A 144,179-nucleotide genomic window follows, 5' to 3' on the forward strand; every position below is an offset into this window, starting at 1 on the left:
GGAGCCAAGTGATTAAGGAGGTTGAAAGGATAGGTTTAAAAGTCTTCATTTTTCATTTTTGCAGGGCAATGGGATTAAGTGACTTGTCCAAGGTCACACAGCTAGATATTTTTTTTTCCTTTAATTGTCTGAGGTCAGATTTGAATTCAGGTCCTCCTAACTCCAGGGCCGGTGCTCTATCCCCTGTGCCACCTAGCTGTCCCCATTTTTGTCATATCCTGAATTTACTCTGTTTCAGTGCAGACTCCAACCCTCTTGAACTTTGCCTTATTTTCAACATCTCTAATTTCTCCATGCAACAAAAGGTTTCTTTCCTCTATTTACTTAATTCTTATACTAATCCCTTTTTTTGGTTTCTTTGTTTAATGTTTACAAATGCACATTTCACACAAACTCTTTTAAGAGTTTTAGGTAATTTAGGATTGGTTATGATCAAATAGTTTTTATAGGTGATAGGCAAATGGATCCCCCAAAACAACTCATTCATCAAAACCAGTTTCCTATAGCAGAGTGTCACAGATTATAGTAAACAGGATAACTTCAGAGAAGTCATATATCTCCTCAAAATTCACTTCTTTTATATTGAGAACACATTTATTCAACTATTTTAAGAAGGAATTCACTTGGCAATGAGCAAGGGTTCAACTAAGGTACAGGTATGCCACAGGAATTATGTTCCTGGAAAACTTTGTGATTGAGATTGTATTTTTTTCTGAAGGGCTCCAGGCATAACTTTTTCTCTATTTTCTTTCAAATTACTCAACATTAAGTCCATTTATTTTGTTTTTTAAATAATTTGTAAGTTCTGCTTTTCCCTCAAATTTTCAACATTTTATAACTTTATAAGTCATACACTCATTTTAATTTGATCTTTTCTTATCTGAACACTCTTGATTATTTATGATTATGACCATTTTAGGGCTTTTTGTGATTTTCAGACTGGCCACCTTTACTTTTGAAACTGTAGCACAGTGAGTTGTGCAAAACTGACTTCCTGTAGCTGTAATAAACACTATCTTAGGCAGCTACTGAGGATTTTTCTCTCCTATGGATGATATGTGGCCTTCATTCTTGAAGAAGACCATGACATCAGGGAGGTGATGCCATGACAAGCACATGAATTGGATTTGAGGGAGGGGGACTGTGCTAAGTCACCAGTCTCATTTTCTCTTTCAGAGCCATCTGAGTCCAGCGACCAGACATGGATCAAGATGACTGGAAATGACCCTAGATGAAGGCAATCAGGGTTCAGTGACTTGCCCAAGGTCACCCAGCTAGGCAGTGTCAAGAGCCTGAGGCCAGATTCCCCTCCTCCTGACTCCAAGGCAGTGCTCTCTCCACTGCATCATCTAGTTGCGTCTTTTCCCTCCTATTAAAGGGTTTTAGGGCTCCACCAAGAGTCCCAACTCTCTGCAACTGGAATCACGGTGCCCCTGATCCTCCAATCATAGGCTTGGCTGCGAGCAGCATTGCCCTTCCCCCCTTGCCCCTTCTTATGTAAAATAAACTATTTCCTGTATTTTTCAGGGTTTGGAAAATAGTTTCTATTCTGAAGAGTCATATGATTTAGTCTTTTTTTTTTTTTTAAGGTTTTTGCAAGGCAAAAGGGGTTGACTTGCCCAAGGCCACACAGCTAGGTAATTATTAAGTGTCTGAGGCCAGATTTGAACCCAGGTACTCCTGACTCCAAGGCCGGTGCTTCATCCACTACACCACCTAGCTGCCCCTTACAATTCTTAAATTTCTAGGTTTAACCTCTAGGCTCCAAGGCTGGTTACCTAGGGTCTAATGATTCTTTATAAATGAATATTCCACAAATACCTACTTTCTTTCAAAACTTCCTGAAATTTATCTCTGATTATCAGTGACTAATAATCCTTGGCAAGTATATGTTTTCTTTCCTTATCTCTGTAAAACCAAATTAAGCCTTTTTTTCAGTTAAAAGAGGTGTCATAGTATTTCTAGGGTAGTCATATGCTTGACAGCTTATTGCTAAGACAGCAAATCCCTCCCATAAGGTTTTGGATTCTAGTTCAAATTGTTGCTCTCTTGAGATGGTGTCAGAATACTTTAATGGGAAATCACTCCCCCAAACCCAGGCCATCCAGGGCCAGTTACAGAGTCCTCTACATGGATTCCTTGCCTAATATGAGTCACCAGAAATTCCCCTCTTAGCCAATTTGAAAAATTTCTATACTGATAACAAAAATGATTTAATTTTTAGAAAGAATTTAAAAACAACAAAAAAACTATTTTAATCCTGACAATAAAAAGTTTCAAGCAGGATGAAAATAAGGTTGAATCTACCTTGTCTTAACAAAATGAAAGTAAGCAAAATGGAGGAAAACTAGCTTATGGTTAATTAGTTAAAATCATGGCCATATAATTTTTAAAAAAAAGAATTTGAATGTTTCAGAGTTTATAATTCAGAAGGATTAATCACAAATTGAAATGTCCCTTTTAGTCCAACCAGAGACCCTTCTTAAAGAAAATGAAGTTAGGGTAAATCAAGGCAAACTAATGAATCTTGAGGATACTTATCTCAGGGTCAGAGAATTTGGGTGCAGGTAGCAAGGAGATTCCATCCTCCCATCATTGCTGTCCATGGGGGAGTCTTTGGCAAAAATTCAACCTGGAGTACACTTCCTTTTGGGGTACCCTGTAAGAACTAGTCAAAAGAGGTTGAGATCTACACATTACTGTCCCATTTGGGGTGCCAATAATGTGGCAATTAAAATTGTCCTGTCCACAGCAAAAGAAACTGATGCAGAGCTCTGAGTCAGTGGTACTTTATTGGTCTTCTCTAATGAGGTGGACCTCAGATCTTCCTCATAATCTGAGATGCCCTCTCCTTCCCGAGTCCTACTTTTTTAGGGGTTGGCATCTAGATACAGAATAATTTCATTATTTGACATATGATCCATAGGCTAGAATAAACTAGAATTAGCAAAATGATATGTCAGCAGGGTCATTGATTGAGCAAGATAGAAATGTCTTCCTTGGCTAGGTGGTTATAAGATAGTCATAATATGGTCACTTGAATGGTCTGGAGTTACAAAGATAAACTGGTAATTTTCTATTTAGCAGAGTCACCTATGTCACATTGGGCTTTGTCACCAAAAACAAGGCAAAACAAGGGAGGAAGACCTCTATCTAACTTCCTGTGATTGTGTAAGTGATGTTATCATCTACAGCTCATAGCTCTGAGTCCTAAAATATACTAAACTAGATACTAAAATAGATAGGTGTCTTTCCATTATTTCCAACCCATTGAAGTGAGAGATGGTGTCTTGTCTTAAAATACTCTGTTAGTGGGATATTCAAAGCTCTCCTACACAAGGGGGCCAACATTATACTGAATAAAGAGACTGGAAACTCTGGATTGATTATATAAATAAATAATCAAAGTAGGATACTCACATCTAGGCAGTCTAGAGTGGCAGATGGACAACATATTGGATTTCCCACAGAAGACCTCTGACAACTCCCATGGTAATTTTAGAAATCAGACAAAAGTAGGAGGAGTTATAACTCCTATAAATAGGAATTAGTGTGGATTGACTGATAGTTTGGGGTTTACTTTGCTCATCACTGGGCTCAGGTATCAGTTATCAGTGGTATTTGGACTGGAGCCTCAGGCAGGTGACATCTTGCATTGATCACTATGGTGTTTCAATCAATGTATTTTCTTTTGACTTGACATCAATCTTTTTTTTTTTATTTTTTGCAAGGCAATGGGGTCAAGTGGCTTGCCCAAGGCCACACAGACAGGTAATTATCAAGTGTCTGAGACCAGATTTGAACCCAGGTACTCCTGACTCCAGGGCCGGTGCTTTATCCACTGCGCCACCTAGCCGCCCCTCCACTGCACCACCTAGCCAGCCCCTTAACATCAATCTTGATTCATATTATTCATGGCTTTCATTGATAGGGATTCAACTTATTATTACTATGACTTTCACATATAGAAACATTATGAAACTCATATTATTCATGATTTTTTTTACTGCTAGAGACTTTTGCTAGGAAATCCACATTATTCATGGTTTTTATTGCTTAAAGGATTTATTATGACTTTTATCATTAGGGACCCCACAGATGGAGATTAGAGAGCTGTGTCATCCACAATGACTTCTGGAAACATATATTTATAAATAAATCCAAAAAGGTTGGACAATTAGTATAAAGAAATCAAGGAGGCAAATGTTTCCTCTGAGTTAGTTCTGTTATCTGGTATCATAGGGAAGAAATATCATGAAAAGAATTTGGGAAAAGATAAAAGGGATTAGGAAAAATGACAATGTTGCATATTGCCCATATAGAAGAATGGAAAAAATTCTTTTGGGGAAAAAAGATGACCAACATGATTTAATGATAGGGAGTTTAAAATAGTTATCTGCTCTTTGCCTCAATCTAGCCAGTAGTAAAATTTTTAGTTAATCTTAATAATGACTTTAACTTCCAACAGGAAGTTAAAAAGTGAAATCTTATTCTTGTCTTGATTTTTACTAATGAAAAGGAAATGGTAACTGAAACAAATGAATGAGCCTTTGGAGGATAGGACTTTGCTATCTTGGAATTTATGAAAGGAAAATTGAGTAGTTTTGACAAAAGTCCTAGATCTTAAAAGGCTGGTTTTCAAAGACTTCAGATGAAAGCCAAATAGAATTTCATGAATTATAAATTCTCCTGGCTAAGGTGATCCAAGAATGATGGAGTCACATGTCCAGCCCCCAAAGTAAAAGATCCTTAGACTAAGAAAGATATCATAAACTCTCTTAATTGTTAATAGGGAGTGAAAACCAAAGGGAAATGAGGAGGCAGACAATGATACAGAATCTATATGCTTTCAATGACATCATGTAATCAGACCCAAACCAATCACATCCCAGGAGACTGAAAGAATTGGCATTATTGAACAATAATGAAGAAGATGTCAGGGGACTGGAGAAGAACAAATTCTGGATTTTCAAAAGACAAAAGAGGGTGACACTCCAAGCTCTGAGATCCCTCCTTACCCTGAATGTTTTGTAAGTTCCCTCCAAGTTTTCACCATCTAAAATATAGGTCTTGGTGAGAGGTCCATGGCAGGCAGCATAAAGACAGAGTGACACCAGATGGAGGGACTCTCTTCTGAGAATGACTTGAGGTTGTTTTGGCCATAAGCTGTATCTCTGGGCTATCTTTTAGTGGTCTATGGTCTGTGGTCAGTCCTTTCTGCTCAAGTCATTTAATTCTCTCTTTCTGTCTCTAGGCAGAGTTTCCACTTTTCCTTTCCAGAGTTTCCACTTTTCCTTTCTTCTAAAAGATATAGACCTGGAGCTTGATGAGATTTGTTCTCGACATTATTTGATTTTTGCAAGGCAATGAGGTTAAGTGACTTGCCCAAGGTCACACAGCTAAATAAGTAGTAAGTGTCTGAGGCCAGATTTGAACTCAGGTACTCCTGACTCCAAGGCTACTGCACTATCCATTGTGCAACCTAACTACCCCTTGTCCTTGACTTATAGTGGATAGTTTAAATATTGCTTGGGTTATTTGAAAAAAAAAATCAGACTCTATAAGGAGATATGGGTACAAGTAGCCTGGGGATGAAGACTAGAAGGCTTTGAATATTTCTGTTCAGAGTTCTAAACTAAAAACTCACTTTTTTTGTGTCATTCTCCAGAGCTGTGAGGAAGTCTGCATTTGCTCCTCACAGCTTCCCCTTAATCTTGGTTGTTGATTGGCTATGGGGAGTTATGGACTCTGGAGAGTGATGAAGCATTTCCAGCCAGATCAAAACTCTCTCTTGGATCAGAGATGCTACCTCTACTGATATTCCAGATCTTGGGAGGTAAGTAGGGCAAAGGTATGGTCAAGGTAATCCTCCAAGAATCTTGGGCATGTGGGTCACTAAAGAGAACAACAGGTCTTGGACCCAGAAGGCCTTGTACTTTTGCCTCCTCCTCTGGTCATGAAGACAGTAAACTCTCTGAGCCTCAATTTCCTCATTGGCAAATAAGAAAATCAAAGTAGAAAATGTTTCAAATCCTTACATGCTTTAAAGATTGATGATTTGAGTTAGCTTCTTTTTAGAGCAATTTCTGTCCTATGCTCACTTCTGACTCTCACATGCTTCTTTCCATGTTCTAAGGTCTGAAATTCTGGGTTCTGATCTCTTCCTACTTTAAAAACTGTGGCTCTCCTATTTGAGCTTGCATGATTAGTATTGTCCAAGTCTCTTTCTGTCCACAGGGTCCCCGTGCCAGTTCCCAGGGTATGAGCTGGAGGCCCTGGCGTCAGTGTCAATAAAAGAGGGACTGTGCATATGGATGCCCTTTTCTTCCTCTTACCCTTTACAACCCACACCCCTTGACTTGGATCCACAACTCAAGACTCTTGGCTCCTGGTTCAAGAGTGGAGGCAAAATTTCCACGGGAAAAAGCTGTGGCAACAAATGATCCCAAACAGCAGTGGGAGGAGGAGACTAGAAGGTGATTCCATCTTGTTGGAGACCTTATGAAGAACAACTGATCCTTCAGTATCATGGATATTCAGAAAAGGGACAGTGGGCGACACTTCTTCTAGATAGAGAGAGGAGATAAAAGGTCGTTGATAGACCTAAATCATGGTTAATTTGAATGTGAAAGGTAAAGGACCTTAGTAACAGGGGAAAAAAATCTAGGTCATGTGATAGAGGGAACTTCCAAAAAAATCAGTGGAATGCAAGATCCCCCATGCTTCATGTTTCAAGGGGAAAGTAGACCAGAGGAACAAATATTACTCCAATCAGTGCCAGTGTCCAGGGGAGAGTATAAAGAGCATAAATGGGTAACTCTGTTTGGAGAAACAGGGCATGAGTTTGAGGTAAGTGAGGCAGGAATTGGTAATAATTGGCTATTCAGAAATAGAGAGACAGATATTATCAGAGATGGAGGCAAGGATATTGGAAGAGGAATAGATATCTAGGTTTTAGAGAACAGAATGAAAGTAATCATGGAGGAGACCATATTGTCAGTTTTGCTTTGCTAAAAAAGGGTTTCCCAGGTCTCAATGAGTGGCTCAAGTCCTTGAGTGGTGTAGGAGGGTCAGAGTTCCAGGCTCAGAATGGACATCTCATTGCCATGGGAATCTGGAGATATAAAATGGATGGTCTTAAGCTTATTAGTTAAGGTTGTGGCCCCCTTTCTGAGGTCTGGTTCATTTTCTTTCCCCCAGCTTTGATCCAGAAGCCAGAAAAATCTACATTCCAGAGACCTTGGAGCCTGGACAGCCACTGGAAGTGATTTGCTTAGTCCTCCCCCCCCCCCATCAGTGTGTGTGGGATACCCTCTATTTTCTCTTGGATAGTGGCTATCCACTCTATCCACTCTTCTCTGATATTCAGCAAAGAAACACTCTATTTCTCTGAGGTGCTCCTCATTCCAAGTTCCCAGTGCCATGGTTCTAATCTTACCTGTTGAGTGACCTTTTCTGGGGCTGGAATAAGCACAGAGAGAATGGTCCAACTCAGGATAACAGGTGAATGTTGTCAGGCAGCATAGCTCCATTGGAGATACTAGGGATGTGATATCCATGTGTGGAAGGAATAGGGGGTCAGGAAATTTGAAGATAGAAGATCTGTGTTTTGGGATTGATCAAGACCTGAGAGCAGAGCCAAGAATTCAGGTGCCTTGCATTCTTCCCTTAATTTATGTTTCCTTTCCCATCTTTCGGGTGAGCAGAAAAGCTCTTGGCCTCTGGTACTTATGTTGATCCGAGGGGCCCTCATGGGAACTGGCTTCCTCATCACCTATGGTCTCACCTATCTCTATTATAGCAGGTATGTCTGCCATCTAATCCCTATTTGACTCTGGGATCTAGGACTCCATTACCCTCAGCCTCAGACTTCTCCCTTTCAAGTCTGAAATGGGAACCACCTACCATTGCTCCCTTGTTTCTGCCTGCCTAGTGAGTTCCCTTTCTAAGGGTGGAACTATGTTTTCATCACAGAAGAAGGAATTGATTATGGACAAAGTGAGGAGAACCAAGGTACCTGAACTGACCATAGACGCTCAGCTCCTCTCCCCACCTTGTCTACCCACCATGTCAGAGAATGGAGAATGGAAGACCTGGTGGGGATGGGGGAGTTGGGTAACATGCCTGTCATCCACTGACTGTGTTACCTTAGCTGAATCACTTCTCTTCTTTGACCTTCAGTTTCCCCAGCAGAAAAGATAAGCAGAATTTCAGGGAAGGATGATGGGCAGCAGCTATAGCTGCAGAGAGAAAAGGAGGGGGAGGAAGGGAAACAGGGGTATCAGCTATGGCAATCACCTGCTGGGGTCTTGGGGTACCACATCTGGAAGTCTGGTGCCTGTGGTGCCTCAGCTATGTCTGTCCCAGTCTCAGCAGCTGTTCATAGGGAGATGCTCTGCTCCCTTGGTAGGTTCATTGATTTAGATCTGAATGAGACTTTGAAAGTCATTTAGTTCAACCACTTACCTCATAATTCAAGAAACTGAGGCCTAGAGAGGACCAGTGATTGACCTATGGTCACTTTATCTATATGGACAAAGATGAGCCTGGAAAAGGCTTTTGAAAAAAAGAATGAATAGTCTGTGGCTTCTTTTTTGCCCTCAGTGCACATCCATGACTGAATACCTGCACAGTCATTGGACCAAAGATAATGTTCAGTCACACTATGTGGGTGGCTAGAACCTGATCCTGCCCTGCCATGTCCATTTAGTGGTTGAGTTGTTCCCCATTCCTTCCCTGCTTTGTATTTCAGAAACTTCGCTATCTGCAATGCTCGAAACAGGTCTCTGCCTCTTACCACAAGCAAGCCACTACTGAAAGCAGGGTCTAAATGACGTCTCTCCCTCATAACCTTTTCCCAGAGCACTTTGTGGGTTTATTTATTTGCTCCATCATGTTGCATTATGCTACATTTATTTACAGAGGTTCTGTGTGTCCCATCTCCCCTAGCCCCAGCAGGGACTTTTCTGTTTGTTTCAAAAATTTTTTTTGTTTTTGTTTTTGATTTTTAAAACACATATAAAATAAGAAAAAGAAATATTGTCATATACCCAGCAAAACAGAAGAGAAGATTCATAATATAAAGCAAAAATTCCATTTCAAGAAAGTCTGCATAATAAATGCCAAACATTGTGTTCCAAAATGTCCACTTTTTCTTTGCATTTTTGTAGATTTGCTTCTATTCTCTGCTCTACAATGTTTACTGTGCTTTCCCCCTCCCCACCTTCTTCCCTGAAAACTACAATTGTCTTGATCTATACATACATGCACATAAACACACACACACATGCATATGTTCATACTCAGTTGGTTCTAGTCCTTTGCAGCTGAAGAAGACCAAGATGTCATCACTATGTTTGAGACAAATTTCAGTGTGTCCAACTGATTGATCAGATCAATATGAGCTTGGACAAATTGGATAAATAGTCCATGTGAATACCTGGGGTGGGCACTCTAAACTTATGTATGTCACGTTTCATTTGAGCTGCTTCAAATCTGCCTTCTTCATGGAGTACAGCCCCCTCATTGACGAGAGTACACCATGCTGGTTGGTCCTGTGCCAGTGTCTCCCATGCCGCACAATCAATTGTAACATTCTTAAGAGAGACCTTTAGGGTGTCCTGGTAGCGCTTCTTCTGACCTCCTTGTGAGCACTTGCCCTGTGTGAGTTCTCCAGAAAACAGTCTTTGTGGCAAGTGTACATCTGGCCTTCTAAAAATGTGTCCAGCCCATAGTAGATGCCCCCTCTGTAGTAATGTTGGAATGTTAGGCAATTTAGCTCAAGAAAGGACTTCGGTATCTGGCATCTTCTCCTGCCAGGTGCTCTTCAGAACCTTCCTAAGAAAATTTGAATGGAAGCAATTCAGTTTCTTGAAATGGTGCTGATAGATTATGCAGGTTTCACAGGCATACAGCAATGAGGCTCTGTGGACCTTCAATTTGGTAGTCAGTCTAATACCTCTTCTCTCCCATTTTTTTTCAGTCTCCCAAAAATGGAACTAGCTCTAGTAATGCATATGCCAACCTCATTGTCTATGTGTACCTCCCTGGAAAGGACACTGCCAAGGTAAGTAAACTGGTCCACAGGAACTCAAAACTTCTCCATTTACTGTAACAGATGGTTCCATATATGGATAGTGTGGTACAGTCTAATAGAACACCTGTGCTTTCTTGGTGTTAATTGTTAGACCACAATTAACACAAGTCACAGAGAATCAATCCATTCCTTGTTGCATCTAAGTTTCAGGGGCTGCAATGAATGCCCAGTCATATGCAAACAGAAGATCCTGCACCAATACTCCCTCCACTTTGGTTTTGGCTTGTAGCCTTTTAAAGTTGAAGAATTTGCCATCAGTGCAGTAGCTGACCCAGAGGTCATGTTCATCTACTAAGAAGTTGTTTGATAATGGAGCTGAAAACATCATGCTAAAAACATGGGAGCAAGGACACATCCTTATTTCACTCCATTGGTGACTGGGAAAACTCTAGAGCATCTTCCATTATCCAGAATCAGGGCAAGCATGGCATCATGGAACTGACGTACACTACTGATGAACTCTGGCAACCAAATTTTGATATAATTTTCCATAAACCCTGATGACTGAAAGTACCAAAGGTCTTGGTCAGAGCCACAAATGTATACAAACCTCTGTTCTGTTCCTGTATTTTCCTGGAGTTGTCAGGCATCAAACACCATATAACTGTTCCTTGACCCTTTCTGAAGCCTCATTGGCTCTCAGGGAGGTGACCATCTTCCAGGTGAAGAATCAATTGAAAAGCACTCTGGCAAGAATCTTACCATCCACGACTAAAACAGAAATACCCCTGTGATTGTCACAGGATAATCTATTCCCTTTACCTTTATAATGATAGATGATGGAGGCATCCTTGAATTCATCCTATATAACCTGGAAAATTTCAGTCAGTTTTTGGATGAGCAATGGACCTGTAGATCTCAGCTGGAAGAGAATCAGCACCAGGTGCGTTGCCACTTTGAAAGGAGCTAATGACATTCAAAACCTCTTCTTCAGTTGGAACTTCTGCTAGGGACAGATTGATTTCAACTTGAGATAAACAGTCAATGGCTTCTTCATTGACTGATGATGGTCTGTTAAGAACACCATGGAAGTGTTCAGACCATCTCTCTAGGATCATATCTCTATCAGTAATTAATGTGAATCCATCAGCACTGAATAGTTGGGATGCACCAAAGGTCTTTGACCCTTATATAGCCTTCAGGGCATCCTAAAAACATTTTGGTTTCTTACTGTCTGCATAAAACTGAATTTCACCTTCTTTCTTAATGAGCCAAGAAATCTGCATCTCTCTATAAACTTCACTTGTACTTTACTTTTGATGGAATTAAATGCTGCCTTCTTAGAAATGGATGAATTATGCTGACAAACCCTGTAGAGGTCTCAGTTTTCATTTAGTAGCTTCTGTATTTCCTCACCATTTTTATCAAACCAGTCTTGATGTTTGCAAGTGTTCTCACCCAGATGAGCAAATGCAACACTGTACACCAGATCTCTGAAAGCTGCCCACTCTTGTTCTGTTCCACTGTTGCCAATTATGTGTTAGCTCAGTATTCCCTACCAACTGTTCCCACTCTAACTTTCACTCTAATTGCTTTAATTCTTCTAGTATTCATTTTGCCTTGGGGCTGCTGCTTCAGTTGAATGTGAATATTTAGCTCAGAGAGGATGAGGCTATGATCAGTTCAGCACTCTGCACCACACATTGCCTTTGTCACTCGCACATCTTGTCTATCTCTTCTCCTTATAAGCACGTAGTCTCATAGATGCCAATGTTTGCTACAAGGGTGCATCCAAGAAGTTGTATTGCTTTCAGATCAATGGAAGACAGTGTTTGTAATGAGGTCTTGAGATACACAAGTCTTCAACAGAAAGTGACCATTGCTGTTACTATTTTCAACTCCATTCCTTCAAAGACTCCCTGCCACGTCTGGTCATCTGAGCCTACTCTAGCATTCAAAGTCACCCAGTATTATGAGCTTGTCCTCTTTTGGTACATTGATGATAAGGGTCTCCAGGTCTTAACTTTATCAGTGTTCATTATGGTGGGAGTATAGGCACTGATGAGGGTGACATGGAGTTTTCTTGCAAGTGACAATCTCATTGTCCTGAGTCTGTCATTCACTCCATTTGGTAGGCATTCAAGAATATTGACTAGAATTGTTTTTTTTTTTGGCAAGGCAATGGGGTTAAGTGGCTGAAAGGCCACATAGCTAGGTAATTATTAAGTGTCTAAGGCCAGATTTAAACTCAGATACTCCTGAGTCCAGGGCCAGTGCTCTATCCACTTTGCCACCTAGCCATCCCTAGAATAGTTTTGATTGCAAAACCTACCCTACCTTTATGGTGCTCTCCTTCTCTTCAGCCACTCTAGAAAAATGTGCATCCTGCTCCAATTTCAGTCAGTTGGCCCTTATTTGCCAGCCTTGTTTCACTCAGGGCTGCTATTTGGATATGATATCTGTTAAACTCCCTTTCAACAAGAGTTGTTAGACTTTCAAGTCTATTAGCTCTTATGGTGTCTGTGAGTATGCCCACATTCCATGCACCAATAGTGAGTGAAATCTTTGAAGAAGTTGTTTTTGTAAATTTTTTGTGTCTCTACCACACTGTGGGATCCACGCCTGCCATTGTAATTAGTCCAGGGTTGGGTAAGCAGACCATTTTTTAGGGCACCTTTTCTAGCCCTTTCCTAACATCAGGAGGAAGCCATTCGATTCCTTGAAAGGGCTGCTCAGTCACCCAGGGGACTGCCGAATCTCACTGCTGCTTTCACTGGGAAAGGACACTATGGCCTGGGCCTCCTTTGTACAAGGTTGTGACTTTAGCTCCCAGTGTATTTACTGCTGCTGTTTAGTTACTTGCCTGTCAGCAGAGGACTTTGTGGAATGGAAAAAGTGTGATGTCTTGATTTAAGTCAGTTTTTTTCTGAACTAGTTTATGGAGTTCATACTAGATTTATAGGCCCTATCAGGTGTGAGCCTATTAGAAGACACTTCTTATCTCCCTTAGTTGAAATGTCTTGGAATTGTTTAAAGAAATGTTTGGTCCTTGGTCACACCTATTCTGGTTGATTCACTCAAGAAGAGTTGTTACCTGACAATGACCATTCCTTTGAAATGGAGATAGCGTATCTGTGGATTTCTACCTTTGCATTTTGTACTCTGTGAAAGATGAGAGGGACCTTAGAGTATAGAATTTATATCTGGGAGGTCCCTGAGAATCCCTAGTGTCAGAGTGAGGAGGGACCTTAGGACATACAATCTGAATGTTGGGATATCCCTTAGAATAGAATTATGCCAGATGTGGGAGAATCCTTAGAACATACAATTGGAGAATTGAGAGGGCAATTAATAGCCCTTTAGTACATCACTTCAGTTTCAAATACTTACACCTACGTTGGAGGGACCCAGACATTGAAACTGTGTGACTTATTAGGAATGCCTTCCCAAATCTTTCCCCACCATATATCCAGTGAGAGCAGAAACAATTCCTTTCCAAGGTGGTGAACTCAACTTTTTGATGATTGTTTTTCCAGACATCATTCAGTCAGCCAGTCAACAAACAATACATTTGTTTAAAATCACATCCTGAATCCTAGGAAATGTGACTGGTGCCAGAGTAAAGAGACAAACAAGAAAGAGATTCTTTTCTCAATGATCTTCCATCGAATCAGGTATGACAAAATGAACACATATAGGTGTAAATCACCTTCTAGGTTAATTCCTCAAATTCACAATATCACTAATTAACTTTGATATCCAGGATGGGCACCTACTAGTGCTCTCAGTGATCTGGGAGGAAGCCTTTGACTGGACATCTTCCTGACAGTTCAGAAACTCCCACTGGTGTGTTCTTTCTATTCAATCTGTAGACTTAGTTCTTTAGCAAAGTGATTATTCAGATGACATGGAATATAATAGCTAAAATTCCTCCTCAAACCTTGGGCATAATATGTATAGCATATATCAGATTACTTGCTGTCTGGGGGGGGAGAAAATTTGGAACTCAAAAGAAAAAATGAATTTCAATATTATAGACATATATAAAAACAGCTGATTTTATATATATTATATAATTTCTATATATCTTATTTATATTAAAGCTATATATATTTATATATGTTATATATAGCAGTGATATATATTTTATAGATATTATATATTTATATATAAAACAGCTGATTTTAAAAATAGGAAAAGCAAGAACTCTTTAAATTTCTTTGAATGATACAAATATGATGATGATAACTGAACCAGGGAAATAGACAGCCATATAAATAGACAGCCAATAAAAAATTATCCCTAATGAACACTGATCCAAAACATTAAAACAAAATATTAGCAAATATATTAACAATGTATTAAAAGATTTTACGCTATGACCAGGCTGCTTTGACACTAAGAATGTAGAGTTGCTTCAGCCTACAGAATATAATGCAATACCAAGCCACATTAATAATATAAATAATGAAAGTCATACATTTATATTAACAAAATGCTGGAAAAGTTTTTGATAAAATCCATCAAATTTTTGGAATAGTTAGGTAGTTCAAAGAATAGAGTGTTGGACCTGGAGTCAGGAAGACTCCTCTGCTTCAGTTCAAATCAAGTCTCAGACACTAGCCATCTTTGAGACGCTAGATAAGACACTTTACTCTGTTTGCTGCTCTTTATTCTTCTGTCAAATGAGCTGGAGAGGTAAATAGCAACCCTTTCCAGTATCTTTGCCAAGAAAACTCCAAATGGGTTTCTTTCTACTAAATATTATCTCATTAGATTCAACCTAATATTCAAGCTCATGAAAGCCATTTTGGTTGCTGGCTCTTATTGCTCAGGGATAAGTAAGTTATCTGTCTTGGTTTTGTGTCACCTAAAGATTTGAGGAACTTGTCTTCTATGACTTTTCCCAAGTCATAGTAATATTTGTTTTTCATTTTCGAAGAGGACCATGGCATCAGGGGAGGTGATGCCATCACTAGAATGTAAATTGGATTTGAGTGAAAGGGTGCTGTGCTGTCACCAGCCTCACTTTTTCCTCCAGTCATCGCAGTCCAGTGGCCAGATATGAATCAGGATTACTGGAGATAGCCCTGGGTGCAAGGTGATCAGGGTGAAGTGACTTGTCCAAGGTCACATAGCTAGTAAGAGCCAAGAGTCTGAGGCCAGATTTGAACTCCCATGCTCCTGATTCCAAGGCCAGTGCTCTATCCACTGTGCAACCTAACCGGCCCAAGTCACTGATTGCATAGGGCCCAGCACGCATCCCTTGTGCTCTCCAACAGAATGCTTCTTTCTAGGTGAACGTTAAATCTTTAATCAGCGTGATGTTGATGTAGTCATCAAGCCAGCTCTGTGTCTGCATGATGATAATATTTTTTATTCAACAGCTATCTTTCCTACAACAGTAGGTTGCAGTCCTTTATCAATAACGTCACCAAAACTGAGGGAAAAGCATCTCGGTTCCCCTGAGAAAGACCTTTGAGAGGAGAGCCTGACTCTTTGGCATCACTATTTTCTTTACTCCAGGTTAAACTAGTCATTAAAAAGAATCTGATCAAAATTATCTCAGGAATTCAAATCTTGCCTAGAGTCTGGTCTATTCTTTAACCTTGAACATGAGGGCGTTTATTCTTGTTCAGGCCTGCAGCATTTTTCCTATTCTCCAGGGTCTGACAGGGGCTCAGTAACCACACATTTACCCATTCTACCAGAATGAAAAGATGTGTTTCATCTGGGCCAAGAGTCTTGCCTTAATCTAGGTGTGGGTAGCTAGGTGTGACTGTACCATCATCTTAATTTTTCTTAATACTCAGTTTTCAGTTAGCTAGCTTAATACTATCATTTCCTCTTGTCTTTTTATGTTCTTTCAAGGCAATGAGGTTAAGCGACTTACCCAAGGTCGCATAGCTAGGTGAATATTAAGTGTCTGAGACTGGATTTGAACTTGGGTCCTTCTGACTCCAGGGCAGATGTTCTATCCACTGTGTCACCTAGCTGCCCTACTTCTGACATCTCTAGAGAAGAATCCTATCAATTCTAGAGGTCTGCCTGGCAGAAAAACCAGAAGGCAAATTAGTCAGGAACAGTTCTGCCTTCTTCTCCCTGCAGTCAGCAGACCCCCTATCTCTTTCTGGGTCCTCTTTTCTTTACCCTACCCAAATGAAAAAAGAAAACCTGTTATATTTGTTGTTCTTAGATTTTCTAAATAATTTCAAGTGGTTTGGAGATTTGGTATTTCAGATCCTATTGTTTCATTAAAATTTTTTTTTAGGGAAATCAAAGTTAAGTTTTTCCTAGAATCCTGTATCTAGTAATTGCTTCCATCTTCTCTAATATGGGTAGAAAACCTGCCACTCCAAAGACAGGAAGCCTCCACACTGTCCAAAGGCACTGATCTCCATGCGAAGCAGCAAGTTGTAAACACTGAAGAGGAACTTCAGGAGGACTCCCCAATGAGAAAGAAAGAGCTAAGAGAAACTTAATCATAACAAGTGTTTTCTAATTGCTCATTTTGACAGCAAATATACTGAAATTGGAATGATACAGAGAAGGTTGGAAAAATACAGAGAAGAATATGACAGACAGATTCATGAAATGTTCTACATTTTTAGGATTCAACAATTCTGTGGAGCAATTTGGAACAATGTCAAAAGAACTATAAAGCCCTGTCTACCCTGTGACCCAGCATTGCCAGAGATGAAAAACAGGAAGTAAAAGAATCTACATGTATAAGGATGTTTATAGCAGCTGTTTTCTGGCGGTAAGGATCTGGGAATTGAGAGGATGCTCATCACTAGGGAATGGTTGACTAAATAGTCTTATGTGTTGAGATGAAATGCTATAAGAAATGATGAAAAAATACCATCAGGAAAGCACTTACATGAGCAAATGCAATGGGAAATGGACTATATGCATAGTTAGAGCAATGTTGGAGGATGATCAGCTGTGACCAAGAGACCTCTGAAGTATTTATGATAAAGAATACTGTTCCCCCATGGCAGGGCTGATGGGTATTGAAGAAGACTTTTTTGCTTTATTTTTCTTGTGATTTCTCTTTTTTGTTGGGGGGGGGAGGTTATGTTTACTCTTACAACATGACCATTGTGGTATTGCTTTTCATGGCTACATATGTCTAACCTATATTAAATAATTTGCCTTCTCAATGAGGGGCAGTGGGGTAGGAGGAAGAGAAAGACTTCAGAGCTCAATGTTTTAAAAGTGAATGTTGAAATTTGTTTTTGCATGTAACCAGGGAAAATAAAAAAAGTGTTCTTTAAGCTTGAGTGCACTTTGCTCAGAACTCTCTGAACTTGTAGAATTGAGTAACTCAGACCCAGACTCTGACAGTTGAACTTTCAGCTTTTTCCAGTTAGGATGATCCTTTCTACTTACCACTTCATAGCATGAATGCTTACAAAATATCTGCATCTATCATCCTCATAATCACCATCATGATGATGATCATCTCTCTCTCTCTCTCTCATCTTTCTCTCTCCACACACACACACAAACACACACACACAGACATTGTAGCTCCATCATTCAACTGACATTGCTCTCTCTCCGCAATTATCAGTCATCTTTTACTTGCTCAGTTTTCTCAATCCTCATACTTCTAAATCTCTTTGACCCTTTGGATCACCTTTTTTTTCTTAAATGCTCTCTTTTATCTGAGTTTTCATTGCACTTTTCTCTCCTGGTTCTCTTTCTACCTCTATAACTGCTACTTCTCAGGAAGCTTTGCTAGATCTTCATCTCTTTCATAATCATTTATCATTTATTCTTTCCTGTACCATCTTCCCATTGCCCTTTATTCTATGTAACTTAACCATCTCTTCTGCTCTCATGGGTTCAAATATATTCACCCCAGAGTCCTTCCTAAGTCAGACATTTCCTATCTTAAGGTTCCCCTTGGCTCTGCCACTCCAGGATCTGAGGTCTCTCCTTACTCTGAAACTCCCTCCCAGATTTCACTATCTAAAGTCCAGTCCTAGAGAAGTTCATGGCCATAAAGTATGAGAGAGAGAGAGAGAGAGAGAGAGAGAGAGAGAGAGAGAGAGAGAGAGAGAGAGAGAGAGAATAATCTAGGCAAAGGAGTCAGCAACCTCTTCTGCTAATGAGTTGAGTTAACCTTGAAGATATCTATCCTTGGACTCTTCTTCAGCCTTTGTGGTCTCTAGTTACTCATTATTTCTGCCTTGGTCTTTCACTTCTCTGTCTCTATGCCTCTGGAGAGGGGCAACTTGGGAGTCTTCTTCCTATTTTGTTTCACAAGTCTTCCAATACATACATACACATAGCTTGATCAGACTTGCCCTTGACCTTATATTGAGGAGTGTAAGCCCCACCAGTGTCACTTGGAGGATTCAGACTCTAAGGAGATCTGGGGAACAGGTGCCTGGGGATAGAGGCTTGAAGTCTTTGAATGCTTCCCTTGAGAGTTCCAAGCCCCAAACAGTTTTTTCGTCATTCTTCATATCTATGAGGAAGTCTTCACTTCCTCCTTACAGTTTCCCCTCTGCTCTTAATCTTGGATCTTGATTGGTCATGTGGAGTCACAGACCTTGGGGTATGGTGCAGCATTTCTTTGCAAAGCACAGCTCTGTACTGCATTGGAGATGTTGCTGCTGCTCTTGATATTGCAATATTTGGAAGGTGAGCAGGGTAGGGCTAGTTTTGGGATGGTCAAGGTTACCCTACAGCAGTCCTGGGCATTTGGGACAGTGACAAGACCTTAGGTCTTGGAGCCAGTAGAGCTCATCTGTACTTGTGCCTCTGCTTCTGATTATGAGCCCTTTGGCCAAGTCAGCAAAATCTCTCTGGGCCACAGCTTCCTCATCAGTAAGGAATGGGAATTTTAGGAGATGATTTTTAAAGTCTATTACCTGCTTTGAAGGTTGATTTTTTGGGACTCTTTTCCCTTTTGTGTAATCTTGTTTTAAGTGTTTTTGTATTCTGACATGCTTCTTTCCATGTTCTCAGTTCTGCCATTCTCTGTTATGAGCTCTCTTCCTTCTGTAAGAACTATGGGTCTATTATTTGAAGTTTTATGATCAATGTTGCCTGAGTCTCTCTCTGTCCACAGGGTCCCTGCCCCAGGAATCAAAATATAACCTGGTGGCACCAACATCAGAGACAGCACAAGTGGGACAATGCATCCAGGTCCTCTGTTCTGTCTCTTATCCTCCACTTCGTGATTTCCCGATTTTTGGATACTGGTTCAGGGAAGGAGCCATCAGTACCAGGGACAAAGCTGTGGCAACAAATGACCCAGAATGGCCAGTGGAGGAGGAGACAAGGGGGCGATTCCATCTTATTGGGGATCCAATGAAGAAGAACTGCTCCTTGAACATCAAGAACATTCAGAAAAGGGACAGTGGGCGATATTTCTTTTGGATACAGGGAAAAGGGTCTGTGAGATATGATTACAAAAGTAATATGGTTACTGTGAGTGTGAAAGGTAAGGACTTATTTAAAGAGAAGGAATTTAAATCATGGGATAGAAAGGGAATTCCAAGGTATCATTGGAAAAGTAGATCCTTCATGTCTCAAGGGGTGTATAGGTCACAAGACCAAGCATTATTTTAGTCAACACTAATGGCTAGGGGAGAGTTTAGAGGGCAGAAGTTTGAAAGAGGGATTCACTCTGGGATTTTCTCTTTGAAGAAACAAGGCATAAATCTGGGCTATGTGAGGTTGGAATTGGCAATGATTTGGCTATTCTGTGAGTCAGAGAGGGCCATTGATCTTGGAAAATGGATGGATATTTCAATGAGAGAAGAGAATATGAAAACCATTGTGGTAGAGACCATACTATGGAATTCTCTGTGCTGACACAGGGTCCTCTAGCTATCAGTGAATAGTTCAGTCCCTAAGGTGATGTCTGAAGGGCAAAGCCACCATCTTGGCATGGATGTCCCATTGCCAGGGGAATATAGATATTTCAGTTTGGTCATGAGGTTATTATTTAAGGTTGTGAGTCCTTTCTCTGAGGTCTGGTTCACTTTCTTTCCCCAGCTCTGACCCAGATGCCAGACATCTACATTCCAGAGACCTTGGAACCTGAATACCCAGTCAAAGTGATTTGCACAGTCCCCTCAGCCTTTATATGTTGGACACCCCCCTATTTTCTCTTGGACAGGGGCTATCCTTTCTTCCCAGGAATCTAGTAGAGAATCTATCTATTTTTCTGAGTTGACCATCACCCCAAGATCCCAGGACCATGGTTCTAATCTTACCTGTCAAATGACCCTTCCTGAGGCCAAAGTAAGCACAGAGAGAACTGTCCAGCTTAGGATAACAGGTGAGTGTTGGCAGGCAAGATACCTCCATTGGAGATATTAGGGATGTTATATCCATGTGTGGAAGGAATAGGGGTCAGGAAATCTGAAGACAGAAGATCTGTGTCTTGGTATCGATCAAGACCTGAGAGGAGAGCCAAGAATTCAGGGGTTGGTGCCTTGCATCCCTCCTTTAATTTATGTTTCCTTTCCCATCTTTCAGGGGAGCAGAAAAGCTCTTGGCCTCTGGTACTTACATTGATTCGAGGGGCCTTCATGGGAACTGGCTTCCTCATCACCTATGGTCTCACCTATCTCTATTATAGCAGGTATGTCTGCCATCTAATCCCTATTTGACTCTGGGATCTAGGACTCCATTACCCTCAGCCTCAGGCTTCTCCCTTTCAAGGCTGAAATGGGAACCACCTACCATTGCTCCTTGTTTCTGCCTGCCTAGTGAGTTCCCTTTCTAAGGGTGGAACTATGTTTTCATCACAGGAGAAAGCATTGATTATGGACAAAGTGAGTACAGCCAAGGTACCTGAACTGACCATGGACCATCAGCAACTCTCCCTACCTTGTCTTCAAACCTATGTGAAGGATTGAATCAGGACAGAATATGGAGAATGGAAGACCTCCGGGGGGAGGGGAAGTTGGGTAACATGCTTGTTATCCACTGACTGTGTTACCTTAGTTAAATCATTTCTCTTCTTTGACCTTCAGTTTCCTCAGTAGAAAAGACAACCAGAATTTCAGAGAAGGATGACAGACAGCAGCTATGGCCACAGAGGGAAGTGGTGGGGGGGTAACAGGGGAATCAGTCATGGCAATCCTCTACTGGGTTCCTGGGATACCACATCTGGAAATCTGGTGCCTGTGGTGCCTCAGCTATGTCTGTCCCAGTATCAGCAGCTGTTCATAGGGAAATGCTCTGCTCCCTTGGTAGGTTCATTGATTTAGATCTGAATGAGACTTTGAAAGTCATTTAATTCAAATTCTCACTTTACAATTCAAGAAGCTGAGGCCTAGAGAGGGACAGTGATTGACCTATGGTCACTTTATCTATATGGACAAAGTTGAACCTGGAAAAGATTTAAAAAAAAGAATGAATAGCCTGTGGCTTCTTTCTGCCCTCAGTGCACGTCCATGACTGAGTATTTGCACAGTCATTGGACCAAAGATAATGTGCAGTCACACTATGTGGGTGGTTAGAACCTGATCCTGCCCTGTCATGTCCATTTAGCAGTGGAGTTGTTCCCCATTCCTTTCCTACTCTGTACTCCAGAAACCTTCTGTATCTTCAAGGCTTGAACCAGGTCCCTGCCTCTTACCACAAGCAAGCCACTACTGAAAGCAGGGTCTAAATGACGTCTCTCCCTCATAACCTTGTCCCAGAGTACTTTGTGGGTTTGTTTCTTTGCTCCATCTTGTTGCTTTATGCTACATTTATTTACAGAGGTTCTGTATGTCCCATCTCCCCTAGTCCCAGTAGAATGTCTACTCCTTGGGGGGCAGTGACTAGATCATTTCTGTCTTTTTAAAGCAATTTTTTGTTTTTGTTTTTAATTTTTAAAACTTAAATATAAATAAGAAAAACAAATATTGTCATATACTCAGCAAAACAGAAGATTCATAATACAAAGCAAAAAATTCCATTTCAAGAAAGCCTACATAGTAAATGCCAAACATATTCCAAATTTTCCAGTTTTTAAATCTATGTCACATGTCCTTTGAGCTGCTTCAATTCTGCCTTCCTCATGGAGTACCAACTGCTCATTGATGAGAACACACTGTGCTGCGTGGTCCGGTGCCAGTGTCTCCCATGATGCACAAATCAATTGTAACATTCTTAAGAGAGACCTTTAGGGTGTCCTGGTAGTGCTTCTTCTGACCTCCTTGTGAGCACTTGCCCTGTGTGAGTTCTCCAGAAAACAGTCTTTGTGGCAAGTGTACATCTGGCCTTCTAACAACGTGTCCAGACCATTGTAGTTGCCCCCTCGGTAGGAATGTTGGAAAGTTAGGCAATTTAGCTCAAGAAAGGACTTCGGTGTCTGGCATCTTCTCCTGCTAGGTGCTCTTCAGAACCTTCCTAAGAAAATTTAAATGGAAGCAATTCAGTTTCCTGAGATGGAGCTAATAGACTCTGCAGGTTTCACAGGCATACAGCAGTGAGGTCAGCACACTGGCTCTGTGGATCTTCAGTTTGGTAGTCAGGCTGATACCTCTTCTCTCCCATACTTTCTTTTGGTGCCTCCCAAATACTGAGCTAGCTCTAGTAATGTGAATGTCAACTTCATTGTCTATGTGGAGCTCACTGGAAAGGATGCTCCCCAGGTAAGTGAACTGGTCCACAGAACTCCAAACTTCTCCATTTACTGTAACGGATGGTTCCACATATGGATAGTGTGGCCCAGGCTAATAGAGCACCTGTGTTTTCTTGGTGTTAATTGTTCAACCAAAATGAGCACAAGCCACAGAGAATTGATCCATATTTTGTTGCATCTCAGCTTCAGGGGCTGCAATGAATGTGCAATAATCAGCAAACAGAAGATCCTGCACCAATACTCCCTCCACTTTGGTCTTGGCTTGTAGCCTTTTAAAGTTGAAGAACTTGCCATCAGTGCAGTAGCTGACCCAGAGGTCATGTTCATCCACTATGAAGTTATTTGATAATGTGGCTGAAAACATCATGCTAAAAACATGGGAGCAAGGACACATCTTTGTTTCACTCCATTGATGACTGGAAAATCTCTAGAGCATCTTCCATTATCCAGAATCAGGGCAAGCATGGCGTCAGTACTGATGAACTCTGGCAACCAAATTTTGATATAATTTTCCCTAAACCCTCATGACTGATAGTACCAAAGGTCTTGGTCAGATCCACAGATGTATATAGACCTCTGTTCTGTTCCTGCATTTTTCCTGGAGTTTTCAGGCAGCAAACACCACATAACTGTTCCTCGACCCTTTCTGAAGCCTCATTGTTTCTCAGGGAAGTGACTACCTTCCAGGTGAGGAATCAATTGAAAAACACTTTGGCAAGAATCTTACCAGCCATGACTAAAACAGAAATACCCCTGTGATTGTCACAGGACAATCTATTCCCTTTATTTTTATAGTGATAGATGATGGAGGCATCCTTGAATTCTTTTTTTTTTTTTTTTAGTTTTTTGCAAGGCAGTGGGGTTAAGTGGCTTGCCCAAGGCCACACAGCTAGGTAATTATTAAGTGTCTGAGGCCGGATTTGAACTCAGGTAATCCTGACTCCAGGGCCAGTGCTCTGTCCACTGCACCACCTAGCCACCCTGCATCCTTGAATTCTTGAGGGATAACCTCTTCATCCTATATAACCTGGAAAATTTCAGTCAGTTTTTGGATTACAATGGACCTGTAGATCTCAGCTTGAATAGAATCAGCACCAGGTACTTTGCCACTTGAAAGGAGTTAATGACATTCAGAAACCTTCTTCAATTGGAACTTCTGCTAGGGACAGATTGACTTCAACTTGAGATAAACAGTCAATGGCTTCTTCATTGACTGATGATGGTCTGTTAAGAATACCATGGAAGTGTTCAACCCATCTTTCTAAGATCATGTTCCTATCAGTAATCAATCAAGCATCATAAAAATATTTTGTCTTGTTATTAGCTGCATAAAATTGAATTTCACCTGCTTTCTTAGTGAGTCAAGAGACCTCCATCTCTCTAAAATTCACTTGTACTTTAAGTTTTTATTAGGTTTTATTTTGCAACAGAAATGGGGTTAAGTGACTTGCCCAAGGTCACACAGTAGGTAATTATATTTTAGGGTTTTTTGGCAAGGTAATGGGGTTAAGTGGCTTGCCTAAAGCCACACAGCTAGGTAGTTATTAAGTGTCTGAGGCTGGATTTGAACTCAGGTACTCCTGACTCCAGGGCCGGTGCTCTATCCACTGTGCCACCTAGCTGTCCCTGTACTTCACTTTTGATGGAATTAAATACTGCCTTCTTAGAAATGGATGGATTATGCTGACAAACCCTGTAGAGGTCTCATTTTTCATTTAGCAGCTTCTGTATTTTCCCACCATTTTTATGCAACCAGTCTTGATGTTTGCAAGTTTTATTACCCAGATGAGCAAATGCAGCACTGTACACCAGATCTCTGAAAGCTCCCCACTCTTGCTCTGCACCACTGTTGCCAATTATGTGTTGGCTCAGTTTTCCCTACAAGGTAGTCACCAACTGTTCCCACTCAAAGAGACAGTCAAATTGCTTTAATTCTTCTAGTAGTCATTTTGCCTTGGGGCTGTTGCTTCAGTTGAATGTGAATATTTAGCTCAGAGAGGATGAGGCTATGATCAGTCCAGCACTTTGCACCACACATTGCCTTTGTCACTCTCACATCTTGTCTGTCTCTTCTCCTCATAAGACATAGTCTCATAGATGCCAATGTTTGCTACAAGGGTGCATCCAAGAAGTTTAATTGCATTCAGGTCAATGGAAGACAGTGTTTGTGATAAGGTCTTGAGATACACAAGTCTTCAACAGAAAATGACCATTGCTGCTGTTATTTTCAACTGCATTCCTCCCAAGGACTCCCTGCCGTGTCTGGTCATCTGATCCTACTCTAGCATTAAAGTTACCCAGAATTATGAGCTTGTCCTCTTTTGGTACATTGATGATAAGGGTCTCTAGGTCTTAACTTCATCATTGTTCATCATGGTGGGAGTATAGGCACTGATGAGGGTGACATGGAGTTTTCTTGCAAGTGACAATCTCATTGTCCTGAGTCTGTCATTCACTCCATTTGGTAGGCATTCAAGAATATTGACTAGAATTGTTTTTTTTTTTTTTTTTTTGGCAAGGCAATGGGGTTAAGTGGCTGGCCAAAGGCCACATAGCTAGGTAATTATTAAGTGCCTAAGGCCAGATTTGAACTCAGATACTCCTGAGTCCAGGGCCAGTGCTCTATCCACTTTGCCACCTAGCCATCCCTAGAATAGTTTTGATTGCAAAACCTACCCTACCTTTATGGTGCTCTCCTTCTCTTCAGCCACTCTAGAAAAATGTGCATCCTGCTCCAATTTCAGTCAGTTGGCCCTTATTTGCCAGCCTTGTTTCACTCAGGGCTGCTATTTGGATATGATATCTGTTAAACTCCCTTTCAACAAGAGTTGTTAGACTTTCAAGTCTATTAGCTCTTATGGTGTCTGTGAGTATGCCCACATTCCATGCACCAATAGTGAGTGGAATCTTCTTTGAAGAAGTTGTTTTTGTAAATTTTTTGTGTCTCTACCACACTGTGGGATCCATGCCTACCATGGTAGTCCAGCCAAGGTTGCGTAAGCAGACAGTTTTTAGGTTACCTTTTCTAGCCCCTTCCTCACATCAGGAGGTGAGCAGTTCAATCCTAAAAAGGACTGCTCAGTCACCCAGGGGGCTGCTGAATCTCCCTGCTGCTTTTACTGGGAAAGGACACTATGGCCTGGGCCTCCTTTGTACAAGGTTGTGACTTTAGCTCCCAGTGTATTTACCCCTGCTGTTTGGTCACTTGTCTGTTGCCACAGGACATTGTGGAATGGTAAAAGTGTGATGTCTTGATTTAAGTCAGCTTTTTTTTTATTTGGAGTTTTTTTTTTACCCAAGACCAAATGAAGTCCTATAATTTCTCAGTCAATATTGTTATTTCAAAGTCCAAGTTAAGCACTCATAATATTGCAGTTTCCTCCTCCAAAGGGATATGACATGGACAACAAAGGAAATGGAGAAAAAAATGGTCAAATGGGTTGGAGAACGCAGAGCTGTGACAAAAACCTAGAGAGGCAAGGATATTTAGGAGGAGAGGTTGGTTGACAGTGTCCAAAGCTATAGAGATATCAAAGAAGAGGAGGATAGAGACTAGGACCTTCTCTTGGGTAACAAGTTGGTAACTCTGGAGAGAGAAATTTCAATTGAGCAATCAGGGCAGAAGGCAGATGGATGGCAGTGAGGCAGAGACGTAGAAAAGAGGAAATGTAGTTGGTTCTGTGTGTGATAAAAATATACTAAACAAAATCTTCAGGGACTGGTCTGAGCCAAAGAAAGTTATTTGCTGTTCTCAAAAGAAGGGCATACTCCAAGTCTCATAAAGGTAGTGAAGATCAAGGAGTTGCCCCAAATGCACAGTCAAGCAAGATATATGGCCTCACTTGATCCCCTCCTCCTCCCTATCCTCTCTCTCTGTCAACTCATTGGTTAGTCTTCAGAGTTACAGTCTACTCCTGAAAATCTACCCCAGCAGCAAATGAAAGAATGAAAGGTTTTCATAAAATATTGCCTCACCATCCAGATGATGAGAATAACCTTCAGGATTAAAACTATCTTATTGAAGTAATGTAACTTGTCCTGGAACACAAGGTCTAGGAACAGTCTACTATCCTATCAGTTAGTAAAAATATCTCTATTGAGAAAACAGGTGGCATTCAAGTCTCATTTGGAACACAAGGTCTTCTATGAATAATGGTTTGCTTTCTTAATGTTTCTTAACCCTGAGAGGACTTCACTAGGAATATTAACCCTGAAGGTTTTATTGGGAATATTCCACTCAGTTCCTTTTCCTTTCTCCTATTCAATTTTCTCAGCTTCACTGTGGCAAACTGGGAGTAGCCAGTCTCTCATATCACTGAGAATTATTTCCTTGTCTCCCCTTTTGCAGGACCGAATCAAGACATATCTCAATTGGTGCCCTCTAGCCTTCAGGCAATTCATTTATATAATGAATAAAAGATTGAGGATTTAAGGGTAGAATGTACCTCAGAAGTAAATTCATCTAAACCCCTAGTTTCACAGATAATCAAATTAAAGTATTAGAAAGAGGAACTATTTAGCTGAAGCCATTTCAAGACTGCGACAGTGTAATTCAATTGCATGTCTTTTGATTCCACAAGGAATGTTCTTTCCAAGGTTCTCTATTAGGGTTCTCTGTTAGGGAGTAAAAGTATCAAAGATTTCACCAGGACTAATCCATTTCATTTTACAGAGAGCAAAACTGAGACCCAGAGAGGGAAAGTGACTCCCCCAAGGCAACAAAGTTCCTTTATGTAGACTTTAGAGTTGGAAGGAATCTTAGAGAACTTATTTTTCAGAGGAACAATTTGAAGTTTAGTGAGGAAAGGGGACACTCCCAGAGTCACACAGCAAGTCACTAACCTAGTAGAACTTCACTCATTTTATTTTATTTTTTAATTTACATTTTTATTTATTTACACATTACTAAAACAGTCTTATTGTAATAGTAAACACTCCTCTGACAAAAGTAAAAAACCTCCAAATGAAAGAAAGAGAAGAAAATATGCTTCATTCTATGTTCAAATATCATCAGCTCTGTCTCTGGGTAGATCACATTCTTTATCACAAGTCCATCAGAGAAGTTACTTCCATATTTTTTTCCCACAGTTGCTATTGTTGATGGTTATCCATGGTTATCCTCCATCCATTTCTCCCCACTCCTTTTTTTTCAATTTCTCTCTCCTTTCACTCCATTCCTCTTCAAAATTATGCTATGGGGCAGCTGAGTGGTGTAGACAGAGCCAGGAGACCCCAAGCCCCCATCCCACCCCAGAGATCCATCAACCACCTAGCTTTTTGGTCCCAAGTAGGTCATCCAACTCCACCACATTGTGAAAATCAAAAAAAGGATTTGGTATCTGACTTCACTCTCCATGATCTACCTTCTCTTCTATCCCCTACACTCTCCATCCCTTACTCTTGTCCTCTTTCTCCCATTCCCTTTCCCCCTCCTTTTTCCACTTGGGTAAAATATTTCTATACCCTATTAAAAGTGTATGTTGTGTTCTCTCCAAGCCATTTCTGATGAGAATGAAGGCTTACTCATTTCCCCCTTCCATTCTTTTTCTTGATGCTTTTATATGAACTATCTTATCCTATTATACCACTCCTTTCTGTTTCTCCCAATAAATTCCCTTTTCACCCACTGACTCCATCTTTATAATATATTATACCTTCAAATTCACATTCCTCTTGTGCCTTGCCTATATGTGTTCCTTCTAACTGCTCTAATAAATGAGAAGGCTCATATAAGTATTATCTTCTTCCTATGCAGGAAGATATGCAGGTCATCATCATTAAGTCCCTCATAATTTACCCTTCCTGTCCACACTCTCTATGCTTCACCTGAGTCCTGTACTTGGAAATCAAACTTTCTGTTCAGCTCTGGTCATTTCATGGGAGTTCTGGAATTCAGTTATAATATTCTTGGGGATATTTTTTGAATCTCTTTCAGGATGAGCTCAGTGGATTTTCTCAATTTCTGTTTTGCCTCTGCTTCCAGATTATCAGAGCAATTTTCCTGTAGAAATTCTTTAAAACTGTAGTCAGAACTCTTTTCCTGATCAAGACTTTCAGGTAGCCTAATAATTTTTAAATTGTCACTCTTTTCTCCAGGACAGTTGCTTTTCTAATTAGATCTTTCTTTTGAGTGTATGTTTTGATCCTTCATGGAGCCAAAGAAATTGTCTATGGTTAGGTTCCTTTTTTCTGTTTACTCACTTCCCCAGTCTGTGCCTTGGTTTTGAGATGCTTCCAGAGCTTTTCAGTGTTATTGGGACACCCCCACAAGTACATAAGTTCCTCCAAGGTTTTAGGAGGTGCTCTGGTCTGTGGGTGACCACAAGCACACCCCTCTGCCCTGGATCTGTGAGGAGGATCCCTGCTCCTCTATGTCACTGGTGGGGTCCAGACTATGACCAGTGTCCGTATATAGATGTAGCTGCAGACCCAGGGACAATGGAGCAACCTCGAGATTCTCCTCCCAGCCCCATACCTTCCATGGGTTGAGCACTCTGGGAACAGCTGCCAGGTGGCTTCTGCTGGGTGACTTGCCCAGCCTGCTTCCATTTCCTGGGATCTGGACTGTCTCAAGGGCAATGTTGACCTGGGCTTCATGCTTGCTCTTCCAGAGGTTTCTTGCTGATCTTCCAAGTTGTGCTTGGTATTTCCTGGGTTGGCAGGTCAGGAAACCACTTCTGCTGTCCCTAGGTACCCCCAGTAACCCAGGAACCCCATGGTCTGTTTCAGGAAGGCTAGAATTCCTTTGTTCTGGTGTTGTGATCAAGGCTGTTCTGCTTCCCCTTCTAATCCTGTGGAACAGAGACTTCCTAGAGTCTTCTGAGTTACCATGGACTTGAGAATTGCCTCACTGGGTTTTTCCTGTGGGCTCTGTCTCTCCAAAATTTAATTAAGAGTCATAATTTAAAGTTTTTTGAATATTTTGGAAGATAGTTTCTGAGAAATTCTGTCCTCACATCACCATCTTGACTCCACCCCCCCCAACACCACTCATTTCATATAGATGAAAACTGAGCCCCATTACAAGGAAACAACTTAGAGCTTCGAATTTTCCCAAAAATGGGAAGAGACTTACCCAAGGTCACAAAATTGCATCAGATATCTTATAACTTGGTGGAGAGAACTATTTATGGAGTCATGAAGAGGGTTCAGAGTCAACTTTTGATATTTACTGGGATTTACTCAGGACAAATCACAGAATGCCTCTTAGCCTCGTTGTCCTAATATATTAAATAGAACGATAATATCCCTAACGCCTGCTTCACAGTATTATTTTGGGAGTCCAAATGAAGTAAGATATGCAAATCACTTGGAAGAATTTGAAGGACTTACATATTACATTAGCAAGGGAAACTGAACCCTCATGGGCCCTCCTCCAAGCTCACTCATGGGGGAATAGGCAAAAGTGAGACTCAAAATCATCTTTTCTTAGTACCAACTTATGGCTTCCTCCTCTTTGTAACTCATGTTGTGCTCCCCACCCCCACCCCAATCCCAACTTGAAAAGAACACAATTTGGGTGATTGGTCACATGCGTGAGTAAATAACACCAAGCATTCATAAGAGAAAGGCTCCTGACCAAAAACCAAATCAGCCTCTTCCTCAAACCTTGATTGGTTCCCCATGGTAAGGTCAAGATCCTCGGCATCCTGTGCTCAAGCTGGATTCTTTTCCTTTTACCCCTCTAGGAACAATGCAAGAGTCCAGTGTTGCCTCTGCCCAATCACCCAAGCATCCTCAGAGGAGATTCACTATGCATCTCTTAACTTCAGAAGAATCAACCCTAGAAACAACCTGGAGAGCCAGAATCCAGAAAACCAAGATGTTTAAGGCCAGTACTCAAAGACTGTTTCAATGAGGTGGCATCTGCACTTCATGGGGTGGGGGAGTCAAATAAAGTAAATACTATATAATTCTATTCCAGGAAGGAAATTGTTGTCTGAAGATCTATTCCTCAGATCCTTCCCTGCCCTTGCTCTTGGATATCCGAGACTCAGGAGGCAAAGGAATGGGTTGCAGAGGAGGCATTTTCCAAGAATTCATGTCCTATTCTAAGTAGGACACTTGTTTAGAGGACAAAACCCTTGTTATCTGAGTCAGATAATCATAGAGCATAAAATCTCAGTGTTATGGAGGTTGGAGGTCCCTAATATCACAGTTGCTCGGTCACTGCCATCCCAATTCCCAGTCATACTAAGTTGCATCCCCAAAGCCCAACTACTCCATCTCCTCATATCCCTGATGGATTAGACATGTTGTTTTCTTTTTCTTCCTTCCTCCCTCACTTCCTCCCTCTCTCCCTTCCTTCCTTCCTTCCTTCCTTCCTTCCTTCCTTCCTTCCTTCCTTCCTTCCTTCCTTCCTTCCTTCCTTCCTTCCTGTTTCCTTCATTTTGTCTTTATTTACTCAAGGAATAGTGACTTTTTAATTATTTTTTCAGTCCCAATTCTCTCCCTTTAATTCAATAAATGTATTAAGTGGATTAAGTGGCTTATGTGGAAGGAACTGTCCTAGGTGTTGCGGATATCATCAAAAGAAGAAAGGCACACTCAATGATCTTATTAATTAAAGGGGAAGACAGTGTAGAAAAGGATGTAGGAAAGAAGGAGAAGGAAGATGGGAATGGAATGCAAGAGAGCATCTTGGTCTGTGGAGTTGAAACCAGGTAGATTAACAGATGCAAAGTGGAGTGATCTGAATCCAATTTTCTGCCTTCAACAAAGGATGGTATTTGGAGGAGTTTGTTACTCTGCCTGAAGTCCTCCAATCAGAGGGGAGAGAAGACTGAGGGAGGTGGTGGCCATCAGAGACTGAGTCAGCAACATGGTGGAAAGTTTAGAAGTAATGAACTTATCTTGGGAAGGATATCTGTTCTGTGGCATTGAAACCAGGTGGGGCAACGGATGTAAAGTGGTCTACCTCCCCTAATAAGAAGGCAAGAAAAATAAAAGTGATTATAAATAAGTTATAGTCATGCAAAACAAGTTTCCTCATTGGTCATGTTCCAAGAAAAGGAACAAAAAGAAAGAAATTTTACAAAATCATTACAATATTGTTAATACCATGTAAATAGTTCTCCTAGTTCTGCTCACTTCCATTTGAACAGTTCATATAAGCCTTTCCAGGCTTATCTCCATTAGTCTGAACAGTGATTGTATTCCGTCACCTTTGTATACCACGATTTTTTCAGTCATTTCCTGGTTGATGGGCATTCCCTCACATTACAATTCTTTGCGCCTGTAAAGAGAACTTCCATAAATATTTTTCCATATATGACTCTTTTCCTTTTTTCTTTAAACCTCTTGGAGGTACAGCCCTGGTTTTTCTAACTACTTATAGTTTTCCACTGTTATAGATCATAATTCCCACAGAAATGCTTTCTCCATAATCATATATTGGCATCCATTAGACTCTCAGATTTATAAGGTTAATTAGATAAAGGAATTACTAAAGCAGTAGAGTTAAAACATGTTGTACTCAACACTCTTTTCTTCAAAATATCTGTTATGCATTCAATAGTTATTCAGAGTCTGAAGGAGAAGAAACCCAAGCTTAGAGGTCAGAAAGATAAGAGTTCCTAGAGATGGTTTTTCTGGAATCCTTCAGATGGTCCTTTTAGTCATGGTATATCTTTCCTACAGGGATCTTCATAGAACTTTGAATCTTTATCCAGTCTCTCTTCAGTTCCAAGGTACTATCTCTTCTTTGGATGCTACTGAGATGGCAATATGAAGAGAGGAAGTGCAAAATCCTCCAGATCTTTTCTGGCAGTAAGGACCTGGGAATTGAGGGGATGCTCATCCCTAGGGAATGGCTGACCAAATGGTCTTACGTGATTGAGATGAAATGCTATTCTGTTATAAGAAATGATGAACAAAATACCATCAGGAAAGCACTTGCATGAGCAAATGCAATGGGAAATGGACTATATGCATAGTTAGAACAATGTTGGAGGATGATCAACTGTGACCCAAAGAGAACTCTGAAGTATTTATGATAAAGAATGCTGTTCCCCCAAGGCACAGCTGATGGGTATTGAAGCAGACTTTTTTTTTACTTTATTTTTCTTGAGATTTCCCTTTTTTTTGTTGGGGGGAGGAGGTTATGTTTACTCTTACAACATGACCATTGTGGTATGGTTTTTCATGGCTACATATGTCTAACCTATATTAAATAACTTGCTTTCTCAATGAGGGGCAGTGGGGTAGGAGGAAGGGAGGGACTTCAGAACTCAAGGTTTTAAAAATGAATATTGAAATTTGTTTTTGCATGTAACCAGGGAAAATAAAAAAGAGTTCTTTAAGCTTGAGTGCACTTTGCTCAGAACTCTCTGAACTTGTAGGATTTTGTACATCAGACCCAGACTCCTTCCTACATACCATTTCATAACAGGAATGCTTACAGATTTTTCCAATCTATCATTGTCATCACCATCATCATCATCTCTGTCTCTCTCCACATACACACACACACACACACACACACACACACACACACACACATACACACACACACACACACACACACATACAATCTATCTCCATCATTCAACTGATATTTTTCACTCTCCACAATTATCAGTCATCTTTTACTTGCTCAATTTTCTCAGTCCTCTTACTTCTAAATGTCTTGGCTACCTTTGACCCTTTGGATCACCCTTTTTTCTTAAATGCTCTCTTTTATCTGAGTTTTCATTGCACTTTTCTCTCCTGGTTCTCTTTCTACCTGTATAACTGCTACTTCTTAGGAAGCTTTGCTAGATCTTCATCTCTTTCATAATCACTTATCATTTATTCTCTCTTGCACCCTCTTCCCATTGCCCTTTATTCTATGTAACTTAATCATCTCTTCTGCTCTCATGGGTTCAAATATATTCACCCCAGAGTCCTTCCTAAGTCAGACATTTCCTATCTTAAGGTTCCCCTTGGCTCTGCCACTCCAGGATCTGAGGTCTCTCCTTACTCTGAAACTCCCTCCCAGATTTCACTATCTAAAGTCCAGTCCTAGAGAAGTTCATGGCCATAAAGTATGAGAGAGAGAGAGAGAGAGAGAGAGAGAGAGGAGAGAGAGAGAGAGAGAGAGAGAGAGAGAGAGAGAGAGAGAGAGAGAGAGAGAGAGAGAATCTAGGCAAAGGAGTCAGCAACCTCTTCTGCTAATGAGTTGAGTTAACCTTGAAGATATCTATCCTTGGACTTTTCTTCAGCCTTTGTGGTCTCTAATTACTCATTATTTCTGCCTTGGTCTTTCACTTCTCTGTCTCTATGCCTCTGGAGAGGGGCAACTTGGGAGTCTTCTTCCTATTTTGTTTCACAAGTCTTCCAATACATACATACACATAGCTTGATCAGACTTGCCCTTGACCTTATATTGAGGAGTGTAAGCCCCACCAGTGTCACTTGGAGGATTCAGACTCTAAGGAGATCTGGGGAACAGGTACCTGGGGATAGAGGCTTGAAGTCTTTGAATGCTTCCCTTGAGAGTTCCAAGCCCCAAACAGTTTTTTCGTCATTCTTCATATCTATGAGGAAGTCTTCACTTCCTCCTTACAATTTCCTCTCTGCTCTTAATCTTGGATCTTGATTGGTCATGTGGAGTCACAGACCTTGGGGTATGGTGCAGCATTTCTTTGCAAAGCACAGCTCTGTACTGCATTGGAGATGTTGCTGCTGCTCTTGATATTGCAATATTTGGAAGGTGAGCAGGGTAGGGCTAGTTTTGGGATGGTCAAGGTTACCCTACAGCAGTCCTGGGCATTTGGGACAGTGACAAGACCTTAGGTCTTGGAGCCAGTAGGGCTCATCTGTACTTGTGCCTCTGCTTCTGATTATGAGCCCTTTGGCCAAGTCAGCAAAATCTCTCTGGGCCACAGCTTCCTCATCAGTAAGGAATGGGAATTTTAGGAGATGATTTTTAAAGTCTATTACCTGCTTTGAAGGTTGATTTTTTGGGACTCTTTTCCCTTTTGTGTAATCTTGTTTTAAGTGTTTTTGTATTCTGACATGCTTCTTTCCATGTTCTCAGTTCTGCCATTCTCTGTTATGAGCTCTCTTCCTTCTGTAAGAACTATGGGTCTATTATTTGAAGTTTTATGATCAATGTTGCCTGAGTCTCTCTCTGTCCACAGGGTCCCTGCCCCAGGAATCAAAATATAACCTGGTGGCACCAACATCAGAGACAGCACAAGTGGGACAATGCATCCAGGTCCTCTGTTCTGTCTCTTATCCTCCACTTCGTGATTTCCCGATTTTTGGATACTGGTTCAGGGAAGGAGCCATCAGTACCAGGGACAAAGCTGTGGCAACAAATGACCCAGAATGGCCAGTGGAGGAGGAGACAAGGGGGCGATTCCATCTTATTGGGGATCCAATGAAGAAGAACTGCTCCTTGAACATCAAGAACATTCAGAAAAGGGACAGTGGGCGATATTTCTTTCGGATACAGGGAAAAGGGTCTGTGAGATATGATTACAAAAGTAATATGGTTACTGTGAGTGTGAAAGGTAAGGACTTATTTAAAGGGAAGGAATTTAAATCATGGGATAGAAAGGGAATTCCAAGGTATCATTGGAAAAGTAGATCCTTCATGTCTCAAGAGGTGTATAGGTCACAAGACCAAGCATTATTCTAGTCAACACTAATGGCTAGGGGAGAGATTAGAGGGCAGAAGTTTGAAAGAGGGATTCACTCTGGGATTTTCTCTTTGAAGAAACAAGGCATAAATCTGGGCTATGTGAGGTTGGAATTGGCAATGATTTGGCTATTCTGTGAGTCAGAGAGGGCCATTGATCATGGAAAATGGATGGATGAGAGAGGAGAGCATGAAAACCCTGATGGTAGAGACCATAATGTGGACTTCTCTTTGCTGTCAGAGGGTCCTCTAGCCATCAGTGAGTAGCTCATTCCCTGAGGTGATGGCTGAAGGGCAAATCTACAATCTTGGATGGGATGACCAATTGTCAGTGCAGTGTAAATATTTCATGTAGTTTTGGTCTTGAGGTTATTATTTAATGTTGTGAGTCCTCTGAGGTCTGGTTCACTTTCTTTCTCCAGGTCTGACCCAGATGCCAGACATCTACATTCCAGAGACCTTGGAACCTGAACACCCAGTCAAAGCAATTTGCATAGTTCCCTCAGTCTTTATGTGTGGGACACCCCCTATTTTGTCTTGGACAGGGACTATCCTTTTTTCCCAGGAATCCAGTAGGGAATCTATCTATTTTTCTGAGTTGACCATCACCCCAAGATCCCAGGACCATGGTTCTAATCTTACCTGTCGAATGACCCTTCCTGGGGCCAAAGTAAGCACAGAGAGAACTGTCCAGCTCAGTGTTACCTGTGAGTACTATGGGCTAAGAAACTTGGATCTGAAAAATTGGGTACTTCCTGCTAGTCGATGGAGGAGGGAAAATTTCAGACTGGCAAACAGAATACCAGCCATCTCTGGAAGGTGTAGGTCCTTAACAGGAGATGGCAGCATCTGGCAGAGCTGCAAACAAATAGGACTGAGGCTGGCTTTGCACTCAAGTTCTTCTGACTCCAGAATTTGCACTGTGCCATCTAACTGCCAAAATCACATGTTGCTTAAAGAGCCTATATTTTTAATCTTTTTCTTCTACAGATAGAAATGATATATTCACATTCTCCAAAGGAATACTCTTGGGAGCTGGGATCATGGCCCTTCTTGCCCTATGTATAATTCTGGCACTGTAAGTGAAGAGGACTGGCATTGAAACTGGAACTGTCGGGGTGGCTAGGTGGTGCAGTGGATAGAGCACCGGTCCTGGAGTCAGGAGTACCTGAGTTCAAATCCAGCCTCAGACACTTAATAATTACCTAGCTGTGTAGCCTTGGGCAAGCCACTTAACCCCATAGCCTTCCAAAAACTAAAAAAACCAACAACCTGGAACTGGGTGTGGGTGGAGAGGACTACTTGCAGTGGTAGGTGTGGTTAATGGTAGGGATTAGGGCTCATGTCACAATGTTGGGCTAATTTCTCCAGTGTGAACTTTCTGAGGAAGAAGAAGGTGGTGGATTCAGACCCCCAGAACAGCAAAGAAGTGGATATCAATCAGGACTCTGAAGGGGTCCCTTTGGTGAGTGAGCTGACCATGGTTCTGAAACTCCTTTCTCACTTTCCAAAATTCAGAAGAGTTAGAAAAGACTCCAAATTGATTTCTATCACCTATAAGCCACAAGAAGGAACTGGTCTTTACCCTGGTCATGTCACATTTGGAGTGTCATATTCAGTGTGTGTGTGTGTGTCATTCATGATGTTACTCCTTTTATCCTAATTTTTAAAGTTAGGGGGTTGGATCAGTTTCATTCAAGTATGATTTTTAAATAGTCTTCTATGTGCAAGGTTTGAGGCACAATGGAGTACTACAGAAAGTTGTTTGTGGGGTCAAGGATCCTTGATTTCAAGTATTACTTGTGACTTCTACTGGCTGTGTGATCAGTATTGTGTTGTTGCTGTTTAGTCATTTCAATTGTGTCCAACTCTTTGTGACCCTATTTGTGGTTTTCTTTGCAAAGAATGAGGCATGGTTCATAATTTCCTTCTCTGGCCCATTATACAGATGAAGAAACTGAGGTCAGCCAGGTTAAGTGACTTGCCCAGGGTCACACAGCTGGTAAGTATCTGTATCGAAATTGGAATTCAGGTCTTTCTGACTTCAGGCCCAGCATTCTATCCACTGCACCACCCAACTGCTCTATAATGAAGAATAGTATGTTCGACATTAAGAAAATATCAAGGGCGGGCAGCTAGGTGGCATGGTGGATAGAGCAGCAGCCTTGGAGTTGGGAAGAACTGAGATACTTGATAATTACTTGACTGTGTGACCTTGGGCAAGTCACTTAACCCCATTGCCTTATAAAAATATCAGGTTGGGTCAAATATCGTGCATTTTGATTGATATAAAATAATTAATCAGTAGTCTTATCCTTCCTAATATTTATATTCTTGTGTTAGGATTGCCTGTGATGGGAGAACATGTACTGAAATATGAAATATATGATCTCATATATTGTCTATATGATAGCAATTTGGCAGGGTGAAAGAGTTATCTAGTGGGACAGAAATTAAGATTGATTTTTTTTAGTACATAGCCTATGGATTTGAGTTTCTTGATATTTTTCAGCCATTTCAGGGATGTCTGACTCTTTGTGCCCACACTTGGAATTTTCTTGGCTATAAAACTGAAGTGGTTCTCATTTTTCTTCTCCAGCTCATTTTACTAATAAGGAAACTGAAATAAATAGGGTTAAATGACTTGCCCAGGGTCACATAGCTAGTCAGTGGCAGAAGGTAGATTTGAACTCAGCAAAATGAGTCTTCCTGATTCTCAGGTGCTCTGTACACTGTGCCACCTAGTTGCCTGTGAAGTGCCCTAGGAGTCCAAGAAGCAGAGGTGAGAAACTAGAGTGAATGCATTTCAGATATGCGTCCTGTCTGCAAAGGTATAGAAATTGGAGATGAAACGTGAAAAGGTAGTGCCTTTTGCTTAGAACAATGACTACCTGAATGAGGAATGCTTTAATTAGCCTTGAAATTCAATTTGTAACTGTATTATGAAGGACTTTTAAATTTAAATTAGAAATAGAGGAGTTTGGGGGCAGCTAGGTGGTACAGTGGCCTGGAGTCAGTAGAACCTGAGTTCAAATGCAGCCTCCAACACTTAATAATTACCTAGATGTATGACCTCGGACAAATCATTCAAATTCATTGCCTTGCAAAAACCAAGAAAAATATAGAGGGGTTTGTACCCACATTTGAAATATTGCCAGCCAGCCAGTCAGCCAGTCAGTCAGCCAGTCAATCAAACAGTCAATAAATACTTTTAAACACAGATTAAGTGCCAAGAACTATGCTAAACTCTGAAGGCCAAAGACAATCCCTTCCTTTGAGAATTTATATGCAAGAAAAGGAGACTGAAAATGGGAAGGAAGGTACCCAATGTGAGGCGTGAAGAAGACCTCCAGCTAACTGGGAAACTGAAATGACTGCTCTCCGCCCCCCCCCCCCCCCCCCTTAAGTGAGGCATCTTGTAGGAGTTCTTCAATGTCCATTCTCTACTCTCCAATCAAAGGAAGGGTGTGAGTTTGAGAGTTGATGTAATCTAGGAAAATGAATTTGTGAAGACCATGATGAAGTTCAGGAGACCATTCAGGTGGGAAATGAAAAGATGATTGCTCTGAGTCCCCTACTGAAAAGGAGGATATGTGAGAAGTTCTCCAAGATCACCTTCCATCCTCTCCAATCATAGGGAGAAAGGGACTGAAGAGGCAGGGGGTTGAGAAAGTCAGTGAATAAGTATAGCCCTTATAATGGGTCAATCATTATGCTAAACAGTGAGGCTAGAAGGACAAATGCAAGAGTCCTGTTCTCTACCCTCAAAGAAATTTATGGTCTGGGGAGGCAAAATGCATGCATGTAATTATTTATTGAATACACAAATGATGAGTACAAGGAAGTTATAGAAGGATGGGTACAGGCAGTTGAGGCACAAGGAAGGGTTTTATGGAGAGGAGGGTACTTTATTTGGAACTTGAAGAAACCATATTCTGGTTGATGATACCCTTGGCAGTGGTAGAGAAAGTCAAGGGAAGTAGTGTAATTCAGTTACATGGCCTTAGATTCCACATTTAGTATTCTTTCCAAGGCATCACCATGCTTGCCCATTGGGGAGGAAAAGGACCAAAGACCTCACCTAGACTGATCCATTTCAGTTTTACAGAGACTGAAATGGAGGGAAAGTAACTTTATCAAGGTCACACAATCACTTTTCAAAGACTTTAGAGTTGGAAGGAATCTTAAGAAATACATTTTATGGAAGAAAAAGCTGAAACTAGGGGCAATTAGGTATCATAGTAGATAGAGCACTGGCCCTGGAATCAGGAGGACCTGTGTTCAGATCTGGTCTCAGACACAATAAAGACCTAGCTGTGTGACCTTGAGCAAGTCATTTAACCCCATTGCCTTGCAAAAAAAACAAAAACAAAACAGAAAACAATGAAACTCAGAGAGGGAAAAGAACTCTCCCAGTAACAAAGCATTAGTACTACCCTAGCACAACCCCATTTAACTTATATAGATGAAAATTGAACTCCATCAGAAGGAAGGAAGTTACTCAAGGAGTTTATAGTTTTCCAAGGAAGGAGAGAAGACTTACCCAAGGTCACATGGTAGCATCAAATGTCCTAGAACTTGGCAGAGTTGACTGGTTGGGTCCTTCCTTCTCAAAGAAGACTATGACATTAGGGAAGTGATGCAGTGACATGTATGTGAATTGGATTTGATGGAGGTGGTGCTGTGCAAAGTCACTGATCTCCTTTCCTCCTTTGGAGCCCATTTGGGTCCAGTAGCTAGATAGCTGGATCAGGATGACTGGAGATGGCTCTGGATGTGAGACAGTCAGGGTTAAGTTAAGTGACTTGCTCAAGGTCACACAGCTAGTAATTATCAAGTGTCTGAGACCAGATATAAACTACAGTCTTCCTGACTCCAGGGCTTATGTTCTATCCACTGTACACCTTAATGCCTTGTCATCCATTAGTAGGGGAAACTGAAGCTCCTGTGGGGGTTTCCTCACCACACCACCTATGGATAATAGGAAAAGTTTAGACTCAAATTGAATCTTCTGGTTACCAGATTATAGCTTCCTTCTCTTATTCCTCACTCTGTGCCCCACCCTCACCCCACAATCACCTTGAATAGATCCCAATTTGACTGGTAGGTCACATGCAAAAGCAAATAGCAGGGGCGGCTAGGTGGTGTAGTGGATAAAGCACTGGCCCTGGAGTCAGGAGTACCTGGGTTCAAATCTGGTCTCAGACACTTAATAATTACCTAGCTGTGTGGCCTTGGGCAACACTTAACCCCATTTGCCTTGCAAAAAAAAACCCCTAAAAAAAGACCAAATAAAAAAAGCAAATAGCACCAATCATTCCTAAGAGAAAGGCTCCTGACCAAAAACCAAAATAGTATTCTTCTCAAATCATGATTAATTCCCCATGGTCAGGCCAAGATCCTCAATATCATGGGTTTATGCTGGATATTTTTCATCCCTCCAGGATCACCACAGAGGTCCCAGGCTGCCCCTGAATAACCCAGACCCCCAAGAACCCTCAGAGGAGATTTACTATGCATCTATTAACTTCAGAAGTCCTTAAAACTACCCAGAAACCCAGAATGTGGAGAACCAGAATGCCCAAGACTAGTACTCAGAGACTGTTTTAGTGAGGTGGTATCTGGGACGCATGCAATCGGAGATAAAACAAACAAGACACCATCTAATTTTCTTCCTGGAAGGTGCTCACTCTGTCTGAAGACCCACTCCTCAGGTCCTTTCTTGCCCTACCATATGACACTGAGATGACAAAAATTCCTTTTCCTTTTATATATTTTCACTTCAGGAGGTAAAGTTGTGGGCTGCAAAGGAGGTATTTTTCAAGAAGTCAAGTCCTGTTCTAAGGAGGTCATTTATTTAGTGGGCAAGTCCCTTATTATATGAGTCAGAGGATCATAGAGCATAGAATTTTAGTGTTGTGGAGGTGGGGGGTCCTTAGTATAACACATGCTTTGTTACTGACATCCTAATTCCCATTCCTACTAAGTTGTGTCCCCAAAGTCTGGCTACTCCATCCTTTTATATCCCTGATGGATTATGTTGGAACCAGACCGGAGTTTCATTCTTCCCCAGCAGAAACCCATTGATTATCCTTTCCTAACAAATCCTAACCTCCATAGAAACTCCAAACAATTCCCAATTGCACTTTGGTGACCCTCAAACAAGACACATCCTGCTGGAGACACTAAATGGCTGTCAGTTTCTATAGAAACCATACCACCCTGCCTCCTATATTCCATACCCTAGTAAAAAGATTTGCTCTCCCCACTACCCACTACAGGAGTCTACTTGGCCTCAGTTCACTGTTCCTTCAATAAAGAACTTTACATTCCATTTCCTTTTGTTGCTATCCTCCTTAAACCTTGCGTTTTCTGACCTTACCTTTTAACCCGGGAGAGGGGTAGCAAGGAATCTTGAAGGCTCACTTTGAGGGAAGCAGTAGAACACTTGGACTAACTCCCTAATCTTGCCAGATGGAACCCTTGCAACCCTCTCCTGGACCTACCAAGCCCCTGGTATTTAAGGATTACTGCTACACACTCAACCATTTCTAAAGAGAGGAATAATTTGAGTGGTAAGACGCCTTCCTCCTTAACATAGCACCCAGGGTGCTCCTATCCAAAATCCTAGCTAGGTGGGGAATTGCCTCAAAGCAAAGAAACAACTGGAGTGCCTCCTTTCTCTGCTTAAACTGAAACTAAATGACTCAGTAGGTGGAAACACCCCCCAGTTTGGGTCTTGGTTATAGCCACTGGGTTAGTCTTGGATCTTCATAGGGACCTTACATTCCAAAATTACTCTAGACACTCCACTGGTATGTGTCTACAAAAAAATCTGAAACAAATAGATTCCCAACTCAAATGGAAAAGGTTGACTTTCTTTCCACGGTGAAAGGTGGTCTCAAAATAAATTGTATAATGAGGAGGTGTGGCCACCTGAGGGAACTTCTGATTATGTCACTCTCATTAACCTAAACAACCTGCGTCAGAGGCAAATAGAGTGAGATTCCATTTGTTCAGTTGTTTTTAAAACTAAGGTGGTGCCCCACCCCATGCAAATCCATCTCTTCTTCCCAAATTGTTCTTCTCCATCAACCAGAACCTCCCAAAACAAGTACATCAGACCCCTCAGCTCCTTCCACCATTCCTCCAGATGATCCCTGGAAGATGCCCTCTTTTGTTCCCTATTCCACACCCCCCCTCCTTATGCTCCTTCTCCTCTACCTGATTTCCACCTCAGGTGGCATGTGGCCACATCTTCCTCCTATCTCAGATTATCTCAAATATCTCAGATAATTTACTTTCTTTAACCACCACAACTTCTCTCTCCTTTCACCTCCTCTTCAGACTCACCTTCGCCCCCATCTTGTCCTCCCTCTTTGTGAAGGGGCAGTTCCTGAGGGTGAACCTATCAGGGCCCATGTCCCTTTCTCCTTTTCTAACTTCAATCAGATTGAAAAACACCTTGGTTCCTATTCTACTCATCCTTTTCAATTTTACTGTACCCTATGACATAACCTGGAGAGATCTTTTGTTATTTTTTTCTACTTGTATGACTGCTGTTGAGAAGGAAAGGGTCTGGGAAGTAACACAGGGTCTTGCAGATATGTTAAATAGATAGAATCCCATGGGAACAATGGCTGTCCTTGAGGAAGACCCAAAATGGGACTGCCAGTGTTCTCAAGATTTACATGCAAGGGATCACAAGATTGCTTGCCTGATGACTGACCTGCAAACCACAACTTAGAAAGCTGTCCACTTTGATAAAATTAAGGAGGTTTTTCAGGGCCCCAGTGAAAACCCCCCATAGCCTTCCTTAACAGACTTAAAGAGGCTACTCCCCAAAATACTAATGTTAATCCTGAATCTCCTGAAGGGATTTTTTCCCTAAATATCTACTTCATATTTCCAGCTCCTGATATCTGAGGAAAACTGAGGAAGATGGAGGCTGGCCCCCCCAGACACCTATAGGAAGTCTGATCAATGTGGCCTTTTCGGTCTTTAATAATTGAGATGAAGAGAAAGCTACGTCCCAAGACCAAATCTCTTCAGATGTTAGCTTCTGCCATTAATGGGTCCCAAAAGCCCTGAAGGGCATTTAACATTCCAGAGGCGATTGTTTTAAATGTAGCAGGTTGGGACATTGGACAGTCCAATGTCCAAATTCCAGCCCCCTCCCCAAGTCTTGCCCAAAGTGTAGCAAAAAAGAAAGTGGAAGTTGGACAGCACCTATCTCCTCTAAAGGGAGGACCTCAGTTGACTCCTAATGACCCTCCTGCTCTCTTGGGTTTGGCCATGGATGACTGAGGGATTCAGGATCTGTCTCAACCCTTGAACTCATCACGCAAGCAGAACCTCAAGTAATTCTACAAGTGGCAGGTAAGACATCTTTTCTCCTGGACACATGGGGTCACCTTCTCTGTCCTGTCAGAATATAAAGGGCTCACAAAAAACTCATTTATTTCAATTATGGGGATTGAGGGACTCACCTCTAATTCTCTAATTATTCTTCCTCTACCCTGTTCTGTTGGGGCTTCTACTTTTACTCACTCCTTTCTGGTAGTGCCCAGCTGTCTTTCATCTATACTGGGCAGGGATATCCCCTCTCATCTAAAGGTTCAGATCTTAATTCCATCCCTTCAGTAACCATACAAGGATCCTATGGGTATTTTCCTCCTCTCACTTTTTGACTTTCCCATCCATAATACTTTCACTCTCCTGCATCTCCCTATAAACCCAGTACACCCCATGGTTCCTAAGATGAGTTTTCCCTCATTCCCACTTCTACCACACTGTACTCAGACTTAGATTTTAAGGATGCCTTCCTTACTGTGTCAATACATTCAGATTCCCAAGATCTCATTGTCTTTATTTGTACTGACCCTGACACCCAACTAACTTGGACAGTCCTCCCTTAGAGTTTTAGTGACAGTCCCCCTCTTTGGTCAAGTATTGGCCCGAGATCTTCTGGGACCTAACGATTCCCCCTCTCCTCTTCTCCCATATGTGAATGATTTACTTTTGTGCAGTCTAGACTTTGAATCCTCTCAAAAATATTCTACTGATCTCCTTAATTTTCTGACTGAGAAGGGGAATTGGGTATCTCAAGATCTATGCCCATTCCCCTGACCAAAGAGGAACTCTTGTTCTTCCTTGACTTGGCTGGATACTTTCAGAATTGACTCCCCAACTTTGGGGTCCTAGCCAAACCCCTCTAGAGGCATCAATAAGGACTTTTCTCTGAAATGACTAACTCCTGGAATTCCCATCTCCTCCCCTTTTACAAACTCAGGGAAACCCTCATTACAGCCCTGGTCCTTTCCCTTCCTGACCCTTTCTCCTTTCCCCTTTATACAAGGTATAGTGATGGGTCTTAGTCAAAAGTCTGGACTGGTCCTGAAGGTGGTTGCATACCTTTCCAAGCAACTTGACCCAATGATCTGGGACTGCCCAACCTCTTTGTATGCCCTGACAGCTGCTGTCCTTTTGGCCAAAGAAGCCCAGAAGTTAACAGACTCTCAGCCCATGGCTATGTATTCCTTCCACTCCATAGTAGACCTTATTAATAACCTAGCTGAATTCTTTCTTCACCCCTCCTAACTACACCATGCCTACCTGGCCCTCCCAAACAGCCCTCACTATTTCTGACTAGAAATCCAGTTCTTAACCCTGCCACCCTTCTCCCACTACCCCCCCCCCCCCATTCCTCCCCTTCACACTCCTGTCTTGAAGTCCTCTCCAATCTTCTTATGTCCTTCCTTCATATTTCTGACATCCCCTTCCCAGGCCCTGATGATGACTGATTCATTGTTGGGAGTTCCTCAGTGGCAAATGGGAAGTGGATATCAGAATATGATGTTGTATCATCCCCTTTTCTCATTGGGTCTAGCCTTTTCCCTCCACAAACTTCCTCTCAGAAAGCAGATCTCATTGCCTTAATTCAAGCCCTCACCCTAGCAAAAGGGAAATGTATTAGCATCTACACAGATTCCTGATACACTTTTCATATTTTACAATCTTATGCCTCTATCTGGACAGAAAGGGGTTTCCTTACTTCTAAAGGCTCTCCTATAACTAATATTGACCTAGTCCTTAAATTCTTTTCTGCTATGCCCTCCTCCTCTCCTTTGGCAGTGAGCCACTGTAAGGGCCATCAGGGTACGTCCACCTCCATGGCAACTGGGAATGAGAAGGCTGGTCAAAAAGTCTGCATGCCAATACATCACCTGATTTAAAAACAAAAGAAGTAGAAATTCTTTAAACTTTAGGGAAATATAAAGCAGAGAATGAAAATTAGAGTATTATTTTTAATGAACATTGATACAAAAATTTTTAAAAAATTAGCAAATAAACTAACAATGTATATGAAAGATTTTATACAATGATTGGATTGCATTAACAGTAAGAATGCAGACTTGGTTGAATCTATGGAATATAATGAAATAATAAACCACATTAATAATATAAGTAATGAAGTCACATATTTATATCAATAAAATGCTGAAAATACTTTTGATAAATTCCAACAAATATTTAGGACAGTTTATTAAGCTCCTTTTCTTCAGTTCAAATCTAGCCTTAGACTCTGATTAGCTGTGTGACTCTGGGTAAGTCACTTTATCTTGTTTGCTGCAGTTTCCTCATCTGTAAAGTGAACTAGAGAAAGTAATGCCAAACCATTCTCATCTTTGCCAAGAAACCCCCAAATGAGGTCACGAAGAGGAGAACACAACTGAAAATACACACATTTATATATAGGAAAAAACACTTGAAAGCATAAAATTACTTTTAAAAAAATAATAAATAATTTGTACTCCAAAACAGTACTAAACACATAATGCAGAAAGTTAGAAGTTTTTCCAACAAAGTCATAGGAAAGCATATATGCTCATTATCTCTAGAAATGTCAGTCATACCAAAATAAGAAACAGTGATGAAAGCAGTAGGCATAAGGAATAAAAAAGCAAAATGATTACTTTTTCAGATAAGGTGCATTTCTTGGAAAACTCTAAAGGGTCAACTAAAATTAGTTGAAACAATTAAAATATACATAATTTGATGATATAAAACAAATTCCTTTAAGTAATCATTAACCCTGTGTATTGCTAACAAAACCTAGCATGAAGAACTGGAATGAAAAAATTCCATTCCAAGTATCTACAGAATTACAGAATATGTGTGTGGCTATTTAGCAACACCCAAGCATCATACAAATTTGACTATAGTGCTCTTTAGAAATATATCCAAATAACTGGAGAAATAATACTTGGTCAAGGGTTGACTGAGTTAATGCAATAAAGGCAACAACACTATCAAAAGTAATTTACTTTTCCAGCGCTGTACCAATCAAACTACCATAGGATTATTTTATAAAGCTAGAAAATTTCTAATCAAATTGAAATGGAGGAACAGATGATCAGGAATCTCAAGAGAAATAATAATAAAATGAAAAGCTATAAAGGACACTGTGAAGTACTACACTTTTAAATGAACCGACAAAGCCATAATCTGAAAAAGAATTAAAAGATGACTAAAAAAAGAGAGTTGACCACCAGAAAACATTACATGCACACTGTACTGAAACAACTGAACACAAGTAAACTAGAAGTTGATGAGCTCAAAGAACCCACAAGGGTAAGTATTTATTACTCAAGAAAATCTTCAAGAAAGCTGGAAAAGCCATTACCTCAATCCACATCATTGTTTTTATAGAAAGAAATTAGGAAAACTGGGGGGGGGAATTCTTTTAAATCTATGGATAGGGAAAAGTTTCTGAGGATTTCTCAGCAGCTGGAGAAGCAGGGTAAATTAGGAATAGAGAGAATCAGGGAAGATAAAAACATCAGTTTTGTTTTTATAAAATTGAAAGGTGTTTGGACAAACAAACCTAATATAACTCTGCTCAGAAGGGAATGAATTGATTGAGAAAAATAATTGCAGAAAGTTTCTTTTATATATATATATAAATGATTAAAGAATATGTAGAGGAAGTTCTTACAAGAAGACATGCCAAACATATACCACCATATGAAAAAGAAGTCATTACTGAATAGAGAAATACAAATTAGGGCAACTGAGATTTTGCCTCATAGTTATCACATTTACAATGATAGAAAAATATAACACAAATGTTGGAGAATTTGAGGAAAATGAAACACATTAATGTCTCCCAATAATTAATTAAATTAGCCAGTGGAAGAATGAACTGGTCCAACCATTCTGGAACACAATGTGGAATTATTTTCCAAAAGTCACTAAATGTTGCATGTTGTTTATTTATAGCAATTTTTTATAATAGCTAAGTATTAGAAACTAATATGATTCTCATTTGGGAAAATGAATATATTTTCTTCCCTTCCACATCTTGATCCCTCGGTGAAACAATTCACCTCTACCCAGTCTCTTTTCTGTATTCACTTGCTATTTTTGTCCTTTCAATGTCTCACCTTTCTTAATCCCACATTTGAAATACTTTCAACATTAACTGTGTTTATTCCTATTCACTTAATTTTACCTGAAAGTGAAGAAAACTATGATACTGTGTTATCAATCATTGAAGAATGAATCTAAACTCATTTTTAGACTACTATGGTTCACAGAGGTTTTTTTTTTTGTTAAGGTAGAATTGTCTCAGAGTGCCCAGCAATCATCTGTCACTTGAAGGATAATGTAACACTTTGAATACAGTTTCTTTCCAGAGAGTAGGATGGAATCATAAGCCAGACCTCTTAGACGATCAAAGAGGAAATATACTGTATTTCCCCACGTCTAACTTGCACCTTAATTTTGGGACCCAAAATTTGAAAAAAAAAGTATTCCATAAAGTTATCGAACTAAAATTTTATTATCATGAAATTCAAAGACCTTCTGCTCATAGCTTTCAGGCATCTTTTGGGCAAGTCTGATGCATGGATACGTGCTTAGTTCATTCCATTTCATGAACCTGAAGCTCCAATTGTGTCTTCCTTTGAAATCAGGAACTTCTTTTTCATCAGCGATTCTTTTTGCCTCATGCTGAACCATGTTTGTGGATACAAGAATTTCAATTGCCTTTTGCTCTTCAATCCATCTCTTCAACTCCCTCTCTAACTCAGGCTATTTGGCTAACTTGCCTCTCATGGCCTTCTTCTGCTGTGGGGTTTTCAATAGGGTTTTTATTCCCGTAGCCAATCTCTGAACGTTTTTTCTGCTGGAGGAGGTCTAAACTAACATTCAACAGCATGATTTCCATTCACTTTTGCAAACTGAATCACTTTGAACTTGAATTTAACACTGGAGCCATTTCTGGGGAGGAAATTTTGGATGCTGGCTCTTATCACCTGCTGTCTAAGCTGCCTGTCTTGACTTTGTTTTACCTTCAGATTTGATGAACTTGTCTTCTATGATTGTATCAAGTCAGTGAGAAAAAGTACAATAGCACAGGGCCCAGCACAGATCCCTGGTATCACCCCACTATAGTATGTTTCTTTTGAGATTGATGCTAAAGTATAAATTAGTGAACTGTGGATGTGGCCATCAAGCCAGATCTGAGTCTGTATGATGATAGTATTGTTTATCTATCTTTTAAAAATTAAGTTTTCTAAAAAATAATTTTAATGATATCATTTCTTTTTACATTGCCTGAATAGCTCCTCTGTATTCCATCTCCCCCTTCATCCCAAAGAGCCATCCCTTATAACAAATAATTTTAAAATAATAATAAATTAGGAAAAATAAAGGAAAAATCAGTAAAAATCACACCTGAGTAGCTCCTACTCCTTCCAATTAGAGAGGGGAAAGTGTCTTCTCACATCTCTTTTGTAGGACCAAGTTTGTTCTTTATAGTTTTTCCAACATTCATTTATGTCTTTCAACATTTATTTGGTTCTTTCTATCACCATTACTGTCACCATGTAAAATTTTTTCATGTCTGTCTACTTTTAATAAATTTTTGTTTATCTTTTCAAGTTTCTTTGTGTTTATATTTTTTATAATCCATTAATATTCAATTTGCATTCATATACTACAATTTCTCTGGTCATTGTCCAATTGATGAAATCTTTGAATTCAGTCTTTTGTTACTGCAAAATAGTGCTGCTATAAATATTTTAATAATGACTAATTTGAAGATTATGCATGGAAGTGGCATCTCTGGGTTAAAGAGCATAGATGGATACTATATATATTTTATTTGGATAATTCCAAACTTTCTTGGAATAGTTATACTGATTCATCATTCCATCCATTAGTATCCCTGTCTTTTCAAATCTCGTCAACAATGACATAAGTAAGTATGAAATAAAAACCATAGAATTTTTTTTTTTAGGTTTTGCAAGGCAATGGGGTTAAGTGGCTTTCCCAATGCCACACAACTAGGTAATTATTAAGTGTCTGAGACCGGATTTGAACCCAGGTACTCTTGACTCCAGGGCTGGTGCTCTATCCACTGCGCTGCCTAACCTCCCCCACAGAATTTTTTAGAATGAGTACTCTTTTACATTACTGTTAAAAAGTCTGCAATTCTCTTTTTGGGAACTGTTTATATTCTTTGATGACTTTTCTGTTAGGGAATACTTTCATCATTGCCAGGAACATTCCTCTTGATCCATCTCTATAAAAACTACCTGCCTATGTTCAGGGGTATCCTAGAGCCAGTACCTACTTAAATTTTTCAGAATAAGTATTTACACTTCCAAACTATAATTTTTTTATTAAAGATTTTGTTTGAGTTTTACAATTTTTCTCCCAATCTTACTTCCCCCCCCCCAACAGAAAGCAATCTGTCAGTCTTTGTTTTGTTTCCATGTTGTACATTGATCCAAATTGAGTGTGATGAGAGAGAAATCACATCCTTACTTCCAAACTATAAATAAAGGTTTGATTTATTCTTCTATTGATTTTCTGGATATTAGAAAAAGATGGAGAAAATATTAATAAGGAAGATTAAACTTAAAAGTATGCCCTGCTATACATCCCAGTTAATTGTTAAACATCTTAGTCAGTTGTTAAAACATTTAGCAGCACAGCCCTACCTATCCTTAGTCAATTTAAACAAAACTGAAAATTAAGACACCATCCTAGCTTAGATCTAGGTGTTCAATAAATATTTGTTTTTTATTTTTATTGTTTTAGTTTTTTTCAGTTACAAATATATTGTTCAGTGAGAAGTGAGTTAATAGAGAGGAGCATTCACTTCCAAGGTGATTGACATTAATTAGTGCTAATTCACAGAACAGGGATAGGATACCTTACAGCATCCTTTGACCAGGTGAGTCATGCTCCCTGGAAAAACAACCAGAAGACCATTGAGGCAGAAACAGTTCTGACTTTCTCCCTATGTTGTCAGTAATTATCCCATCCCACCCACACCAAGCAGACCCTCTGTCTCTTTCTAGGTCTTCCTCTTTTCACTCTATTCTACCAAAAAATACTGTTCTCTTGGTGGTTCTTAGAGTTCCTGAATGACTTCAAATGGTTTGGAGATTTCACATTGCAGACCCTTTTGCTTCTATCTTTTTTTTTAGTTAATCAGGGTTAAATGTCTTTCCCAAGGTCACACAGCTAATAATTGCTTCCATTTTCTCTCTATATGGGGAGAAACCTGCCACTCCATCGACCTCTTACCTCTTAGGTTGTTGATCTCAGTGTGCAACAGATAGTTTCACACACTGAAAGGAAACTTTAGGAGGACTCCACAGTGGGATACAAAGAACCAAGAAATACTCCTTTATTTTAAGTGTCCTCTAAGCTTAAGTGCACTTTCCTCAGAACTCTCTGGACCTGTAGAATTGTGTGTCCTATCTCCAGGCTCTTATAGGTGAGCTTTCAGCTGATTGATTCTACAATTAGGCTGTCATGCCAATTCCCAGCAAGAAGTCACACTGATTTCCTAAATTTCTCTCTCTCTCTCTCTCTCTCTCTCTCTCTCTCTCTCTCTCTCTCTCTCATGTTTCTTATCATTCCACTGAACTTGTTCTCTCCACAATTACCAATGGTCTTTTATTGCCAAATTTAATGCTAATTCTTCTGGATATTTGACCCTGTGGATCAACGTTCCTCCTAGGTACTCTCTTCCGTCTGAGTTTTCATGGCACTACTCTCTCCATTCTCTTTCTACCTGTATCACTGCTCTAACCACTCATCATGAATTCTTTTCAAGGTTCTTTCCTGGACCAGCTTCTCCTTGTTCTCTATTCTATATGACATGGTTATCTCAGCAACTCTCATGTGTTCAATGATCATCACTATATTTCTTTCCTAACTCAGTCATTTCTTGCTTTAAGGTTCCTCTCTGCTCTGACACTTCAAGTCCTGAGGTCTCTCCTTACTCTGAAATTTTCTTTTCTAAGTTACCCCCAGATTTCACCATCTAAAGTCTAGGTCCTGATAAGGTCCATGGCAGTTAGGTCCACGAGAGAGAGCAGCTCCAGACAAAGGAATCAGTAAACCTCTTCATCTTGGACTTCATCCTGGGTTATTCTTGAGCTTTTGTGGTTTCTGATTATGCATTACTTTCTTCTTGGATCTTTCACTTCTCCCTCTCACTGTCTCTGGGTAGGGACAACTTAGTGCTCTCCCTACTATGTTTCTCAACCCTTCTCATACACATAGGACATCTTGATCAGACTCACCATTGATCTTATACTGGAGAGTATAAACCCTTACTGGCTCCATCAGAGGATTCAGACTCTAAGGAGTTCTGGGGAGTAGGTGCCTGGTGATCAAGACTGGAAGACTTGGGATGTTTCTGTTCTAAACCTTAAATCTATTTTTTAAAAAAAATTTCCAACTTTAAGAGGAAGTCTGTGTTTCCTCTTTCTACCTTCCCTAGATTTTTGCAAGGCAATGGGGTTAAGTGGCTTGCCCAAGGCCACACAGCTGGGTAATTATTAAGTGTCTGAGGTCAGATTTGATCTCAGGTCCTCCTAACTCCAGGGCCGGTTCTCTATCCACTGTGCCACCTAGCTGCCCCTTCCCTTTACTCTTAATCTTGGTTGTTGATTGTCTGTTGGATTCTAGGAGTGGTATAGTATTCATAGCTACATCATATTTCTTTACTCTTATCAGAGAGGCTGCTATTGCGCCTGATTTTCCAAACTTTACAGCATGTGTAGGGTAAGGGCTGATGTTGGGATGGTCAAGAAAGCTATCCTATAGTCTTGGGCATGTAGAGTAGAGGAAAGATCAAAGACCTTGGAGTCAGAAGGTTTTACCTGTACTTGTGCCTCTGTCTCAGATTGTGTGCCCTTTGGTCAAGTCAGCAAAATATCTCTGGGTCTCAGTTTCCTCATCAGTAAATGCAAAAATTGAAACAGATGATCTTTAAAGGTCTTACCTGCTTTGAAGTTTGATGTTTTGAGTTCTCTTCCCTTTTGAGTAATTTGTGTTCTAAGCTTGCTTCTGACTCTGCCATGTTTCTTTCCATGTTCTGAGTTCTGATTTTCTCTGTTCTGAGATTTCTTCCTGTTTTAAGAACTGTGGCTCTAGTATTTGAAGTTTTATGGTAAGTGTTGCCTTAGTTTGTCCACAGGGTCCCTGTCTTAGTTATCATAGTATAAGGTGGAGGCCCCCAAATCAGTAACAGTTCAAGAGGGACAGTGCATCTTGGGCCCCATGTTCTTTTTCCAACCTTCATATCATGTGATTGATAGCTTCCATTGATTACTGGTTCAGGAAAGGATTCAAACTGACATGGATAAAGCTGTGGCAACAAATGACCCCAAAGGGAAAGTGGAGGAGGAGGCCAGAGGGTGATTCCATTTTGTTGGGGACGCTATGAAGAAAAACTGCTCCCTGAGTATCATGGCTGTCCAGAAAAGGGATAGTGAGAAATGCTTCTTCAGGGCCCATAGTTGGAAGAGTTTGAGATTCAATTACCTAAGTTACGGGGTTAGTGACTGTGAAAGGTAAGGCCCTTAGGAAGAGGGAAGATCTAGATCACAGAAGAGGGTGCTTACAGAGATTTCCTGGGACAGGAAGGCTCACATTCACCACACCTCAAGGTGAGGGTAGAATGCTACTTCAGTCAATGTCAGTGGCCAGGGTGAAATAGGTAAATGAGGCAGAGATTGGCAATGACTCTGGCTATTCTGTGAGTCAGAGATAGAGTCAGGGCTATTGGAAAAAGATGAATCTCTAATTTATAGAGGACGTCATGGAGGAGATCGTACTGTGGGCTTCTTTACTGACACAGGGCTTCCTAGAATTAGTGAGTAGCTCAGGCACTGGAGTGATATAGAAAGGATAGAGCTGCAATCGGGGAAGGAACATAGTAGAGGTTTTTAGTTAAGGTTGTAGGTTCCTTCCCTAAGGTCTAGTTTACTTTCTTTCTCCCAGCTCTGACTTCCTCCCTACTTATAGCCTCGTCTTCCTCCATTATAGCAGATAATGTCTGTCTTCTATTCTTCTTTGGTCCTAGGGATTTAGATCCCCACTACTCTTAGTCTCTGGCTTCTTTTCTTTTTTTTTGTTTTTTAGATTTTTTGCAAGGCAAATGGGGTTAAGTGGCTTGCCCAAGGCCACACAGTTAGGTAATTATTAAGTGTCTGAGGCCAGATTTGAACTCAGGTACTCCTGACTCCAGGACCGGTGCTTTATCCACTGTACCACCTAGCCACCCCTCTGGCTTCTTTTCAAAGATGAAATGGGAACCACCCACCATAGCTTCCTAGTTCCTGCCTTCCTGCCTACTGAGTTTCTCCTCTGAGGATGGAATGGGATTCCCTTTAAAGGCACAGAATTCATTAAGGAAGAAATGAGTTTGATCAAGGCACCTGTATTGACTATGGACCCTCAGGCCCTCTCACCATTTGTCTTCAGGTCTCTGTCAAGGACTGAATTGTGATAGAGAATGGAATATGTCACACCTGAGGGGCAGAACACCTGAGTTCTAGTTCATGCCCTGCCATGCACTGGTTATGTTACCCTGAGTGAATCATGTCCCTTCTCTGACCTTCAATTTACTCATCATTAAAGAAAACAAGAATTTTAGTGAAGGGTGACAGACAGGACCTACAGCTGCAATGGGGAGAGGGAGAGGAAGGAACAAGGGCAACAGTCACAGCAACCACCTGCTGTGTTCTTTTTCTGTCTCAATTGGGAGTCTGACACCTGTGAGACCTCAGCTATGTCTTGTACTAACTGTAGCAGCTGATACAGGGAGAAACTTCTCTACCATTGGTATGGTCATAGATTTAGATTTGGATGAGACTTTTATAAGTCATTTAGTTCCACCTTTCACATTACAGTTGAAGAAACTGAAGACTAGAGAGGGACAGTGATTGGTCTATGGTTACTTTCCTTAGATGGGCAAAGTTGAGCCTGAAAAAGGTTTAAGAAGGAAGAGGATATAGATTTTGGCTTAATTCTGCCCTCAGGGACATTCATGACTGAGAGTAACTGGACAGTCATTGGGCAAAAATAAAATGTAGTCTCACTGAATGGCTAGGACCTGATCTTGACCTGCCATGTCCATCTATTGGTGGAGTTGTTCCCCATTTCCTCTTCAGCGTTGTCCTTCAGAAACTATATATGCATCCAAGACTCCAACCACATTCTTGATGCCCACCACAAGCAAGCCACTCTGGGAACAGGGTCCCTGCAATATAATATAAGTTGGAAGCTCTGGCATCAGTGACAGTATAAGAGGGACAGTGCATCTGGGTCCTCTGTTCTTTCTCCTCTCCTTCATAGCTCATAACCCCTGGCTCTTGGAGACTGGTTCAAGGAAAAAAATCAACATTGAAAGACACAAAGTAGTAATGACAAATGACTCAAAACAGCATGTGGCAGAGGAGCCCAAGAGGTGATTCTATCTTGTTAGGGACCCTATGATGAACAATTGCTCTCTGAGCATCATGGACATTCAGGAAAGAGTGTGAAATTCAGTTATATTCAGTTACTGTGAGTGTGAAAGGTAAAGAAACCATTAGTGAGAAGACCTTGGTGATGGGGATAGGATCTAGGTCATGGGATAAGGGTAGCTTCTAATCACCAGGATGGGAAGTCCTTCATGCTCCATGTTTTAAGGGGAGGGCGGGTCACAGGAACAAGTGTTATTCTAGTCAGCACCAGTAGTCAGGGGAGATTATAGAGGGTATAAGACCAAGAATAGGAACTCACTGTGGGCTCCTCACTGGAGAAAGAGAACATGAGTGAGGGCTAAGTGAGGCATGAACTGGCATTGATTTTGCTAGAGATAAAGGGATATTGGAAGATGAATGGACATATATATATATATATATATATATATATATATATATATATATATATATACACACACACACACATTACAAAGCTTACATGAAAGTCATCATGGTGGAGACCATATTGTGGGTTCCTTTTTGCTGACACAGATCCTCATAGGTAATAGTGAGAAGTTCAGCCCCTAGAGTGATATAGGAAGGACGGATCTGCAATTTTTAAAGAGGTATCCCACTGGCAAGGGAATATAGAGATATATCAGGGATGGTCTTGAGGTTATTAGTTAAGGTTGTGGGTCCCTCCTTGGAGGTCTTGTTGTCTTTCTTTCCTCCAACTCTAACACAGAAGTCAGACATCCATAAATTCTAGAGATCTTGGTCACTTGGTGAAAGTTATTTATTTAGTCCCCTCAGTCTTTGTATATGGCACACCCCTTCTTTTTTCTTGAACATCACTGAAATTCAGCAGAGAAACCCTCTGTTTTTTGAGGTAATCCTCATTCCAAGTCTCCAGGACCATAGCTCTACTCTTACCTGTTGGATGACCCTTCCTGGGATAAGAGGAAGAACAGAAAGAACTGTCCACCTCAGTGTTACCTGTTGAGTACTGGGAGCCAGGGACGCATGAGCTTGACAACAAATTTACTCCATGCTAACTGATGGTGGAGGGAAAAATCTCAGACAAGCGAACAGAATACCAGATACCTATGGAAGACTTAGATTCTTAATAGGACAAGACAGTTCCTGGCATTTTAGAGGGAAAAGCTGCAGCCAAGGATGTTTGAGGCTGGATTTGAACTCAGGTCCTTCTGATTCAAGAGCTGACACTCCATCTGCCATGCTTCCTGGTTACCCAAATTACATGTCCCTTGATAGAAATGGTATACTTATGTTCTCCGGAGGGATACTCATGGGAGCTGAGATCATTACTCTTTTTGCCCCAATGTCTTATTCTGGCACTGTGAGTGATGGGGACTGACATTTAGGATACGAGTGGGAGAGAAGAGGACTACTCCAGTGATGGAAGTGGTTAGTAGTAGGGCTAAGGGTCATGTCAAAATGCTGGAGTAATTTCTTCAATGTGAAGTTTCTGAGGAAGAAGCAGGTGAAGGACTCAGACCCCCAGGACAGCAAGGAAGTGGATGATATCAATCAGGACCCTGAAGAGGTCCCTTTGGTAAATGATCTGACCATGGTCCTGAAACTCCATTCTCACCTTCCAAAACTTAGGGTAGGTAGAAAAGTTTCAAAAATGGTTTCTGCCACTTATAACCAGAAAGAGGATTTGGTCTTTGCCCTCTTCAGGCCACATTGGGAGTTTCATATTCAGTGTGTGTATCAGACATGATGTTTCCTCTCAACCTCAGTTTCCTAATTTTTAAAGTGAGGGAGTTGGACTCAGTTCAATTCAAGTATGGTTTTAAATAGTCTTCTATGTGCAAAATATGAACACAATAGTACACTTTGGAAAGGTAGCTGTGGGGTCAAGGATCCTTGATTTCAAGAGTTGCTTGCACTTTCTACCGGCTGTGTGGCCTATGTGTTCTGTTGTTGTTCTGTCATTCCAGTAGTGTTTTTGTGACCCCATTTGAGGTTTTCTTGGCAAAGGAACTAGGAGTAGTTCATAATTTCCTTCTTCTGCTCCTTTTACAGATGAGGAAACTGAGGCAAATAAAGTTGCACTGTATCATACAACTGGCAATTGCCTGAAATCAGGTTTTCCTGATTCCAGGCCCAGTATTCTATCCACTCTGCCAGCTAGATGCTCTACACTAAAGAACAGTGTATTATCCATGAATGAAATAGCAGGTTGGATCTAAATGAAACATAGAGCCAAGTATTAAGTTTGGTGCTTGAGGTAAAATAACTATGAAATAGTTCTTACCTTCTAGCACTTTTGTTATTTTGTGGGTGGTAGGATGGTGTGGGAGATGACAACATGAACTAAAAATATGAAATATAGTATTACATACACTGTACAAATGATAGTAATTTGGCAGGGTGAGAGCTAATTAATGGGAAAGAGATTAAGAGATCAAGAATGATTTCTTGTGGTACATAGCCTCTGAACTGTTGTTGCTCAGTCATTTTTTGGTACTTTGTACAGTCATATGTCTGACTCTTTGTGACCCCATTTGGGGTTTTCTTTTCTTTTTTTTTTTTTAGTTTTTGCAAGGCAATGGGGTTGAGTGGCTTGCCCAAGGTCACACAGCTAGGTAATTATTAAGTGTCTGAGGCTGGATTTGAACTCAGGTACTCCTGACTCCAGGGCCAGTGCTCTATCCACTGTGCCACCTAGACGCCCTGGGGTTTTCTTGACAAAGAAACTACAGAGATTCTCAATTCTTTCTTCCAGTTCATTTTTTGATTGAGGAACCTGAAACAAACAGGGTAAAGTAACTTGCCCTAGGTCATATAGATAGTCAGTGGCTGATGCAGGACTAGCTCAGCAGAGTTGGGTTGGATATGCAATGTGTCCCAGGAGTCTTAATGCCATTTATAACTTTGAGACACTGTATATATACCCCCTCATCTAACTAGAGATGGTAATCCAGCCCCTGGTAGCTGACAAAATCACAAAGTGATGGGTTATAGAGAAAAACAAAAAAAAGAGAAGAGGGACCTTGGCAGAATCTTGGAGGGACAACCACAGTTAAGGGATATGACATGGAGAAAATGATGGTCAGACTGAGTGGAGAATTCAGAGAATGTAGTGACAAAAAACAGAGAAGAGAGTATCTAGGAGGAGAGGGTGATTAAGAGCATCAGAAAATATAGAGATGTCAAGGAAGATGAGGGTAGAGTAAAGGGCTTTCTATTATGTAAGATGCTGTTAAATTTGGATAGAGAAATCTCAGTTGAGTAATAAAGTCAGAAGGCAGATTGATGGGCATGAAGAAGAGAGTGGGAGAAGAGGATGTGGAGCTAATTCCACAGGAAACTAGAAGGAGTTGGACCCTCATATTCCTGAGAGTCTTTTTGTCATAATTCTCCCCATTTGCAAGACTCTGAATCAAGACATGCCTCTTTCCTTCAGAGAATTCATTTATATGAGAGATCATAATATTGAGGATTCAGAAATAAATTCATCTAACTTCCAAGTTTCAGACATAATGAAATAAAGTCCTAGAAAGTAGTAAGTAACTCAGGTCACTTCATCATTGAGGCAGTGTAATTCAGTCACGTGTCCTTTGATTTCACATCTAGTATTCTTTCTAAGACATCAGTGTGTCCCCCTATGGATAGAAAAGGACCAAAGTCACCCATTTTAGCTTTACAGAGAGTGAAACTGAGACCCAGAAAGGGAAAATGATTCCCCCCAATGTCACAGTCTCTTTGCATGGACTTCAGAGTTGAAATGAATTTTAGGGAATTCATTTTAGAGGCCAAATCTGATGCTCAGAGAGGAAAAGAGAATTCTCCAAGGTCACACTTACCATTTTTCATTGACTTTAGAATTGGAAGGAACCTAGAGAACTAGAGAACCTAGAGAGGGAATATATTAGGCCTTGTGAGGGAAAGGGACTCTGCCAATGCCACACAGCAAGTCTCTAGCAAAGCCTTAGAGCTTAATTAGTACAACCCCACTCATTTTTCATAGGCGAACACTGAGCCTTATTAGAAGGAAGAAACATAATCAAAGAGCTTAGAGTTTTCCACCAAAAGAAAAGAGATTTATCCAACATCACATAGTAGCATGAGACATATTATAGTTTGGGAGAGTGGACTTATTGTGGAGAGGGTTAAACTTCTGATACTGGGGTTACCCTGAGCAAGTAATTTCCTGTCTCAACCTCATTGTCCTAATATGTTAAATGAAATTATAAGATCCCTAATACTTGCTTCACGGGGTTATTTTCAGTATCCAATGATCTGCAAATAACTTGATAGAATTTAAGGGACTATACACTCCCACTATTATATCAGCAGAAGGAAATGGAAGCCCCAGTGGGGGCCTCCTCAACTTCACTAATGGAAAAATAGAGAAAAGCTAGACTCAAAACTGCATTTTCTGACTTCCAGCTTATGATTTCCCCCTCCTTGTATCTTATTCTCTGTCCCACCCTCACCCCACTCCTACCTTGAAAAGATCCCAATTTGACTGGTAGGACACATGCATAAGCAAATAGCAACTACCATTCCTAAGAGAAAGGCTCCTGACCAAAAGTCAAAACAACCTCCTCCTCACACCATGACTGGTTCCCCATGATCAGGTCAAGATCCTCAGCATCCTGGGCTCATACTGAATTCTTTTCCATTTATCCCTCTAGAATCAACACAGAAGTCCTGGGTTGCCTCTGCCTAGTCACCCAAGCACCCTCAGAGGAAATTCACTATGCATCCCTTAACTTCAGAAACAATCTGGAGATCCAGAATCCAGAGAACCGAAGACCAGTGCTCAAAGATTGTTTCAATGAGTCGGCATTGGAGGCTCATGGGGCGGGAGGTCAAATAAAGAAGATGCCATCTGATTCTCTTTCTAGGAGGAATTCACTGTCTAGAGACTCACTCCTCCAATTCTGTCCTATCTTGCCCTGTGACATTGAGATTACATGACAAGTTACGTTTCTGTTTAGACATACTAGTCTCAGGAGGCAAAATAATGGACTGAGGAGGAGGCATTTTCCAAGAAGACACATCATGTTCAAACTAGGGCATTTATCCAGAAGATAAAACTCTTGTTGTCTGAGTCAGTGGATCAAAGAGCATAGAAATGTAGTCTTGCTGAGTGGGAGGAAAGTCTTTTGTATAACAAGCTCTGCCACTACCATCCCAATTTCCACTTACACTAAATTGTATCTCCAGAACTTGCTACTCCATTCCCTTATATCCTTGATGGATTGGAGGTATTCTTTTCTTTTCCTTCTTTCCTTCATTCCTTTCTCCCTTCCTTTCCTCCTTCTTTCTTTCTTTCTTTCTTTCTTTCTTTCTTTCTTTCTTTCTTTCTTTCTTTCTTTCTTTCTTTCTTTCTTGCTTTCTTTCTTTCTTTCTCTCTCTTTTTCTTTCTTTCTTTTTCTTCCTTCCTTCCTTCCTTCCTTCCTTCCTTCCTTCCTTCCTTCCTTCCTTCCCCCTTCCTCTCCTGCTCTCCTCTCCTGCTCACCTCTCCTTCTCACTTTCTCTCTCTTTCTTTCTTTCTCTTTCTTTTTTCTTCCTTCCTTCTTTCCTTCCTTCCTTCCTTCCTTCCTTCCTTCCTTCCTTCCTTCCTTCCTTCCTTCCTCCCTTCCTCTCCTGCTCTCCTCTCCTGCTCTCCTCTCTCTCTCTCTCTCTCTCTCTCTCTCTCTCTCTCTCTCTCTCTCTCTCTCTCTCTCTCCCCCATATGGTTTATATTTCCATGTATAAAGAGTAGACAATTTTTCCTTATTGAATTTCCTTAATGATTGATTTTACCTTATATTTATTTCTCTTAGATCCTGTAAGTCAAAATTTCTATTGAGTTCAGGGCTTTTTGCAATCACTGAATGTCCACTTTTTTCATTCAGAATTATGCTTAACTTTGCGGGATATGATATTTTTTTTTTATCGCAACCTCAGTTCTTTTGCTCTTCTATACATAGTGTTCCAAAACCTGTGGTCTTTTACTGAAACTACTGTTAGGTGTCATGTCATTCTAACTGTAGCTCCATCATAATTGAATTTTTTTCTTGATGCTTTTAACATTTTCTCTTTCACCTGAAGGTTTTGAAATTTGGCTATGATGTTCTTGTCAATTTTACTCCTAGGATCCCTTTCAGGTGGTAATCAGTGATTTTTTTCCATTTCTACGTTCCCCTCTTGTTCTAAAACTTCAAGACAATTATCTTTAATTATTTCTTATTGTACTATATCAAGATTCTTTTTTTTATCATAGTTTTCAGGTAGCCCCACTATTCTAGTGTTTTCTCTTCTTGATCAGTCCTCCAGATCAATTGTTTTTCTTATGAGGTGTTTCACATTCTCTTCTATTTTTTCAGTATTTTTATTTTGTTTTATTATTTCTTGTTCTCTTGTAACTTCACTGATTTCAACTTGCCCAATTCTAGTTTTCAAGAAATCATTTTCTCCTTTAAGATTCTAGGTCTCCTTTTTCCAATTGGTTGAACTTCTTTTTATAATCTTATAATATTTTTATAATCTTATGATCTTTTTATAATTTCATAATCTTGGAATATTTTTGGCTTGCTTATTTGGTTTTAAAAGTATTTTTTGAGTACTTCTTTGAATTCTTTTTGAGCAGGTAGTCAATTGATGTTACTTTGGGGTAGGAAAGGCTATTATTTGCTTCAGAATCTTCCTCTAAAGATGAACCACGGTCTTCTTTATTCTCAGAATAACTGCCTATGATTGGGCTATTTCTCTTTTGCCTGGTTATTTTTAAAAAAAAGATTAAAAATTTTTTTAATAGCTTTGTGGTTACATTCATTTCTAGTCTTGGGGCCTCAGGAGATTTGTCCTGGGTCCAGCCCCTGCACTCCTTTTCCTGTCTAAGCCACAACTGAGGCCCCTCCATACACTGTATTGGAAAGAATCTTACTCCTTGGGAACCCTCCAGTGGCTATAACCTTCAGTTCTTCCTCTGGCCTGAAACTAAGACCAAGAACTCAGTTCTCCTGTAAGTGTTCACAGTCAGAAGGGTCCCCATGCCACTGCTTCCATATTCACTGGGTGTGCTCTACAGCACATTTGGGTCTGGTGTCCCATTAACAGGGGTTCTTTCTCTTCCCTTGCTCAGATACAGCTGTCTGGGAGGTTAAAATTTCTGTGGGTGAGACAGAGGTTACCTCCCAATCCAACTGCCCCTTGTTGGGGCTTGCATCCTGTTGTTTTAGGGAGGTAGGCAAGAAGTATTAACATTTCTCTCTGGCAAAACCTTGATCCCAGGATCTGTCTTTTGATTTTTGCTGGTTGATCCAGGAGGACCAACTCTTGTTTATTTTGCCACTGTTCAAATCTGGAGAATTTGGAATTTTCTGACTTACTCCCTCATCTTCCCAGAATCCTCTCCCATAGTTTTTATTATTTTTTCCAATCCAAATTCTCTCCCTGCAATCCAAAAACATTTATTAAGTACCTCCTATGGATTAGGGTCTGCCGAAATGCTGGGGATAAGATCAACAAAAAAGAAAAAAACAGTCCCTCTTCTCAAGGATCTCACAATATAAAGGGGAGACAATGCACAGAAAAAAGGCAGGGAAGGAAGATGGGGAACGGAATATAAGAGAGAATCTTGTTCTGGGGAGTTGAAACCAGGTAGGGCAGCAGATGTGAAGTGGGATGAGCTGAGTCAAATTTCTACCCTCTGCAAAGGAATGTATTTGGAGGAATTTGGTCCTCTGCTTTCCAGCCCTCCAATCAGAGGAGAGAGGAGGCTGAGAGAGGTGGTATCAGTCAAAGTCTGAGTCAACAGAATGATAGCAAGTTTAGAAGAAATGAGCTTAATTTGGGAAGTGCATCTCATTCTGTAGATTTGAAACCAACCAGATGAAAAGTGGACTCTCTCCCTACACAATAAGAAGACAAGAAAAACAAAGTCTAATATAAATTAGTATAATTGTGCAAAACGAATTTCCCCATTAGCCATAAAGGTGAGCAAGAAAGAGACAAATAGAAAAATAAATCTGCTTCAATCTGCACTCTGAGTCCATCATTCTCTTTCTGGAGGTGGATAACATATTTTCTCATGAGTCCTTTGGGTCATTGTGTTGCCCAGAGTTCGAGAGTCTTTTATAGTTGATTATTATTACAATATTGATGATACTGTGTAGATAGTTCCCCTGATTCTGCTCAATTTACTTTGCAACAAATCATGTTTTTCCAGGCTTCTCTAAAGCCATCCTCTTCATTAGTTTTTAGAGTAATTGTATTCCATCACATTCATATACTACAACTTGTTCAGTCACTTCCCAATGGATGAATACCACCTTAGTTTGCAATTCTTTGCCTCCACAAAAGAGTTTCATAAATATTTTTTCTAGGGGTGGCTAGGTGGCATAGTGGATAAAGCACCAGCCTTGGAGTCAGGAGTACCTGGGTTCAAATCCAGTCTCAGACACTTAATAATTACGTAGCTGTATGGCCTTGGGCAAGCCACTTAACCCTATTTGCCTTGCAAAAAATATTTTTCTATATATCAGTCATTTTTCTTTTTACTTTGAATTTCTTGGGTATAGCTCTGGGGAGTTGCTTTCTATGATTATAGATCACAAATCCCCACAGGAATACTTCCTTCTATAATCCTATATTGGCATCAATTAGGCAGTCAAATTTAATAAGTTTAATTAGAAAAGGGCATTCACTAAAGTTGTAGAGCTAAAAAAAATTGTGCAGTGAACACTCTTCTCCTCAAAATGTATGCTACATACTCAAATAGGTATTTAGAATGTCCAGGCAAGAAGAAACTCAAGCTTAGAGATAGCTTGATGATATTTGTCCTTTGTTCTCAAAGAAGGCTGGGGGTGGTTAATGATATGACATACAAGTTAGTTAAATTTGAGTGAGGGAATGCCCTACAAAGTCATCACTCTTACTTTCTCCTCTAGAGCCATCTTGGTCTAATGACCAGCTATAGATCAGGATGACTGGAGATGACCCTGGGTGCAAGGCAATTTGGATTCAGTGACTTGCCCAAGATCATATGACTATTAAGAGTCAAGTGTCTGAGGCCAGATTTCAATTCAAGTCTTTCTGACTCTAGGGCTGCTGCTCTAATCACTGTACCACCTAGCTGCCAGGAGTAAGTCATCATTTCAATTTCATATACTTATAGCTTCTTTTTCTGAAATCCTTAAGATGGTCCCTTGAATTATGGTGTATTATGGTTTATCTCTCCTGAAGGGATCTTTTCAGAGCTTTGAATCTTCTTCATTCAGTTTCTCTTAGCTTCCAAGAAACTACTTGTTCTTTGGATGCTGATAAGATGGCAAAGGGAAGAGAAGTCAAAAATTCTGGAGACCTTTGGAATTAACAAGAAAGGGCAGAGCTGAAGAAGCAAAGGTATTCTCCTTACCTTAAGCAATTCCTTCTTAAACACTCTTTCCTTTCCTGATTTCAGATGTTTAAATTTCTCAGCTTCTGAACTAATTCGCTGTTTTTTAAAAAATTTATTTATTTTGCAAGGCAATGGGGTTAAGTGACTTGCCCAAGGTCACACATAATTCGCTGTTTTTATACAAGACTCAAGAATCATTCCAAATCTCTTATCCTATCAGAAAAGACTACCTGACACCCTTAGTTGAAATGTCTTTAACTGGTTCAAAAAGTGTCCGCTCCTTGCTCAGGCCTAATTCTGATTGATTCAGATAAGAAAAATTATTTCCTGACAATGGTCATTACTTTTAAATTAAGGGTTGGCTAATCAGTGGATCTTTACATTTTGAACACAGAGCCTAAAAGATGGAAGAGACTTTAGATTACAGAATTCCTATCTGGAAGGCCCATGAGATCTAAAGTGGAGTGAGGAGAGACCTTAGAACATAGAATATGAAAGTTGGTACAGCCCTTAGAACAGAGTTGTCATATCTGGGAGGTGCCTTAGAACATACATTTGGAGAGCATAGAGCTCACTTAGAGACTTAAGGGCAGCTAGATGATGCAGTGGTAGAGTGTCAGCCCTGAAGTCAGGAGGACATGAGTTCAAATCCAGCCTCAGACACTTTCTAGTTGTGTGACCTTGGGCAAATGACTTAACTTTGATTGCTTGGCATCCAGAGTCATCTCTGGTTGTCCTGATTCATATCTGGCCACTGGACCCAGATGATTCTGGAGGAAAAAGTGAAGCTTATGACTTCTTAGTACAGAATCTCTTCACTTAAATCCAATCCATGTGTCTATCCTCGCATGACTTCCCCTGATGTCATGGTCTTCTTTGAAAATGAAGGACAAGCATCATCATGATGATGTACTCATCATTTCAATTTCACATACTTATCCATAAGTTGGAAGGGACCTCAGAGGCCATTCTATATAAACTACTTACCTGAATGGGAATCCCTTCCAAAATACTCACCCAAAATGTTAAAACATATTTTGGGCTGAATAAATCTATTGGGAGCAGAAACAGCTCCCTTCCAAGGCAGCAAATTCCACTTTTAGATGTTCATTTTTCCTGACAGAAATCAATCAGCCAGTCAACAAGCAATAAGAATGTGTTTAGTAAGCACATGCTGCATCCTTCTAAATGTGATTGATGCCAGGGTGCCTTCTCTCAAGAATCCTCCATTAAGTCAGGTGTGATTTCATGTTGTACATGTAAGAACAACACCCTCTGTGTTCACTCCCCTTATTCACAATGACACTAATCAGCTTGGATACCAAGGATGTGTAGTGATCTAAGAGGAACCCTGTGACTGGTCATTCCCATGACACTGTGGATCAGAAGTTCCCACACTATGCTCTTTTCAATCTCTAGACTCAGTTCTTTAGCTAAGGGGGTTTATTCAAATTATTCAAATGACAGAAATAATGCTCTCAATACTCTTGAGATTAACTAGAGAATATAATTAAATCAATAAATATTAAATAATATGATTAAATAAGGAACACTAATAATATAAATAAAGACAAACATGTTTCTATCAACAAAATGTTGAAATGACTTTTGATAAAATCCAACAAATATTTTGGGAAGCTAGGTGACTCAGTGGATAGAGTGCTGGTCCTGGAGCCAGGAAAACGTATCTTCAATTCAAATCAAGCTTCAGATATTGACTAGTGTGACCCTAGAGAAATCACTTCACCCTGTTTTCTGCAGTTTCCTTATCTGTAAGTTAAGCTGGAGAAGGAATTGGCAAACTATTCACAAAAACCACAAGTGAGGTCATGAAGAGTCATACACTGCTGAAAATGACTTATGCACACATTTATATAGAAAGAAAACACTTGAAAGAATAAAAGTGTTTTTTCTTAATATAGTAAGTAATATGAACTCCAATGTGTATTAAACATATAATGTAGAAAGTTAGAAGCTTTTCCAACAAGGTCATGGACAAAGTAAACATGCTCATTGTTTTCACCATAATATATTATAGTTCTAGAAAAGTTAGCTAAAACAATAAAGGAAATGAAGATTAACTGAAAAAATAGATATAAAATTTACATGATACAAAACAAATCCTTATAAATAATCAATACTGAATATTGTCTGCAAAATCTCGTTGAAGAGCAGGAAAGAATAATTCCGTTCAAAATATCTGCAGAATTTTAAAATATATGTGTGTGTGTATCTATTTAGCAACACCTAGGCATCATTTACCTTAAACTATAGAATGTCCTTTAGAAATAGATATGTTGGGGGTGCCTAGTGGATAAAGATAGGTGGCCTAGTGGATAAAACACCGGCCTTGGAGTCAGGAGTACTGGGGTTCAAATCCAGTCTCAGACACTTAATAATTACCTAGCTATGTGGCCTTGGGCAAGCCACTTAACCCCATTTGCCTTGCAAAAACCTAAAAAAAAAGAAATAGGTCAAAATAATCAGAGAACTATAAATTGGTCGAGGGTTGATTGGATTAATGTAATAAAAGTAACAACACTATCAAAAGTAATTTGCTTTTTCAACCTTGTACCAATCAAACTACCATAGGATTATTTTGTAAAATTAGAAAATTAATAAGGAAATTGAAATGGAGGAATAAATGATCAAGAATCTCAAAAGTAGTAATGGAACAAATTAGAAAGAAAGGTAACTTGAAGTAGTACATTTTAACTGAAACAACAAAGTCATAATCTAAGGAATTTGAAAATGACTAAAAAAAAAGTTGACCACTGGAAAATATTGCAAACATACAGCACTGAGGGGTGGCTAGACCGCACAGTGGATAGAGCACTGGCCTTGAAGTCAAGAGTACCTGGGTTCAAATTCAACCTCAGACACTTAATAATTACCTAGCCATGTGGCCTTGGGCAAGCCATTTAACCCCATTGCCTTGAAAAATCTGAAAAAAAAACCCCAAATAAACAAAAAACCAAACAAACAAACATACAGCACTGAAACAAATGAATGGAATACCCTAGCATTTGATGAACTGAAAGAACATAGCAACTGGGATAAGTATTTACTATTCAACAAAAATACACATGGAAAATTGAAAATTCATCTGGGAAAAATTTAGATTTAATTCAGCACCTCAGACCATATCACCAAGATCAGAAATATGATTTAGATAAAGAAACTAGGGAAACAAGGAAAAATTTTTTGAGATTAATGGATAGGGAAAGTTACTGAGAATCTCTCAGGAACTGGGGAAATAGAGTAAACTAGACTATAGATGTTCAGGGAAAATAAAAACAACATTTTTGTTTTTATAAAATTGAAAAATGGTTAAACAAACAAAACCAATGCAGCTAACCTCAGAAGTGAAAGAATTGATTGAGAAAACTAGAGGTCTCATTTCTAAGATTTATTAGAAATAGATATAAATTTATAAGACTAACAGTCATTCCCCAATTGCTAAATGATTAAAGTAATGTGCAAGTTCTTAAAGGAAGACATGCAAGTTGTACATAGTCATATGAAAAAAATAATTACTAATAATTATAGAAATATAATTTAAAACATCTCTGAGATTCCACCCCATAGCCATCAGATTGATATTGATAGAAAAATATAATGCAAATGTTGCAGAGTTTGGGGGAAATGGCATACATTAATGTTGCAGTTAATTAATTAAATTTATTGTCGTAAGTATGAATTGGTCCAGTCATTCTGAAAGACAATTTGGAATTGTTTCTTGGGGAAACATTTAATGCTATTTGACCCAAGGATATTTCAACTAGAATGATATATCAAGGAGGTGAATAAAAATATTTAGAACAATTTTTTTTGTCACAGCAAAGTATTGGAAATCAGTGGGAAGTAGAAAAGGAAACTGGTGGAAACATTTGGGAAAATCTTGAACTGCTAGGTGATATGGTGGAACAGTGGTCTTGGATTCAGGAGGCCAGGAGTTTGAATCTGGCTTCAGACACTTACCACTTACTAGCTGTGTGACCTTGGGCAAATCACTTAGCCTTGATTGCCCCACATCCAGGGTCATCTCCAGTTGCCCTGATTCATACCTGGTCACTGGACCCAGATAACTTTGGAGGAGAAAGTGAGGCTGGTGACTTAGCCCAGTATCCCCCTCATTCCATGACATAGCATCACCTCTCTGATGTTATGGTCTTCTTCAAAAAATGAAGGACAGACATTATTACATCTTGAGACTTGGATGACCGATTGAATTCTATTCTGTCTGTTTTCGGTATTAACTTGCAGGTATATATATATATATATATATATATATATATATATATATGTATGTATATATTAGTTTTTGCAAGGCAAATGGGGTTAAGTGGTTTGCCCAAGGACACACAGCTAGGTAATTATTAAATGTCTAAGGCTGGATTTGAACTCAGATACTCCTGACTCCAGGGTCTGTGCTCTATCCACTGCTCAAACTAGCCATCCCTGGGTATTTACTTGAAGTTTTATCTATTTAGTAATTAACTTTTTAATCCTGGCCTTGAAATACTTCCATCATTAACTATTCACTTGATATTGTGTGAAAGTTTAGTAAACTATGAAATTATATTGTCAGTCATTGAAAAATGAATCAAAACTTATTATTAGATTATCATTGTTTATAGAGATTTTTCCTTAGAGTTGTCCAAAGGTATCAGGCAACTCTGTGTGGCTTGAAGGGGAGTGTGGAATAGGTGCTTCTTTGACAGAAAATGGTTTCTGCCCGGAGTATGATGGAATGGCAAACCAGAGCCCCAGAGGACCAGAGTTAACCATATCTCCTGCCAGAGAACTGATGGCCATTATAGGAATTTGCTTTATGTGATTATGCATATTTAGTACCAGTGTATTCTCTTTTGTTGTGCTATTGGAGAGAAAACAGAAGAAGGAAGGAAGCAAGCAAAAAGTTTGTAATTAGGAAAAAAACCAACCCAGTGCTGAAAATTAATTTATTGAGATCTAGCAAAGGTATATGATCTGTTAATCTTTTAATTTTTAAAAATGATATGATCATGTTGTTATCATTTTGTCCATATCTACAAAGCTTTTTTTATAGGTTTTTTTTTTGCTAGGCAATGGGGTTAAGTGGCTTGCCCAAGGCCACACAGCTAGGTAATTATTAAGTGTCTGAGACCGGATTTGAACCCAGGTACTCCCAACTCCAGAGCCAGTGCTTTATCCACTGTGCCACCTAGCCACCCCTCTACAAAGCTTTCTTTATAGTTTAATTGATTTAGCATTAAAGCCATAATTTAATTTTTGTAATATTATAATTTTGAGTATATTAGTGTAGTCCATCCAAGACCACTGGATATGTTCAGGTTTGTACATTTTTCATTATTAGTTGGGGAGTATTCTGAAGTAGAATCTATTCAACTATTGAGCATGCTTTGGTAGCTTGATTCTCTAATGTTTCTTGTATTTTGCAGCTATTTTGAACAGGATTTCCATTTTTATTATTTCACCTTGAATTTTGTTATTAGTATATTTAAATGCTATTGTTTTTGTTATTTTATTTAGTAGCTTGCAACAATTCCCCCAATTTTTAATATGTTATATTTCTCAGTTACAAGTAAAAATAATTGTTAACCTCTGTTTTTTCAAATTCGAGTTTCTCCTATCTCCTTTCACCCTCCCATCATTGAAAAAGCTAACAATTTGATAACTATTATGTGTTCAGTCATACAAAACATATTTCCATAATAGTCATATTGAGAAAGAAAATCCAACAAAAATTAAATAAAGAAGTTTGCTTCAATCTGTATTCAGATTTCATCATTTCTTTCTCTGAAAGTGGGTAAAATTTTTCATTATTTTTACTCAAAGATTGTTTTGGATCTTTGTATTGCTGAGAATGTTGATTCTTGATTGATCATTGCACAACATTGCTATTACTGTGTAAAATATTCTACTGGTCTTGCTCACTTCACTTTGTATTTGTTCATATAAGTCTTTCCAGGTTTTTATGAAAGCATTCTGCTTATCATTTCTTGTAGTACAATATTACTCCATTACAAGAATTTAATATTATTCAACCATTCCCCAATTGATGGGCATACCCTAAACTTCCATCTCTTTGCCATCACATAAAGAACTACTATAAATATTTTTGTACATATGGGTCTTTTCCTTTTTTCTTTGCTCTCTTTGGGATATAGACCTATTAGTGGTTTTGCTTAATCAGAAGGTAGCACAGAATTATAGCCCTTTGAAGCTACGGAGTCATTTCAATAAACATTTATCAAGTGCTTATTATTATTAATTCATCAATTTATTTTTTAAATCCCTGGAATTTTCTGTCACGCCATCAGCAATAAGATAGTTTGGTCTCCTTTTTTGCTTGTATTTACACTGTTAATTTGTTTCTCTTTTCATATTGTTATTGTAAGCATTTTGAGAATTATATAAAATAATAGGGAGATTGGGATTCTTTACTCCTGTCGATGATATATGTTGATAGTATATAATAATTTGTTTATATTTTATATTAAAAGAGATTCCTCAGAGGCAGCTAGGTGGTGCAGTGGATAGAGCACTAGCCCTGGAGTCAGGAGTACCTGAGTTCAAATCCAGCCTCACACACTCAATAATTACCTAACTGTGTGACCTTGGGCAAGTCACTTAACCCCATTGCCTTAAATTAAAAAAAAGAGATTCCTTTATGCTTATTCTTTAAAGGTTATCCTTTTAAATAGCAACATGAAAGCTTTCCATTGTCAAATGAATCTTCATCTATCAGGATAATCATGTATTTTGGAAGTTTTTATATTTAATATAACTCATTATGTTTATTATCTTTTTAATGTTGAACCATCCATGCATCACTGGCATAATAAATCCAATATGATCATATAAATGATTTCTTAGATAGTTTGTTAAAATTTTGATCAATATCAGTTATATTAATCAAAATGTCTTTTCCTTTGTTTTAACCTTCTTACTTAGTTCAGGTATTAGGACTCAATTTATCTTTTCAAAGGAACTTGATAATAAATTAAATTTCTTCCCATTTTAAGAATAATTTGCATTAAAATGATACTAATTATAAAAAAATTTAACAGGATTCTAATATATTTAAATGTAAATATAAATTATCCTGTTCTTTTATACAGATATTAATGATGATGATGATGATGATGATGATGATGATGATGATGATGATGATGATAATGATTGGTTTTGTTTTTCTGGAGGTGATGTCTGAATACTTTTGGGTAGACCTTTATTTTCTATATTCAGAAGTTTATGGTGGTTTTCTTGTATTACTTCTTGCTTTATTTGTATATTTCAGGTTTTCTTTCATTTGTCATGTCCTTCTGGGAGTTCTTTGAGCCTTTTGTTATTTTTATATATCCTGTAAGATCATTTTATTTAGCCTGTATAGAAATCACATTCTACTTTGGGAAGGTGAAAATCTCATGCTAGATTCAAAAATCCCTCCATTGGAAATGGCAGCTAATTGACCCGTATGGCATCAGTTTTCAGAAAAGATTATGGTTTTTGGAGATGTATAACTGTGAAGAAAAATTCCTTGCACCAATCTTCAGATCTGATCAGATTTCTGGTCGGATAACCTAGATATTTAGTTAAGAGTCTTTAAGTAGTGGGTAGAGGTGATCCACTTTCCCAGCTAAGATTAAACACAAAACTAAGATTAAAGAATGTAATAAAGTTTTCTCACAAGACAGAAATTATCCTAGTCACATAATTGATTAGAAAGGATGCTGAAGTAACTCCACAACTGAGTCTTAAGATGGAGTCAGTGTGGTTTACTCAATTCCCATAATTCCTTCAATTCCCTCATGAAGCAGATGCAGAAAGAGAAAGAACCTGGTGGAGTTGAATGAGAGTATCTGGCATCCAGCCCAAATTTGCCTCTTTGGATATAACCACTTTATTTTTTATTGTGCCCTCTGGGAACTGAAAATAACATGTCTAGAACATTTTACATTTAATTTCAGTTTCAATACTTGAAGATAGCTACCATTCCCTTTCTAATTCCACTCTCTAAGTGACTTTTTCTTCAGACAGAATTTTCCCTTTTCCTTCAAATTTTCTTCATATTGCATGAATTCAAACCATTCACCATAATGGTTGTCCTTTGCTTACTCTCTAGTTTAAAAATATGGTTCTGATGGTTGGCCACAATCCTGAAAAGAGTATAATCTAAAGGGAAAATCCTCTCCATAATCCTGGAAGTTCAGAGGAATCCAAGATGGCATCACTATTATTGGCTACCGTGTCTCCTTGCATGTGGATTTTATAGTCAGCTCAATCCCCTTGATCTTTTTCTAATATAGATCAGATAATCCCTGATATAGGATTGTCTGCTCATTCCTTTCACATGCCTTTCCTGTAAAATTTACTTCTTGTAACCAAAAGTAATGCTTTACATTTCTTCCTGCTAAATATTATCTCCCTAGATGCAACCCAATATTCAAGTACATAAAGAGTATTTTGGATGGTGGCACTTATCATTCACTGCGTAAGATCCCTGTCTTGGCTTTATGTCACCTACAGATTTGATAAACTTGATTTCTGTGAATTTATGTAAATCATTGAGAGAAAGGTCAGGAGCACAGGGCTCAGCATAGATCCCTGGTGACCTCCACTATCAGACACTTCTTTCTAGGCTGATACTAAACCGTTAATCAGTGTGTTGTGGTTGTGGCATCAAGCTGGCTCTGAATCTCTGTGATGATATATTATTGTTTCTTCAATATCTGCCTAGTAGTGGTTTATAATTTCCATCTCTCGATCATTTTACAGATGAGGAAATTGAGGTAAACAAGGTTAAGTGACTTGCCCAGAGGCACACATCTCATAAGTGTATACATCCAAATTGGAATTCAGGTCTTCTTGATTCCCAGCCCAGCATTCTATCCACTAAGCCAACTAGCTGATCTACAGTGAACAACCTTGTATTCCCCAGCAGATTGGTTCAAAAAAGAAACAGTGCCAAGTTCTATGATTGGTGCTTATGATAAAATAACTATAAAATAGTCCTTATCTTATTTTCTTATTTTTTTTAGTTTTTTTGGGTAAGGCAATGGGGTTAAGTGGCTTGCCCAAGGCCACACAGCTAGGTAATTATTAAGTGTCTGAGGCCGGGTTTGAACTCAGGTCCTCTTGACTCCAGGGCCGGTGCTCTATCCACTGTGCCAACTAGCTGCCCCAATAGTCCTTATTTTCAAAGAACTTCTATTCTTCTGTGGGAATAGGACAACAAGAACTAAAAATATGAAATGTGCTATCTCATATGCTGATCTTATTATAGTAATTAGTAATCTGGGGGAGAGAGAGAGAGAGAGAGAGAGAGAGAGAGAGAGAGAGAGAGAGAGAGAGAGAGAGAAACTACTGGGGTAGAGATCAAGAATGATTTCTTTGTGGTACCTGTCTTCTGGATTTGAGTTATTTGTTTAGTTATTTTTGAGTAGTATTTGATACTTCATGACCCATTTGTTTTTTTGAGGGGGGAGGGCAAAGAGACTGTAGTGGTTCTCAGTTTTCTTCTCCCATTCATTTGCCTGATGAGGAAACTAAGCTGAACAGGGTTAAGTGATTTGTCCAGGGTCACACAACGAGTCAGTGGCTGAGGCAAGATTTGCACTCAAAGAGATAATTCTTCTTGATGGGCAGTGCTCTATCCCCTATGCGACCTGGCTGCTCCCACTATGGTCCCTCACTGCTCATGAATTGAACTAGGGCTTCCAAAAGGCAGAGGTGAGTAACCAAAGTGAGGGCATTTCACACATGTGTCTTGTCTATGCAAAGGTACAGAGGTTGGAGATGAAATGTGGTGAACAGGGAATAACATGTAGGTAATTTTGGTCAGAATAGCAAATGCCTTCATGAGGAACATTTTAATTATCCTTGCAACAAAGTTAGATTGTGAAAGGTTTTTCAATTTCAAATGAGAAATAGAGGAGTTAGTACCAAGACCAGAGATATTGTCAGTTTGTCTATCAGTTAATAAATACTTATAGAATACCTACTAGGTGCCAACTCTGGAGATACAAAGTAAGGCCAAAGTCAATCCTTACCTTTGAGGGTTTACATTCAACTGTGGTGTTGGGGGGGTAGGGATGGAGGTTCCCAGTATGGGGCAGGTGGGAGGTCTACAGCTATATGGAAAGTAGTGATATGCCTGATCTTTTCCCTTTAAATAGAGGCTCTTGAAGGAGATCTCCAGTGTTTACCTTCCAGTATCCAATCAGAGAAAAGTCTGGGCCCCATGGGACTTGTTGAGAAGACTTGAGTGAGAGTGAATGAGTCTTGCAGGAGGATGAGTTTCTGGAGACCATCAGGAAATCATTCAGCTGGGAAATGAAATGATGATTGAACTAGGTGTCCTTCTTAAATGGAGGATTTGTGTGGAATTCTCCATGGTCCCCCTCCATCTTCTCCAATCTTAGTGAGAAAGGGACTATAGAGGCAGGAGGTTTGAGCAATCAATGAATAAGTAAGTTCTTAAGTTCCCATAATTTTTCATACATTATGCTAAGCAATGAGGACATAAGGACAAAAATAAGAGCATTGTCCTCTGCCCTCAAAGAATTTACCATCTATGGGGAGACAAGCTGTATAGATATAAGGATTTATTGAACACATACATAGTGAGAACAGGGTGGTAATGGAGGCACTGGCAGGTAAGGCACCAAGAAGAGTTGTGGAGAAGAGTAAACCAGATTTGGATCTTGAAGAAACTGGAGATTCCAGACAGATGGTGGTGCCTTTGGCAGTGATGGAAGTCAAAAGGGGGATTTGGAGTCTGTAGTAAATGAGTTTTATTGTGTATGAATCAAATTTAAGATGGGTACAAAATATCCAGTTGGAAATGTCTTATTAGACAATTGGTGATGTAGGAGTAGCTGAGCAGACTGTTGAACTGAATAAGCAAGATGTCCCAGAAAACATTTAAAGGTATCAGAAACTTCATACTGCACCACAACTTTTGGGACACCCTCTAGAGATCTGGGAGTCATTTGACTAGAGATAGTAACTCAATTGATAGGAACTGATGAAATCATGAAATGAGAAATGATGGACAACAAAAAAGAGAAGGACATGGGGCACCAGGTGGCACAGTGGATAGAACACCGGCCCTGGAGTCAGGAGTACCTGAGTTCAAATCCGGCCTCAGACAATAATTGCCTAGCTGTGTGGCCTTGGGCAAGCCACTTAACTCCATTTGCCTTGCAAAATCCTAAAAAAAAAAAAAAAAGAGAAGGGCCAGGGTAGAATCTTGGGAGATACTCACAGTTATGGAGTATAACATAGATAACAAATCAGGTGAACAGATGGAGAAAGAACAGTCATACAAATTGGTGAACTCAGAGGGAGCAGTGACCAAAACCCAGAAAGGAGAGAGTCTCTAGGAGGACAGAGTAGTTAATTTCATTAAAAAAAACTGTAAAAATATCAAGAAAGATGAGAACAGAGTATAGGGCATTTTGTTGTGTAACAAGTTGTGTAACTTTGGACAGAGAAATTTCAGTTCAGTAAAAAGATCAGATGGCAAATTTATGGGTTTGAAGAAGAGAGGGGAAGAAGAGGAAATGGGGGCTAGTTCCTTTTTCTTTCTTGGTTTCAATTTTCTCAGCTGCAACACGGGGAACCAGGAGTAGCTGGTCCCTCATATCCCTGAGAGTCTGCCAGGCTCTGAATCTGGACATTTGTTATTTGCTTCCCCTTTGACTTCAGACAATTCATTTATATAAGAGGGTTCATAAGACTGAGGATTCAAGAGTTGAAGGAACCCCAGAAATGAATTCATTTAAGCCCCTAGTTAATAAAACTAAAGTCCTACAAGGAGGAAATATTTAGCTGAAGTCACTTCATGACTGAGACAATGTAATTCAGTTATGTCTTTTGATTCTACATCCACTGTTCTTTTCAAGGCATTATCATGCTTCCCATTAGGAAGGAATAGAACCATAGACATCACCTGGACTCATCCATTTCCATTTTGGAGAGAGTGAAAGTGACTCCCCCAAGATCACACAGTCACTTTTCATAGACTTCAGGATTGAAAGGAATCTTAGGGAACTCATTTAACAGAGGGAAAAGCTCTCCCAATCACACTTCAAATCAGTAACAAAGCCTTAGAGCTTACCTAGTATAATCCCACTCGTTTTACATAGGTGAAACAGAGCCCCATCGGAAGGAATGAATTTACCCAAAGAGCTTAATAGTGACTGACCCAAGAAGTCACTGATCTAAGGTCACACAATAGTATCAGATTGGTTGTAGAGTCATGAAGAGTGTTCAGAGCCAACTTTTGACACTTCCTAGGAGTTACTCTGGGCAAATGACTCTCTTAGTCTTGTTGTCTTAATATGTAAAATGGAATAATAATTTCCCTAACACCTGCTTCACAGGGTTATTTTGGAAAATCTACAAATCACTTGGTACAATTTAAAGACATATATATATATATATATATATATATATATATATATATATATATATATATGTCAACTAGTGCATCTGCAGAGAGAAATGGAAGCCGAAGTGGGGGCCTCCTCAAACTTCACCCATTGAGTAATAGGCAAAGGTTAGACTCAAAATCATATTTTCTGACTGCCAGTTTATGTGTATCCCATTCTGTGCCCACTCTCACCCCAGCTCCACCTTGAAAAGATTTTGATTGGTAGGTCTCATGTATAAGAAAATCGCTTCAACCATTCCTAAGAGGAAATCTCCTGACCAGAAGTCAAAATAGCCTGCTTCTCAAACTATGATTAGTTCCCCATGGTCAGACAAAGATCCTCAGCATATGGGCACTCACATTGGATTCTTTTCCTTTCACTCCTCTAGGATCAACATAGGATTCCTTGGTTGCTTCTGACCACTCAAGCACCCTCAGAGGAGATTCATTATGCATTCATTAACTTCAGAAGAATTGGTCCTTGAAACAACTTGGAGAGCCAGAACTCAGAGAACCAAGATATTTGAGATCAGTACTCAGAGACTGTTTCAATGAGGTGACATTCGAGGCTCATGGGTTGGAAGTCAAATAAAGAAGATACCAACTCATTCTATTCTAGGAAGGAGCTCATGCTGTCTGGAGACCGTCTCCTCAGGTCCTTCTCTACCTTGCCCTCTACAACAAAGCCCTCTTTCCTCTTTGACATTCCAGCCTCAAGAGGCAACGGATTGGCTAGAGAGGAGGTATTTTCCAGGATATCATATCCTGTTATCACTAGGGTACTTGTCCAGAGGACAAAAGCCAACCAAACCAAACCAAATAGAATCTGAATAGATATGATGTTCACTTTTTTTTGCAAGGCAATGGGGTTAAGTGACTTGCCCAAGGTCACACAGCTAGGCAATTGTTAAATGTCTGAAGTCAAATTTAAAATCAGGTCCTCCTGATTTCAGGGCTAGATGCTCTTTCCATTGTGCCACCTAGCTGCCCACTATGTTTGTTTTTTTAAAAAAAAATCTCATATTTTTCTTTCCTATCCCTTGGTTTTCTTTCTTTTCCCTTGGGCCTAATTCCTCAAATACAAAATGACAAATATGTGGATGTGTTCAACATGGATACACATGTACAACTTTTATTGAACTGTTCACTGCTGAGGGGATTGGGGATGAAAAGGGACATTGGTAGAAACATTTATAAGTTATGGATGGTTGAATGTTGAATGTTGAGAGGCTTTCATGACATGTAGTTGGAAAAAATAATAAAATATAAGCTTATCATGAGAAGGGTATCTCCTTCGGTGGCATTGAAATTAGGGCTGGACAACAAATGCAAAGTGTAGTGACAACCTCCCAATAGGAAGGCAAGAAAAAAACCTATTATAATTAAGTATAGTCATGCAAAACAGATTTCCTAATTAACCATGTTCCAAGAAATCAAGAAAAAGAAATAAGTAGTAAAAAATCTGCTTCCTTTTGAACTCTAGAGTCCATCAGCTCTCTTCACAGAGGTGGATAGTTTATTTCATGATGAGTCCTTAGAAACACTGTATTTATCACACAGTTCCTAAGTCTTTCAGAGTTGATTATCATCACAATATTGCTGATGCTGTGTAGATAGTTCTGGTTCTGTTCACTTCATTTTGAAACAATTCATATAGGTCTTTCAAGGCTTCTCTAAAACCATCATCTTTTCACATTCATATACCACAGCTTGTTTGATCATTTCCCAGTTGATGGGTATTCCCTCAGTTTCCAATTCTTTGCCCCTCCAAAAAGGGCTTCCATCAATATTTTTCCATATATGAGGCCTTTCGGTCTTTCTTTGTACTTGAGTTTATAGCTCTAGATAGTTTTTTTCTACTGTTATGGTTCATAAGTCTCCACAGGAATGCTTCCTGCCATAATCAGGTTGGTATCAATTAGGCAGTCAGACTTAATAAGCTTAATTAGAAAAGAGCACTTTCTAAAGCAGTAGAGTTTGACAGTCTTCTCAAATTGTGTATTTTACATTCCTGTAGGTATATACAGTGTCTAAGGGAGAAGAAATTCAAGCTTAGGGGTCAAAGAGGTAATTTACAGCTGCTAGAAAGATTTTTCTTTGGAATCCTTAAGATGGTTCATTAATAATGATATGTCTTTCCTACAGGGATCTTTTCAGAGGTTTGAATCTTCATCCAGACTCTCTTAGCCTCTAAGGAACTCCCTGTTCTTTGGATGCTGATAAGATGGCAATGAGAAGAGAGGAACCCCAAATTCCTTACACTTACTGAAGCTGACGAGGTCTTCCTCCAGGCAAGGAGTAGCAGGAATGAAGGAGGAAAGGTGCTCCTTTCCCCATCACAATTTCTTCTAAGGGATTTAGGTAAAACACTTTTTTCCTTTCTGATGTCAGGCTTTTAAATCTCTCAGCTTCTGACCTATTTTGCTGCCTTTATACAAGACTCAGAGGCCTTGTCAAGTGTCATCCAAACAGAAGAGACTTCCTGTCTCCCTTAGTTGAAATGTCTTTAAATAATTCAAAGAGATGTCCAGACCTTGGTTACACCTAATTCTGGTTGATTCAGTCAATTAGAGTTATTTCCTGACCATGACCATTTTATGTGGGGATTAGGTAGTAAGTGGATCTCCACCTTTACCTTTAGAACATAGAGCCTAAAAGATGGGAAGAAACTTAGATTATAGAATTCTCATCCAGAAGACCCGAGAACTAAAGTGTCAGAGTGAGGAAGGGCCTTAAGATATAAAATATGAAAGTTGGGACACCCCATAGTACAGATTGTCAGATTTGGGAGACTCCTTAACACATCAATGGAGAGCAGGTACTTAGAGATCCTTTAGTACATCACATCAAGTTCACATATATATGTTAGAAGGAATCTCCTAGGCCACCCCATCCAAAATGCTTAACTAAATAGAAATCTCTTCCAAAATATGTCCTCCAAATTTTAATACAGATTTTGGCTCAATATATCCAATGAGAGCAGAAACAACTTCTTTCCAAAGCTGTTTTTCATGACATCTATCAATCAGCCAATCTCTAAACCACAAGTATTTGTTTAATAGCCACATACTGCATCCTACTAAGGTCCCAGCTCCACCCAAACATCCAACTCTAATTACCCGCCACTCCCATACTGCTCTTTGGAATGCCTGGGCCATAGGTAACAATCTCATTTAAACTTCTTCCTTTCCCATTTTTCCATTTCAGAATCATTAAAACCCAGCCCTATTCTTAGGGAATAGCTTTTCTGGTCAACCTTTCTAGAACTTTCTAGAACCTTCCCCTTCTACTTCATAGCTCACTGACCATAGTGGAGGAATACTTCGAACACTTCTTGCTCCCATAGATGCTTCTAGCCACATCTTTCCACAGCCTCTCCTTTGAGATTTGCCACTTATATTTACCACCCACTAAAGATTCTGGCAGCCATTGTCTTTTGATCTTCAGGACGCTCATATTCCCTCAATGAGTTCCACTTTTGCTCATAGACTTTCTCTCCTCAGTTCCTGTTCTTATGCTAGGGATCTTCAGCATATAGAAGATACTCCCTCAAACTCTCTAACCTTGCCGTTCATTAGCTTATTTCTTTTGTCCACTTCAACTTTATACAGAAGTGGTTAGATTACTCACAAGTTCTTCTGCTGTCATTCCATCTCTCCCTGGTCCTTGCATCTTGCTTCTCACCATGACCTCCCATCCTCCGGCTCACAAGTCATCATCACTTTGATTCTGAATATCCTCTCACACCTTCCCCAACTAGACTTTATGGTTAAACAAATATAACTCTGCACCACCTAGTCTCTTGAGTCCCCTTTCTCCTTTATTCTATTGCTTATATTGCTGCCAACTTAGTCTTGGATTACTGCCTCCATTAGTTGCCTACCCTCTTATTCAGGCTCTATTGAATTGAACTGGAGAAAAACATAAACGAAATGCGCTGATGGAATCCACTACAATTTATGTTACAGAATCTCAACCAGGCCCTCACTGTGCTGAAGCAATCATTTCACACCTACCCACTGGATTCACTATCCTAGTCACCATAGTATATTTCCAAATTTTTACCCCTTCTTAAATGGTTCCCCCCTCTCCATACTCTCAAATGTCAATCTTACATCATATTTTAAAAAAATGGAAATCATTCTCACATCCCTTCTCTTCATCTCACACCATGCAAATTTTTTTAAATCTCCTACTTTATTCTTATTGTCACAGAAAAAGGTAACTTTCCCACCTTGCTCAGCATAATGTCTTTTTATGGAGAAAGGATCCCATTCTATTTCATATTCTGAGTAGATTTTCTTCTCTATCATCCTGCCTCTCAGTAATTTTCTTTTTCTTTTTTCAAAATTATATAAAAATTGTATTTGTTTTTTCAACTTCATACAATGGTAGTTTTTACCAGTCATATTTTGGGAAAGTTTTATGTTTCACAATTTTTCTCCCACCCTCCCTTCCCTTCCCTTCCCCTCTCCTTCCAACAGAAAACAATCCTATATAGAGTTTATATTTATGATCATGCTAAACACAGATCAAAATTTAATGTGTTGTGAGAGAAGAAAGATTTAAAAGGAAGAAAGAAAACATTAGAGATTACAAAATTACCTAATACATAAGTCAACTTTTAAAAATAACAAGCTTTGCTCTTCATTTAAACTCCACAGTTCCTTGTCCAGATTCAGCTGGTATTTTCCATCACAAGTCCCTTAAAATTGTCTTTGATTATTGTACTGCCGGAGTGAACCAGTTGTTCATGGTTGATAATTACCCCATGTTGTTGTTAGTGTGTATAATGTTCTTCTGGTTCTGCTTGTTTCACTCAGCATCAGTTCATGCAAATCTTTCCAGGCTTTTCTGAAACACTATCCCTTATCGTTTCTTTTAGAACAATAGTACTCCATCACATTCATCTACCACAATTTGTTCAGCCATTCCCTAATTGATGGGCATCCCCTCAATTTACAATTCTTTGCAATTTCGAAAAGAGCTGCTGTAAATATTTTTGTACAGGTGGGATTTTTATCCTTTTTCTTGATGTCTTCAGGATATAGACTCAAGAGCGGTGTTGCTGGATCAAAGGATATACAGTTTTTTTGCCCTTTGGGCATAATGTCAAATTACTCTCCAGAAAAGTTGGATCAGTTCATAACTCCACAGCAATGCATTAATGTCCCAGATTTATCACATTCCCTCCAACATTGATCATTATCTTTTCTAGGAAAATGAGATATAAATTTATGACCATATTGACCAATCGAGACTCTCAGTAATGTTCAATTCTCCTTGTTACTGATTGTTTCCCTACTACTTACACATATGCCCAAATTTCCTCTGCCTTCAAAAATTCTCTCCCTTCCCCTCCTCTTTCTCCTTTTATACTATTTCTTTTTTTTAAGGTTTTTTTGCAAGGCAAATGGGGTTAAGTGGCTTGCCCAAGGCCACACAGCTAGGTAATTATTAAGTGTCTGAGACCGGATTTGAACCCAGGTACTCCTGACTCCAAGGCTGGTGCTTTATCCACTACGCCACCTAGCTGCCCCCCTTTATACTATTTCAACTGGAAATCTATCAACTCCCATGGATTAAATCATCTTTATATTCAATATCCACAGATTTATTTGTTCATGTGGGTCTAAAAATGTCTACTCTTAAATAAAAATAACTGAGGCAGGGCTCTGAGGTATTTGCCATTTATTAAAGGCACCTGGTTCCCTTTAATGAGCAGGAACTCAGACCTTCCTCGTGATCTGAGATGTTCTCTTTGCTCAGGACTTTTTCAAGTGTTTGGTAAAATGAAACAGTACTGAAGCACATTGAATAAACAATTGCGTTGGTTCACAAATTTATATCTCATTTTCCTCTAGAAGGACCTACACTTTTGCATAGGATTTATGAACTTAATGGTCAGAGGACAGGCAAGGTCATGTCTGTTTCCTCATACTGGGCAGTAGAGGGATGGAGGGACGCTGAGGAACAAAAATAAGCTGGGGGACCTTCCATAATCATTGAGTCACCTCTGCTGCACTAGTTCATCTCTGCCATACCTGGGGTCAGTCACTACGACTATATATTAAAAAGGATGAAGTTGTCTAGTTAGCTTCTTGATAAGCAGGTGAACTTAGCCATTACTAAATGTACCTTTTTTTTTTTTAGATTTTTGCAAGGCAAATGGAGTTAAGTGGCTTGCCCAAGGCCACACAGCTAGGTCATTATTAAGTGTCTGAGACCGGATTTGAACCCAGGTGCTCCTGACTCCAAGGCCGGTGCTTTAACCACTGTACCACCTAGCCGCCCACTAAATGTATCTTAATGGACAACTATTACCAGCACAATCACTACCCCTATAGAATTATAATAAACTTAATAATATTGCTTATAATAAAATAGGGCTTAATAAAATATGGATTAAATGAATTATTTGACTAGGGGAATAAATCAGTCATTTTCCACATTCAGCCTAATCTCTTCCCTAATTTCCAGTTTCGAAACTGTCTATATTGTTCACCAAGAATTGAATATTTCTAAAATGTCTCAAACTCAGCATGTTTAAAGCTAAGCTCATTATTTTTCCTCACAATTCACCCCTCTTCTTAACGAAGGTTAAGAATGTTATCTTGGGCATCACTAACCTCCCAGTTAACTGGGATTGTAACCTAGTTGGCTCTCCTTGACTCCTCATTCCCTCTCATCAGTCATATCCATTTGGTTGCTAAGTCTTATTTTAAACTACCCTTGGGACATCTCTTACACAATCTCATTATCCTCTGTTACTGCCGCCATTCCACTGCAGGCTCTTATCATCTTGTCCTATTGTAATAATCTTATTGTTTCCTTGCCTTGTTTCTCCTTTTCCCATTCCATCCTTCGCTCAGATTCCAAAGAGATTTTGCTAAAGTCACAGGTCTGACTGTGTCACCCCCTTCCCTCAGGCGATAAAGGCAGAACATATAGCTTTTGAGAGTATTTTTTGTTGAATTTTCGGTGTGAACATTTATACCTCAGGAATCAGCAAACATGACTCAATATATTGTTTTGTTGATTGCCTACATTTAAGAGAGTAATGAAGAAATTGTTAATGATGCAAATTAAAATAAATTGTACTTATAAGAGAGTTTTATTACAGCTTTTAAATATTTATCAGTATACCCTTGCCTCCTCTACCCTGATCAATGATCTCCAGTGGTTCCCTATTACCTCTAAGAATAAATAGAATTTCCTTTGCTTGGTGTTTAAAGCTCCTCACAGTCTCCTGCACATACTTGAAAGCTCTTTATCTTATTTCTTTACCATTGTATTGAATATCCCTCATACCTGAAATTTTCCCTCCTTGTACCCTTTAGAATACCTAGATGCCTTCAGTATTCAGTTTTAAAGTTACTTGGTCCCTTGAGTTACTGGAAGATTGCTCTTGATTCATCTTCTTGGCAGGCATCTTGAAAGTGTCTATTTATTTACTTTATAGTCTCCCCTAGAATCTGAGCTTCTTCAGGGCAGGGGCAGCTTTTTTCCCTTTGCATTTCTAGCCCTTAGCACAGTGTGAAATATATTGTAAACATTTAATAAATACTGTTAGATGATTGATTGATCCCCATAAATTTATGTTCTTTGGTCTCAAGTGGGGCCTGATAAGGCATCCTTTTTTCCTTTTAGTTTGATTCTCTTCTATAAAGGTGACAAACACATGGTCCACAGGCAGCATATGGGCGACAACACTCCTGAATCAAACCAAACCTAAGATGTAGCTCCTATCTGATTTTTGAATGTTAACACATTAATATATTAATAAAAAAAATACATATATAAAGTGTAGTTTTCTAAATCAAAATATAGTCCACAGGGCTCCTTATATATTGGGATAGTGGCTTCCATTTCTGTTTGAGTTTGATTACTCTGATCTAGAACAGAGCAGTTATTTCACATATACTAATACAACAGAGCATCAGCAATTGAATAAGTAAATACATAAATAGATAAATGTGTTAAAAATAAATTTAAAAACCAAAGAATCAGAACCAGTATTCTTCATTTAGTTTCCAACTCTTGTCATTTCTACCTTCTTAATATCTCTCATATATGTCCCCTCCCCTTTGTCTGATACTACTATTATTTTGGTGATCTCTCTTATTACATCATTCGTGGATTATTGAAATGATATGATAGTCTTCTTGACTCAAGGGTCAGCATTCCAGTCCATTCTGTAGCCATCTTTCAGAGTGCTTTTTCTTAGCTTTGAAAGCCAACGTGGAGAAGGATTCCATGTTAACAGCAGTTGAACATGAATCAGTTGGTCCAGAGAGATAGCTGAGTAACACTCTGAAGGGACAGGAGATAGTCTTCATTGCCCTAGGCCAATGGAAAGGGAGTTGGGTTTAGATTCCCAAATCTGGAGTGGCAGAGACAGTTGCCATGGCAACCAGTGCAGTAATGCAACAGATACTGGAGAAGCTGATGGGAACCCCAGAGATAGTTCTCTCTTTGTTTTTTCTTTTGCAGCTAAAAGCGAAGAAGGAGAGGCAGCCATGAGAGATATGAGAAGAGATGAAAAATTTGATAGGGCTTCTGTGGTGGTGAGTGAACTGATTAGAGAAGAGTCGAAAGGTTTGCCTTGATTTACTGAGGGCCCAGTTGAGATTGCAATACATTCATACATTCATACATACATACATACATACATATGTGTTTCTATATGTCTGTGTTATATGTGTATATTTTTATATTTGCGTGTATATATATATTTTTTTTTTTATAGTGGTCACAGGCAGCATGGTCTCCTGATTTCCTCTCACTTTGTTCGGGTAACAATGGAATAGTATTGAAAGCAGTGGATGGTCAGAGTAATCCTAAGCTAGAACTTGACAGGACAAGAACAATGGTTGGGTAATAATAATAATAATAAATAAAAATAATTACAATAAAAGCTAGAATATAAATAGTACTTTAAGGTTTGTAAAGTATTTTACACATTTGATTCTCATCATATCCTTGTGAGGTAAGTAGGATAATTTTATCAATTTTACAGTTTGGAAAACTGAGACTGCGAGATTAAATGATTTACTTATTTCAGTCATTTATCTCAGGATTATGAGCCCAAGTTCATTCTCTCCATTCTGCTTTCTAGCCATCACTGATAATGGTCAAAGGAAACAGGAGAAGAGGATAGTATAAAGCTGAATTGTGCAAACTTGGATTCTAGATTGGGAAGGAAGGTCAATGGTGCCAGTATAATTTGGTGTAGACCTAGGAAAGAGTTGAGTCCTGAAGTGATTGCATATCTCTGAGGATGAAATACAAGTTTCAGGTTTGTAAGGTAGAGGGAAAGGTGTGATGACAAATAATTCTGATCAGACAAAGGAATGTCATTATTCATAACCATGGAAGTAGAATCTTTTAGGTGATGGTAGATAAAGGATATGACCATTCTAGGTTCATAGCTGAAGTGGAGTGAAGGGTATATTCATGGGAAATGAATAGGCTGAGGAAGTGAGAGGTTAGAGTGTTTGAGAAGAAATCAATATTTATGTTGAAGCCTGGGATGAGGAGGAGAGAAAGACTGTGAGCTGGGGACTAAACTCAATGAAGAAAAGAAGAAAGGATCCTAGGAGTCAGTAGATATTCAATACACGAATTTTGATTGGTTGAGAAATATGGATTGAATGAACCTTAAAGGAGGAGAGAAAGAAGTTACTGCTCAAAGTAGTGAGTGATGGTGGTAGAGAGTCTGGAAGTGTCAACAAGGAGCAAGAGATGTTTCAAGTTCTCCACCAAAATAAACAAATGGGGTGGGGGGAATGAACAAAATTGTAAATAGTTCTAGAAATGGTAGGAATGTTGTGTTATCACTAGGTCTCACTAGATACAAGAAGATGAAAGAAGAGAAAAGGGAAAAATGTTAAATGAAGACTAATTTGTTTTCTTTAGAGAAGCCATTCCAGAGAGCATAATGAAATGGTGGGTAGATATTGAATGGGGCATTGATGGAATTGAGTTGAAATGGAAGGAGAATGAGGTTTGTTTGATAGCCTTAGTTCCAGAATCACTTGGATGAGGACAGTATGATAGAGTCAGAATAAACTAATCATTGAGCAATTGGTTCAAGCATCATCCTCTGGGGTCCAGGCAATGGGTATGGAGGTGGTAATACTAAGTAAGCTGGTAATATTAATTAGCTGGATCTTCTCACAATATGGTGGTTCCAGTCAAAGATTTAGTGCCAAACAATGTCAGACTTGGGGCATCAAACAGTGGGATTGCCTGAACTGGAGAAGATGTAGGAAAGGTAGTTAGAGTAGACCTAGTAAGAGAACCAGAACAGTTAGTTAAATGATGGATCCAGACAGAGACCCTCCTCCGGAGGAGGGTCAACTGGTGTGGAGTTGGAACTACCACCAAACTGCAACCCCCTCTCTCTGTTCTCTCTGTCTCTTTCTCCCCTCTCTGTTTTTGTCTCTCTGCCTCTCTCTGTCTCTGTCTCCCATCTCTTTTTCCTCTGTGTTTCTGTCTTTTTACATCTGTCTTGTCTATCATCTTTTTATCTGGAACTGATTAAAACATATAACATGAAGAGCCATTCCTCAGGAGATAAATGGTTAAAGAAGCAAAAGTCATTTTTAGCACTTACCATGTTTCAGACTCCATTGCTCAAGAAATACAAATATGAACAAAGAAAGACAACCTCTGCCCTCAAGGAGTTTATATTCTATCAAGGGAAGAGACCACACAAAGGAACCTAGAAAGCAGGGAGCTGTTGGTGGAAGAGTGGGATAGTGTTGAAATCTAGAAAGTCTGAAGCACAACCAAGTAAAGAATGAAGGCTGGCCAACCCACCCTACCCCTCCACCTTCAGCCCCTAACCCATCCCACCAAATGGAAGCCTTGGGAGGAACTCATCAATAGGAGAATAGGATTTGTATGGCAAAGATATGCTTCAAGGTGAGGATGTCCCAGATATTGAGAAAAGTTCTAGAGTGAAAAAAATGCTCAAAATTACTATAAATTGTAGAAATACAAATGAAAGTCACTCTGATCTGATACAAGACCCCATCACATTAGCAAAATGTCAAAAGAAGAATCAAACCAATAGCAGAGGGTTCATGGGATAATAATCATATTGCTGCATTGTTGGTTGTGCTGTGAATTGGTCCAGTCATTCAGGATAGCAGTTTAGAACTATGCCCCCAAAGTGACCCAGTTATACTACTACTAAACTGACACTCCAAAGACATCAAAGAAAGGAAAAGAATCTGCTTGTACAAAAAATAGCAATTCTTTTTGTATTAGCACCAAATTGGAAACTAATGAGGAGGAAATTCATCTGAGAAAAATTATGACATATGAATGTAATGGAATGTTATTTTGCCATTAAAATGATAAAATAGATCTTTTTTAGAGAGTACTGGGCAGGGGTGGCTAGGTGGCGAAGTGGATAGAGTTCAGGCCCTGGAGTCAGGAGTACCTGAGTTCAAATCCGCCCTCAGATGGATATAATGACCTAGCTGTGTGGCCTTGGGCAAGCCACTTAACCCCATTTGCCTTGTGAAAAACAAAAACAAAACAAAACTAGAGAGTACTGGGAAAATTTCTGAGTATTGTTTTGGAGTGAAATACGCAGAACTAGTAGAACAGTTTGTATAAGGACAACAACTTCTGAAGAAAACCAACTTTTAAAGACTTGAGAAATTTGATTGAGGAAATGATAAACCATGACTCAGGGACCTGAACATGAGATTTCTCATTTATCTCCTGTCAGGGAGATGATGGACTTAAAATGCAGAAGGGGTCATACATTTTTAGTTATACTCATTAAAGGAATTTGTTTTGCTGAACCTGGCATATTTACTATTAGGGTTTAATTTTTCATTAATAAAATTGTTCACTTGGGTGGGGCAATGCACTGGAGAGATAAAACATGTTTATTTGAAATAAACAATGACCAATAAAAATGCGAAATGGGCTGCCTCAGGATGAAGCTAGCTCTGCATCCTTGAAAGGCAAAAATCACAATAATTCCTAATATTTATATGGAACTTTGTACATGCTAGTCACTGTCCTAAGAGCTTAACAGTTATAATCTCCTTGATCTTAATAACAACCTTGGGAGGTAGGCTATTATTATATCCATTTTACAGATGAGAAATCTGAGGTAGACAGGTGTTAAATGCCTTGCCTGGGGTCACACAGCCAGTAAATAAGGCCTATTTTTCAACTGTTAACCTAGGCTATTCTTCACTTCTCAATAGTATACAATTCTGCCTGGGACTTTCACTTCTCCTTTTTCTCTTTCTCCCTCTGGGTTGGGGAAAGTTGAGAGTTTCCTTTTTTCTATTTTTAGCACCCCTTTCTTAAGCACACAGAACTCGGGTCTCCTCCTTCGCACCCTTGGACTAGATAGTATAGACTAGAGTAGTCAGGTAAACCAGACTAGGAGCCAGTGAAAATTCCTTTGGGGCCCTCAGCTCCCATCTTATTTCAGACACTGTTCTCCAAGGAGGTAGTAAACTCACCTGAATTTTCCTTTCCAGATTCCCCTTTGTTCTTAATACCTGATACTCTTTGGACAGAAGTCTTGGAAGTGATCCAACCAGTGCCCAGGCAGAGCCTACTTTTCTCCAGATTCAGAGATGTTGCTGCCTCTGTTTCTACTGTCCTTGGGGGGTGAGTAGGAACAGCATAAGACTGGGAATGGGCAAGACTCTCCCATAAGCCTTGGGAATATGGGATAATGGGTCCTTGGCTGGAATCCTGCTTCTGAAACTGGCATGGAGATTTTTGACCACAACCCAAATCTCTCTGGCACTTGTTTTCCTCATCAGCAAATAAATGGATTGGCTTAAGTGAGCTGTAACATTTTTACCTTCTTTGAAGTTCTAAGTAAGGGTCATGGTAACCTTCCCATTGCAATGATCTAAGGCTTGTTCCAACATCTGGTCATTCTTAGCTTTGACTTAGCTCTTCCAGGTCCTTCCAAGTTCTGATATTCTCTGTGGAGATCTTTTCCTGCTATTACTGCTAATCATAATACTGTTGATGAATCTCTTCTTCCTCCAGGGTCCCTGTCCCAGCATAGTGCATGTGATCTGCATGTCCCAACATCAGTGACTGTGCAGGAGGGTCTGTATATCAATATTCTCTGCAATTTCTCTCACCCTCAGACAAGTTTACCTTTTGCTCTTGGATCCTGGTTTAAGGAGGAAGCCAACATCTATAAAGAAAATCCTGTGGTGACAAATGATCTGACTCGAGAGGCTCAAGAGAAATCAAGGGGGCGATTTCATCTTATTGGGATCCCTTGGAAGAACTGCTCCTCGTGTATCACAGATGCTCAGAGAGGAGGCAGTGGGAAATACTTCTTTCGAATAGTGAGGGGCCCGGATATAAAATATAATCTAATTACAAGACTACATTCAATCTGAATGTGAGAGGTATGACAGGGAAGAAATCCAATCCCTTGATCTCCTAAGCCCTTCAGGATCCATGTCCTAAGGGAAAGAAAGACCACAGGGATTTGACTCAGGTCAAGTTGGTAAAGCTAGGGGGAAGTGTGGAGGGCTTGAGAACTGGAGGGAGGGGTCACCTGCTGGTTTCATTTCTTCTCCAGCCCCTGGCTCTCTTCCTTTATTCTCCTCCAGCTCTGACGGAGAAGCCAGTCATCTACATTCCACAGACCCTAGAGGAGAATCAGCCAGTGACTGTTTTCTGGGGAGCATTCTGGACGTGTATGGAGGGGACATCTCCCATTTTCTCCTGGACGGGGACTGCTGTCTCCTCCCAGGGATGCAGCCAAGACTTCCCCTATTTCTCTAAGCTGTCCCTCATGCCAAAGCTCCAGGACCATGGCACCAACCTCACTTGTCAGATGACCTTCCCTGGGGCCAATGTGAGCACAGAGATAACTGTTCAGCTCAGCGTAAACTGTGAGTGTTGGGGTGCCTGACCCTGGCAAATCCCTTCCTTTCTCCAAGCCCCAGGACCCTCTTCTACAAAATAGAGAGACTACCATGGTCACTACGGAACTCCCAAGGGAGTCACAAGATGTGTTTTATAAAGCTTCAAGTCTCCAAGGGAAGGAAGTATAGGGTTCAGGGGCAAGTTGCCTGGGTCCTGGGAGAGCCTCCCTCATCTGATCTTTTCTCTTTACAGCCAGGACAAGACCAGAAACTCCCATATTCTTTAATGGGTTCCTTCTGGGATCTGGGATCGTGGCCATGCTTGCTTTTTTCCCTCAGTCTGGCATGATGAGTAGGGAGGCAACACAAGAACTGAGACAAGGATTGGAAAGAGAGACCACTGCAGAGTCTGGAAGTGGAGAGTGGAAGGAATCAAGGGTCCTGTCACCAAATATTAGTCTCATTTCTTCAGTGTGAAGTTCCTGAGGAGAAAGAGGAGGGTTGAGGACCCAGACTCCCAGGACAGGAAGAAGGTGAATTGTATGAATCAGGTTCCTGGAGGAGTCATTTTGGTAAGTCAGATGACCATGGTACTGAAATCCTATTTACACCCACCAAAAGTCAGAGTTTGGATTTGAATGAAGATATTCAAAAGTGACTCCCATCATTTATTTCCATGTCCATTCATTGATTTTCTTTTTCTTTTTTTAAAATGGATATAAGCATTTAAAGATATAAATTCCCCCTAACTACTGGCATGTTGTCTCATTGTTGTTATTATCTTTAATGAAATGATTATTTCCTTGATTTATTCTTTGACATATTTAGAATTTGATTATTGAGAATGGATCAGAGAGGGGAAAAGTGGAAGTGGAGCATAATAGGAGACTTATCATAGTCTACGGGAGTCTAAGCTAGAATAGTGGTGAAACGAATGGAGTAGAGGACATGGATACAAGGGAACCGGTGAAGACAGAATGCACAAAACATGGGGGAAATTCTGTGTGTGTGTGTGTGTGTGTGTGTGTGAAGGTGTAGGAATGAAGAATTGAATATGATACTAAATCATGTATCTGGGTGGCTGGTATGACTAACTGATGGACCCAATGGCAGTGTCCTCAATAGAAATAGGGAAATTAGGAAGTTGGATGGGTTGGTCATTTAAAATATTAAATAATCTTCTTGTGCCTGTTTGGTCACTTTTTAATTGTGTCTGACTTTTTTGTGACCCTGTTTAAGGGTTTCTTAGCAAATATATTAGAGTTATTTGTCATTTCCTTCTCCAGCTCATTTGAGGAAACTGAGGCAATCAGGATTAAATGATTTGTCCAGAGTTAAGCAACTGATAAATGTCTGGAGCCAGATTTGAATTCACGGGATTAAGTTTCCCTGATTCCAAGTCTGATATTCTTTCCTTTGTATCCCTTCCATTGTTCCCATTATATTCTTTGAAAAATTTTTATTTATTTAAGGCAATGGGGTTTGGGCAAGTGACTTGCCTGAGGTTACACAGCTAGGTATTAAGTGTCTGAGGTCTGATTTCAACTCAGGTCCTCCTAATTCCAGGGCCCAAGCTCTATTTACTGTGCCACCTAGCTGCCCCCTGTATTCCTTTTTTTTTTTTACCTTTTTTTGGCAAGGAAATGAGGTTAAGTGACTTGCCCAAGGTCACACAGCTAGGTAATTATTAAGTATCTGAGGTCAGATTTGTATTTAGGTACTCCTGACTCCAGGACCGGTGTCCTATCCACTGGGCCACCTAGCCACCTCCCCCATACTCTAGTATGAGACAAAAAAATATATGCATACAAGTGTATCCTGGAAAAAATCACAAAGGAGTTATCAGAAATACTCTACTGGCTGGGGAATCAGGAAAGGGTCTTATAGAAGGCTGTGCTTCCTGAGTCATGAAGAAAAAGTGTGGCAGTGCCCTTGGCACTAATGGGGAGATGAGTTGGGAGGAAAGATAATGAGTTCTGGATTAGATAAGTAGAGATTTTGATGCATATGCAATGCAGATGTTGGGATCATCTAAAATACAGTTAAGCGAGGACTGTTGGAGCCTAGGGCTATGGGACAGATGTTTGAAAATGGTAATTAAACCAATGGGAAGTAATGAAATCATAAAATGTGAGAATGTAAAAAAGAAAAATGATGAACCAAAGTAGAGTTTTGGGGGATCCCCACAGTTAGAGGTTGCGCCATGGTAATAAATCAATCAAGAAAACAAGCAGGAAACCCATTCAGAAAACCAAGGAGAATTAAAGTTATCCAGGAGGAGAGAGTAGTTGCAGAGAGGTTCAGGAACTAAATCTGAAACTAAAAGATAGGCTATGAAATTGTTCAATCACTTTTTAAGAAGAGAAATTTCAGTTGAATGATAAGCTCAGAAACTCAATTGATGGGGCTTAAGAAAAAATAAAATGAGGAATGGGGGGTTGTGTCTTTTCCCTTTTCTGGACCCTGATTATGCTTTTTTTTTGTCCAATGAGTCATTGGAAATAGTGGGTCTCTTAATTAATTCACATCTCTGACAGTCTTCTGGTCTATAGCAGGAAAGTCTTTGGCCCTGGTCACTTACTCTCTATTTACAAGATAATTCAAGGTAAATCTCACTTTCTCTTCCCATCTCCAGGGGATTCCTTCATGCAATAGGATCGTAAGATCAAGAATTTAGAGATGGAAGGAACCTCTGAAATCAACCACTTTGGGGACAGTTAGGTGGCTGAATGATAGAGCACTGACCCTGGAATCAGGAGAACCTGAGTTCAAATATGGCCTCAGACATTTAATACTTACTTAGTTGTATGACCTTGAGCAAGTCACTTAAACCCATTGCCTTGCAAAAACCAAAAAAAAGGAAAAATCAACTATTTCAAGCTACTCACTTGACAGACAAAATAATTAAAAATTACCAGAGAAAGAAGTGCCTTAGCTGAGTTCACCTCATAATGGAATGAAGACTTTCAGATATCCATTTTCTGACTCCAGTCCTGTAAAGGAGCTTAGATATATCACCTAGATTGACCCATCTCAGTTGTACAAAGAATAATCCTGTGGCCCAGAGAGGAAAGGGACTCAACCAAGGGTACCCAGTCAGTGACTGGCATAGCCTTAGAACCCATCTAGTTTCACTCATTCATTTTATTTTTAAAAATGTCTTGAATAGGGGAGGCTAGGTGGTGTAGTGGATAAAGCACCAGCCTTGGAGTCAGGAGTACCTGGGTTGAAATCTGGTCTCAGACACTTCATAATTACCTAGCTGTGTGGCCTTGGGCAAGCCATTTAACCCCATTTGCCTTTCAAAAACCTAAAAAAAAGATGTTTTAAATGTTATTTAATCTAATTTTTTCAATGAAATGTAAAGATAGTTGTTTTAGGTTTTTGTAAGGCAATAGGGTTAAGTGGCTTGCCCAAGGTCACACAATTAGGTAATTATGAAGTGTCTGAGGCTAGATTTGAACTCAGGTCCTCCTGACTCCAGGGCTCTATCCAGTGCACCACCTAGCCACCTTGTAAAGATAGTTTTCAAAAGCTTTTTGTAAGCTTTGGAGTTCCACATTTTTCTGCCTCCTTCCTTCCTCTCACCCTTCCCCATGAAATCTAGCAATCTAGATTAGACATATATAATCATGTTCAACATATTGCTATATTAGTCATATTGTGAAAGAAGAATCAGAACTAAAGGGGAAAAATATGAAAATAAGGGGAAAAAGTTTTAGAGTGAAAAAAGGTGCTTTGGTTAGTTTTCAGACTCCATAGTTTTTTCTTTGGATGTGAATAGCATTTTCCATCACAAGTCTTTTAGAATTGTCCTTGATCACTTAATTGTTTCTTGGAGCTGAGTTCATTATAGTTGATCCTAGGGAGAACAATGTTCTCCTATTCCAGTCATTTACATAGATGTAAATATGTACCAAAGGAAGAAACATATTCAAGTTTCTTGGTGATTCTGTAGTCCAACTTTCTTAATTTTTCTTGGCTAAAACTAAATCTCAGAAAGGGTAATGGGCTTACCATGGTCACAAAAGAGCATCTAAATGCTCTACTCTAATCAGAGCTTGGCAGGACTGAATGTGTAGTTATAAAGAGGGTTCTGAGCCAAATTCTGATATTTCTGGGGGGTAGTTAGGTGGTGCAATGAATTTAGGGGTTACTTCTACCCCTAAATCCTTGATCTTATGATCCCATTGCATGAAGGAATCCCCTAGAGATGGGAAGGAAGAAAAAGTGAAATATGTCTTGAATCAGAACCTTGCAAATCGGGAGAATTATATCAGAAAGGAATCAATCCTGGAGTCAGAAGGACCGGAGTCCAAATCTGGCCTCAGACACTTGATACTTACTAGCTATGTGACTTTAGGCAAGTCACTTTATCTCATTACTCTACCAAAAAGGAAACAAAAGAAAAAAACAAACAAAAAGCAAATTCTGAATTTCCTTTGTGTAAATCATTTTAAAACTCTGAGACTCATTTGTGCATATGCATAAAATAGAGCTAATAATAACCTTCTTCATGAGGTTATTTTAAGAGTCCAATGAGATAAGGTATGCAAATCACTTATTAGATTCCAAAATCCTTCAAAAATTAGCTATTATCACAGAAGGGGAAACTTAAGTCTCAGTAGGGAAAGATCCTCTCCTATTTCACCCAGACCTGAAACCTGACCTTCCAACTTCTAGTCCAAGATTTTCCCCTCTGTATTTCTTTTTTTGTTTTTTTTAATTTTATTTTTGCAAGGCAATGGGGTTAAGTAACTTGCCCAAGGTCACACAGCTAGGCAATCATTAAGTGTCTGAGTTTGGATTTGAACTCAGGTCCTCCTGACTCCCGGACCTGTGCTCTATCTACTGGGCCACTTAGCCACCCCACCTCTCTATTTTTCTTAACAACTCTTCCCATCCTACCTATCTTCCCTCTCCCTTCCTCCCAAGACAGGTACATCACATGCTTAAGCAAAGTGCACCGAATAGCCCTAAATGAAAGACTCCCCATTCATAAACCAACACTGTTTCCTTTCTAATGCTGGGATCCTGATGATCAGGTCAAGATCCTTCCTGGGCCTGTATTTGATTCTTTGTCCTGTACTCCTGCAGGATGAGCGACAAGATTCCAGAGTTCCCAACCGTAGCCCAGCTACACAAGCTCCATCAGAGGAACTGTACTATGCAGCCATCAAATTCGGAAGATCTAATTCCTGAGGTGACCAAAGAGAGCCAGAAACCAGAGAAGCACAGGCTTCAAACCAAGCCTTCCAATATAGGTTTCATAAGGAACTGAGTCTCACAGGGAGGGAGAAGAAATAAGGTGGATGCCTTCTCATCAAAGCATAGAGAGTGTTCATTTGCTCGGTCTGAATGTCCAGGTCTCAAGCCCTTTTCTTTTCTCATCAGTCTGATAATGACAACAGAAACACTTTTCCCTCTGCCTCCCTCAGAAGTGGAGGAGAGAGAGGGCATTAGAGAGTCAGAAGAGATTTTCTTTTCAGTAAGTCATTCCTTTTTCTATGGTACTTGTCAAGGCAACAAAGCCCTGTCTATTTGTGTCAGGGGTTATGGAACACAGAGTGTCAGTAATTGGAGGACCCTTAGGAACCATGTCTTTTGGAGTTGCTATCTCACCTCCCACTTTCATTGACTTAGGTGCTCAGAGTCTGTATACTAGTTTCCCAAGGACTGTAATCTCTAGAAACTGAGTTTTGTTCTAGTTTTGGTCTAGTTTTCAAGAATCCTTACCAGCACATATCCTGCCACTATTGATAGTTGTTATCAGTCAGCCACACTCAACGAACCTTTAAAAAGGATATTTATTAAGATGTTTGAATTGGAGCAATGGATATCAAATACATTCCCTCTTAAAATGTCTATGATATACTTTCTCACAAGTTCACAAGATGCCCAAAAGTATCTTGGCTCAAAACTCAGCATGTAGAGTAAAAAAGATAACTCAAAGTTTTTGTAACTCCCTTTTCAGGAGTTTAAAATGTTTTCCTTAGAAATGGTATAGCTTTTTCAGGGGGCAGAGCCAAGATGGCGATAAGAGCAGATCGTGTCTTAGGCGCTCTCTCATAAATCTTAGAAACTAAGGACTCTAACTAAATCTTCGAGAGACAGAACCCACAGAGGGACCCAGTGAGGCAGTTCTACTGAAGATAACCTGGAAAAGAGCAGAAAGGCTCTGCTCCCTGGGTTTGGAGGGGTGGCCCACCAGAGCGAGAGAACTTCAGCCTCACGGAGGCAGCGTCAGGGCGCTGAGAGCCACAGCTCACAGCCGTGGGGGAATTTCCTGAGTTAGGCCCTGGGGAGCACCAGGCATAAATTGGGGGAACAGTAGGGGGACCTCTGCCAGAATGAGCATATGAAGTTCAGCCATCAGGGCACACAGCAAGCAACCTGGTCTTTCGGCATCCCAGATCCAGGAACAGAAGCAGGGGGAAGAGCTGGTAAACAGGAGCCCCCAGGGCATGAGCCCATTGAACCTAGGGAGGGGAGTGAAGAGACAGACTGCAGAGCTCTGTCCTTTGCCCCTGGAACAGGACTTTGGGGCTCTGAACACATTCAAATTCTGATCACAGTCTAGGCCCCCCCCCCAATAGAACAGCAGGGGCCCCCTCCACCTCAGCTCCGTAGCAGAGGGGGGGCACATATGGTCATTCACAGACCAGGAGGGAGGACAGAGCCTCACACACTGAGACCCTTGTGAGAGTGTCCCAAAAGCTCAGGAAGCACCCCAAAACCAGGCTCAGGCTGGGAAACTGAGCAAGCAGAGAAACAAGAGGAACACCACTGAGAAATACATTATCTATGATCCCAAGAAGGATCAATATACTCAGTCTGAAAATGAGGAAGTACAAGCTCCTGCATCTAAAGACTCTAAGAAAAATAAAAATTGGATTCAGGCTATGACAGAGCTCAAAAAAGACTTTGAAAATCAAATGAGGGAGTTAGAAGAAAAACAGGGAAAAGAAATGAGAGAGATGCAGGAAAAACATGAAAATGAAGTCAGCAGTCTAGTCAAGGAAATCCAAAAAAAATAAAAACCAGCTTAGGTCAAATGGATAAAACAGTTCAAAAAGTTATTGAGGAGAAGAATGCTTTAAAAAACAGAATTGGCCAGATGGAAAAAGAAATAAGAAAACTCTCTGAAGAAAACAAATCCTTCAGACAAAGAATAGAACTCAGGGAGATTGATGAATTTATGAGAAACCAGGACTCATTATTTCAAAACCAAAAAAAATGAAAAATTAGAAGAAAATGTGAAACATCTCATTGAAAAAACAACTGATATGGAAAACAGATTTAGGAAAAATAATTTTAAAATTATTGGAATACCTGAAAGTCATGATCAGGAAAAGAGCTTTGACATCATTTTCAAAGAATTACTACAGGAAAATCGCCCTGATATCCTAGAAGCAGAGGGCAAAATAGTAATGGAGAGAATCCACCAATCCCTCTGAGAAAGAGATCCTAAAAAACCAACCCCTAGGAATATTATAGCCAAGTTCCAGAACTCCCAAGTCAAAGAGAAAATATTACAAGCAGCCAGAGGACACAATTCAAATACCATGGAGCTGCAGTCAGGATCTCACAGGACTTAGTAGAAACTACATTAAAAGGTTGTAGGACTTGGAATATAATATACCAGAAGGCAAAAGAGCTTAGAATGCAACCAAGAATCAACTACCCAGAAAAAAAATGAATATCCTCTTCTAGGGAAAAAGATGGCTTTTCAATGAACCAGGGGAATTTCAAATGTTCCTGTTGGAATGACCAGAGCTGAACAGAAGGTTTGATCTTCAAAGACAGGACTCAGGTGAAGCATAGAGATTGGAGGAGAAGGGGAAAATACGAGGGACTTAATGATGATGAACTGCATGTATTCCTGCATAGAAAAATGATGCTGATATTACTCATATGAACCTTCTCAGTTAATAGAGTGGGTAGAAGGAGCTTATATAGTTGAAGCACAGGAGAAAGCTGAATTTGAAGATAAAATATGATATAAAAATGGAGTCAATAGAAAAAAAGGGAAATGTAATGGGAGAAAGGAAAAGGAGAGGGGGAATAGGCCAAGATATCTCATATAATAAGATTTTTCTTTATTACAATGAGCTATTGCAATGATATGGAAGGGGGAAGGCAAGGGGGAATGAGGGAACCTTTGCTCTCATCAGAGGTGGCTGGGAGAGGAAACAGCATATATACTCAATGGGATATAGACATCTGGAGTAAGAAGGAGAGGGGGGGACAGGGGGAAGGGGTGGGGATGTGAATGAAGGAGGAGAGGATGGACCATGGTGGGAGAGTGGTCAGATATAACACATTTTCTTTTTTGCTTCTTGCAAGGGGCTGGGATTGGATGGCCTGTCTGGGACCATAGGGCCAGGTGGATTCTGGGCCTAAGGGGTGGTATGGGGGCTCAGGGCCTCTTGGCCCCAGGACCAGGGATCTGTCTGCTGCACCACTCAGCTACCTTACAGCAGAGTCAGAGTGAAAGGAGAGAGAAAATATAGTACATGATAGTGGAGAAATATGAAAGGAGGGAGTTGCGATCAGCAATGGCAATGGTGGAAAAATATGGAAATAACTTTTGTGATGGACTTATCATAAAGAATGTGATCCACCCATGACAGAGTTGTTGGTGTTGGAACAAAGACTGAAGCACATTTTTATTATTATTATTTGGGGGAGGGGTGCAAGGCAAATGGGGCTGGATGGCCTGCCTGGGGCCACATAGCAGGGTGATCATTGGGTGTCTGAGGCCAGATTTGGACCCGGGTGCTCCTGGCTCAAGGGACAATGCTCTGTCTGCCACCCAGCCACCCCTACTATTACTACTATTTTATTTTATTTTGGGTCTTTTTTTTTCTTTTTTTGGTTTTTTTTTCAGGGCAGTGGGGTTTGGGTGGCTTGCATGTCACATAGCTGGGTGATTGTTAAGTGTATGGGGCTGGATATGGGCTCAGGTGCTCCTGGCTCCAGGGCTGGTGCTCCGTCCATTGCACCACCTGGCCATGCCTACAATTATTACTATTATTTTTTTTCATTTTAAGTTTTTCTCTCCCCTTTACTTTATCGCTCAAGTGAGTTTATATTTTTTGGGTGGAGGGGGTATTTTGTTTACTCTTAAACTAGAATTTTTATTAATGTATAAAAACATTATTTGTACAAAATGAGAACAAATAAATATTAAATATTAAAAAAAGAAAGGAATATACTTAGACAGAGGTTGTAGGTAGAAATTAACTGTGATTTGAGCAAACTTTTAACTCTTAAGGGTTGTGTTTATATTGGGATGGTTGTAATGAGGGTACCTGACAAGGCTATGTGGGTATAAATTAACTGTGGCATGATAAAAAAAAAAAACTCCTGAGAATTCACATGAACTGATGCTGAGTGAGATGAGCAGAACCAGAAAAATGTACACCCTAACAGAAACATGGGGGGTGACAATCAACCTTGATGGATGTACTTATCCATTCAATGCAACAACCAGGGACAATTTTGGGGTATCTGTGATTCATCTGTATCCAGAGAAAGAATTGTGGAGTTTGAAGAAAGACCAAAGACTATTACTTTCAATTTAGGGGGAAAACCCCGTTATCTTATTATGTAATGCTGCTGTCTCTTATACTTTATTTTTCTTCCTTAAGAATATGATTTCTCTCTCATCACATTCAACTGAGATCAATGTATACCAAGGAAACAATGTAAAGACTAACAGAATGTCTTCTGTGGGGCGGGGAGGGAAGTAAGATTGGGGGAAAATTGTAAAACTCAAAATAAATAAAATCTTTCCTTTAAAAAAAAAGAAATGGTATAGCTTTTTCACAGGATTCTTTAATAAAGCCTTGAATTTTCCTTCTCTCTGTTCTTGGAGTCCAGGGCAAACATTGAATCAGATGTCCTACGAACACTGATAAGATGTTGATGTTAGGTGGCATCATAAAATGTGGACCCATCTTCCTGATTTCAAATCTGGTCTTACGTACTTACTAGTTGTCTGACCCTAGGCAAGACACTAAACCTGATTTGCCTCAGTTTCCTAATCTTAAAATTATCTGGAGAAGGAAGTGACAAACTAATCCAGTATCTTTGCCAAAAAAAAAATCCTAAATGGGATCTACAAGAGTTGAATATGAGCAAAAGACAACAACAAAAAATGCTAATGGGGAGAGAGGAAATTCCCAATCCTAGGAGACTTCTAAATTCACATGCTCCTCCTCCATCCGATCCATCAAATGCTTCCTTGTAAGAAGGGTTAGCTGGAACATTCTTTCTCCTCTGCTTTCCAAAACTAGACCAAAATATGAATTCCTCTTTCTCTCACTTTCATCTGAATCAGATAAAGGAAGATAGAAGAAAATTATGCCACTCCCCTTACACCAGATTTCCATTAAACTTAAAAGAGAAATAGGAGAGGTTAGGAACCAAACAAGGGTGGAGGGTAATATAGGGGACTAAGAGGGAGGGCAGGAATGGTAAGAAAATAGCCATAGGCATAGCAATCTTGAATGCCAGATGGTCAATAAGTGTTTACTTTGTGTTAGGCACTGAATTAATCACTGGGGACACAAAGAAAGGTAAAAGCCAGCCCTTGCCTTCAAGGAGTTCACAGTCTAATTGGGGAAGGAGATATGCAAACAATCATTTACCAGCAAGAAGATGAAAAGATTAGAAAAATAGAATCTTCCAATATGTTATTTATAAGGAAAAATACTTGAAACACATAAAAAGTAATACAAATGGGAACCTGGAACAAAATCAGCTTCAAATGACCTCAAAAAAAGCAGGACAAGTTTCAGAGACATATAGCAATGAGATAAGCACAAGGACTCTGTAGGTCTTCAGATTGATAGTCATTCCAATATTTCTTCTCTCCCACACTTTCTTTTGGAGCCTCCCCCAAACTGAGTTAGCTCTGGCAATGCCAGTGTCAACCTCATTGTCAACTTGTTACATCACTGGAAAGGACATTGCCAAGGTAAGTGAACTTTTCCATAGTACTCAAAGCTTCTTCATTTACTGTAACCCATAGATCCAGATCTAGATGGTAGGGTGCTGGTTGATGGAGCACTGTCGAGTCCGGAGGAGGGAACCCAGGCCGACATCAATATGATGCATAAGCTGGTTCGTTTATTGATCACAGGATACATACTTTTATACTCTACATTTACGTAACCAATTACATAAGCGTCTTAGCAAGCATTTTTTTCACATGCATACCTTGTGTATGTCTTAGGTGATTGTTTTGAGAACCAAACAGTGTTCTGCTAAACAGAGAGAAGATTGTTTTGAGAACCAAACAGTGATTTGATAAACAGAGTGCAGAAGGTAATTATCTCAGAATGTGCTATCTATCTGGGCCTGGGAATGTACCTCCTAGCTCACACATGCAGCTACTCTCTTGTCTAAGCTCTGAAGCACATCTTGCTTGTTAAAGCACATAACTATTTCTGTGTTAACCCTTCATAGCTCTTAGCCTGGAATACATATGACACAACAGAGCACCTATACTTTCTTGGGTTCATTGTTAGACCAAAATGAGCACAAGTAGCAGAGAATCAATCCATACTTTGTTGCATCTGACCTTCAGAAGGTGCATTGAGGTACAATCATCTGCAAACAGAAGATCATGTACCAACACAACCTCCACTTTGGTCTTGGCTTCTAGCCTTTTCAAGTTGAAGAATTTACCATCAGTATAGTAGCTGACCTTGATGCTGTGTTCATCCTCAGTAAAGTTATTTGATAACATGGCTGAAAACATCAGGCGGAAAATCATGGGAGCAAGATCACATCCTTGTTTCACTCCATTGGTGACTGGGAAATCTCGGGAGCATCATCCACTATCCAGAACCCGGGAATTCATGCTGTCATGAAATTGTCACACAATACTTATGATCTTCTCTGGACAACCAAATTTTGATGTAATTTTCCAATAAGGCCTCACAACAGATGGTGTCAAAGGCATTGGTCACATCTACAAATGTGCTTCTGGCATTTTTCCTGGAGTTGTGGGGCAACAAATACCATACTAACTGTTCCTCAACCCCATCTGAAGGCACACTGGCTCTCATGGAGGTGACCATCTCCCAGGTGAAGGATCAACCCATTGAGAAGAACTCTGGCAAGAATCTGGCTAAAAGAGAAACACATCTCTGTGATTGTTACAGGGCAATCTGTTTCCTTTACCTTTATAGAGATGGACAATGGAGGCATCCTTGACTCCTTGAGCCTTCATGTCATATAATCTGGAAAATTTTAGTCAGTTTTTTGATGGTCAATGGACCCCCTCCCTCCAACCTTGCAGATTTCAGCTGCAATAGAATCATTACCAGATGCTTTGCCACTTGAAAGGAGCCTATTGGCATTCAAACCTCTTCTTTAGTTGGAACTTCAGCTAGGGACTGATTGACTTCAACTTGAGATAAACAGTCAATAGCTTCTTCATTGATTGATGATGATCTGTTAAGAAGTGTTCAGTCTATCTCTCTAGGATCATGGCCCTATCATTAATCAATGTGGATCCATCAGCACTGAGTATTGAGATGCACTATAGGTCCTTGGCCCATAAATAGTCTTCAGGGCTTCATAAAAGAACTTTGGCTTGTTATTATCTGCTCTCTTCTTACTGAGCCAAGAGTCCTGCATCTCTCTAAACTTTGCTTGTACTTTACTTTTGATAGAATTAAATGCTGCCAGGGGGCGGCTAGGTGGCACAGTGGATAAAGTACCAGCCCTGGAATCAAGAGTACCTGGATTCAAATCCAGTCTCAGATACTTAATGATTACCTAGCTGCGTGGCCTTGGGCAAGCCACTTAACCCCTTTTGCCTTGCAAAACCTAAAAAAAAAAAAGAATTAAATGCTGCCTTCTTAGAAATGGATCAACTATCACTGGGAAACCCTGGGAGTTCTCATTTTCCCATTGAACATTTTCTGTACTTCTCCATCATTTTCATCAAACCAGTATTGATGTTTGCCAGTGTTCTGGCCCAGATGAACAAATACTGTAGATGACATTTAAAACACTTCATAACCTAGCCCTCTCCTAGCTTTCTAGTCTTCTTATACCTTACTTCTTTGATTTAGTGACACTGGCCTTCTGGCTGTTCCATGAACACCACTCTGTCTTTTAACTCTGATCATGTTCTCTGACTATTTTCCCTGCCTGACATGTTCTCTCTTTCACTCTGACCTCCCTGTATACAAGAAGCCTTCTACAATCATATTTATTGATTGATTAAGCTTAGGCTTAGGAAATCATCTTCACAAGGAAAAAATGGGGGAAGAATGGTTCAACAAAATCTCAATTTACAAAAATTCTGAGGATTTTAATGAAATGTAAATCCAACAGTCTTATGGGGGTAACAAAACCCCTAACACAAGTCCTCCTATAGTACTCAGAAGCATTAAGAGAGACATTAGTGTCATTGTGTCTCTTTACTCTGACTGAATCATTCCACATTTGGAATGCTGCCAATGTCAATTTATGAATGACATTGTCTAAGTAGTAATTTTCAGAGAAGGGTAGACAGTGCTATGAAGGGCCTAAGTGAATCACTATAAAGAATTGTGATTATATAGCTTGGAGAATAAGAGACTCAAGGAAGGCTTGATAATTGTCTTTATATTTTTGAAGGGTTGTCATATGAAAGAGGGGTTGCATTTATTCTGTTTGGTATAAGAGTTCTGAAATAGAAGTCATAGGTGGTAATCACAAAATAACTGACACTGGTATAAAATCAACAAAAACCTTCTAATAATTAGGATTATCGAAGGGAAAAATTTCCAGAAGGATTAGGCTTCTCCTCCTTAGAGATCTCCAAGATTAATCTACATGAATGGTTTCTGAGGGTGTTGTGGGGGGAATTTCTTTTGGGGAATCTGGTTGATACTTCATGTGCCAATGGCCACTGAACTCCCTTCAAACTATGGAATTTCATGATTTTCCGAGAGTTTCTTGAATTCAACAAGAGAGCTTTAAATTGAAAATGGAAGAGTATAGAGGAAAAACTCACGCTTCTATTATGCCATATTGGGCACCATAAGAGCAGCAGATACTACACAGTAGAGAAGAGAAATAGATATCAATAGACACAAACATAGACTTTATCCATTCTTTCTTGGAAGACTTGGACTGGCTGCTTTTGTCTATGTCTATGTCCCAAAAAAACCTCTTGGGATAGTATTTCTGTTGAAAATAAGAGAGAACTCATTGCAGGTGCAGGACTGGAGGGTGGAATTTTCCAAAACTATAGGAGTTTGAAAAGAAAAGCAATACATTTCTGGATAAGTATAATGGAAAAGAATGGAAGAAAGGGGAATTTGCAGCAGGAATTTAAGATGGAAGGTGGTAGCAGTGGTAAAGAGTGGCAGGGTCAGTAGAAGATGCATGAGTTTTCCCAGGAGATTGACTCTGCACAATTTAGTAGCTGGAGGCCTTTTATTTCCTTGGCATCTCAGTTTATTTAGAGGGAATTCAACATAGAAGGTATGAATTCTGGCTTTTCAGAGTGTTAAACCTAAAACTGTAAAAACCTTAAAAATATAGGGGTAAAATGAAATGGCAGAAAATATAGGTAAGACACTTTTAAGTTTTAGGTGGAGACCATTTCTGAAAATGACCACATGTAAATGGGGAAAAAATGGACTCTTATGCAAAAAAATGAAATAGGAAAAACCATTAACTTCCCTTGTGGTCTGACTGTTAAAGTTACACAATATCTCTGCCCAGAACTGCTCCTCAAAGACTATCATCCACGTATAACATGATCTGATCACTGGTCTCCTCCTGATAGGGCAAGTCTCCAAAGTCTCTGATCATTGTCCTCCTGCTTTTGTGAGATATATAGAAGTTTTAATTTCTTATTTACTGATATGTAAATACTGAGTACTCTCTAAAGAAACCAATCTTTTTACCAAGATTATAGTTTTGATAATCTTATACTTTGACAAGAGAAAATGCTAGAACAATAATGCATCTGCTCTACTCTATTTCTCTCTTTTTTTATTGCCCCATGCTTCTGATGGAGTTGCTAATTATGCTGTGTTTGCATTGTGTCCATGCTTTGTGAAAATTTTTCTTACTGCTTATTTAAACAATAGTTTTCTGAATAAAGATAATTTAAACTGAGATTGTATTTTTGCTAAGGAGAATGTGAAAGAGGGAAAGGAAATAGACATTAACTATTCTGAATTCAATTGTCAGGAAGATAATTCTCTTGGTTTTTTAGATAAACATCTAACTTAGAGGTTCAGAGTGTTTTATGAAATCTGCAGACTATTTGTTTGTATTTTCAAATTCTTAAAAAAGTTTTCAGAGAATGGATGCCAAATAGAATCAAGATTTTCACTCTAAGATTAAAAGTCCTTCAAATCAATCTCATTATTTATAAGGTGGGCAATTCTTTTCATACCAGTACCTTTAGGGTTTTCCTCTGCTGACTAAAGGGGAAGACTAAATACCTCAAAAAGAAGACAATGCCCAAGGCAAGCCATAGTTGCTTTTGCTAGATAAAAGATATTTATATATGGGAATAAGTACATAGATGAACAAACTCTATGTCTGAATTCAAGGCAACAAAAGTACTGTCTAAACTAGCTTTGGGACCTTGTGTAATAAGATGCATAACTTTCAAGGGAAGGATATACCTTATTCCAAAAGGACAGGTTAGATAATGATGTAAGATGTTATCATGTGAGGAGATTCAGAAACTAGAGGGAGCAAGCATCCTCAGAAATCTTTGTGAAAGAATCAATAGTGGAACAAGCAAAAGTGACAGTGTTGGGGCAGCTAGGTGGTACAGTGGATAGTGTGCTGGCCCTGGAGTCAGGAGGACCTGAGTCTTACCTCAGACACTTAATAATCACTTAGCTGTGTGACCTTGGGCAAGTCACTTAACCCCATGTGCCTTGCATAAATCTAAAACAAACAAACAAAAAACCCAAAAGTGACAGTGTTTGGGGAATATATTTCAGATCACCTGAACTCCAGAAAGAAATAGATGAAGTCTTAAAAATATATTTTTTATTTTTTTAATTCAATTTTATTTCATTTTAAAATTCTTTCCCTCTGGCAGTTCTTTATTAGGAGAAGAATAACACCTTTTTCACCATGAGTCCTTTGCAACTGTGGGTAGATTATCATTTCTAGAGTTATCAGAGTTAGAGTTGATAGCCTTCCACAGTTGATTATCTTAATAAAATTGCTGTCAGCATGCTTCCTGCTTCTACTAACTTTATTTTATCAGCTCATATGATACAGGCTTTTCTGAAACCATCTCCTTCATCAATTCTTGCAGCACAATAGTATTCCATCAGATTCATGTACTGTAATATTTTCACTCATTTCCCCTCTACTTTTAAAGTTTTACTATCTATTTACTCCTGTGAGTTTAAATTTCCCCTTCAAGAATTTGGATGCAAAACTATGCCACTTGATACATATACATTCAGTACTAATATTCATTGAACACGGTATCTTTTAGCAAATATAGTTTCCCTTTTTAATGAAGCTTTGCTTTTGTTTCCATTGAGATCATGAGCACCACTCCTACTTTTATCATTCAATTGAAGTCTAATGAATTTTGTTCTAATCCCTTATTTTGCCCTAACACCTTCTATGTGTCTTTATGTTTCCAGTATTTCTTGCAAACAGCATGTTGTTGGATTTTGGTTTTTTATTCATTCTAGCATTGGCCATTCTATGGGATTGTTCATCCCATTCACACTGGCAGTCACATTTTACCTGTTTCCCCACTCAAGAATCTGTTTTGCTTCTGACCACTTCTTCCTTTAAGTTGCCTTTCCTTTTATACACTTCTCTTTTCTAGTTCCTTGGGAATTACATTAAATTTGTGTATGTGCCTTTTCCCTCCTTGAACCAATTCAGACGAGACTGCTTTCCGAGTGTTGCTCCCCATTCTTCCCTTTATTATATAAACTCTTCATTGCACAACTGCCTTGCCCCCAAATCCCCTAGAGTGAGATATTCAAGGATCCTCCCAAACAAAGGGTTCAACATCATCCCAAAGAAAGAATCCAGGGAGCTCTAGATTGATTATATAAGTAGTTCAATAATCAAAGTGGGATACTCAGATCAGGACTGTCTATGCTGACTGCCAGACCTGCAAAAGATACCCCCCAAATGTTAATTATAGGAATCAGACAAAGGGAGGAAGAGTTATACACTATGTTAGATTTTTTTTTTTGGCTGATATTTTTGGGTCTATTTTTTGTACTGAGTTTGGGTCTCAGACCCTTGGGTGCCCTTTCAATGTTGTTTGGGCTGAAGCCCTAGACATGCAAGGCTGCGGACTGATCATACTTTGGTTGTATTCTGGTAAATATGTTTTCTTTTGATTTACATTACTCATGGCTTTCATTGATAGGAATTCTATATTATTATTATGACTTTCAATGCTTTCACATTATTCATGGGGTTTTTTTACTGCTTAAGGCAGGGATGGAGGATGTGAATAGGTAGACTGTGTAAACTTGGTGAAATCACTTGGTCTAAAAAGCAATAAAACTGATCCTGTTCTTTCATCTAGCAATAGCAATACTAGGTCTATATCAAGAAGAAATCATTAAAAATGGATAAAGTCCCACATGTTTATAGCAGCTTTTTGTAATGTTAAAGAATTGGAAATTGAGGGGAATGTCCATCAACTGGGGAATGACTGAACAAGGTATGATATATGAATGTTATGGAATAATATTATTCTATAAGAAACCACATATTGTTGAACTTTAGAGAAGTATGGAAATAATTACATGCTGAGTGAAGGGAACAGAACCAAGAAAACATTATACACATTACCAAAAATATTGTGAATTAATCAACCAGAATGGATGCAGCTCCTCTCTGCAGTTCAGAGAGCTAGGGTAACCCTGGGAGACCTGTTATGAAAAACAACATCCACGTCTAGACCAAAAAAATCCTCCCAAAACATAGAATCTGAAAAAATACTATGTTCGCTTTTTAAAAATTTCTCTTATGTTTTTCCTTCCCATCCCATGATTTTTTTTTCTTTTCCCCTAGTCCAGTTCCTCATACAGAAATGACTAATATGTAAATATGTTAAAGGCAAATGTACATAGCCAATGTTCACTAGTCTGGCTGTCACTGATGGGAGAGGAGGGGGGAGGGAGGGTGGAAGAAAATTGTGAAACATAAATATGATGTTGAAACATTTTGTTGAATGTTGAAAAATTTTCATAACACATAATTGGAAAAATAAAGTAAAACATCAAGCAAAAAAAAAGATAGATATCAATTGGTCTAGCATTTCCATGACAACCAAAATTCAATAACTCTAGGAGCTTTTTCGGGATGAGTTAATTAAATGTTTGAGCAAATATAGCATGATAATTTTTAAGTTGATAATTTTGAATGGTCCATGAATGATATCATAAATATCTTTGGCAGAAAAAAAGTTCCTCACCCTGGCTTAAGGAATCTAAATTATTTTTCCTCCAGTAGGGACCCTACAGCACCCCATTTATGTCAGATAATTTCCTCATTCTTCTCCTCCTTTTCTCCTCTTCAAACCGCTTCTCTTTCTTACCCCTTCCATTCTTCTTTTTTTTTTTTTTAGTTTTTTTTTTTTTTGTAAGGCAAACGGGGTTAAGTGGCTTGCCCAAGGCCACACAGCTAGGTAATTATTAAGTGTCTGAGACCGGATTTGAACCCAGGTATTCCTGACTCCAGGACCAGTGCTTTATCCACTACGCCACCTAGCTGCCCCCTTCCATTCTTCTTTTGAGACCTTGGAATAATAGATTCACACCTAGGGTCTTTGTTTAAGTAGATTCCCTGGTTTAAAAAAAAATCAAGTTCTGATTGCATGCATCATTTTCCCATATAAGAATATATACAGCTTAACTTTGTTAAGTTCCCTCATTATTTCTCTCTCATGTTCACTTTTTTATGTTTCTCTTGAGTGTTGTGTTTGAATGTCAAATTTTGTCTTCAGTTCTGATCTTTTCATCAGGATTGCTAGAAAGTCCTCTTTATTCATTAAGTTTCCGTCTTCCCCTGTAGAAGTGTAATACCTTTTTTGGGGGTATATTATTCTTGCTTGTAATCTTTTCTCTTTTTTCTTCTGTAATATCATATTGCAGACTCTCTGTTTCTTTAAAGTGATAGCCACTAAATATTGTGTGATCCTGATTGTGGCTCAGTAATACTTGAATTCTTTCTGGTTGCTTTAATTATTTTTCTCCTTCATCTGGGAAGTCTGGATTTTAGCTATAATATTCCGGGGAGTTTTCATTTGTAGATTTCTTTCAGGAGATGACTGGTGAAGTCTTTCCATTTCTAATTTGCCCTAGGGTTCTTAGACATCTGGGCAATTTTCCTTATAATTTCTTGAAATATGATTTTCAGGCTCTTTTTTTCTTCATGACTTTCAAGCAGCACAATGATTAATAAATCATATTTTCTCAATTTAGTTGTTTTTTTTCCTTCGAAATATTTCACATTTTCCCCTATTTTTTCAGTTTTTGACTATTTTTTCTTGAAAACTTATATCATTAGTTTCTCCTTGGCCAATTGTAATTTTTAGAAGTTATTTTCTTCAGTCAGATTTTGTACTTCTTTTACCAAACTCTTAATTCCCCTTTGCTAATTTTCTTGCATAGCTCTCATTTTTTTTCATTTTTCATCTACTGTTTCTGTTTGATTTTCCAAAACATTTTTTGCTCTTTTTATGCTTTTTTCTTTAACTCTTCTGACAATTCTTATTGGACTCGGGTCAATCTGCATTTTTTTTCTTTGAGACTTTGCCCGCAGATATTTTCAAGTCATTGTTTTCTGTGTTTATATCTCGAACTTCTTGTCATCATACTAACTTATAATTATCAGGAGTAGTTTGTTCTTTGTTTTGCTCATTTTCCCCAGTCTATTCCTTGATCTTGGACTGAATTTTAGAGTAATGCCATGTTCCCTTTTTTTTTGCAGGAGAGGGATGAGGCTTCTATCTTTTTTGCCATTCTGTAGATTTTCCTATTTAGTAATGTTTTCTACATGATGCCCACTTTTTCCACTTTATGTTTCACAGAATATGTGTTCTGTTTCTAGTTAGTGATTTGGGGAAAGCTCTATTCCCTTCCTGGATTATTCTCTTCAGGTTCTTGACTCTGGTTTGTGTATGTTGGCGGAGGTTCATTAGCCTTTTATTGGTCTTATTCCCTGTTAGTTCACTGGAAGGTCTGCCGACTCCTTTTGGACTTTGGTCTCTCCACTGTAGCCTATGTGTAATGCTACTACTGTTTAGGACTAAGTCCCCTCTCTGCTGTTTCTCATTTGTTACTTGCTCCTTTCCCCGGCAAAGTCCCTGCTCCCACACAATCACTACTCTCTGCCTTGGATCTGTGACCCAGGTCTGAATAATGACTGCCAGAGCTGCCAGATAACCCTCATTCCTCTTCCCAGTGCCAGCATAAGTGTCCCTTGAGGTCTCTTTTTACCAAGGCTTCTTTTCTTGATATTCAGTCCTCTTCCTATTTCTGAACACAGAAATGTTCCTGGTCAATACTACTATTGAAGTTACCAGTTTAACTCAGGTCACTGACACTGCCTCTAATGAATTGCCTCTGCACTGCTCTCTCAATCAGTCCCCAACCCTGTATTGGTAGACTTTTCTATCTTCCTGAGCTGCCCTGGATTGGGAAGATGACTCATTGTGTTTTTTTCTTTTTCTTTCTTTTTTTTTTTAGGTTTTTTGCAAGGCAAATGAGGTTAAGTGACTTGCCCAAGGCCACACAGCTAGTTCATTATTAAGTGTCTGAGACCAGATTTGAACCCAGGTACTCCTGACTCCAAGGCTGGTGCTTTATCCACTACACAACCTAGCTGCCCCTGTGTTTTTTTCTTGATTTTCCTTTAAAGCATTCAGTCTGGCATATTTTCAATTTTGTTTTAGAAAAGCTTGGGCAACAATGCCACCTCTTGCTCCACCATTTTGACTCCGGCTATGTAATGCTGGAATATTTCAATTAACCACACAAATAGGGAATTTCCTATTTTGCCCACAATAGGGAAGTGCAAAAATTCTTGGCCAGCCTTAATTATAGTTTCATTTTCCAAAAGGAAGTGGCAGTGGGATGTGATGTTATTTAGTTAATTCCCATCCATAAAGAGGAAGTAGTAACTGAAATAAAAATGATGGAATCCTTGAGGGAAAAGACCATTGGAGGAAGAGACTTCTCCTTCTTTAAATTTGTGATACAAAGTGAGAAAAAAATTGAGCGCAATCTGATTAGAACCTAGATTTTAGGAGATTGGTTTTCAAAAACTTCAGTCAGAGCAAAGACAGGATCTCATAGACTAAAATCCTGTTGAACAAGTTGGCCCAGCAAAAATGGGCAGTTCACCCATATTAGATTGGGAGAAAATTACAGGGAGAAAGAAAAAGTAGGAATAATCTAAAGCAACTGATATAAATAAAAGGGAAGTAAATTTAAAAAAATAAAAATAATAAAAAAGAGAAATGAAAAACTGAAAAAAAGAAAAAATGAAGTGACTGATGTAAGTTTTTATGGAACTTATTTATTACTCAGATTTTTAAAAGGACATAAGCAATCATTTATGAAGCCAGGCAATACACTAATGCTTTACCAATATCAACCCTGACATGGGTTTTATGTTGTTCTCATTTCATTGTTGAAAAAAGACAGATAGAGGATAGCAGGGTCATTTAACTAGGAAATATTTGAGGCTCTATTTGAACTCAGGTCTTCCTGACTTCAGGCTTAATAATCCATCCACTATGCTACTTATATGCCTCTTATGAGGATTGAATGAAACAATAAATTTTAAGCATTTTGTAAAGTTCAAAGCTATATAAATATAGCTCTTAAAAAAGAGAAGCTTATAACAGATGAGATACAGAGAGACAGATAGATAGATAGACAGAGCCTGAATAGAGCTGAGTAAAGGCATCTAACTTTTAACTTCAATTTTCCTATTTACAATTTACAGTCATTGCTCTCATTCTGACCTCTGGAGTCATATAGACCAGGTCTTTTTTACCTCCCGCACTCAACATCCTTGAAGATGGCAAACATGTTCTCAAACAAGTACCTTTTTCTTCAGATTAAAATTTTCCCATTCCTTCAAATGTTTTTAATATGATATAATCCAAAGCACTTTTATGATCCCCTGAATGCTACTTAAGGGCCAAAGGCCTATGGTGAATCTTCACTACTCCATGTGATCCTAGAGAGATGAACTGGACACTTCCATAATGTCCTCAACTGATTGTCATCAATCAATGTTGAAGCCATTGACTGCTTCAATTGAAGTCAATCACTCCCTAGTTGAAGAAGAGGCTTTGAATGCCCTTAGGTTCCTTTCATGTGGCAAAGCATCTGGTTCTGAGTCTATTTCAATTGAGATTCACAAGGTAGGGGTCCATTATTCATGAAAAACTGAAATTTACTGGGTTATATAGCAAAAGGGGGTTATCCCCCAGGAGTTCATGGATGCTTCCATTGTCCATCTCTTATAAAGGTAAAGTGAATACGTTGCCCTGTGACAATCACACAGATGTTTCTTGCTTAGTCACTGCAAGATTCTTACCAGAGTCCTCCTTAATCATCTGGTCCTTCACTTGGAAGATGGTCATCTTCCTGAGAACCAGTATGACTTCAGAAAGGTTTGAGAGACAATCAATATGGTGTTTGCTGCCCAACTACTCTAGAAGAAATTCCAGGAGCAGAACAGATGTCTGTAAACAACATTCGTAGATATGACCAAGGTCTTCGAAAACTGTCAGTCATGAGGGTTAATGGAAAATTATATCCAAATGTGGTTGCTTAGAGAAGAAGTTCATCAATATAGTACATCAATTTCATGATGGTGTGCTGGATAATGGACTAGGCTCTCAAACTTTCCAGCTCAACAGTGGAGTCAAATAAGATTGTATGCTTGTTCTTATGCTTTGTAGCCTGATGTTTTCAGTCATATTGTCAAATGCCTTCAATGAGAAAACATGACGTCATGGTCAGTTACAAACCTAGACCAAAGTGGAGGGAGTGCTGGTGCAGGATCTGTTTGCAGATGAGTGTGTCCTCAATGCAGCCTCTGAAGCTGGGGTGCAACAAAGGATGAATTGATTCTCTGCTGCTTGGGCTCATTTTGGCCTAACAATGAACAGCAAGAAAACCCAGGTGCTTCATCAGTTAACACCACACCATCCACAGGTGGAACCATTAGTTCCACTAGTGGAGATGTTTTAAATGCTGCAGTTAAATTCACTTACCATGGCAGTTCACTTTCCAGGCAGATACACATTGATATTGAGGTTGACACACACACACACACACACACACACACACACACACACACACACACACACACACACACACTCCCAGAGCTACTCAGTGTTTGGAAGATTTTCAAAGAAAAATGTGGGAGAGAAGAGACATTAGACTATTAAACCAAAGGCCATTGGGTTGACCTCATGTGATAATAACAGAAGTATGGTATCTGGGAGAGTGAAGTGAGAGTTTCAGTGATGCTTATATATAGGGCCACCAACAATTTCATCCTTTTCAGAATTGCCTGCTTAATAAATGCTCATGGAGGGCGGCTAGGTGGCGAAGTGGATAAATCACCGGCCTTGGAGTCAGGAGTACCTGGGTTCAAATCCAGTCTTAGACACTTAATAATTACCTAGCTGTGTGGCCTTGGGCAAGCAACTTAACCCCATCTGCCTTGCAAAAACCTAAAAAAATAAAAATAAAAAATAAATGCTCATGGGTTGATTGGTTGATTGATTAACAGATTGAGTGAATGAATGAATGTTCTGATCAGCTTCAGTGGTACTATTGGTTGAAATACCTAAATTAGAGATGTGCATGTCAATAAGAGAATTAAAAAGAATTTTCTCATTCTAATTAAGAGCATTCAAGGAGTAGTAGCTGAGAAGGAAAAAAAGATTAAAAACCCAGAGAGTAAAATTTACTATTAACAATTCAGGCTTCTGTTGGTTAGCTTGGGGTTTTAAACTTTGAGGTTTAAAATGCAAGGAACAAGGATAGCCTTTGAAGCTCAATTTTAGAACTGAAAATTTCTTTTTTTTTTAATTATAAAGATTTTATTTATTTTGAGTTTTACAATCTTTCCCCTAATCTTACTTCCCTCCCCCTCACCGCCTACAGAAGGCAATTTGCCAGTCTTTACATTGTTTCCATGGTATACACTGATCCAAATTGAATGTGATGAGATAGAAATAATATCCTTAAGGAAGAAACATAAAGTATAGAGATAGCAAGGTCAGACAATAAGATATCAGGTTTTTTTCCTAAATTAAAGGTAATAGTCCTTGGTCTTTGTTCAAACTCCACAATTCTTTCTGTGGATACAGATGGTATTCTCCATTGCAGACAGCCGCAAATTGTCCCTGGTTGTTGCACTGATGGAATGAGCAAGTCCTTCAAGGTTGAACATCACTCCCATGTTGCTGTTAGGATGTACAGTGTTTTTCTGGTTCTGCTCATCTCGCTCAGCATCAGCTTGTACAAAAACCTCCAGGCTTCCCTGAATTCCCATCCCTCCTGGTTTCTAATAGAACAATAGTGTTCCATGGCATACATATACCACAGTTTGTTAAGTCATTTCCCCACTTGAAGGACATTCACTTAATTTCCAACTCTTTGCCACCACAAACAGGGCTGCTATCAATATTTTTGTACAAGTGATGTTTTTACCCCTTTTCATGATCTCTTCAGGGTATAGACCCAGTAGTGGTATTGCTGAATCAAAGGGTATACACTTTTTTTGCTGCCCTTTGGGCATAAGAACTGAAAATTTCTAATGGAAATGGGGGGGAATAGGAAGAGAAATTACACATAGGCTGGCCATTCTTTGGAGAACAGCAGGTAGAGAGCACTAGATTATCTGAGATTAAGCTATTTCAGCAAAGGCATCAACCCAACCTATCAGTCTGCAGAAAACCTTTTCTTGTGTCTGTCCTCTGCCTCTGTTTTTGTCTCTTCCACCTTCTTTGCCTCATCTCATCTCTTTACTGGAAACTTCCATTTCCTCTACAACAGCAATAATAGCAACAGGAACAACAAGAGCAGCAACACTGCCACCACCAGAACCGCCATGATAATAGCTATTAATTATGTAGTGTTTACTGCAGTTTACTACATGCCTTTACAAATATTGTTTCATTTGACTCCCTGCTCCCCCGCTTTGGGGTTAAGAACCTGAGGTAAACAGAAATTAAGTGATTTGATTAGGGTTACACTTATCTAGGATTTAAACTCAGATCTTCCTGATGTGTAAAAGATAACAGTACCCTTTATTCTACTACTGATTTATTAACAAGATTGATTTTCCAGTCTAAATGTCAATATTTTACTCTGACAAATAATATCCATGTATTATATATTTATCTTTATCTTTTCATTAGCTTTGAGTCCCCAGGCTGAGACAGTACTTTTAACAGAACACCTTGGTATTTTACTGTCTATTCCTTTGCTAGGATCTTCTTTGAAGTAACTTCCTTCTACATGCATTCACAATAAGTATAACCCAAATTATCATTGTTTATGAAGATCAAGTAAGTATTTTTTTTTGGTAAGATAATGGGGTTAAGTGACTTGCCCAAAGTCACACTGCTAGGTGTCTGAGGTCACATTTGAACTCAGGTTCTCCTGACTCCAGGAATGTTGCTCTATGCATTGAGTCACCTAGCTGCTCCAAGTCAATATTTGGAGAAATGAAGCATAAATCATCAACTTTTGCCAGAGTAAATGTTCTCAGTTTCTCATAAAAAGGATTGAGGGAAAAAGGAGATATTGAAATGTCACCTTAAGATAATTAATCTAGAGTTGAAAGAAAAGACTTCAGCTATAAAGACTTTATTCTAACATGGTTCAAGCAGATTTATTTCTAGCTGATATTTGGGGAGCAGCTGTTTTCAACTGCAGCTTCTGCCATTTTAACTTGGAACACCTTTTAGCTACTCTTTCCCCAGCTCCTTTCAACTTCTTCCTGCCTAATAAATAACTTGGGTTCTTTTCCCATGTTATTTCCTTGTCTTAGTAAACTGACTTTCAAAGGCCACTTTTAAGTGAAATGTATCACTTTTCTTCGGATCACAAATTCCTTGGTTCTTCAAGGAAATAATTCACACCCGATAAAAGAATCATTAACATGATTACATTTTAAAATTTTTCTTTAATTTATTTATACATTACTGAAATATTGTTATTGTAAGAGCAAACACAATACCCCCCCCACAAAAATTATAAAACCTCATGAGAAATAAAGTGAAAGAAAGTGAAAAAAAATGTGTTCCAGTCTGTGTCCCGGTACCATCAGCTCTGTCTTGGGTGGGTCACATTCTTTATCATAAGTCCATCATGGAAGTTACTTCCATATTTTTCCACAGTTGCTGCTGATGATTGTAATTCCCTCCATCCATTCCTCCCCACTATCATCTATTAGATTTTCTCTCTCTCCTTTCACTCTGTCCTTCTTTAAAAATGTGCTGTGGGGCAGCTGAGTGGCCCAGCAGACAGAGCACCAGCCCTGGGGTCAAGAGGCCCCAAGCCTACATCGCAACCCAGAGACCCAGCAACCATCCTTCCCCATGGTTCCAAACAGGCCACCCAATCCTAATATCTTGCAGAAAGTAAAAAAAGAAAATGTGTTCTATCTGACTATCTTCTCCTATGATCTACCCTCTCCTCTATCACCCACATCCCCCTCCCCTCCCCATCCCCCTTCTCTCCTTTTTCTTCTAGACTTCTATACCCTATTGAGTGTGCATGCTATTTCCTCTCTGAGACATTTTCAATGAGAATGAAGGCTCCCTCATTCCCCCTCCCTTCCACACCATTGCAAAAGCTATTTCTTGACTCATTTACATGAAAAATCTTACTGTATTTGACCTCTCCTTTCCTAGTACATTTCCCCTTTTTCTATTGACTCCATTTTTACACTATATTATATCTTCAAATTCAGCTCTCTCCTGTGCTTCATCTATAGAAGCTCCTTCTACCTGCTCTATTAAATGAGGAGGTTCATATTATCAGTATCATTTTTCCATGCAGGAATACATGCAGTTCATCATCATTAAGTCTCTCATATTTTCCCCTTCTCCTCCTATCTCTATGCTTCACCTGAGTCCTGTACCTGAAGATCAAACTTTCTGTTCAGCTCTGGCCATTTCAACAGGAACATTTGAAATTCCCCTGTTTCATTGAAAGCCCATCATTTCCCCTGGAAGGGGATGTTGAATTTTTCTGGGCAGTTGATTCTCAGTTGCTTTCCAAGCTCTTTTGACTTCTGGAATATTATATTCCAAGCCTTATGAACCCTTGGTGTGAATGCTGCTAATCCCTGTGTGGTCCTGACTGCAGCTCCATGATTTTTGAATTGTGTCTTTCTGGCTGCTTGTAATATTTTCTCTTTGACTTGGGAGTTCTAGAACTTGGCTATAATACTCCTGGGGGTTGTTTTTTTAATCTCTTTATGGGGGAGATTGGTGGGTTCTCTCCATTTCTATTTTCCCCTCTGCTTCTAGGATATCAGGGCAATTTTCCTGTAGAAATTCTTTAAAAATGAAGTCAAGACTCTTTTCCTGATCTTAACTTTCAGGTAGCCCAATAATTTTTAAATTATCTCTCTTGGATCTGTTTTCCAGATAAGTTGTTTTTTCAATGAGATATTTCACATTTTCTTCTAGTTTTTCATTCTTTTGGTGTTTAATTATTATATCTTGATTTCTCGCAAAGTCATAAGCTTCCTTTATCTCCATTCTACATTTGAAGGATTTGTTTTCCTCAGAGAGCTTTCTTGTCTCCTTTTCCATCTGGCCAGTTCTTCTTTTTAAAGCATTCTTCTCCTCAACAACTTTTTGAACTGTTTTATCCATTTGACCTAAACTGGTTTTTAATATGTAATTTTCTTCAGAATCTTTTTGGATCTCCTTGACTAAGCTGTTGATTTTGTTTTCATGTTTTTCCTGCATTTCTTTCATTTCTCTTCTCAGTTTTTCTTCTGCCTCTCTTATTTGATTTTCAAAATCTTTTTTGAGGTCTGTCATAGCCTGAGCCCAACCTTGAAATTTCTTGGAGTCTTTAGTTGCAGAAGCTTTAACTTTCTCATCTGACTGTATGTTTTATTCTTCCATGGGACCAAAGTAATTGTCTATGGTCAGGTTCCTTTTTTTCCTGTTTACTCATTTCCCCAGCCTGTGCCTGGTATGGGGGTGCTTCCTGAGCTTTTGAGTATTGGAACACCCCTTCAATGAACTCAGTATGTGAGGCTCTGACTGCTCACCTAGTCTGTTGAGTGGCCACAATATCACCACACTGGGGCTCCAGACTGTGACCAGGGTACAAATATAGTCAAAGCTCCAGAGTCTTGTCCCAGAGACAGAGGACAGACCACGGCAGTCTCCCTCCACTCCCTTACCTTCTGTGGACTGAGCAATCAGGGAGCAGCTGCCAGGTGCTTTCCTTTTGGGCAGCTACACAGTCCTACTTCCATTTCCTGGGATCTGGACTGCATTGAGGGCTATGACCATGCTGAGGAGGGCCATACTGGCCTGGGCTTTGTGCTCATTCTGACAGAGGTCTCCTTGCTGATCTTCCAAGCTATGCTTGGTGTTCCCTGGGGTGGCAGGTCAGGAAACTGCTTCTGCTGCCAGGAGCCCCGGCTCCCAGGGACCCAGGTGTCCTGGGGCTGTTTCTGAAAAGTTGAAGCTCCTTTACTCTGGTGCACTACCATCCCCTCCAACCCTGTGGAACAGAGCCTTCCATTTTTTTCCAGGTTACTTGGGCTGGAGAATTGCCTAACTGGATCTTTCTATGGGTTCTGTCTCTGGAAAATTTAGTTAGAGTCATAATTTTAAGGTTTTTTTGAAATATTTTGGAGAGAGCTCCTAAGGGCTCTTCTCCTGCCACCATCTTGGCTCTGCACCCCCCACCAGGTTACATTTTACAAAATGAATTTTCATTAACATTTTTTGTTTTTACATCACCTACATTTCCACATATATTCATTCCTTTATCCCCTCCCACAGAGACATCTTTTATAGGATTTGTAAAAGAGGAGAAAGAGAAAAGTTAGAAAAACTGATCAATAAATTTTTTAAAAATCTGATAACATATGTAGCAGCCACACCATTGAATGCTTAACTCTGAAAAGGTGTGGAGGTGATATCTTCTCTAATTTCTTTTTGGGGACCACATTTATTTTTCATCCTTCTTCAATCTAGTCAGGTAATTCCATATATCTATATCTCAGTAACTGTAGACTATACTTATCTATGAATAGTTGTTTTTTTAATCATTTCAGTTATGTCTCAATTTTCCTGACCCAACTGTGGTTTTTGTGACAAAGATAGTGGAGTTGTTTGCCATTTCCTGCTCCAGTTCATTTTACAGATGAGGAAACTGAGGAAAAAGGGTTAAGTCACTTGCCCAGGTAACACAGTGACTGAAGCCAGATTTAGATTCAGGAAGATGAATCTTTTTGAGTTCAGGCCCAGCCTCAGGTCATTGACTCAGTCATCTTTTCACTGAGCAAATGTTTTTAAATGACTGAACTTTTTACCTCCTTGTGTGAAGAAGGGAATAGAGAAGGTACTCTAAAAATTGTCTGCTTCACCTAACCTTACCTGGTCAGCTAACTGTGGCACACTCCTTTGATTTTCTATATGGTCAAAAATCTGATTTTTTCTTTCTTTCTTTCTTTCTTTCTTTCTTTCTTTCTTTCTTTCTTTCTTTCTTTCTTTCTTTCTTTCTTTCTTCCTTCCTTCCTTCCTTCCTTTCTTTCTTTCTTCCTTCCTTCCTTCCTTCCTTCCTTCCTTCCTTCCTTTCTTCCTTTCTTCCTTTCTTCCTTTCTTTCTTTCTTTCTTTCTTTCTTTCTTTCTTTCTTTCTTTCTTTCTTTCTTTCTTTCTTTCTTTCCTTCTTTCTTTCTCTTTCTATCTATCATCTATCTGCCTGTCTATCTATCTATCTATCTATCTATCTATCTATCTATCTAAGTATATATCTTTGATCAGAACCAAAATGTTTTGGATGATTACTGCCTTCAGTTATAGTTTCAGATTTGGTATGGCTAAGTCCTCTTTCCACTTTTTGATTCATGATTTTTTACACGTCAAGTGAGTTTAATTAGTTTTTATCTAGTTCTCGAAAGTAATTTTTCGGTAACTTATTTAGGATGACACTAAATTGGCAAGTTAATTTTAATAATACATACTTTTTATTATGTTAACTCACCTTCTCTATGAGCAATTTACATTACTTTAATTGTTCTGGTCTATATTTCAATAAGTAGGCAAACAACAAAGATTTATTAAGAGTTTACAATATGCAGTGGATAGAGCATCGGCCCTGGAGTCAGGAGGACCTGGGTTCAAATCCGGTCTCAGACACTTAATAATGACCTAGCTGTGTGGCCTTGGGCAAGCCACTTAACCCCATTTGCCTTGCAAAAAAAAAACTAAAAAAAGTTTACAATATACCAATAAGAGTACCAAGCATGAAGGATATAAATATAAGCAAAAAATGAGCAAAAGTTCCCTCCTTGGGGTTCCTGTCTTCACAGAGTTTACATCATGGGGAGAGAAATACACAAAAGTGAATGAGATAGGAAGAAGGTTCTCCCTTAAGGGAGCATTGTAGAAAAGTCCAAGGCATTCAATGGGATGGCATGGATCCTTTCACAAAATGGAGGCCCTTGAAAAAATTTGCCAATGAAAGGAATAGGACAGCATGGCAGAAAGATACTTTAGGGTGAGACGGTTCCATATGCCAAGAGTTAAAAGACAGCTGAATCACAGCGGAAAAGATTGAAAAGATAGAAGGAGAGTGTAAACAATTTTTTTGGCAGTTATATTTGAATAGTTCATGGGTGTTTCTTGGTAATTAGGCTCCCATGGATCCCATACATTGTGCAGTTATTTTAAATGGAATTTCTTCTGGTTCTTTCCACTTTGTATTGTAGATAACTTATATTGTTGCTCATCCTTCCTTCTCTGATAGGATCAATCATATAGAAGAGTGATATCTTGACTTTCAAGTGAATTGGATTTAAGTAAGGCAGGGCTGTGCCAAGTCATGAGCTTCATTTTCTCTCCCAGAATCATCTGGATCAAGTGGCAAAACATAGGTCAAGACAATTAGAGTTGGATCCCAGTGACATGCAAAATGACATTGATTATTGTGGGCTAATTGCATACTTTGCAAATTTGCTGAAGTCAATGATAATTTTACATGACTCTCTGGGTGTCTCTAGGCATACCATCTTATCATCTGCACAAAGTCATGGTTTTGTTACTTCTTTGCCTTGCTTATTTTCTTGATTTGTCTTTCCTGTCTTATTGATATAGGTAGCACTTCTAGCACTTATATCATGGTGTCAGGGAAGTCTAATACTTCTGATGTAAGGGCTTACTGAGACCTTTCAGGGCTACTCATCCATCACTGGTGTCCACCTTTCACCCAACTCTCACCTGTGACTTCCAGAAACTTGTCCAGTGGCATTTCTAGTGGTTACACTCCAATAAATCTGACTAGGGAGGCTAAATCAGGTTGAGAATAACCAAGGGAGGGGTGGCTAGGTGGTACAATGGATAGAACACTGGCCCTGGAGTCAGGAGTACCTGAGTTCAAATCCAGTCTCAGACACTTAATAATTACCTAGCTGTGTGGCCTTGGGCAAGTCACTTAACCCCATTGCCTTGCAAAAAAAACCAAAACAAAACAAAAAAAGAGAATAGCCAAGGAACCTGAAACCCACTAATGAGCGAGAGGATGTCTAACTTAAACATGTGAAAACTTCCTCTGGAGGAATGGGTGCATGAAAACATTTTGTTCCACATGGCCACAAAGGTGGCTGAAGTATGGGGCTATGGAGTACTTGGTCAGGCATAAAAGACACCACTACATCCTGAATAGTGCCAGTCTTCAATGACTCTGAAGAGAGAGTAATGCTGATGACTTTGTGAAATTCTAATTTAAATACAGTTCCTATGCAAATGAAGACATCACTTGGGAAGGTATTGACTCTCTTACAATAAGTAATCCACCCAATATTACAATTAATCAGAGCTGTGTGAAATTTTATTCTAAATGGCAAATGTGAAATTCTATGGAATAAAGTTTATTTATTTAGATAGATCCCATTTTAGAGATAGGATTAGGCAATACAGAAGAACATCCTGAAAGTGGATTTCCTAGTCTCCAGAATCTCGTGAGCTCCCAAGTTAGAAAATGGTAATGGAAAGCTACCACTTGGAATTTCTACCTTCCTTTTGCATAGGGTTGAAACTGAAAAGACTTGGAAGAAAGAGGGTGGAATGAGGTAATGTACATGAAAGTCCTTTTGGTGATTTTAAGGGAAATAAAGGAAAAATGATCTAATAATTATCTTTTGAATCTAAACTATGTGATTGTAAATCCAGATCTGATTTGGTTAAGATTTGCCTTTAATTAAATTATAAGACAGTGAAATGAGTTTCTTAATAATTGTGGTATCAAATGCAAAATCAATTAACACACACACCAAGTTGAGAAAATGGAGGAAAACTGAGTTATACTTTGATCTCAAAATTTATTTACTGTGTTTCGAGTATTAAATGATTGTGCTTCGCAAATGATATATGAATTGTTTAGCACAGCCTCCAGCAAAATGGTAAGCATGATACAAAACATGGCTATGGCTATTATTGTTTCTTTAATTGAATGTAATTACTCCATGTTTGATGCCTCTATATTAGGTTTTAGATATGATTTGTATAACATATCAAAGTTAATAAGACTTTATGATAAAAATTTTCTCTGTAAGATAATTGGGCAGCATATTCAGCTGATTTAGCATCTGCTGACTGGTAATAATTTTGTTCATATTCTGAATATGTGGCAAATATTATTATTTTATTTTTATCAGTGAGGTGGGTCCCTTGAAACTTTGTATTCAGATAGGACCATAAGATCTTATCAGCCCTACTAAATATAAATTGTAAAATAAGTTTATCAAAACCAAGAATAAATTAAAGGTAGCTGTTAGGGAAATATGAGAAAGTTAATTAATAATTTATAATATTCATTAACTCTAACCTGTGATTAGTGAAATTTTGATATTTCTGCAAAAATTCTTCTGTTTAATGCTGTTTTCTTGGTTACTCTGGTGAAATGCAAATCTTCTCTCTCAAAATTAGTCTCTTGTGTACCCTCTAAGGGGTTTAAATTGTAGCCTGAGTTATAGAATCCTGACTTGAATAAATGAAAACCTTTATAGATTTGGTGTAGTCAGAGTAGTGAGCTGGTTCTTCCTCTTGGAAACTGAGGAAATTACTCTGACAATCTCTTTTGTAACTCAACCCTGGATCTAGCTCAGTTCCTTTCTATTCAATTATGGGTCTAATCCAATTTCTGTCATGAAAAAATGAATTATAGGAATTGTTTGAACCTGACCCTGCAGGACTGGAAAGCTGGATCACCCCTTCCTGCTGCTTAGAAACCCATAAATAAGGATCAAAGTATGGCTCATCAGAAACCAAGATCCAAAGGCTGATACAAGGAATTTTCTCATGATTATCCATCTCAAACAATTGATATATCTTATCCAAAAATCGGTCTTGTACTGGTCAATTGGTTATTGTTTCCATCTTCTACTGATTGGGACAGTGAGAGGGCTCAGTGGATAGAGCACTGGCCCTGGAGTCAGGAGGACCTGAGTTCAAATCCGATCTCAGACATTTAATAGTTACCTACCTGTGTGACCTTGGGTAAGTCACTCAACTCCATTGCCTTAGCAAAAAAAAATGTCCTCCATCTTCCACTGATTGATTACAGATGATTGTAGGGAATGGCAGGAGTGGGACTCCTCCTTTTCAGATATCAGGGAATTGTACTTAATCACTCTCCCCCTCCTAACATGAAAAATCCCTAATCTTTCCTCCAATTAGAAATAATTATGCATCTATAGAGAGATTAAAATTTTAACTCATGGGACTTGATGATGGTACCAGCTAGAGAGTATAGAGGACTCAGGCCAGTCTTAAGAATAATTATGATTAGTGGCATAAGCTGGATGAGAATGCAGAAAAGAAAATTGAAGAGGGGTCAGTCAGGTAGGAGAAAACCAGGAGAGAAGAGAGTCATGAAAACAGAGAGAGGAAGAAATATCCAGGAGAACAGAGTGGTTGATAGTGTCTGAGCTTGAAGAGAGTTCAAGAAAGCTGAGAATTAAGGAAAGGACATTTGATTGTGCAGATTAGGGATGACTGATAATTTCAGAATCAGAAATCAACAGAATGAAGAGCCTGGAAGTCAAGTCCAGGAGACTTTAGAAGACAAATTGTCTGAATAATTTCAAATGGAAATGGAACACTTGAGAGAACTAACAATATGAAGCAGCTAGGTGGGGCAGTGGATAGAGCATTGGCCCTGGAGTCAGGAGTACCTGAGTTCAAATCTGGGATCAGACACTTAATCATTACCTAGCTGTGTGGCCTTGGGCAAGCCACTTAACCACATTGCCTTGCAAAAACCTAAAAAATAATATGAAGCATATGGCCATGTTGGTGGATAATACAGAAATTTGACATATATAGCTGAAAGAGAATATAGAAAACATTTTGCTGGAATTATTCACTTCACAGAGAATGAGAGTAAGGCAGAGGACATAGTCAAAGTGTATTTCTGGCCATGGAATGAAGATCTGAGAATCTTCTAATTCGAATTCTTTTCTTGTCTCCAGACCCCCAGACCCTAAAGCCCCATCCTCCAATCATATAAGACATTGCCAAAACTCTATCTGGGAATATGAAACTTCTGGCAACCATCCAGGGAAAGTCCTGGAAACAGTTATCCACATCACTTGCACCTCCTAAATGATAGGCATAGAACCTTCAGTATTGAGAAGGTCCAATTAGATTTGCAGTAAAATATAGAATGCTTGACAGGGACCATTTCATATATCACCAGTGCTTATGAAAGGATCTCTGGTTTAATGGGCTTCCACTATAAATCACATGTCTCTGAATTAAGAGATCAGATCTAGTGACGTGACTCCTGGGCTCATCCCTCCCAGTTCTGACATTGTATTTTCTAGGGTTCCATTTAGCATCCACAGGTCTGACATTTTCTCTTCTTACCTTTGACTCAACTTTGTCTTCCTCTGATCTCAGGTCACAGGCTCAGCATGGGGCTGGTTTCCTGAGCCTGGGCTGACATGGTTCTACCTCTGGGCTGTTGTCCTGGGCTATTCATCATGAATTTCCATCTGAAACTTTCACTTCTGCTTCCTCTTCCTCTCTTTTTCATAGGGTGGGTGGTGAAGAAGAAACCTGACTTCTCCCCTTCATTTGCTTCTCGCTCCATCCCCATAACCCCCATCTCTACAGAGCTAAAGCCTGATCAGACACCATCTATCTTGCCTGACACTGGACACTGTCAATCAGCTCTGCCAGTCCCAGCTGGGGCAGGGGAAGGGGCAGAATCTAAGACAGGCTGAAGGGGAGGTTGAGCAACCAGGCTAGACAGGAGCCACAGTTCCTGTAGAAGCCTCAACTAAAGCTACGATGCATTAATTCTCAGGACTGGAGGCCTGCCTTTTTTCCTTCTGACACCTTCTGCTTTCCGCAGAAACCACTGAGCTGGTCAGACAGAAGAAGCCATGGGAGCCAGGGAGTGACGGTGCCGTGACATAGCCTGTACCTCTTCTGCTTCAGGGATGCTGCTGCTGCTGCTGCTGCTGCTGCTGCTGTGGTCCTTGAAGGGTGAGTTGGAACAGGGAAAGGATGCCCTCAGGGGCTGGCTTTGGGGACAGGAGACCCTGGCCTGGATCCTGCCCCTGCTCTTGGCCAAGTCACAGAAATATGTCTGGGTATCAGTTTCCTCATTGATCTTAAAATGGGACTGGACTGAAGTCTCTCTTAAAATCCTTCCCACCATGGCTATCCTTTTTTCTAGGTTCTCTTTTATCTCTAAAACCTGGGACACGGTGTTAACATTAATATCAGTGACGATTATCATCCTTATTAACTGCTTAATTAGTTGTGATCTCTATCTCTCTCTGCCCACAGGGTCTCAGTATCAACAAGAAAGATTTGAATTGAAGGGTCCACGGCTCTGGATAGTTCAGGAAGGACTCTGCACCTATATCCCCTGCACCTTCACCTATCCTAATATGCGGAGAAATTATTACAGCATTTATGGCTACTGGTTCAAGAAAGATTTCTCAATTTATGAAGATGTCCTTGTGGCCACAAATGATCAAATGAGAGAGGTGGAAAAGGAGGCATTGGGAAGATTCCACCTTGTCGGGGACCCTGAGAGCATGAACTGCTCTCTGAGCATCAGAGATATACAGGGAAAGGACAGAGGATATTACTTCTTCCGTGTGGAAAGTGGGTCAGAAAAATTCAGTTACTTAAATTATCAGGTGAAGCTGGATGTGAGAGGTAGGCTCCCTTGGGACTGGGAAGGGACCCTGGGCACAGTAAAGTGGGAGCTTGTGGGGTTGAACTGTTCTAGGAAGCTCCTTTTGCTCCATGTCTGAAGGGAAAGACAGACCCTTTGGCCAAGTAGGAGCTGACACAAGCAGATGAAGACTGGGGAGAGTGTAGAGAAAGTTGGAGAAAAGGAGAGGACTACTCTGGGCTTCTCTTTGCAGAGAAATGGGATCTCAGGCAGGGTTGGGTGAGTTCATCAAGTATAGGCAATGTACCCAGATATGTTGCAGGGCCCAACAGTATTTGAGATACAGTCTCATGGTCATTACCAACTGAGGGGGGCACCAATGTGGGTTCTTCTCTATATCAAAACAGAACCACAGGTAGAGGTGAGTGGTTCAGAACATAGACATGTAGAAGATTCTTGGGAAGGGAGGAATAGTGATGACATCTAGGAAAGGACATTCCAGTGACAGGGTCCTGAGCTGGGTGTGCTGATAACCTTTTAACAAGCAAACTCTGAATTGTTATTTTTTTGATTAATATTTTATTTTTCCTGGTTACATTTTTAACACTCATTTAAAATATTTTTGAGTTCTTAATTCACTCTCTCCTGTTCCCTGACATAAAAAGCAACTTCATATAATCTACAGATGTGGAATCATGCAAAACATATTTCCATGTTTGACACTGAATTCATTCATTCACTCATTCATTTATTCATTTATTATTTAAAGCAATGGAGTTAAGTGACTTGCCCAAGGTCACACAGCTAGGCAATTAATAAGTGTCTGAGGCCAGATTTAAACTCAGGTCCTCCTAACTCCAGGGCCAGTACCCTATCCCTGTGTCACCTAGCTGCCCCAACTCTGAATTAAAAAAAAAGAATGACATATCTGCAAATCTAATTTGAAGATAATACAAGGTTTATCATCTTCTCATTAAAAGATTGGAGGACTTGGCATATAATATTCTGGAAAGTAAATGAGTTAGGATTACAACCAAAAATCACCTACAGAGGGGGCAGCTAGGTGGCACAGTGGATAGAGCACCAGCCCTGGAGTCAGGAATACTTAAGTTCAAATCCGGCCTCAGACACTCAATAATTACCTAGCTGTGTGGCCTTGGGCAAACCACTTAACCCCATTTGCCTTGCAAAAACTTAAAAATAAATTAAGGGATGAAAAATCACCTACACAGCAAAAGGGAGTGTAATTTTTCAGGGGAAAATGGATAATTAATGAAATAGAGAACTTTCAAGTATTCTTGATAAATAGAAAATTTGACTTCACAAACAGGATTCAAGAGAAATATAAAAGATAATCAGGAGAGGGAAATCATAAGGGACTTAATAAGATAAAACTGTTTACATTCCTACATAGGAAGATGATACTTGTAGTTCAAAAAACTTTCTCATTATTATAGCAGTTAGGAGTATACATAGACAGGGGGGCACAGATGTGAGCTGAATATGAAGGAAGAATGAAATTATGGTGTGAGAAGAGGAATATCCTGGGAGAAAGGGAAAGGGAGGAATAGAACAGGGTAAATTATCTCACATAAAACAGGCAAGAAAAGGCTTTTACAATTCAGGGGAAGATGGGCTAAGTGGTAGGGAGTGAGTGAATCTTACTTTCATCACAACAGGCCAAAGAGGGAATAACATACACAGGTGATTGGGAATAGAAATCATTCTTATCTTAGTGGAAAGTAGGAGAGGAAGAGGATAAGAGAAGGGGTAGGGTAGGACAGAAAGCAGGGCAAATTGAAAGAGGTGGTAGTTAGAAGCAAAACACTTTGGAGGAGAGATGGGATTAAAGGAGAGAATAGAATAAGGGGGGGGGAATGGAGGGAAATACATTTAGAAGGCATAACCGTGAAAAATTTTTGAAGAAAGTTTCTTTGATCAAGATCTCATTTCTCAAAAGATATAGAGAACTGAGTCACATTTATAAAGATGGGATGCCCAAATGATAAAGGATCAAGAAATATGATCACAGCTATCAATAGTTATATGAGCAGATGCTCTAACTCAGTATTGAATTGGAGAAATGCAAATTGAAATAATTCTGAGATACTTCCTCTAAGGCATTTGATTGTCTAATAGGACAGAAAAGGGGAAGGACAAATGTTGGGGGGGGGGGGGACTGGGCAAGACTCATGAACTGATGCCAAGTGAAATGTGTTGTGTTCAATATAACAATATCGTGAGATCAGCTGTGAATGATTTAGCTATTTTCAGGAATACAATGATCCAAGATATCTCTGAACTCTGATGAAGAATTCTGTCCATCTCCAGCGAAAGAAGTGATGATGTTTAAATACTGATTGAAGAATACTATAAATTTTTTACATTATTTTCTTGATTTTTTGATCAATGTTTTCTTTCACAATATGAAAAATATGGGAATATGTTTTGCAATACTATAATTGTATAACTTAAATTGAAATTGCTTTCTTAATGAGTAGGGTGCAGGGAGAGGAAGAGAGAGAGTTTGGAACTCAAAGTTTTAAAAATGAATGTCAAAATTTCTTTTACGTGCAGTTGGGGAAAATTAAAAAGCTAAATAAATTTAAAAAATTAATCTGCAGTGATAATTTCCCCATTGTTTTTAATGTAGACAATAAAACAAATCAGCTCCCTATTTATAAGGTTTGTCAATTTCTGGGGCACAAATGGTGACCCTGAAAATTTTACACTTGACTCTAGTGAGCTCCTATTTTTTGGGACAGTCCTGGTCCTTGGACTATTAACTGATGAGATGCCCTGGGGTTCCTGCTCCAGGGTCTGGCTCATCCTTTTTCTTCTTCCCCAGATCTGATTGAGAAGCCAGACATCTATATTCCAGGTATCCTGGAGCCTAAGACCTCCGTGAAACTCATGTGTGCAGCCCCCTGGGTCTGTGGGGAGGGAACACCCCCCATCTTCTCCTGGAGAGGGGCTGCTTTCTCCAGATTGGTACCTAGTCAAAAGACTCCCTATTTCTCTGAGTTGACCCTCAGCCCAAGACCTGAGGACCATGGCTCCGACCTCACCTGCCAGATGACCTTTCCTGGTTCTGGAGCTCACACAGAGACAACAGTCCAGCTCAATGTGGCCTGTGAGTGATGGGGAGGGGGAGCAGGGAGTAAGAACGTCACCTCAGTCAAGGGGTCGAAGGGAAATCTAAGGCTGAGAAGAATCCCAGGATCTCCTGGAAAGTGGGAGTCACTGGGGAGCATAAGGGGAGGAATATATGCAGGTCTTGGAGTCAAGAGCCCTGAGTTTGAATCCCCTCTAAGTCTTGTTCAGCCCAATCCACGGGCTCATCACTTTATGAGAGGGCTCTGTGCCAACATGGAGAGTCTCTGGAGCATCCATGCCCACTCCCTCCTCTGCGGGTTGCCTAGGAGGGATGAAGGCTCAGAAGGGGGCAGACGGACTCTCCCAGGATCCCAGAGGAAAGGAGAGTCAGAGTCAACACCATCTACCTGGAATTGGTGTCTGATTCCCCTTGGCTTCAGTTTAGTCCTCTGCAAATGGAGGATGGACATCTCTACAGCGCCTCTGCAGCCTGGAAAGTCCATTCTGGTAGCCCTGGGCTAGATAGCGACTCTCTGAGCCTCAACATTCTCTTCTAGATGATGGGTATGATAATCCTTTCCCCACCATCTGGGGCTACTGCAAGGAAATTGTTTGCAGATGTGGAGTAGTCCTCTATAGTTTTTAGTTTCCTTGTTTGTGTTTTTGTGTGTGTGTGTGTGTGTGTATGTGTGTGTGTGTGCTCATCACAGGGGGTGAGAAGAGTGCCAATAGTGCCATATTTTTGTTGTAGATCCTATAAAGACCTTCGGAATCAGTGCTGATTGGGAACAGGAAAGAGGTAAGGAGGAGGCAGGGATGTGGGGAGGAGAGACCTTGGGGCTATGGGGACACTGGTTTTCTCAGCTTCAATGGAAAAGTTACAAAGATCATGATGTCCTTCACTCTTCCTCCCCCCTTTCTTCCTCCCTCCCTCGGCCCCCTCCTCCCCTCTCTGTCCAGGCTTGAAGTCCTCATTAAATCACACTATCCTGAAGAATGAGTCCTTGAGATTGCTTTGCCAAGCTGACAGCAACCCTCCTGCCTTTCTGAGTTGGTCCCATGGGGGCCAGGTGGTGCTGTCCTCCGGGCCCTCAAGTACTGGGATTTTGTTCCTCCATCTGCCCCGGCTGGGAGTAAAGGATGGGGGGGAGTACAGATGCCAAGCTCAGTACAGGGTGGACACCTTGCATGCCACCTTGAACCTCTCTGTGATTTGTGAGTCATGTCATTTCAAGGGGGAGGGGTACATTGATTGAGGAGCCTGGAAGTTTGGGTTTAATCTCTCCTGGGGGTGTGAGTGGGGGATTGGAGAGACTGGTGGGTGGTGTTTGGGTAATAAGAAGGGGAAAAGTTTGAACCTGGAATCAGAAGACCTTTTTAAAGATTTTCACTCTACTTCTTCCTCATTGTAAATCCCTGAACAAGTCATCTCCCTTATCCTCATCTGTAAAAAGGGGGAGGGGTGGTGAATAACATAGCACTACATCCCTGAAAGGTTTGGTGGTAGGGAGGAGTTAGATGGATATTATTAAAATCGCTGTTTCCTGAAGGCTGGGCTCTTTGAGTGACAGTGTTTGCCTGCCTCATCACCAGTTGATCATCAGTCTTCCCGCTAAAGCCAACTCCCTGTCTCTTACAGATGCCCCAGAGAACCTGAAGGTCAGAGCCTTGTGGCCCAACAGAACAGGTACAGGGAGGGATATGTAAGTGTGTCTATTTGTGTGGGAGTGTGTGCATTTGCATCTATGAGGATATGTTTGTGTGTGTGCATAAGTGTGTAAGTGGGTGTATGTATAAGTGTGTAAGGGGATATGTGTGTATACGTGGGTGTATCTGTGAGGATGTTTTATGTGTGTTTGTATATGAGTGAGTGTGTGTTTATGTACATAACTGTGTGAATGTGTGATTTCTTCTGTGTGACTGTATGTGAGTGTGTATTTATGTTAACTGTGGATGTGTGTGATTTATGTCTACTCATGTGTGTGAGTGTGAGTGTGTGCTTATGTCATAATTGTGAATGTGTGTGATTTATGTCTGCTCATGTGTGTGAGTGTGTGAGTGTGTATTTTTGTCATAACTGTGTGAATGTTTGTGATTTATGTCTGCTCATGTATGTGAATGAATGTACATGAATGAGTGTGTGTTTATGTCACAACTGTGTGAATGTGTGTGATTTATATCTGCTCATGTGTGTGAGTGCATGTGAGTGAGTATGTGTTAATGTCATAACTGTATGAATGTGTGTGATTTATGTCTTCTCATGTGTGTGAGTGTATGTGACTGAGTGTGTGTTTATATCATAACTGTTGAATATATGTGATTTATGTCTGCTCACATGTGTGGATGAATGTGAGTGAGTGTGTGTTTATGTCATAACTGTGAATGTGTGTGATTTATGTCTCCTTATGTATGTGAATGTATGTGAGTGTGTCTATACATGTGTGTATGTATTGTATATTTGTGTATATGTGCACCTCTGATTTTGTATTTTATGTGTAAATTTGTATATGTGTAAGGACATGTAAAATAAGTATGAGTTTGTATGAGAGTGGTTGCAAATAAGTGTGTGAGTGCACGTGAGAGTAAGTGTGAATTTATGGACATAAATGTGTGATTGTATGTGGATGCTTCTGTGCATCAGTGTGTGAATGTTTGTGGGTGTGCATGGATGTGTGCGATGCCGTCTGTGTGTATGAAAGTGAATGTGTGTGTGACTGTCTGTCTATAGTGAACACATGTTGATGAGTGTTTGTGTGTATAAATAATCATATTGTGTGCATGTGTATATGCATATGTGTGTTTGTATGTGAGCTTGAGGGTGTTCGTTAATGCATTTGTAAGTGTGTTTTGTCAGTATATATGTGTTTGTGTGTTTGCATGGGTATTGTGAACATGTGTGAGTGTGTTTCTCAAAACAAGTTTGGGAATGGGTTTTCTGAATGGAGGGACAGACAAACAAGACATCTACGTTTCCCCTCTCATGCACCCTGAATGTAGAATCCCAGGACTTGGGCTCCAAGCCTGGTTCTGCGGTTGACCTTCTGCTATGAAACATTTCTGTCCATGACTTGGACAAAGACTTCAGGGATACCTGACTAAGCTTCCAGATGATAAACATCAGGGAGGGAAAGACAGTAGCTTGGCTGATGGTTATGATGTGAAATGACCCTGAAGGACTCATTTATTAACAATCAAACATAAGAGATAAAAGGGCAAAAAGCCTTTGGGATGGCAATTTTTCTGAAAGTGATTTGGGATTCTTGGTGCAGTTATAGGTAGTTAGACAAGGTAATGGAGGGACAACAGGAACCAGAGTTAGGAAGAATTGAGTTCCAATTTGGCCTGAGACACTGACAAGTTTCTCCCTGGCAAGTCCCTGAACCTGTTTGTCTCAGTTCTTCAACTATAAAGTGGCAATAACAGTACCTACTTCCAGGGTTGCGGTGAGGATCAAATGAGATTTTATATTCATAAAATCTGCCTAAGCATAGAGTAGGGGCTATACAGAAGTTTATTCTCTTTCTTTTGATCTTGTAATCTCACTCTGAGTGAGCAGTTTAACAGTTTAATGTGTCAGGCCCCAATTACCTAATGCAATCTTGGCCTGAATTGGGAGATAAGCTTCTAGGAAGAAGAGGTCTAGTCATTTCTGGGTTTCCCAGTTTAGAAAGAACATAAGTAGGCTACATTGCATCCAGGGAAAGTCAGGTGAGATGTCTTAAGTGTTCACCAGTTCATGACATAGGAAGGCTATTTGAAGGAATGAAGGACCTGAGAAAATTTAGGCTGAAAAGGAGAATTCTCCGTGGGGGAGGGGGACTCACTACCTGTGATTGAGGGGCGCTCCCCTAGGAGACGGGAAAGGGCCAGAGTTCATAAACCAGTTATGATTTAATATAAAGGGAGGGGAAATAATTAGCATTATCCAAATTTGGAGTGGCTTACCTAGAGATGTGTTACACCCCCTCCCTAGGGCATTTTGAGCAGAAATTGGATGACCCATTCTTGATGATTTGATAGGGAGAGTTCTTGCTTTAGAGTGTGGTAGACTGAAGGTGATGGAGGTCCCCTCTGACTCAGAGATTCTGAAACTTCATGATCTTGGGAATGTCACTGCCTGCTCCTAGGCCTCAGTAAAGAAAGAAGGGACTTGAACTGAAGGAATTCTAAGTTTTGTTCTGATTTTGTCTTCACTTCTATGATCTTTTCAGGTGCTATCATGGAAATTTTCTCATCTCTGGTGGTCCTGGTGGGAGAGTCCTTGTGCCTGGAGTGTACTGCTGACAGTAGTCCCCCTGCTGACATGAGCTGGACCAGGGGGAGCCAAGCCCTGAACTCTTCCCTTCGCTCCTCTCCTGGGATGCTGTATCTAGAATTGTCCCATGTCCAGGCAGAGGATGGAGGGGAGTACACCTGCCATGTTCAGAATGAGTGGGGGACCAAGCACATCTCCCTGAATCTCTCTGTGCAGTGTGAGTGCAAGGGTCTGGCTACAGGATTCTCCTAGAAGGTCAGAGAGTGAACTGTTCTAATCCCTATTCATCCCCTTCCCCACAGACCCTCCCAGGCTGTTCAACACCATTTGCTCAAGGACTGATGAAGGCTTACTCTGTACCTGTTCTATTCAGGCAGAGCCCAGCCCATCTTTGATCTGGTGGGTGGGGGAGAGAAGAGTGGAAGACAATAGGACCCATGACATCCTCCAGATGAAGTCTACCAACTCTGGAGCCTGGACCAATGGTAGCCTGATCCTGAAGGAAAAGTGGGACCTTGACCTCAACCTCCGGTGTGAGGGGAGGAACCAGCATGGGGTTCACAGTGTCATTGTCCTGATAGTGTCAGGTGGGGTTCTATAAGGGTGAGAAGCCTGCATCCATCAGGGGATGGGATCTGGGTTCAGTTTCCAGGGAAGCAAGAGGATTAGGGGAAGAGAAATCCAGGGATGGGAACAGAATCAGGAAAATACATGGGAAGGGGGTGGCTCTCTACATGCTAATAACCAAGCTGAATCTATGACAAAGAATGCCTGAGGGGTCTGGAATCATAGATTTAGAAAGCAGTGGCAGCTTATCCGAAGAGTTAGAAAGACTACTTTGTGACTAATCTTCTAAGCTCAGTTACTGACCAGCTGCCTGACCCTGGCTAGTTCCTTTACTTTTCTAGTCACAATTTCCTCTTTTTTAAAAATAGTGATACAAGGAAATTACAAAGAACATTTTTTTAAAAATCTTGACGCTTTAACAAAATAGGAGAAAAACAGGGTGGGGGATGGAGGCTGTAGACAGGCCAGCTGAATACCAGGACAGCCACTCAATCCAATCTTGTATTTTTGCAGATAGAACAAGGACAGCTGACCTCACATTCTTCAAAGGGGCACTTTTGGGAACTGGGATCACTGGCCTTCTCATTTTCTGCCTTATGCTCACTTAGTGAGTGGGGTATAGGAGCTGGGAAAAAAAATTGGAGGGGGGGGCTTCTGGAAGGGTCAGAAGAGTGTTTGATCAGACACCTTGACAGAATGCTGGGCTTGTTTCTTCAGTAAGAAGTTTCTGAGGAAGAAGGAGATAGAGCCAGAAGTATTAGAGGTCGCAGGTTCCCAGAACAACATGGAAGAGGACTATGTTAATCTGGATGTGGTGAGTGAGCTATCCCTGGTACTGAAATCCCTACTTCCCATCAAACTTCATGTTAAATCTGTGAATGAACTCTGACACATACTGGTTATGAGACTATCTTGTCTCTTCCCCAAATCTGTACCTCAATTCCATTATGTGTGCAATGATGGATATGGAATGGCTTCAATCAGTTCGGTGAGCATTTGATGAAACAGTGCTATGTGTGAGACGTAATCTGAGACTGCTTGGAGGAAAGGCCTGTGGGCTGGTTTCAGAGAGACAGATTGGTTGTGTGGTCTCAGGCAGATTGCTTCATCAACTCACTGACCCAGGACAGTACAGGTTGGTTTTAGAACAGGTGCAGATTCTTATGACTGTAGTAACAGCCCCATGAGAAGCTTGTTAGCTATGCAGACAAAATAACAAGTTTCATCCCAAAGATGAAAAGATGAACCATGTGCTTTGCTTCGTTTTGTGAATGGTGAAATAGAGAAAAAAATAGTCCTTCATGCTACTAAGTGAAGGGGAAAAGAATCAACAGGATTACTATGGAAGATCTTATTTCATCTATTTTGCATATAAAATCTGTACAAAGTAATTTGCAAAAATAAGAATATGATTTACTGGGAGGAATCCAGAAAAGCCCCTTGGGAGATAAAGTTCCTGCCTTGGGAATTGAAGGGAAACACAGGGTATTTTTTTAACCATTCTTATTATAAATATATGTATATATATATATATATATATATATATGTAGAATTTTATTTTCCCCATTTACATCTAAAACAGGTTTTAACATTCATTTTGTAAAACTTTGAATTTTGAATTCTTTCTCTTCTCCCCACTCTAACCACCTCTTTTCATTGAGAAAGAACATTATTTAATAGTGGTTAAAAATTTGAGTCATGCCTCAAAAAAGAATCCTCAAGAAAAATGAAGTTGGGGCAGCTAGGTGGTGCAGTGGATAGAGCAACCGACCTGGAGTCAGGAGTACCTGAGTTCAAATCCTTCTCAGACACTTAGTAATTACCTAGCTGTGTGGCCTTGGACAAGCCACTTAAGCCCATTGTCTTGCAAAAACTAAAAAAATGAAGCTAAACAGATATGCTTCAATCTTTATTTAGAAGCCATCAGCCCTCTCTCTGGGAATGGAGAGCATTCTTTATCATAGGTTCTTCAGAGTTCTCTTGAGTCACAGCATTGCTGGGAAAAGCTAAGTTACTCACAGCTGATCATCCTGCCATGTTGTTTTTACTTTGTATACAGTACATTTCCCACTGTGTCTACTCATGCAAGTCTTTCCTCTTTTTACTGAGAGCATTCTGCTCATCATTTCTTATGGCAGAATCACATTCTATCATAATCACAAAACACAGTTTCTTCAGTCATTCCCTAAGTGATTTTCCTCAGTTTCCACTTTCTTGACAATGGAAAAGAGTTGCTATAATATTCTTGTATATATAAGTTCTTTTCCTTCCTGTTTTCCACCTCTTCCAGAATAGAGACCTAGTAGTGGCACTGCTAAGTCAGAGAATATGCAGAATCGTTTCACGACTCTTCCTTCAGTATATTAATGTATCATTTCCCTTACATACCACCAATATTTATCATTTTCCTTTAATTTCCTGTTGGCCGGTCTAAAAAGTGTGAGAAAATACCTCAGAATTATTCGAATTTACATTTCTCCAATCAAGAGTGAGTCAGGCCATTTTATAAAACATGGCCATCGCTATCCTTAATAACCTCATATGAAAACTGTTGTGTCTATTGTTCATTTATCAATTGGGGAATGGCTTTTGTTTTTTATCAATTCAATTCAGTTCTCTATATTTGAGAAAGGATGTCTTTTTTAGGAAAAACTTTTTTCAATATTCCCCCTCCCCTACAATAATATGGCTAAATGTATTTTCCTTGATCCTATTACCCTACCCCATTTATTCTAACCTCTGTCCTTTTGTCCTGACCTTCCTCAGAAAGTTTTTTGTTTCTTACTGTCCCCTCCCATAATCTGCCCTACCTTGCATCAGTGACCCCTTTCTCCCCACCCTTTCCCTTCCTACATTCCTCCAGGGTAAGATGAATTCCTATACCCAATTGAGTATGCATGTTATTCCTTCTATGCACCAATTTAGAGGAGAGGAAGGTTCACCCACTTTCCCTCTCTTCACCCTCAAACACTTCACTTATCCCATTCTCCCACCTTTCTTTTGTCCCAGTATGTTCCTGTTAGCCCTTAACTCCATCTTTGGAATATAGTGTTCCTTCATATTCAGCTTCCACCTGTGTCCTATGGATATACACTCCTTCTAACTTCTAATAAATGAGAAATTCCATATGAATTATCAATATCATCTTTGCCTTCTAGAACATAAGCATTTCAACATCCTTAAGTTCCTTATGATTGGCCTTTCCTATTTGCCATTTTATGCTTCACTCAACTCTCATACTTGAAGATTAAATTGTCTGTTTAGCTCTGGTCTATTCATTAGGAACGTTTGAAAGACCCTCTATATCACTGAATGTCCATCTTTTTCCCCTGAAAGAATATGTTCAGTTTTCCTGGGTGATTGAATCTTGGTTGTAATCCAAGGTTTTTGTCTTCTGGAATATCACATTCCTACAATCCCTTAAGGAAGAAGCTGCTAAATCTTGTGCTATCTTGACTGTGATTCCATGATAATTGATTTTTTTTTCTTTCTGGCTGCTTGCATTCTTTTCTCCTTGATCTGGAGCTCTGACAAAGGAGAAGCCATTAGATTCGGAAGCTGGAAGATGGGTGGTGTTGGAGAGAATGAGTACACTGAGCAATCAAATTTAAAGCTAGTTAAGAATGGAATTCAAGGAAAGAAGGTGGAGGGCATGTCCTTTTCGTTTTCTAAGCCTCAGTTTTCTCATTGAAAAATAGATAGTTGGTACCTGAGTTCAAATCCAGCCTCAGACAGTTAATAATTACCTAGCTGTGTGGCCTTGGGCAATGTACTTAACCCCATTGTCTTGCAAAAAAAACCTTAAAAAATAAAAATGTTCAATTTGAACCAGGTGTTGTCTTGGCTTCTTTACAGTCCTGAAAACCTGTGTTCTGTCCTCTCTAAGCTGTAGCTTACTTGGCTCCACTTATCACCTTCATTTTTTTTTTAATTTTTGCAAGGCAAGGTGCCCACTGTCACACAACTAGGTAATTATTAAGTGTCTGAGGCCGGATTTGAACTTGGGTCCTACTGACTCCAAGGCACCACCAAGCTGCCCACACCCATCTCCTTCTTGCCATAATTCTGTCCATTGGCAAGGATGTGAATCATACACCTCCATTGACTGCCTCATCCAGAATCATGGATTCAGGAGTAGAAAGACCCTCAGAGATCAGCTGCTTGGAATTCCCCATTCCACAGACAATGGAACTGAGTTTGAAAGAGGGGAAATACCAAGGTTATTTTCTCTTTAGGTGATTCAGTTTTAAGGTCATTCGGTTCTAAATTCAGCATTCTTGTCAAGATCCAGCTGTGGCTTTCCAAAAGAGAAGGAAAGAACTTTAAATGTCACAATATCAATCCCTCTTCAATTTTATAAAGGGTGAGTCTGAGGTCCAGAGAGGAAAATGATCTCAACTCAGCTTTTATAGGCTTTAGACCTGGGAGAGAACAAATGATCCAGTCCCCACATTTTACAAAATGTCAAGAGAGGGAGAATGACTTATCCAAGGTCACAAAAGCAGTTATTAGCAGAGCCTTAGAAACCACCTACTTCCATCTCATTCATTTTTCAAAGGTGTGAATTAAACTCAAAGATCTTACATATAAATACATATATATGTATATATATATGTATATATATATATACATATATATGACATAATCCATTGTTTTATTTATATCAGGGGAAATGGAGATTTAGAGAGCTAGGGGATTACCCAAGGCCATGCTCTCGGACATTCTCTACTGCAGCTGCACCTTGCCAGAGTAACCTCATCCTGGAGTTATCCACATTTTGATTCAGAGAAAACTATTTTTGTCAAGGCATTTAGATTTAAGGGCCTTGTCCAAGGTCACACAAACAGTCAGTTTTCAGGGACTGAAATTGAACTCAAGTCCTCTGGACATCAGGATTGATGCTCTATCCACTTTGCCACTTAGCTGCCTCTACTATCTTCTAAAACTTTCTGGTTATGTAAGGATGGCCAAAACAACTAGCCCAACCCCTACCCCACCCTGCACACCTTGCAGAGCCTCCATGTCATTATCTGCAAAACTGAGGCACTAATACCTCTAATGCTTACCCAAGAGGGTTAAGAGATCCTATGAGACTGCATTTGTAGCTCATCTGTCAGACTTTAATATATGAATAGTTATTTTTATAGAAGAACCAGCCTCTATGAGAAGACAAACATAGAGAGACATGGGTTTAGGGATAATCAGTTTCCACACATTCTCATTTTTAGGACTAGAAAAATGAGGTCTTATAGGGGGAGTTTATTCATAGAATTAGAGGCAAAGTTTAAACTTAAACCCTCCTGACCCCTAGCCCAGGATTACCCCAGATCCATCTGGTAGATATTTACCACGTGAATGACACCTACTTGCCCAAAAAGGAAGATTCCCTACTTCCTAGCCATGACAATCTTTTTTCCAAACCACAGTCAAGCTAGGACTTCCAGCATCCCAGACTCACGATGGATCTTTTCCCTACAGAATCAGCGAAGAGTCCTCCAACCACCTCCACCTGACCCAGTCATTCCAAACCCACCTGATGAACTGCATTATGCCTCACTTAACTTCAGAAGTCCCAATGTGAAGAACCAAGAGACACACACGGAGTACTCAGAGATCAAGTTTTGCTCTGGGGCTAAAGAGGGTGCAACAAATTCTGGTCTGAGGTGAAATGGGTGAGGTCAGAAATAAAGAGAATGCACTCTATGCCTGAAGGTGCTCATTCTGTCTGAAGCTGAGCCTCAGATGCTTCTTTGCTCTGATCTGTTGGTCCTGAGATACTCTGACACCAGAGATATTCGCTTCCCCTAAATGCAGGAGGAAAGGAAGAGGACCCTAGAGAAATGGGGAAGTAGAGGAAATATTTTCAAGGCAATCATGTCCTGTTCTCAAGTGAAAACTTCTCAAGGGGACAAAGGTTTGCTTATCTGAGCTAGCCTCCTTGGGTAGGTCCTCAAGACACACAATGTGAAATGTGGGAGGAAGCTTAGAACTTAGACAATCAGAACAGGAAAGATTATTAGAATGTGGAGTATCAGCATTGGGAGGAACTTCAGAGCCTATTTCATCCAAACTCTCAGAATGGGAATTCTCTCTTCAATAATCCTCCAAAATAAGAAACCAGATTTTCTCTGGAGACCTTCCAGTTAGGGAGAGGAGCTTCCTCCCTCCCAAGGTAGCCAATTCCACTTTTAGGCTATTCTGATTGGTTGTTTTTCCTAACATCAGCCCGTCAGCAATTCAACAAGCAAACAGCTCTTATTCAGCCCCTATTGTGTTCCAGGTGCTGTGCTATGCACTGGAGACAGTTAACAAATGAAATAGTCCCTGGTCCAGTTTTTCTTCCATCGAGATGCATCATGCACACTTACAAATAGAACATTCCTCACTGGGTTCCCTTTCCACGCACACTGGCTCCATTAGTTTGGATCCAGAAATCAGTAACAGCTACTCCTCTTGGGGTTCTAATGGAAATTCATGAAAGACCATCTTCCTAACTCAAACTCAGATACTCTCATAAATGCATCTCCCCTCAAAAAATGACTCAGTAGACTCTTTTTTTTAAAAATCAAGGCAAGGTAAGAGCATGGCAAAGCAAAATCAGTAGTTAGAATCCTCTCCTCCTCCCTAATCAGGGGTCCATTCTCTCACTTATTCACAGTCCCTAAAGAGAGTAGAAGAATGGGCATCCTCTTAGAGAACAGTGGCAAATGATCTCATAAGGCTGAGGCAACTAGTATTATAGTGCCTCCAAGTCTAGTCTTTATTTAGAGGGTCCTTTTGAAGTTGGATTCAAGATATGTCACTGTGGGTGAGGGAGTTATTTCTCTGACCGGCCTGGGCTGCATTCTCCCAGACATGGAAGGTTAAATTTGCATTCCCTCCTTTTTAGGCCTGTCTGTTCCAGTTGAGCTGTATGTTCAAGGTCACTTAGCAGCTGGGGTCCAGTCTAGGTCTGGCAGGACTACATGCTGTTGACTTCTGGCTGATGGGTTAGTCCACATGGGTTGTTAAACTGATGACTGCTCCCAAGAGCATGGAATATCCCCGAGAAAGGCCAATCTATTGGATTCCCTTGGCTCATTTTTCCATGGGCAAGTTCAGTCTTTCACCATTTCTGTCATCTGCCCATCAGAGTACCAATTAGTCCCCTTCAACTTGAATGCACTTTTAACAAGAACAATGAGATTGAGATTAGTCTTTCTGGGGCAGCTACTTGGTGCAGTGAGTAGAATTAAGAGAATTAAGAGAATTAGAGTTAAGAGGACCTGAGGTCAAATCTGTCCTTAGACACTTGCTCACTCAGCTGTGTGAACTTGGGCAAGTCATTTAACCCCATTGCCTTGCAAAAACAAAACAAAGAGAGATTAGAATTGTCAGAAACCTGTTCTCTTTGCTTCTTTCAGGGCCTTACACAAATATATTCTATCTATATGTATGAGCGTAAAGACCCACTACATCTTGAATCTGCTTCTAGTTTCAGGAAAAATTTGCAAGCTAATATAATGATGGAAGTGGTGGACAGTGTTAAGGCAGCAACAACCCTGGATCCAGTCTCTTAGGGACAAGGAAGAAAAATTATTCATGTCATTGCTTCCATCAAGTGGATCAATCAAACTATAATAACTTGTGTGATGTGCCCAATGTCCCCAGCCATGACTCAGAATCTAGCAAGTTCACTCTCACTCCCAAGAAATGTCAACCAAACAATGAGCACTATTTAAGTGCCTCGCATGGACCAAGCACTAGGGACAAAATGCTAAAACTGAAATAGCTGTTTCCTCAAGCAGCTACACTATCAGAAAGACAACAACATGTGTAAACATAGATAAATGCACCTGTGATTTCAGGGGAAGCTAGGTGATAGTGGATAGATAACTGAGTCAGGAAGACCTGAGGTCAAATCTGGTCTCAGACATAGGCTAGTTATGGAATGCTGAGAAAGTCACTAAGTCTTGTTCACCTCAGTTTTCTTCATTGGCACAAGGAACCTCCATGTGAGGAAACAACTTCTCCAAATACAAGTTGCTACACTCTTTGCAATAAATTATCTTTTTGCCTAGAGTTCTGAAATGTTGATTGATCTACCCTAGGTCAGAGGTGGGACCTGAATATCTCCATTCAAAGTTAGGTCCTTAAATGCAAGGTAATTATGGGGAGAAGAGGTTTAGGGGGAGGTGGTGGTGTGAGAAAAGGCTTCATGTGAAAGGCAGTGGTTGATCTGGTTGATCTGAGGAAAAGCATCAAAAATTATATTATGAATAGACAATTTGCTTACTATGCAAGCAAACCATGTTAATGTCAAAGACAGGTTGTGTAGAGACAACCTGAAGATCCTAGGTTTCCCAGAAGAACATGACAGGACAGCGACTATACACCATAATGAAAGTAATAATGGGAGAGATTCCCAGAATTTCTGAAACTAGAAAATGAAATATCAGTTGAAAGAATTAACAGATCATCTCCAGAAAGTGAACAACATTAAGAAAGTCAACTTCAGGGGTGGCTAGGTGGTGCACTGGCCCTTGAGTCAGAAGTACCTGAGTTCAAATCCAGCCTCAGACAATTAATAATTACCTAGCTGTGTGGCCCTGGGCAAGTCACTTAACCCCATTTACCTTGCAAAAAACAAAAAAAAAATAATTAAAAAAAAGAAAAAAAAGAAAGAAAACTTAGTGAACAAATCAAACAATTCAATTTAGGAACAGGTTCTGTAAGCAATCAGGAGAAAGACCTTCAAATACAACAGAAAATTTGACTCATCCAGGTCTATTCTGCACCCACCAGAAAACATAGGAAGGAATAGAATAATATGTGTGAAGAACAATCGTGCTTAGAATGCCATTCAGAGTGACTACACAGGCAAGTATATGCCTAATTTTACAGGAATAAAGGAAATGAAGAAGAATTGTTATTATTATCGTTGTTACTATTACACTAAATAAAAGAGGCATTTGAAAATTTCTTAGAAGTAACCTGGGAACATTCCTGACTTGGCTGATATAAATTTCTTGTCCTGAAACCTGAGAGGAGATTCTAGGTCCTGGCAGGATAGAACTGGAGACAAGGAGCAGATCCACCAGCCTAGTGAATTGTGTTGTCTTTTCACGCCTTG

At 39.7% G+C, this 144,179-nt stretch overlaps 4 protein-coding genes, 1 non-coding gene and 1 pseudogene across 8 annotated transcripts; all 6 read left to right on the top strand.

Annotated features, from left to right (window-relative positions):
* Positions 1-16,538: 16,538 nt before the first annotated feature.
* LOC141510648 (U6 spliceosomal RNA) lies at positions 16,539-16,645 on the top strand. Its single transcript, XR_012475080.1, has one exon. It is a non-coding gene; the product is annotated as a U6 spliceosomal RNA (small nuclear RNA).
* Positions 16,646-18,561: 1,916 nt separating this feature from the next.
* Positions 18,562-31,029, top strand: LOC141509721 (sialic acid-binding Ig-like lectin 14). The gene is given in 6 exon segments (XM_074219458.1): positions 18,562-18,691; positions 19,122-19,496; positions 20,054-20,154; positions 20,156-20,339; positions 20,540-20,645; positions 30,329-31,029. Coding segments are annotated over 6 exon segments (945 nt in total). The 5' UTR covers positions 18,562-18,654; the 3' UTR covers positions 30,471-31,029.
* A 3,100-nt stretch (positions 31,030-34,129) lies between these two features.
* Positions 34,130-41,632, top strand: LOC141509724 (myeloid cell surface antigen CD33-like). Its single transcript, XM_074219463.1, has 6 exons — positions 34,130-34,332; positions 34,763-35,137; positions 35,688-35,972; positions 36,256-36,343; positions 36,637-36,730; positions 40,710-41,632. Exons 1-6 carry the CDS (start codon positions 34,296-34,298, stop codon positions 40,806-40,808), a joined length of 978 nt encoding a protein of 325 aa, XP_074075564.1. The 5' UTR covers positions 34,130-34,295; the 3' UTR covers positions 40,809-41,632.
* Positions 41,633-55,789: 14,157 nt separating this feature from the next.
* On the top strand, positions 55,790-77,340 carry LOC141508724 (myeloid cell surface antigen CD33-like; annotated as a pseudogene).
* Positions 77,341-89,256: 11,916 nt separating this feature from the next.
* LOC141508731 (sialic acid-binding Ig-like lectin 13) lies at positions 89,257-98,838 on the top strand. The gene is made up of 5 exons (XM_074217586.1): positions 89,257-89,506; positions 89,900-90,250; positions 90,313-90,765; positions 90,992-91,310; positions 95,836-98,838. The coding sequence occupies exons 1-4, from the start codon at positions 89,473-89,475 to the stop codon at positions 91,213-91,215; spliced, it is 1,062 nt and encodes a 353-aa protein (XP_074073687.1). The 5' UTR covers positions 89,257-89,472; the 3' UTR covers positions 91,216-91,310; positions 95,836-98,838.
* Positions 98,839-126,041: 27,203 nt separating this feature from the next.
* On the top strand, positions 126,042-140,933 carry LOC141509722 (sialic acid-binding Ig-like lectin 10). 4 transcript variants are annotated; one of them, XM_074219460.1, is made up of 11 exons: positions 126,043-126,506; positions 126,813-127,190; positions 129,998-130,282; positions 130,997-131,044; positions 131,206-131,460; positions 131,885-131,932; positions 134,457-134,717; positions 134,803-135,033; positions 135,581-135,674; positions 135,785-135,881; positions 140,546-140,930. In XM_074219460.1, the coding sequence occupies exons 1-11, from the start codon at positions 126,461-126,463 to the stop codon at positions 140,732-140,734; spliced, it is 1,932 nt and encodes a 643-aa protein (XP_074075561.1). In that variant the 5' UTR covers positions 126,043-126,460; the 3' UTR covers positions 140,735-140,930. The 4 variants fall into 4 exon arrangements, with proteins under 4 accessions (XP_074075563.1, XP_074075561.1, XP_074075562.1 ...); XM_074219461.1 differs by having other exon boundaries at positions 134,803-134,985; XM_074219459.1 differs by having other exon boundaries at positions 134,803-135,087; positions 140,546-140,927.
* Positions 140,934-144,179: the final 3,246 nt, after the last annotated feature.

This window comes from Macrotis lagotis, chromosome 1 (genome assembly GCF_037893015.1).
Source record: "Macrotis lagotis isolate mMagLag1 chromosome 1, bilby.v1.9.chrom.fasta, whole genome shotgun sequence".
NCBI classification, from domain to species: domain Eukaryota; kingdom Metazoa; phylum Chordata; class Mammalia; order Peramelemorphia; family Peramelidae; genus Macrotis; species Macrotis lagotis.

What these genes read in the sequence shown, in the direction of transcription:
- LOC141509724 (XM_074219463.1), top strand. Translation starts at nt 34,296, where the DNA reads ATGTTGCTGCTGCTCTTGATATTGCAATATTTGGAAG. An exon ending in TGTCCAGCTCAGTGTTACCT is followed by an intron (nt 35,973 to 36,255) that starts GTGAGTACTATG and finishes TTTCTTCTACAG; the next exon opens with ATAGAAATGATATATTCACA. An exon ending in ACTCTGAAGGGGTCCCTTTG is followed by an intron (nt 36,731 to 40,709) that starts GTGAGTGAGCTG and finishes TCATCCCTCCAG; the next exon opens with GATCACCACAGAGGTCCCAG.
- LOC141508731 (XM_074217586.1), top strand. Translation starts at nt 89,473, where the DNA reads ATGTTGCTGCCTCTGTTTCTACTGTCCTTGGGGG. An exon ending in GTTTCTACTGTCCTTGGGGG is followed by an intron (nt 89,507 to 89,899) that starts GTGAGTAGGAAC and finishes TTCTTCCTCCAG; the next exon opens with GGTCCCTGTCCCAGCATAGT. An exon ending in ATATAATCTAATTACAAGAC is followed by an intron (nt 90,251 to 90,312) that starts TACATTCAATCT and finishes TGATCTCCTAAG; the next exon opens with CCCTTCAGGATCCATGTCCT.
- LOC141509722 (XM_074219459.1), top strand. Translation starts at nt 126,461, where the DNA reads ATGCTGCTGCTGCTGCTGCTGCTGCTGCTGCTGTGGTCCTTGAAGG. An exon ending in CTTGTGGCCCAACAGAACAG is followed by an intron (nt 131,933 to 134,456) that starts GTACAGGGAGGG and finishes TGATCTTTTCAG; the next exon opens with GTGCTATCATGGAAATTTTC. An exon ending in CATTGTCCTGATAGTGTCAG is followed by an intron (nt 135,088 to 135,580) that starts GTGGGGTTCTAT and finishes GTATTTTTGCAG; the next exon opens with ATAGAACAAGGACAGCTGAC.